General features: G+C 33.6%; 7 protein-coding genes and 1 non-coding gene across 11 annotated transcripts; 5 read left to right on the forward strand and 3 right to left on the reverse strand.

Annotated features, from left to right (window-relative positions):
• Window positions 1–29,814: 29,814 nt before the first annotated feature.
• LOC145126051 (UPF0496 protein At4g34320-like) lies at window positions 29,815–31,743 on the forward strand. Its single transcript, XM_079061450.1, has 2 exons — window positions 29,815–30,132; window positions 30,290–31,743. Exon 2 carries the CDS (start codon window positions 30,362–30,364, stop codon window positions 31,502–31,504), a length of 1,143 nt encoding a protein of 380 aa, XP_078917576.1. The 5' UTR covers window positions 29,815–30,132; window positions 30,290–30,361; the 3' UTR covers window positions 31,505–31,743.
• A 12,692-nt stretch (window positions 31,744–44,435) lies between these two features.
• LOC145123757 (4-hydroxy-3-methylbut-2-enyl diphosphate reductase, chloroplastic-like) lies at window positions 44,436–47,392 on the reverse strand. The gene is made up of 9 exons (XM_079058970.1): window positions 47,081–47,392; window positions 46,579–46,775; window positions 46,214–46,393; window positions 46,006–46,137; window positions 45,834–45,908; window positions 45,562–45,762; window positions 45,286–45,471; window positions 44,724–44,810; window positions 44,436–44,620 (listed from the first exon to the last, which is right to left on the reverse strand). The coding sequence occupies exons 1-9, from the start codon at window positions 47,331–47,333 to the stop codon at window positions 44,555–44,557; spliced, it is 1,377 nt and encodes a 458-aa protein (XP_078915096.1). The 5' UTR covers window positions 47,334–47,392; the 3' UTR covers window positions 44,436–44,554.
• A 4,798-nt stretch (window positions 47,393–52,190) lies between these two features.
• Window positions 52,191–55,154, reverse strand: LOC145124108 (4-hydroxy-3-methylbut-2-enyl diphosphate reductase, chloroplastic-like). 2 transcript variants are annotated; one of them, XM_079059333.1, is made up of 9 exons: window positions 54,828–55,154; window positions 54,146–54,342; window positions 53,873–54,052; window positions 53,652–53,790; window positions 53,522–53,589; window positions 53,251–53,451; window positions 52,661–52,846; window positions 52,486–52,572; window positions 52,191–52,373 (listed from the first exon to the last, which is right to left on the reverse strand). In XM_079059333.1, the coding sequence occupies exons 1-9, from the start codon at window positions 55,078–55,080 to the stop codon at window positions 52,317–52,319; spliced, it is 1,368 nt and encodes a 455-aa protein (XP_078915459.1). In that variant the 5' UTR covers window positions 55,081–55,154; the 3' UTR covers window positions 52,191–52,316. The 2 variants fall into 2 exon arrangements, with proteins under 2 accessions (XP_078915459.1, XP_078915458.1); XM_079059332.1 differs by lacking the exon at window positions 53,522–53,589 and having other exon boundaries at window positions 53,659–53,790.
• An 18,142-nt stretch (window positions 55,155–73,296) lies between these two features.
• Window positions 73,297–78,893, forward strand: TIC62 (NAD(P)-binding Rossmann-fold superfamily protein). 2 transcript variants are annotated; one of them, XM_079060569.1, is made up of 14 exons: window positions 73,297–73,556; window positions 74,112–74,226; window positions 74,300–74,372; window positions 74,458–74,506; window positions 74,606–74,782; window positions 74,890–74,971; window positions 75,063–75,135; window positions 75,224–75,334; window positions 75,433–75,585; window positions 75,696–75,808; window positions 76,559–76,768; window positions 78,057–78,278; window positions 78,379–78,567; window positions 78,657–78,893. In XM_079060569.1, the coding sequence occupies exons 1-14, from the start codon at window positions 73,382–73,384 to the stop codon at window positions 78,706–78,708; spliced, it is 1,794 nt and encodes a 597-aa protein (XP_078916695.1). In that variant the 5' UTR covers window positions 73,297–73,381; the 3' UTR covers window positions 78,709–78,893. The 2 variants fall into 2 exon arrangements, with proteins under 2 accessions (XP_078916695.1, XP_078916696.1); XM_079060570.1 differs by having other exon boundaries at window positions 74,118–74,226.
• A 979-nt stretch (window positions 78,894–79,872) lies between these two features.
• LOC145124994 (S-adenosyl-L-methionine-dependent methyltransferases superfamily protein) lies at window positions 79,873–81,641 on the forward strand. 2 transcript variants are annotated; one of them, XM_079060480.1, is made up of 7 exons: window positions 79,873–80,020; window positions 80,236–80,332; window positions 80,410–80,548; window positions 80,687–80,769; window positions 80,887–81,021; window positions 81,111–81,215; window positions 81,329–81,641. In XM_079060480.1, the coding sequence occupies exons 1-7, from the start codon at window positions 79,935–79,937 to the stop codon at window positions 81,461–81,463; spliced, it is 780 nt and encodes a 259-aa protein (XP_078916606.1). In that variant the 5' UTR covers window positions 79,873–79,934; the 3' UTR covers window positions 81,464–81,641. The 2 variants fall into 2 exon arrangements, with proteins under 2 accessions (XP_078916606.1, XP_078916607.1); XM_079060481.1 differs by having other exon boundaries at window positions 81,337–81,641.
• Window positions 81,642–82,749: 1,108 nt separating this feature from the next.
• TRNAN-GUU (transfer RNA asparagine (anticodon GUU)) lies at window positions 82,750–82,823 on the reverse strand. Its single transcript has one exon. It is a non-coding gene; the product is annotated as a tRNA-Asn (tRNA).
• Window positions 82,824–96,662: 13,839 nt separating this feature from the next.
• On the forward strand, window positions 96,663–98,818 carry LOC145127493 (protein FAR1-RELATED SEQUENCE 5-like). The gene is made up of 5 exons (XM_079062682.1): window positions 96,663–96,730; window positions 96,926–97,184; window positions 97,398–97,784; window positions 97,865–97,929; window positions 98,290–98,818. The coding sequence occupies exons 1-5, from the start codon at window positions 96,663–96,665 to the stop codon at window positions 98,816–98,818; spliced, it is 1,308 nt and encodes a 435-aa protein (XP_078918808.1).
• Window positions 98,819–101,833: 3,015 nt separating this feature from the next.
• LOC145127494 (uncharacterized) lies at window positions 101,834–104,513 on the forward strand. Its single transcript, XM_079062683.1, has 3 exons — window positions 101,834–102,762; window positions 102,841–103,632; window positions 103,922–104,513. The coding sequence occupies exons 1-3, from the start codon at window positions 101,834–101,836 to the stop codon at window positions 104,511–104,513; spliced, it is 2,313 nt and encodes a 770-aa protein (XP_078918809.1).
• The last annotated feature ends 39,666 nt before the right edge of the window (window positions 104,514–144,179 follow it).

Genomic DNA, 144,179 nt, shown 5'->3' on the forward strand with positions numbered 1-144,179 from the left:
AGTGCAATTTGATAGGATAGACTTTTGAGAATAAGGTTATTATGATTTATTAATATATTACAAGTATAATATATTAATATGAAATCATATTATTTAATTAGTATTGATCAAGAATTAATTTTGTGATCAAAAGAGACTAATTAAATATATGTGGATTGATTGTGTAAATCAATGATTCTAATAGTGTGGGCTAATGATCCATGATTATTTACGATGGGCTAAACCAATGAGATAATCCATGGACAGTCCATGGAGGTTAACCCATGGATCCTAAGTAATATGAAAGGTCATTAGGGTTTATAAAGTGTAACCCTAGCATTTGCCACACTATAAAAGAAACCCCTCATGGCCAAAATCGTTGACACAATTTAGACACAACATTCTTAGAGAGTGATATTGATTTTGTGCAAGTAACTTATTCTCTCAAGCCTCCTCTTGCATATTGGTGTTTGTGAACCATTAGAGGCATCACACTTGAGGTGCTCAAGCTTTCAAAGGTTAAGAACTACAAGTCCTTCTAAGAGGTAAGACATCTAACTAGTTGTATTGTTCATTTGACAATTTGTATGCTAGTTAGGATATATGCTTTGGAAGATTGAAAATATGCATGTATAATTAGAGGAAACATAGATCCAAAGCATTTAGGGTTTCATGTGCACCATAGGAGTGTTATAGTGCTCAAAACCCAACAGTGGTATCAGAGACTAGGATTGTTTTCTGTTATACTTGATGCTTATTGCTTTTCAAAGTTGAAAAAAATCGATTTTCTGGCTTCTGACTGATGAACTCCCCGAGCCCTCTGGATGACTCGACGAGTCCACTCAGTAACAAGGGCAACTCGGCAAGTCAGTTCATGCACTCGTCGAGTCCATGGTCTGGTTGCAGAAGAAATTTTCTTGGCCTAGATTGGATTGGAATCACTACTACAAACTGTTTTACATCATTAAATATTTTTTTTATGATATGGTAGTGGTTATGCACATCCAATCACAAGATAATTGTCAAAGTTTTTAAGATAATTGTTGATTTATATGATAAACAAAGTTGCTAGCAAATTGTTGACTTGATATTATCTTGTTTATGAGTTTAGCTAGATCAATCTTGAATTATATGATAACTTTAGTTGTTGATAAATTGATCTAAATGAATTTTAATGACCACCATAACTTGTCCTCAAGTTACGCAAAATGAAAAGTCTCATACAATTAAATGACATTAAACTCATAAGTTATGGAAAATGAAAGGACAATTGTCAAATATTAAGATAATAGGTTAATTATTTGTATTATTTGATATGAATTGTCTTGCTATATGAGTTAGATTAGATCAATAGAATATTATATGATAATTTTCCTTGTTAGAATTGATCTAAATGTTCCTTAATAAGTTCCATAACTTGTCCTCAAGTTATGGAACATGAAAAGTCTTATCATAAATGTTTTAATGAACTCCATAACTTGGCCTCAAGTTATGGAAAGTCAAGAGTCTTTTCATAAAATCAACATTAAACTCATAAGTTATAGAATTGAAGAGTTTTGATAAGTCTCAAAACTTGCCCTCAAGTTTTGGAATTTGTAAAGTCTCACTAATGAAACTTTAATTCAAAGCCCTAGAGTTTTAAAAGTTAAAATTCAACCCTTATACTATTATTATATTAAAAGTTAATATTTATATATATGTATAAGACAAGTCAGTCTTACTGTTAGTAGGCGTCATTCACGAAGCCGGTCTATAAGGGGGGTTTAAGGTTGTTGCCTATAAAATGGCAGTTTAATGGGTGTCCACTCTCACCCACCACTTCCTTGACTGGTAGAGGGTCGTTAGCCGAACCGGTATGATAGGACATTAATTCTCCCTCATTAAAAGTATAATGATAAATATAAAGAAACTAAACTTTTATTAAATTCCCAATCTTAGTTACTTTAGGAAAATGTGAAAATGGTGCTAATCCATGAAATTACACTTTGCACCATTGTTAAGTCGTTACTGGAGTGTGTGTGGTTAAACGGAACACTAATCTGGGACTGACAATGTGTGGCAAAGGGTAGCTTGATATTAATCATAGATCGATGGGGCGTGTGTGGTTAACCGACACATTGATTAGGTGATATGTAACATTGAGTGTACCAAGCTAATTTGCATGGTTATTCACACCTTGTTTGTGATCTTCGGCATCCCAGTCACAAACTTGAAGGGCACAATCGAGATTTATACATGCCATTGAAAAGTTCAATGAATCTCAAAGGATCTAGGAATTTCAATCCAATTAAAACTTAATAATCTATTTCGTTTTTTCTTGGTGGAAATTGGTAAATCGTCATTTGCCTACCTTCAAATATTTTACAATTGGATTACGACATCCCTCTTCGCAATTGTAAAGTATTGTGTTGGGTCCTAGCCTTAATATTTCATTTTGGGTGTTATATTAAGGACTTAAAACAACTAACTTGAATTTATCCCTTGTAGATGTCTAGTTCAGACAACTATGGTCTTCCCGAATCTTTTGGAAAAAGCTTTCCACATGAAGATGATATTCCACAATATCATACTTCACTTCCTCCACCTCCTCAAATTATTCTCCCTCACCCACAAGTTCGAATACTTGAAAAGTTCAAGGTCACTCAAGCCCTATTGGCTAGTAAACACCAAGATGGAAGGTTTGTGTGTGCACATGTCTTGGATATGACGTCACACATTGACAAGCTAGGAATGTTGGGTATCGTTTTCCTGAGGAAGTTAGCTGTTGACTTGGTTCTTCAGTCACTTCCCGAGTCGTATAGTCAGTTTGTTAAAGACTACTATATGACAAACCGCGACGTGACCCTTATTGATCTTACCTATTTGCTTATTGCTGCTGAATCAGCAATGATTTGGCGCAATGGTCAAGCAAATTTGATTGGAAGATCTACTTCCCAAGCTGCCATGGACATAGGAAATGACATAGATAGTCCAGAAAAGATCCCTTCTCCTATGGGAAGGGAATTGGCTATGGTCAAAAGATTTGACCATAAGAGAAAAGCCAGTTCTGAGACAGTTACATGTGCAAATGCCAAAGATTCCACTTGTTTCTACTGCCATTTGAAGGGACATTGGAAGCGAAGCTGCCCTGAATACCTGGAAGATCTAAGAGAAGGTAAAGTCAAAAAGGTTTGACTCTACTTCAGGTAAATCTGATATCTAACTCTATTAAGTTCCTAATTGGAGATTCTTAATACATGATGTGATAAGATTACATTTTGACATTTTGTAGGATCAAAGGAAGCTTAAAGGAAAGGCATGCAGAATCTGATCGCGAAGAGATGGATCTCGATCGCATGGTTCGATAATCGAATTTTTGAACTGCTGCTTAAGAGGTATGATAGATTGCTTACAAATTTATAATAACATAGTTTTCATTTGTAATTACATTGTAAGGAAAAGTTTTTTCCGCACCTTTTATAAATAAATAGAATTTTGATTTTTTATCTTATTTATATTTCCTTGCAATGGCATATGTGAAAATTGATGTTTGGATTTTTTAGCAATATGGATTTGATTCTTTCGTTTGTGGTAGTGTCTAAATTTACCAAATAAGGAAAGATTCTCGTCACCCAAGTTTCGATTGGACAGAGACTTGGAATCATGCAACTTGTTTTGTATGATGAATGAGAATTTTCGTCTTTGGGAAATTAAGACTAATTCCTTGTTCACATATAGAATTGAAGGACTAGGGGATCAGGTACACTTGGTTGTGCACTGGTCAGGTCCACCACAAAGAACAATAAGACTATTCGTCATTATTTACTAAAGTTTAGTAAATATGGTTATACTTACAAGATTAAGTGTAATTCTGAACCATTGGAAAAGTTTCAATGTATAGCAGAACGAATAAGAAGAATCAAAGTCAACAGAAAGATAAAAGTTTCTCCAATATGAAAAGATGGGAGAGTACTTGAGTAACGTGTTTTATGATCATCTTAATGATTATGAAAACCATATCACAATTTGATCCTCTAAGGACACCTTAGTGTATTTTTTTGGCTAAGAAGAGGAATCGGGAATTTTTGAAATGGTTAAATCAATTAAGATGAATCATACTTTGTTCCAAAATCAAATCTTAGAGTCATACTCCAAGAATGTATATTGAGTGACATATCAGCAAATGTAGAGTAAAATGTTTTCTACTCTTGTACATTTTAAATTGGTAAGTTGTGATGTTTTGGATAAAACAAAGACCAACTAAGACCAATTGTGTGAAGTGTTTGTCTTGATAAGAAACCGCACTAACTCTTGAATATTTGTTTGTCAAGCAATGTTTCTTGACAAAGAGAATCTTATATGTCAAGAGGTTAGTGGGAGTCTTAAAGGTCTTGAAAAGTTTCAAGAACTAATCAAGAGTAAACTTATTGTTAATCACTAGCACACGACTTGAGGTTTGTAACCTATCGTGTGGACATATTCTTGTACATGGGCCCATTCCAGTTAAAGTTGACTATGCATGTGAGTTCTATGAGTGCACAATTGTTTCAATAACAACCTGGAAGCAATGGCAGGCCCTTGTGCTGCCAGGTGGCAAGAAATTAAGATTGAACAAGTTCAGTCCATATGAGTTTGGATTTGTCACTAACCTTGTCTTAAGATCATGGTTATGACAAATTCACATGGATAGGAACACATACATCATAAAAAAATCTAAGTGTCATAAGGTTTCTCTCAAATTCATGAAAATGATTGTGAGGAAACGCTTTCACTAAGTAGATTTTAAAGAGTTAGCAATTGTGATATTTGCATTCTCAAATTTGATTATGACTACGGCATCCCTCTTCATAGTTCGAATTGTGAGAAATGGCCAAAGATCTAAACATTTGAGACTTATTGTAGTAAGTTCTAAAATTGTTTAAACACACATATGAGCTTTCTAATAAAAGGTGTGTGAGCTTAGATAAAGGCTTATCGAAGCATCTCGTGTCAGAAATCTGAACTTTGGTAAGAAAGTCAATAAAGTATTGATTTCTAGAAGTCCAACGGATTTCTGGATCTATGTCACAGCTAGTGGGAGCATAAATGTTATGCAACTAACTAAATAATTGTTATGCTAGTGGGAGCATAATTATTATGGTAAGTGTTGCGAGTTAGCAATGTTAATTATAGAAAACAAAGTTTTTAATTCGCAAGGTTGCAGGGTTGAAAAGTTGTTTTGCTATAATTAAGGGAGAGGAAATTATACTTCATTTCAATTCTAAAAGTTTAGATTGAGATTTTAATCAAATTTAGTCAAGGATTTATATGAATACCATGTTGAAATGCTTCAACATTGGAAATTCTATGTATGGAAGTATTATAGCAAAAGACTGGTCAAGTAGCATGTCTTTATGTAAGACATTATGAATCGTATCCCATATGCTTCGGGTATAGGATCAATCGCATATGCTATAATATTCATGTATTCTAATTTTCCAAATGCCTAGGGCATTAAGAGGGAAAAATGACTAGAACTGGATATGACTAAAGTTATTAAACAACTGCTAAGAACAATCCAAGGTTCGCCAATACTTGGTTGCTTATGGATAGTTGGAAGTATAGTAATGATGGACCATATTGACATTATTATGAATAGACAGGATTCTATTAACAATGAGTTGTCATATGGCAAATATGGAAATGTTTCCATAATGGGAGTTGGATATCAAGAATCTATGAGAAAATTAGAAACTTTTATGCAAGAAGGATGTTTAAAGGAATGTGCTTTGAATATGAGACTTCAGATCCATGGAATTGTCTTGTAACAATCTCCAATGGAAAGTTTTGTAATTGACAAAGTCTCTGTGACTTGTGTACATAGTCATTACAAAAGGATCACTGCATATAAGTTTAGAATCTATCAAATTACAGTAAGTGGCAAGAACTTTGGTATTCTTACACTTACGATAAGGATTTGGAATTGTGAAATGAGTATCATTGGAAATGTTTGCAATTGATCTATTTCACAAAGTAAGGACCGTAGGTAAACATAGTGTGCGTGCTTGGAGCATGGGATAACTATTGTTTTAATTTAAGTATTAGTTGATAAATCGAAACAATATACAATGAATAATGTGTAATCAATATGGTGATTAAATAAGAGGTGTTTTATTTACACTCAAAAGTTTTGGGACCATATAGGATTAGTATTTTTCTTGTGTTTCACTTTACATGTTTTGACTTCCCGAATAATAAGATTATTCAAACTATCCACAGTCAATCATACGTTGGAAGTAAGTATGAAATAAGACTGTCATGAGTTGGCTTATAGATTTTCTAAGGCGTTAGACATAGCAAAAGTGTGCTACACCATTCATGAGTGCTCCTGAAATAAGATTTGAGTATTGGATTCAACCCGCGCTCACCTGAATTACTTCATGGAATTTATCACGAGTAATTGTGAGACGATAATATCATATAATCATCAAACCAAGATATATGAGTTGTTGACTATGAGTTGGTTGTACATTGATAGTGCAAAAACGCACCAGTAATTTGATGTTATAAAACGCACTGTTGTGTATGATTTAACAAATAGTTAGTACAAGCATATAATGTCGAAGTTTATCTGTTCCTTTTAATTCTTGGAGGATTAAAAGCGATATCTTGGGCCCCTCGATGATTCTGTTTTGGCTATGTGTCGGGCCCGGTTAGAACTAGATTGATGTATTCAGTTATGTTCTATGTCAGACGAATCGGAAATCGGGAAACAACTTGCAGGACAATAAGTATGAAAATGTTCCATGTACTTGTCTGCATAGATATCTTGAGAACAGAGGAATATATGATCCCTTATCTGAAGGATGCGTCACTGACTAAGTCAGAGTTCGACAGCGGCTTTTGAAAGCTTACGATTGCTAAGTCAGATTCTGAAGTTGTATTTGTGACATCCGCCTAAAATGGATTCGGGTCAACCCAACCCAATTGGAAATTTAATAAACCCTACTCAAGATTCCTTGACGCTAATAGGATCAAAACCCATACACTACGATATAAATTGACGTTAATAGCAACATAGTATAGTACAACGTTATAACTATAATCAAATTAAATTATGATACCATATTAAAATCAAATCAAAGTATAATGCTCTAATTAAATTAAAAGAATCAAACTTGAATGCTATAATTAAACTTCAAATCAAAGTAGATTGTTATAATCAAATAATAACCTATCTTTTATAAAACTCCCTTTTTATAAACTTTACATTAAATTTTATAAAACTCTATTTTTATAAACTTTACATTAAATTTTATAAAACTCTTATATTAATTATGTAAAAGATGCTTGTGTTAGTGGGAAATTATGAAGACCACCAAAAGCAAAAAGATTATTCCCATGGTCTCCCACTCACACCTCCCATCCACTTTCCTTTCCTTTTTCTCCCAACACATTATTCTCTTCACCACTTAAACATTCTCTATTCTTTCTCTCACTCTCAAGCTCGAAATTCATACAAGAAATACTCATATTCCAGCCAAGAACAATCTATTATACTCAAATCTTCATCCCTCTTGAAGCATTCATCAAGGTATGTTGTTAAAAGCTTCAAATTCATACAAGAAACAAATTAAATCCACCAAACTATCTAAAACTCATTTTATGCATAAAACTGATTTTTCTCAGAGTCCCATCAATAAAATAAGAAGTTCTGGAAATTTTCAGAAAATAACTTATTTTTATTGAATTACTATAATTATTGCAATAAAGTAGGGCAATAATTCACATAAAATACTTTTTGCATACAATAAATTCTGAGAAAATTCTGGGATGACCTATATATTGATTAAACATAATTTATGAAGTTTCATGCATTTATATTACTGTTTACTATTATTTATGATTTTATTGATTAATTAATAATGAAATATATAAAAAATACTTCACATAGTCACAAATATCCGAAACTTATACAATGGGCTCTATATCATGTTATAAAACTATGGTTAATTTTACAGAATTTTTGGGAATCATTTATTATTTTTCCCGGATTTTGTTGTTGTTTAATCATTAAAGTATTAAATAAATACTAAAACAGTTCAGAAAAATATAAAATTTTTACAGTAATTAATATTATATGAAATAATTATTTCCTAATAATTTCAAAATTTTTCAATACTGTTTACTATTTAAAACCATTTTCCTAAGTATTTAAGCATGTAAAAAATGCATTTTAATGATTATTTCATATAAATAATTGTTAAAATCTGTAAATAATTATAATTGGGCAAGTTATTATTTTAGTAAGAAATTATTAAAATCTGGCCTAAATTGAAAATATAAATTAATTATGCAAAGTAATTAATTCAATTTAAAATTCATTTAACAAATGAATACCTTAATATTCTAATCAAAATGAGTTATTGTTAATTCATCTAATATAAGAATATGTGTCTAATTATTTGTATTAATACTCCATTCTCGTTTAGCAGTTCCTAAACCAAAACTATTAATTATATTAGGTTCTACGCCATTTTGACCCGAACCGTCTATCGTACGACACACGCATTTCGTTTTGGGACTAATTTGAGTAATCTACCCCATATTTTATAATTTTCAATACTTTTGGGGTGTATCATGTGGTTCTAATATGTTCCAACTTCATTTTATTGTTTTATCACAATTGAGACATTGTTGGGACATTTATACGTGAGTCATTAATTGTATAACTATTGTTTGTTTACGCTACATGTACTTGTAGTGCATTACCATTTTTAGTCTAATCTCCATGACTATGCCCGTATTCTTGAGGCACGTTATGGACAATAATAGCGCTATTGGGTTGACCACCCCGCCTTGGGACGCTAAGGTGATTGATCGCACGTGGTTGAGTGTGTTTGATGATTAGATGCTCCATCCTATATATATTTATATATATTTATATATATATATATATATATATATATATATATATATATATATATATATATATATATATACATATGTATATATAGGGTGAGGACTTATTGTTGTTGTTATCATTTGTTAATCAATTTTTGATTTATAAACCGTTATCTTAAATACAATTGTTTGCCGACTTCAAAAGAAAACAAATTTCAAATTATAAATGTTTCAACTTCACAATATTCTCTACTAAAATTAGATTACTCACCAACTCTCGTAGTTGACCTGTTTTTACCCATGATGCAGATTTGAAGAATGAAGTTGATGAAAAAGAGGTTGTGCCTTAGAAATCCACAAGACTATTTAAATTTGATGTAATAAATGTTGTTCGTATTTGGATTTGTATTTGTATGTTGTGGATCTTGTTTGCATACTTAGTACTTAATTGAATCTAATCATATTATAACATAGTTTTCATGAGACTTTGAACAATATATCACGCCTTGATCGATTCCGACAAGGATCGGGGTGTGACAGATTGGTATCAGAGCCCTTGACTATAGGGAATTAGGTTAATTGCCTTGACCTAGTATATAGCCTCTAGGGTCCTCTCGTATGCTAGTTTATAAAATGCACACACAACTGCATGCAATTCACACTTAGAAAATCCTAGGAATACCTTTGTGTGTTAATTGCTCCCTTAAGTGCATACGTATTACTCCTGACACTTATATGTGTGCATAGACTGGTCAATATTCTCCTCTTTCTCTGAAAATCACACACATATTCAAGTGGTTTTAAAAAAAATGTATATACATATATATTCCTTAGAGCTCATAGGAAATTCAAAGTCATCCACTCTAGTTGGGTAGGATCATAGTAATGGACGCGTAGTAACTGGAAGGGGGAGGTGCCGGTAGCCTGAAAGTCCTGACTAGGCAAGCATTCGTATACATCCCAATCAACCGAGGGACCAGTTTGCTTATCTGGGGACCAAAGGCGAGAGTTCCCAAACCTATAGGCCAAAGCACGTCATTCACATTACTTTTGAGCCATCAAAATACCCGACCTTATCAAACGTATCCGAAAGGATACACTCCAAAATGGCCAACTCATTGGACTATTAAGTTCCCTAATGGGCCTAGTAGTGGGAAAGACATGTGAAAACTTAGTTTTGTGGGGGCCCACGCAAGTGCTACATGTTTCACATTTAGTAACCATGGAAACCCAAAAGGTGCCCAACACTCCTAACCATGGCCCAACAAGTGTTTTACAATTATTTTACCCAACAATGTCTAAAAACTTTATTTACATAATCAATTTACAAATAACTCACAAGTCCATATGCGTGTTTCTCGTAGATGGCATTACGACCCCCATACGCTGCTCGCAACAACCGAAGGCTAGCTGCCCTTATCGCCAAGGAGGTAGCAAACGTCATCCCAACAATTGCAACCCAACTTCATTCTCTTCAGCCACAAGCTCCAGCAACCACTCCTCGTTGCTCGTTCAAGCACTTTCGTAACTGCAATCCGCCTTACTTCAAAGGCATCGATGGTGCCACCGCACTCCTCACATGGATTGAAGAAATGGAGAGTACTTTCATCCATAGCGAGTGTCCTGAGGACCTGATGGTCCGTCATGCTACAGGGTGCCTCCAAGGTCATGCTCTCACATGGTGGAACCTAGAAAAACGGGCAAAGGGAGAGGTTGTTGCCTTGGGAATGACCTGGTCAAAACTAAAGGAACGCATGATGGAGAAGTTCTGCCCTGACAGCGAATCGCAAACTCTCGAGGATGAATTCTGGAATCTGAAACAGGTGGGAGGCGACAACGCGACCTACACCAATAGATTCCATGATCTCTCGAGACTCCTACCTCACATGGTTCAACCTATGAAAACTGCAATACGTCGCTACATCAAAGGGTTACCACGCCAGATCCGTGATTCGGTGACCAGCAGCAGGCCATCTACCCTAGAATCCGCCATTGAAATAGCAGGTCAACTCAACGAGGACAATATGAACGATGGTGTCCTCCCACGCAAGGGTTCAAAGATGTCAACTGAAAAGCCGACCCCTGAGACCCCCCCTAATTGTCAAGTCCGAGTCCTCCCACCGACATGACAAAAAGAAGCGGAAAAGTCATCACCACAACCATGCTGTTATTACCCCTGGTACTCCTATCACCCAAGTCACCCCACAAGCCCAACCGAATAAAAAGCCGTATACCGGACCTCACCCCCTCTGTAACCACTGTAACTATCACCATATGACCACCAGCCCGTGTCGCCTCTGTACGAATTGTGGTCGCTATGGCCACTTGGCGGACACATGTCGTGCACCAAAAACTCAGCGACCACTCTATCTACCCTCAAATCAGCAAACACAAACCCGATATCCAACTGGAACATGCTTCAACTGTGGTGACCCCACCCATTTCAGAAACGCGTGTCCTAGGCTAGTCAATATCATCAACACCCAAGCCCAGGCAAATCCAACAATGCAGGTTCCAGCTCCCAAAGGCCGAGCCTTTGTCATTACCGCAACCCAAGCAAAGACCGATAACAAGGTCGTAAATGGTACGTTTCTCATAAATGACTGCTATGCGTCAGTACTTTTTGATTCAGGTGCCGATAAAAGTTTTTTGTCTTTGGAATTTGAGCCCATACTTCACACATCTCGCACGATTCTTGATGAGTACTTTACCGTAGAAGTCGCCGATGGAAAATACGTTTCACTCAATGCAGTCATCCAAGATTGCACTTTCGATTTTTGCGGTCATAAATTTTCTGCCAATTTAGTTCCTATGGAACTTGGTAGCTTCGACATCATACTAGGAATGGACTGGCTATCCCAAAACCATGCTGAAATAGTATGTTACGATAAGTTCATTTGTATTCCTCTCGCCGACGGTCAAAGTCTTCGTATTTATGGCGAGACTCATTCGAAAAAGCTTAGTCTTATGTCATGTACTCAAGCTCGATCATATCTACGAAAAGAATATATGGCTTTCTTAGCCCATGTGGTGGAAACAAAGGTCAAAGAAAAGAAGATCGAAGATATTCCGATAGTACGAGACTTTCCCGACGTCTTTCCTGATGATGTATCTGGACTCCCTCCAGTACGTGAGCTAGAGTTCCGCATCGATCTTGTTCCTGAGGCTACTCCCATAGCCAAGTCTCCATATCGGTTGGCTCCAGCCGAGATGCAAGAATTGCCAAGTCAGCTCCAAGAATTAACCGATAAGGGATTTATCCGCCCTAGTACTTCACCCTGGGGAGCCCCGGTTCTCTTCATCAAAAAGAAAGATGGTTCGTTTTGTATGTGTATCGATTATCGGGAGTTAAATAAATTAACCATCAAGAACCGATATCCATTACCTCGGATCGACGACCCTTTTGATCAGCTTCAAAGAGCTTCATGCTTCTCCAAAATTGACCTTCGCTCGGGTTATCACCAACTTCGAGTACGGGAAGAAGACATCCCCAAAACCGCTTTCCGAACCCGCTATGGTCATTACGAGTTCACTGTTATGCCTTTCGGCCTAACAAATGCCCCTGCCGTATTCATGGACTTGATGAATCGGGTATTTAAACCTTATCTCGACCGTTTTGTTATCGTCTTTATTGATGACATCCTCATTTACTCCAAGACAAAGGCAGAGCATGAAAGACACCTTCGCCTAACTCTCCAAACGTTGCAAGGAAATCGGCTCTACGCTAAATTTTCGAAATGCAAGTTTTGGTTAAATGAGGTACAATTCCTTGGTCATATTGTAAGTGACAAGGGTATTTTAGTCGATCCCGCAAAAGTTGAAGCAGTCCAGAATTGGAAAGCCCCACGTACCCCCAAGGAAATTCGGTCCTTCCTCGGTTTAGCTGGTTATTACCGGCGTTTCATTTCAAATTTCTCAAAGATTGCTTTACCGCTTACTTCTCTCACTTGCAAGGGTACACCATTTGATTGGGGACCCAAGCAGGAATACGCTTTCCAAACCCTTAAACAAAGTTTGTGTAACGCTCCGATTCTTACACTCCCTGAAGGATCCGAAGATTTCGTGGTATTCTGCGATGCCTCCAATCTCGGTCTAGGTTGTGTTTTGATGCAAAAGGGAAAGTTATAGCTTACGCATCACGACAACTCAAAATCCACGAAAGAAATTATACGACTCATGATTTGGAGCTCGGTGCCGTGGTTTTCGCTCTTAAAATTTGGAGGCATTACCTTTACGGCACTCAATGCGTAATTTTCACCGACCACAAGAGCTTGCAACATATTCTTAATAAAAAAGAACTCAATATGAGGCAAAGACGATGGGTCGAGCTCCTAAATGATTACGAGTGTGAAATACGCTATCATCCGGGCAAGGCAAACGTCGTAGCCGACGCGTTAAGCCGAAAAGAACATGCCCATGCATTTCATCTAATATGTTCTCCTATCTTGTCCAATCTCAGCGACCGAATTCGAGGAGCCCAACACTCGGCAATTACCGAAAATGACATGTCCACGGGAATTGATGGGGAGTTGGAAACTAAATCTGATGGTATTTTCTATTATCAAGATCGCATCTGGATCCCAGATCGTGACAATCTTCGTATATTCCTGATGGAAGAAATCCATAAAATCCGATATTCCATTCATCCGGGCACTGACAAGATGTATCATGGCCTGAGAACCAATTATTGGTGGTCGGGAATGAAAAAGGATATTGCCTTATTCGTGGCCAAATGTCTTACATGTTCCAGGGTCAAAGTAGAACATCAACGACCCTCTGGACTATTGGTCCAACCAGAAATCCCCAGGTGGAAATGGGAAGCGATCGCCATGGATTTCGTAACCAAACTTCCCCGTACCACAAAAGGACACGACAGCATTTGGATAATCATTGACCGTTTGACCAAATCCGCTCATTTCCTTCCCATCCGTGAAAATTTCAAAGTCGAAAAACTTGCTCGGATTTACATCAACGAGATAGTTAGTCGGCATGGCATTACTCTCAGCATCATTTCAGATCGTGATGGGAGATTTCTCTCTCGGTTTTGGCAATCACTTCAAACAGCCATGGGAACCCGCCTCGATCTCAGTACCGCCTATCATCCTCAGACCGATGGTCAATCTGAGAGGACAATTCAAACACTCGAAGATATGTTGAGGGCGTGTGTCTTGGATTTCGGAGGAAACTGGGACTCTCATTTACCGTTGGTGGAATTCTCCTATAATAACAGTTATCATTCTAGCATCAAGATGCCACCATTTGAGGCATTGTATGGCCGTAAATGCCGATCTCCTATTTGCTGGCATGAAATTGGTGAGTCCCACGTGATTCGCGCAACAGTGGATTCTCCAATCGTTGGTCCTGAGCTTATCCAGGAAACAACCGACAAAATCACTCAGATTCGCGATAACCTTCTCGCAGCTCGTAGCCGACAAAAGAGTTATGCCGACAAGCGACGCAAACCGCTTGAATTTACCCTGGGTGACATGGTCATGTTAAAAGTGTCCCCATGGAAAGGTGTGGTTCAATTTGGACGCAAGGGTAAATTGGCACCACGCTACGTAGGCCCGTTTAAGATCATAAAAAGGATCAGACCAGTAGCCTACGAGTTGGATCTACCAACAGAGCTTAAGAAAGTTCACCCAATATTTCATATAGCCAACCTCAAGAAGTGTTTAGCAGACGAGAACCTTCATGTTCCTCTCGAGGATATCCAAATCGACGAGACAATCCAATTTATCGAGAAACCCTTGGAAATTGCCGACCGAAAGGAAAAGCAACTCAAAAGAAGTCGCATTCCCCTGGTTAAGGTCAGGTGGCAGTCGGCACGTGGACCTGAGTATACATGGGAGCGTGAGGATCATATGCGTACCAAATACCCACAACTTTTCTCTTAAGTTACTCTCTTCTTAAATTTCGGGACGAAATTTCCTAAAGTAGGGGAGACTGTGACATCCGCCTAAAATGGATTCGGGTCAACCCAACCCAATTGGAAATTTAATAAACCCTACTCAAGATTACTTGACGCTAATAGGATCAAAACCCATACACTACGATATAAATTGACGTTAATAGCAACATAGTATAGTACAACGTTATAACTATAATCAAATTAAATTATGATACCATATTAAAATCAAATCAAAGTATAATGCTCTAATTAAATTAAAAGAATCAAACTTGAATGCTATAATTAAACTTCAAATCAAAGTAGATTGTTATAATCAAATAATAACCTATCTTTTATAAAACTCCCTTTTTATAAACTTTACATTAAATTTTATAAAACTCTATTTTTATAAACTTTACATTAAATTTTATAAAAATCTTATATTAATTATGTAAAAGATGCTTGTGTTAGTGGGAAATTATGAAGACCACCAAAAGCAAAAAGATTATTCCCATGGTCTCCCACTCACACCTCCCATCCACTTTCCTTTCCTTTTTCTCCCAACACATTATTCTCTTCACCACTTAAACCTTCTCTATTCTTTCTCTCACTCTCAAGCTCGAAATTCATACAAGAAATACTCATATTCCAGCCAAGAACAATCTATTATACTCAAATCTTCATCCCTCTTGAAGCATTCATCAAGGTATGTTGTTAAAAGTTTCAAATTCATACAAGAAACAAATTAAATCCACCAAACTATCTAAAACTCATTTTATGCATAAAACTGATTTTTCTCAGAGTCCCATCAATAAAATAAGAAGTTCTGGAAATTTTCAGAAAATAACTTATTTTTATTGAATTACTATAATTATTGCAATAAAGTAGGGCAATAATTCACATAAAATACTTTTTGCATACAATAAATTCTGAGAAAATTCTGGGATGACCTATATATTGATTAAACATAATTTATGAAGTTTCATGCATTTATATTACTGTTTACTATTATTTATGATTTTATTGATTAATTAATAATGAAATATATAAAAAATACTTCCCATAGTCACAAATATCCGAAACTTATACAATGGGCTCTATATCATGTTATAAAACTATGGTTAATTTTACAGAATTTTTGGGAATCATTTATTATTTTTCCCGGATTTTGTTGTTGTTTAATCATTAAAGTATTAAATAAATACTAAAACAGTTCAGAAAAATATAAAATTTTTACAGTAATTAATATTATATGAAATAATGATTTCCTAATAGTTTCAAAATTTTTCAATACTGTTTACTATTTAAAACCATTTTCCTAAGTATTTAAGCATGTAAAAAATGCATTTTAATGATTATTTCATATAAATAATTGTTAAAATCTGTAAATAATTATAATTGGGCAAGTTATTATTTTAATAAGAAATTATTAAAATCTGGCCTAAATTGAAAATATAAATTAATTATGCAAAGTAATTAATTCAATTTAAAATTCATTTAACAAATGAATACCTTAATATTTTAATCAAAATGAGTTATTGTTAATTCATCTAATATAAGAATATGTGTCTAATTATTTGTATTAATACTCCATTCTCGTTTAGCAGTTCCTAAGCCAAAACTATTAATTATATTAGGTTCTACGCCATTTTGACCCGAACCGTCTATCGTATGACACACGCATTTCGTTTTGGGACTAATGTGAGTAATCTACCCCATATTTTATAATTTTCAATACTTTTGGGGTGTATCATGTGGTTCTAATATGTTCCAACTTCATTTTATTGTTTTATCACAATTGAGACATTGTTGGAACATTTATATGTGAGTCATTAATTGTATAACTATTGTTTGTTTACGCTACATGTACTTGTAGTGCATTACCATTTTTAGTCTAATCTCCATCACTATGCCCGTATTCTTGAGGTACGTTATGGACAATAATAGTGCTATTGGGTTGACCACCCCGCCTTGGGACGCTAAGGTGATTGATCGTACGTGGTTGAGTGTGTTTGATGATTAGATGCTCCATCCTATATATATTTATATATATATATATATATATATATATATATATATATATATATATATATATATAGGGTGAGGACTTATTGTTGTTGTTATCATTTGTTAATCAATTTTTGATTTATAAACCGTTATCTCAAATACAATTGTTTGCCGACTTTAAAAGAAAACAAATTTCAAATTATAAATGTTTCAACTTCACAATTTTCTCTACTAAAATTAGATTACTCACCAACTCTCGTAGTTGACCTGTTTTTACCCATGATGCAGATTTGAAGAATGAAGTTGATGAAAAATAGGTTGTGCCTTAGAAATCCACAAGACTATTTAAATTTGATGTAATAAATGTTGTTCGTATTTGGATTTGTATTTGTATATTGTGGATCTTGTTTGCATACTTAGTACTTAATTGAATCTAATCATATTATAACATAGTTGTCATGAGACTTTGAACAATATATCACGCCTTGATCGATTCCGACAAGGATCGGGGTGTGACAGTATTGGCAGTTACAGTTATTAGACTTATCCAAGTGGGAGACTGTTGGATTTGGTGTCTAAGCCCATAACTATAACTGGGATGTACTTGACCCGATTGTACCATGGTCCTTTTGGGTTGCCTTCACCAGTGCAATTTGATAGGATGGACTTTTGAGAATAAGGTTATTATGATTTATTAATATATTACAAGTATAATATATTAATATGAAATCATATTATTTAATTAGTATTGATCAAGAAATAATTTTGTGATCAAAAGAGACTAATTAAATATATGGGGATTGATTGTGTAAATCAATGATTTTAATAGTGTGGGCTAATGATCCATGATTATTTAGGATGGGTTAAACCAATGAGATAATCCATGGACAGTCCATGGAGGTTAACCCATGGATCCTAAGTAATATGAAAGGTCATTAGGGTTTACAAAGTGTAACCCTAACATTTGTCACGCTATAAAAGAAACCCCTCATGGCCAAAATCGGTGACACAATTTAGACACAACATTCTTGGAGAGTGATATTGATTTTGTGCAAGTAACTTATTCTCTCAAACCACCTCTTGCATATTTGTGTGTGTGAACCATTAGAGGCATCACACTTGAGGTGCTCAAGCTTTCAAAGGTCAAGAACTACAAGTCCTTCTAAGAGGTAAGACATCTAACTAGTTGTATTGTTCATTTGACAATTTGTATGCTAGTTAGGATATATGCTTTGGAAAATTGAAAATATGCATGTATAATTAGAGGAAACATAGATCCAAAGCATTTAGGGTTGCATGTGCACCATAGGAGTGTTATAGTGCTCAAAACCCAACAAGTCATTAGACAGGCTTAAACACGAAGAAGTAGGAAGGACAATATCGAAGAAGAGGTTGATAGAGATGGATGAAAATATGGAGAGTTCATGGCATTCCAACCGTCAAGTCTTTCTGGAAGGCCAACACCAATGGAAATAATGGATTGGATTTACGCAAAATGGAGATGGCATTTGAGAATTGCGACTGTACCAACAGACGAAGGACAATCTTCGTCTCTAGACAACTACAGACTGGTGTTTTAAGCTGGTGGAAGCGAGTGGTCCTCACTATGCCGAAGGGAGAAGCATGGAAGATGTCATGGGAAGACTTCCTTATACGGTTAAAAAGGGAATACTGCTCAGAAAGAGACTTGTCGGAAATGAGCAAGGAATTCCAAAATCTGAAGAAATGAGACATGAGCGTTAAGGATTACGTTGCGGTCCATACCGAGAAAATGAAGTTAGTTTCTCACTTGATTCCTATTGAATCATCCAAGATAGAAAAGTTTGCTAATGGACTAACAATGGATTTCAGTCCAATGGTGAAATTAGCAACTACTTTGGAAGCAGCCATCCGAGTTGCCAAATCTCCTGAAGACATGATCACGGGAAGAACCACCACCCAGGTTGAAGTCGGAGGGAAGAGGATTAATGAATGATCCTCAGAATCCAACAAAAAGATGAGGTTTTCGAAACCTAGCCCCAATGACAAGAAACCTGTGGGTAACAATGAAGAAAGATGGTGTGATAAGTACAGCAAGAAGCACCATGGGAGATGCAACGAGGAGGTGACCTGCTATAAATGCGGAAGGGTTGGTCACTATTCCAAAGATTGTATGTTCAAAAATAGAATGTTTTACGGATGTGGAGTTAAGGGGCATATTTCGAACGATTACCCAAAGAAAAACAAACCAGCAGGACCAGAATGCGCCATCGAAGCCAAATGCAAGATCATTCCATATGATCCTTGATGGAGCGGAAACTGCTTCTCTGAAGTAAAAGATATGAAGAAAACGTCTTAAATAGATAGTAATAAGTCACGTAATAGAGTATGATAGGCTTTGAATATGAATGTAATCATTCTCAGAAAGTTATAAAAAAATATGTTATATGTGTTGAGTCGCTATATGATTTTCTTGAATGACGACTTGGATGACTGTAAGATAATACTTGGAATGAGTATGAGTAGGTGTGAAAGGTAGTAGAGGCCTATACTACCGGAAGCACAAGACTCGCACTTGGATCAGGGAAAATCACAAGGTTACTAAGTCTCTAAGTAATTGAGCTATTTTGTTCATTTCCATCATTACCTTTGTTTTGGTAATGACTACGAAGATAAATATTATTCGGACCTTAGTGTTCATATCAAATCGAGTCCGACTAATAGATGAAGAAAGTTCGACGTAGCATCCGACTGTAGATTATAGGAAAAGATAATCGAAGCGGTCGAGAGAAATATTACGATCATTGTTAAGACTAGGCAGCTTGTAGCTAGAATGTGATTATATCACATTAGAACATGAAGGAAGGTATAATCCATGTTGGAGTCTGACTCAAATAGACCTAAGTCTAGCCATTACATCATAAGATGAGAGGTCATTACAACATGACCCATCGATCCGTTACAGTAATCGAAGTAAAAAAACAAAGCATGAGTCTCTAGTGAAGATCAAATTTAGAGGGAAGAGCAGATGCAAGATTGAGCACCGTCAGCAGTTAAGAAGTCTAAGAGTTGAAAACTCATTTAAGAAAAGATATATGAGTTATGTTTACTACCTAGGATGGAAAGGTAACATGCAGAGTCATTTTTTAAGCCCTGTTTTACTAATGATTTTGGGACGTAATCTTCCTAAGGGGAAGATAATTGTAACAACCATAGATTCGGGCTAATTAAATTAAGATATAATTAGCGTTAAAAATGACTTTTTGTTAGAAATATTATTTAGTATAAATAATCTTAACCAAATTCATAGTATATGTGACAAGGATTATGTACATATAAAGAACGCTGAAATTTGACTTCGTATGAAGAAATTATGCTTCTTCGAAGTTTTGCAATTAAACCGACACGACTTTGTGTATCATAAAAAGTGAATTGTTGATAAATGCTTTTTATACTAAGTGATCTAAATGAAAGTTGTAGTAATCGTTAAACCGAGAGCGTGCATATACAGAACGTCCAAATATGACTTCGTGAGAGGAAGTTATGATTTTTCGAAGTTTTAGCGCAACAGTGCGCGAACAAAAATCAAAATTCTAATCGGTTGATTGGTAGCCAAAACAATCTAAACTAGAATTGAAGATCTCATAAATATGAACCCGTCGATATATTGACAGTCGATACCGAAGTTCATATGAAGGACTTATGAATTTCGAACGGACTTTAACAGTCTAAACCGGTCTAAATATGAATTTTTGTTAGAGCAAGAATTAGATGTTGAGACCTTAATGAAAGTTGTAAATCATGTCGAGAGGATTTCAGGGATATAAAGAACGTCAAAAAATGAGCTCGTATGAAGAAATTATGAATTTTTGAAAATCTGGAAATTCGCACGCGCGCAGTGGGTCCGTGCGATGACGTGGCACCACGAGAGAGCGCCACATGGATGTTTTGGGCGACCGAACTCTTCGTGATACATGGTGACGTGGCACCATGAAAAGCCTACACGTGGATCAATGACATGTTGACACGTGGCATGTTCTAGAAGGAATGAGGTGGCCCAAGCGAAATCTGACACGTGGCACAAGCTGGGAGGAGCCAGCAGGACAAGAGGGCGCGACACGCCTCTTGTCTATGCGTGGCGCGCCTCCTAGCAGCCTATATAAATCCTTCCGAATTCAACTCATTTCCACTGCAAAAACCTCCACAACTCTCTCTCAAACCTATAGATTTCTTTAGGGACAATTTTAGGGGTTTTTATTAGTTAGTCGCGGGGATCTGGTGCGTCAGAGGGTCCGACAAACAGGAGCTTTCGGTTTCGAAATTTTGTTCGGGCGTTTTCCCGGTTTTTGCTTAAAACTCTATAAGTTCAGATACACTCTTTTGCTTTCAGTGTAACTTATATTTATAGTCATCAATCGATATTATGAACCTATAAATAAGATTTATCAGTAATTCCAAGTCATTATACTGATTGATATACTTACGATATTGATGTATAAGATGGATTTAGTGAGGTGTATAAAGTGGGATTTCCAAACAGTATACTTTTTATACCAAAAGGACCCTATCTCCGATATGATCCTGCCTGGTTGTTCATTACTTGATAGATCTTGATGCAGACATTAGGATTAGTGAGGAATCTAGATTATCCTTAGTTGCCAGGAATATGAGACTATGACTTAGTGATATTCATACCTAGGTCACGTCAAAAGAACATATAAAGTACCAAGGCAAATTCATGCCCAAATTCTGATGCATCCACATTTATCAAGTGAGTGCATAGTTACTTTCACCTTACACATAGATATGAAGTATTTAGATAATTGAATGCTATATGTGCTTATTATCTATAACCAAAATGCTCTATGTTAGATGAAATAATATAAGACGATTTTTATACGATTTAATATATACGTATTTTCTTACCTATAATATATTGGGTAGTAATGGGTAATGAGGGGGGAATATAATAAAGAGGGAGATGGATGATGAGAGCTGAAAATAATAATAAAAGGCCTTAACTTACTAGTACTACTGTACTAAGAGATGTAGTCATCTCTGACATCCTAAAATTTACGGTCATTTTAAAACTTTTTATTTATGCTTATTTTACAACAGGATATTTGTTTTGTTACGGAATTGGTCCCAAAAATATTATTTCAATGTGAGTTAATATTAACATTAAACATTTCTGAAGAAACGTTCGATATTGATAACTTTTCAAAACTTGGGATGTCATAACTGATACGAAACATAAGCATAAACGTAGGCCTTACATCATCTTTTATTCTATAGTATATATCTCATTAAATCTTTCATCAAGTCTGAACATCAATATCTTTGTCCATCTTCCTGTGATACAAAGAAGCTGAGTGGGTCAGGTTGGGAAACCTGGTGAGTGCATAGGGGTTTCAATCCCACAATGTTACAATATATATACATATACATATATATATATATATATATATATATATATATATATATATATATTTCAATAATATTGTAAAACCAATTATTACCAAACAATATAGATGTGCATCCGATTTGGATATCTACATACCCTCATACCTAATCCTACCCGCACCCAATCGATCCTCACTGATCCTATTCTACGGTTATTAAGAGGGATTATCCTGCCTGATGAACCATTTAGAACTATGCAGACATACAATTACAGTTGTCTGATCAGGACCTACCATTTCTGGTTATCCAAGAATATGCAGACATACCATTACAACTGTCTGATCGGGACCCACCATATCTGGTCATCCCAAGGGGAACACTATATCGTACTCCCGTACGGAGCTACCGTACATCAACACCTGGAAGTGTCAAGGAACATAACTATACTCCCTATTCCTAACTTACACACACACACACATGTCCTAAATAAGACTACCCAATATCAAACTTAATTGAATTAGTCTTATATTATTAACGGGCCTAGTTGCCAAACCTCTTATACCAACTCTGTCTAGATAACACTAACCTATCTTAGTGTATATATATTTAGCGTAGAGTATTTTAAGTGTTAATATACTTTTGTCTATGTCCCTAATGATATTTCTATTATTGTTATCATGCGAAAATAGACATATACCTTTTTATCATATATAGAACCATATTTGGTTCACATGTCATATATTCTTAAATACATTTCTAACATATAAACCAGGAAACAAGCATATAGCTCGCACATAAACTTTTTAACATATATTTAATACTTTAATTAATACTTATATTAAAATCATGTTCATGAAAAGGACTATGCACTCACTTGATAAAGTGGTGACTTGAAACTCAGACAATGCTTCACTTTAGCACTTGGCTTTTCCTTTGATGTGACCTAGGTTTAATTAACACTAAGTCTTAGGTTAATATTCCTTATGAATAAAGTGATGGGTTTTGAGCATTACATCAATCCTATGGTGCACATGCAAAACCCTAAAACTTTGGATCTAGGTTTATCTAAATGTACATGCAAATTATCCAAAGCTCATAAACCCTAGATCTAGCATGCTATAATCGAAATCACATATGAAAATAGGGTTTAGATCTTACCTTGATTGTTATGTAGCAATAACAATCTCAAATCCTCTTGATCTTGACTTCTGAAAGCTTAGTGCCTTAAATGTTGCACCTCTAATGGAGTCACAAACACCATAAGCAACAAGATGAACAATGAGAGAGGGATGAGGCACCAAAACGTCCTAGGGTTTCTCTTAGAAGGTTAGGGACATTTTTGGCTTGCCCAAGGGTTCCTTTTATACTTAGGCTTCTAGGGTTATCAACTAGGAAACCCTAATCCAACTGCTTAATCCTTAAGCAGCCTAAAGACCCTTCCAGAAGGCCCTTCGACGATTTCTATATGGACCTTCATATAGAATTCGTCCATGCTTCCTTTATGGATCTTAAACCCAACATTGTAACTATCTTATAATTACAGTATCTGTACCCTTTATTTAATTAATCTCTTTTAGTCACAAAATTAATTTTTAATTAATTCTTGACTAATATTAATTAAATAATATGATTTCTCCTTTAATATATTATTCTTATAATATATTAATAAATCATAATTAATCATCTTTCTCCTTAATTCATCCTATCAGTTGCTATGGTGAAGGCAACCCAAAAGGACCATGCTCATAATCAGGTCAAGTACATACCAAAATAGTTATGGGCTTAGACACTAATCCAACAGTCTCCCACTTGGATAAGTCTAATAACTATTTTGCAAGTACGACTTCAGAACCTGATCAGCAGTCGTAGCTTTCAAAAGCCGCTGTCAACTCTGATCTTATCAGTAACACGTCCTTTAGATAAGGGATCATATATTCCTCCATTCTAGATATCGTATGAACTGATACATGGATTTTAATCATACTCTCTGTTCATGTGTTGTTTCCCGATTTCCGATTTATGACGACTGACAACAGACTACAATTGAACACATCAACTTAGTCCCGGCTTGGCCAAGCGCTTAGGGTGTCATCACTAAATCATCGAGGGGCCTACATATATCGCTTTTATCCAACTTTGGGTAAATGGAACGGATAAACTTCGACTCAAATTCTCGCTTGTACCTACTCATCAAATCACACACAACACTATGTTTTATAACACTAAGTTACTGGTGCGTTTACATATTATCAATGTGCAACCGACTTGCAAACTACAACTCACACGTCTCCGTTTCAAGAATATAAGATATTATCGTCTCACTAATCACTCGTGATAAAATCCATGAAGTGATTCAAGTGAGCGTGGGTTTAATCCAATACTCAAATCTTATTTCAGGAGCACTCATGAACACTGCAGCAGACTTTTGCAATGTCTAAAACGCTTCAGACAATCTACAGTCGAATTCATGACAGTCTTCTTTCCTACCTACTTCCAAAGCATGATCGACTGTGGATGGTTTGAACTATCTTATTATTCGGGAAGTCAAAACATGCAAAGTGAAACACAAGAATAATCGAATCCAATATGGCCCCAAACTTTTGAGTATAAATAAAACACCTTTTATTTAGTCACCATATTGATTACACATTATTCATTGTATAATGTTTCGGATAATCAACTTATTACTTGAATTATAACAACAATTGTCCCATGCTCCAAGCACGCACACTCTGTTTACCTGTGGTCCATACTTTGTGAAATAGATCAGTTGAAAATATTTCCAATGATGCTCATTTCACAACTCCTAATCCTTATCGTTAGTGTAAGAATACAAGATTCTCGCGCATGTCGCGCATTTTAAGGCTACGTTTCCACAACCACTTTGTGCCACATGTTAGGCTCTCCGTGATGCGCATTTTCACCTTCTAGAAGCGCGCGTCGCGCACCTAGCGCGCACTGCGTGGAGCGCAAATCGAAGATTTTGTAAATTCCATAACTTCTTCATACGGACTCCGTTTTTGACGTTCTTTTTTTCCACGCACAACTTTCGACGAGTACTACAACTTTCCTTTAGGCTCCATCGGCTAATTCTGACATTATTTTTAGCCCTTATTTTTAAATGATTTAATGATTTTGCAAAAATCACAAGTCTCTCGTACGGACTCCGATTTCGGCGTTCCTTTTACCAGAATTCCTATCTTAAAAAGTACTACACTTTCATTTTGGTGACTTTACCCAAAAGTCGACCATTCTCTTCGTACCTTTTAACGTCACACAATCCTTGTGCACGACTGACTTTTATATATTTATAAAAATCATATCTAATTCATACGGAGTCGAATTTCTATGAAATTTATATTTTCGGGATCGGGACGACGTGTACTTATAGTATATATATATATATATATATATATATATATATATATATATATATATATATATATATATATATATATATATATATATATATATATATATATATATATATATATGTTTTGGTGCACTTATTTTTACGTTTTACAGACGATTTGGTTGATTTTTCCTATTTTTCTAAATACGAAACTTATCATCATATATACTTATAAAGCTAGAATTTTTTCTTGAATCTCATGCATTTGAAACCCCCTTTTTTAACTTCCTCAAACCACATTCATTTGAAACCTCATTTTTTAACTAATGCAACTCAAAAGTTTTCTTAATTATGATTTAACATTAAAAAGTTTTATAACTTATATTATGTTTAATTAACATTTAGTGAAAAGTTTACTATAAAATGGTCATTCTTTTGGGAAGACATGCATACAAATCATAGACAAATTTCAGAAAGAAAACAAACTTAAAGGTTTTTGTGTTGGGTTGAGGTCTTATGACCACTTTTGGAGATATGCTATTATATTAGAGCTTTTAATTTGAGAAAACAAAATTAAAGGTTTTTGTGTTGGGTTGAGGTCTTATGACCACTTTTGGAGATATGCTATTATATTAGAGCTTTTAATTTGTAAGTTTGTTATACTAATTCGTTTTTATATTTTCTTCTTTTTTGGATTATTGTAATACAATTGTTGTATATTGTGGTTTAATCGTTAATATATTGATCATATGTTATATAGGGTGATGTCGAAAATATTTAATTAAATATTTTAAATATGTTTTTTTTGTTTTGTAATTGTATCGTTTCAAAAAGACAATTAATTAAAATTCATACATATGTTATATTTTCCATCTCTCTCTCTACTTTTGAACAGTTTGGACAAAATACTTAAATTATTAATTTAAATATAAATTTTAGTTCCACTTAAAAATCCCAATGAATATTTTGTGAATAGTTAAAAGTGATAAATTGTAGTGTTAAATGCAAAAACTAAATTATAATATCATTTTAACTAAAATATTTCCTAAAGATATTTTTATAATCGTTAAAAGTTTTCAAATAAGTAGTTTAAAATAACTTACAATAACAATAGTTAAAAATAACTCTATATAAATGATTATATTGTTACGTTTAAAATCAAAAAACAATGTTTGATGTTTAAAATAATTATAATGATAGAAATTAAAATGTTAAGCAAAAAAAATTTTAAAAATTAATTAACAATAACAACAACTATAAATAATATTAAATTATATATTATATTTAATTTTATTCATGAGTAACTCGCATGTAGAAGTCATTCAAACGGTTGAGATTATGCAGTTATAATAGATGTATATATTATCATATAATTCAAAATAATCAATATATAATATCAATTTAGTATATGAATTATTATATCAAATTTAACAACAACGTTATTGTTATATTTAAAAAAACATATATTTGTAAAGATTTCAACTATATACTTGTTTTTGCGCAACGCGCAGGCATTCGGCTAGTATTATATAGTCTGCAGCGCGCACGACTATTGATTATCCTAATGAATGATTTAATTTTAATAATTAATAATTATTATGTGTAGCTCGAATTTGCGGTTGTTACATCATCTAACATAATATAGATGACAACCATTGTACTATTTGATGATAGTTCCGTGGAACACATGCAACGATGGGCTTCATGCCTATTTGATGTGCTTTACTTCCTACTGACATGTAGTGCGGAGAAATCCTTGTAATAGTATTGTCAGCATCGATGATTAAGATGATCCTTAGGAATGAAAATAGAAAGAAAACCTACTGACATGTATTGCGGAGAAATCCCTGTAACAGTACTATCAACTACGATGACTAAGATGACCCTTATGATAGATCCTTACGGAAGAATAAAGAAGAAAGCGGGGATGAGTAATCGGGTTAATTGTTTGATAATTAAACATATTAAACTATATTATTTTGGATTGAAAACTCTATGTACTCAGTAGGTTTCCCGATCTGACCCACTCAGTTTTTTTTGTATCACAGGTAGCGATACAAATGTATATGAATGATGATAGATTCAAGGAGATGTAGATTGTTAGTCTAAGATACTGTAAGGCTTGTTTATGCTTATGTTTTGTATCATTTATGACATCCCAAAATTTTATAAATCAATGAAAAATATTTCTTTAGAAATACTTTTATTGGACCAAATTTCGCATTTATAAATAAAATCTGTTTTAAATATATATAAACAAAAAGTTTTAAAATGACCGTGAAAATGGGGATGTCACACAAATCGACCACCATGTCCACCCCTGGTCTTCATCTCGCCATCATAGACCCACCATCAACTCCTAAAAAATCTTCACCAACCTATAACTTGAGAACCAGAAGGAGAAAGAGGGAAATCCTCTCTGAAAAATGCTCAATCCCTCGTCTCTGAAATGATTTTCTAAAATTGATATGTGTGTATGTGTGTTCATCCCTATAAACATAGTGGCGATGGAGTTTTGTTCATATTAGGAGTCTTGTTTAGATTCTCCAATAAAAAGTCCAATTTTAAACCATTGATCCACGGCTAAAACTTTTTAAATTAAAATCATAGAATTTTGCCGAGGACCATTTTTGCATTTTTGATTTTTTGTTGGTAGTAATTAACCTTTAAAAAAAAAGAAAAAAGAAAACACCGTCACACGTCACATGACGGAAATAATAGTTTGACGTGGCGTGAAAACTTTTATTTTTTTGAAATCCTTAAAAGGCGGCAATTAGTGCGCGTGAACCCTCGTGTCCACACGTACCAGATTATTGCAACAAATAAATTTTCACAATTATGAACTAAATCTTTCTAAAACTATCCTCCTACTTTATCAAAACGTCAAACCACATCCCTGGTTTTTATTGCTCTTGTTCTTTTGGCCCACTCGTGTACGCAAACAATTTAGAGTTGTCTCTTTCTCTTTAATTGCTTTGCACTTTCAACTTGATAATTTGAAATTAGGCTTTTGACACTTGTAATAAATAATGAAATATAGGAATCATTTGAGTTTGAATTTATGATTTACGACTATTTTTTCCGTGTTTCACTTGACACCTGTACATGATAATTCTTAATTGTTGTATTATTTTTCTAATACAGTTCTAATCAAATAAAATACAATAAATGTTGTCAATAATAGCCTTATGGTAAAGACAAATATGCTGATCTATTTTGTTTAACCATTAGGATGAAATACCATTATTATTATTTTTTTGTCTTGGTGAATAGTTATTCATCAAATTTGCTATTAAATCACCAAATTTTGTTTCACATATAAATTCTTAAATAGACTTTTAATCAGGTAAGAAGCTAAATACTAGTGAGAAATGTAAGAAATAATCACGACTATTGGGTCAAATTTATCCGACGATCGTGATTTTTACAAGATCAACCGTGTTGTATACACATGTAATCGCCTATTTAATCTAGGCCACTGATTTTTGTATTTAAGGCTAGGAATTGCTTATTACAATTTTCAATATATATATATATATATATATATATATATATATATATATATATATATATATATATATTATTTGATGAGATTCTTCATGAATATTACGTAATATACTTAAAATTTAATTTACACAAAAAATTGTTGTGCAAAACCTTTTTTGAAAACTAAGTCAAATATTGAATATGATATTTACAATTTCTATATTTAAGTTTTGTCACATTTATTTTAATAAGTTTTCATAGCATAAAAAATTGCTATATATCATTACATGATTAATAATATGTTTTAATAAAACAATATAATAATAGAAAATACGACGATATGTTTTCTAATGTGAACCTTTTAATGTGCTATTTAAATATAAAATAATTCTAAAAATTATAAATTTATGTATCTTGTTTTTAACGTTGAATATTATCTATGATATAGAGTTATCAAAATTGAATTCTGTACGATTGATCAACGACAATATTTCCACGTTATTATATCAATCATATCAATCTAATCGTGTCGCATCTTTTGTAGGAATGATCTGTAAATATTCACACTTTTAGATTATTCTTCAATTCTCTAAAAAAAATGTATGATAAATCATAATCACTGGTGTCACTTGTCAGCAACTTATATTGAAATATTGCTAAGAAAGATGCACGTCTAATTTAGAAAACAAAACCCATTCCTTAAATGTGATAAATATTCATCACTTACGAAATATAAAGGGCACTTTTAGCCATTTAGAGAAAGTCCAAGTCACTTTATGTAATTTCCCTAAATTTCACTCAAAGGTTCTGGTTTAAATTTTAAAACACACACACACAAACACACATTCTCTTTCCTTTTTTATTTTCACTCGTTTTTTTCACTTGTCTTTCAGCTTAAGTTTCTCGGTTTTCTAACCTTCGGTGCGCGTTTTCACAGCTACAAAATCTCCCAAACCTTCAGCTGCTTCCATGGCGATTCTAGAGAGAGAAACAAACAGATAAAATAAAAACATTGCTTCCCGCGTTTACCATCAAAGTTTTCATTCATGCGTGCAAGCTACAGCCCCCTTTCCATTTGTTTCATCATCTTAACCGTTTCATCTTTATCTCTCGCCAATCTTCTTCTTCTCCCCATTTCTTCAATCTTTTTCAACACTCATTGAATCCCAATCTGGTTAGCTTAAACCCTTGCCTCTGCTCACAATCGCTTTAATTACATAATCATTTTTTTTCTTTGTATTTGAGGTTTTGATTGGTTTCATAAGTTCATCTGTTGCAGATTAGCTGTTTGTTCTATTGTCTAGCTGAATTTTGGGGATTTTTTTTGACAGTTCGTTGGTTAATTTGAAACTTTGGAACCGCATTGGAAGAAGTTTTTGATTAGATCTATTTGATTTGAAATAATGGGAGCGCACGTTAGCAAGAGATCTGCTGCAGCTACTACCTCTTCTGATTCACCTTCAATCACTTTGAAAAACACACAACAAATCATCACAGAGCTTAACGCATATGAAGCAGCTTGCAGATCTGATACTGATTTGCAATCATTTGACGCCATGCTACATGCTCGAGCAAACAACGTGATCAATACTTTGGCTGTTGGGGTTGAAGTCCGAGCTTTATCTTTCGATACTTTGAAAGAAGTTACAGAGTGTTTGTTAGAAATGAATCAAGAAGTCGTGAAGGTGATCTTACATTGCAAGAAAGATATATGGAAGAATCAGGAATTGTTCGAGTTAGTAGAAGAGTACTTCGAGAATAGTCTTCAAACCCTTGATTTCTGTTCTGCTTTGGATAAATGTTTGAAAAGAGTTCGAGATAGCCAACTGTTGATTCTTGTCGCTTTGCAACATTTTGATGACGATGAAGGTGTGGAAGAGAATAGATACGAAAAAACTCTCGAAGATTTGAAGAATTTCAAAGACGCTGGTGATCCATTTACTGAAGAATTCTTCAAAATATTCCATTCTGTTTACAGACAACAAATGGTGATGCTCGAGAAGCTACAAGCAAAGAAGACAAAGTTAGATAAAAAAGTGAAGTATCTTCAAACATGGAGGAAAGTATCTTCTGTAATCTTCGTGGCTACTTTTGCAGCGGTGTTGATATGCTCTGTGGTGGCGGCAGCCATGGCAGCACCACCGGTGGCTGCTGCTTTAGCAGCAGCCACCGCCATCCCTCTTGGATCAATGGGGAAATGGATTAACTCCCTTTTGAAAAACTACGAGAACGCCATTAAAGGGCAAAAGGAGATTATCAGTTCAATGCAAGTTGGGGGTTTTGTGGCAATTAGGGATCTTGATACGATTCGTGTTCTTGTTGATAGGCTTCAAATGGATATAGAGGAGATGATGAAGAATGCTGGGCATGTGATTGAAGGAGATGAAATGGTGAAAATTGCAATTGAAGAGATTAAATTGAAGTTGAATTCGTTTATGAAAAATGTTGATGATTTGGGGATGCAAGCGGATAATTGTAGCAGGGATGTTAGACGAGCTAGAACTGTTGTTCTTCAAAGGATCATTAAACCACCACAACATAATTAATGTTGATGATGATGACTCAATCTTTTCTGGTATGATGATCATCTTTAAAATGCAAAATAAGTCAAAGATTTGTGTTGAAATTTGATGTTTTTAGGAAGAAAAGAAAAGGGTTAGGGTTGAAAATTGATATCGTTATTTTATAATTTAGGTTTGTTCATTCATATGTTCATTTGTTCGTATTGATACTATATGATATGGAGTATATTAAATAAAACTGTATAAGATTGTTGTTTTTTTAATTGATTAAGTATCTTAATGGTAGCATGTGCTATATTTTCTTTGTCTTTTTCTTGATGTTTTATTGTTTTATTATCTTTATAATGGTTTTAATGAGTACCATGTTTGACTATTGAAAATATTGAAAGGACAAAATGATATTTAATAAGTTACTTTACTTGAGTATTGGGTTCAAGGTCTTTGTCATTTTAACTAATTTAGTCAAGGTTGTTGATGATTCTTCCCTAGTTTTAAGTTATATCAAATATGTTACGTTTTTTTTAAAGAAAATCAAATATGTTACTTTACTTGAATACTCTGTTGAATTTAAGTTATATCAAATATGTTACTTTTTTTTAACACAACTTTGTGGAAGTAGTGGTACGTTAATTCGTTTTTAGATCCGTACAACACAACTTTTGATTTGTGGAAAGTTGCAATGTTTGTGGTAAAAAAACACTTTTAGCTAATTTGAGAGCTATTAGGAATGAATTTTACAGTATTTTTCCAACATTTCATTATTATTTTGCTTTGGGTAAAGGGAGACACAATTGTAACCATTCGATTTGGTCGTAATGCTACACTTACTCAAAAGCCAACATATATCTCTAGTCGAAGAATATATAGGCTCGGTTCATTTTCAAGATTCATTTGACGACATCGATCTATGAAATGACATCTTTGTGGATTAATTCAATATTCACCATGGGTAATATATGTGAATTTAACTCTCTACATGACACATATTCATCCATATGATTATTACCATAATTTACATTTGTCTTCGTTCATGGTTGCTCTCCTAACATGATTGACTATGAATGTTTAGAATACTATTTGTTATTGATAGATTAAACATGTTAATATCAATTATAGTAATGTTGATGGATACAATCATATAAGATACATTAATTCATAACTTAAACATAATTTTTTAATGTTCTAGTATTTAAAAATTTATCTTATTATTTAATAAAATTATATTTATTTGTTTTATATCTTTATTTTTATGATTGAGGATTTTTAAAAAAATATATTTTTTAATGTTTTGTTTAAATACATTATCTAATATTGTAATACCTTATTTTATTTTTTGCGTTTTGTTCCAATACTTTATTTAATATTGTTTTTAGACATTGTGTTTGTCTTTTAGTTATACATAGGCTAATCTAGAATAGTTATATGCGAATGGAGTTAGAACAAAAATTTTAATGAATAATAAAAAATTGATACAACTACGTGTTATGAAATTTTTTTCTTAAACACAATTCCGATTCTATGGACATATCATTTATGACTATCAGTTACGAATAGTGTTGGAATACACAAATGCATAGCAATTTTAGTAAGCAAAACCCAATATGCATATTGGTTTGAAGAATAAAAGATGTTATCTTCTTAGAATTACTCGTGACAACTGACAAGATTCATGAAAAAATCTCTAAGTGCGGTTTGTTCCAGTACTTAAAATCTCCATTTTAAGTAATCATGCAGTGTTATTGCAATGTTCAATATTGTATAGTCCAATCAACAAACACTGATGACAGTCTTAAATTCCAATACTCACTCCCGGGAGTACGACCATATGTAGAGTTTTGAACATAATTAATATTTTGGAAGTGGGTTCAAAACATGCAAAATTGAAACACAGGAATGAATAACACAACTTTGATAGCAACAAATGTTTTTTAAAAGTCTATGTGAAATAAACATCAAAATGGTTATAATTCATACTGTTATACGTTTCTAAATTAAATTAAACAAACACAAGTGGTCAATCTAATTCATTTGCAGATCAAATGTCTCAAGACTTTGTCTGACTAGTAGACTTGGTCGGTGGCATTGGCTTAGTGAATGGATCAACAATGTTATCTTCTGATATGATCCTATTGACAATGATATCGTCACATTGATGAAGCTTGATGAAGCTCTTGACAATTTAGTGATGTTGATGTCGGGAAAGACAGCTTGATGAAGCTTTTAGAAAAAGAGTTTGTGATGAACGGTTTAGGAGCTGAAAAGAAGATAGCAAAGATGGAGATTTATAGAGAGAAGATCAGGATGGTTATATATTTCTCACTACATTGAGAAAGTCTTGCAGTCGTTATATTATGATCAGTCCAAACTTGTTGGTAATTCTTTAGTGGTTCAAGGCAATCGGGGGAAAGCTCATTGAGAAGTAGTCAAGTGGATCGTGCGACGCTTGAAGGGAACCCTTGATGTTTGTTTGATGTATGGTGCTAATACACGACATACGAACTTGGTTGTATCGGTAGACTCATACCATGAAGGTGATCTAGAGTTAAGAAGATCATTGGTGGTTGGTCTCGTTCAGAGTCTTGTTTTGAAGATGGAGAAACCTATCATTTTCTATGACAAGTTTTGCATTCAAAAGTCTAGTACCAAGGAGAATCCAGAGAGAAGTTCAAGCTTTGCTTTGACTTGGTTGATGTTCATAGGTGGTAAGCCCCTTCGAGGCTTGATGGCAGGAAGAAAGATGAAGTTATTGTTTAAGGTGAAGTTTAAAGGATGTTTAAGTCAAGGTGGGGATTGTTAAATGTGACTTAAGTATTTTGAGCATTTGAGTTCAATGGGGCACTTGGAACTAAATGGAGCACTTGAGATTCATGGAGCATGTGACAAAGGAACGAATCATCTGAGAAAGGAATGGATCATCTGACAAAGGAATAGATCAAGTGACAAAGAACGAATCTTTTAAAAGGGGGTATGGAGCACCTAGAAGAGGTATGGTGCACTTAGGAGTGGAATGGAGCACCTTGGTGCATGGATACGCCATCTAGGTTTAAGGTGTGCTATCTAGTGTCTAGATGCGCCACCTGGGAAGAAAGTGTTCCATTCATGAAGCTTGATGCACTACTATGGTGAGAGTGCGCCACTTTTGGAGACTAGATACGCCATTTGTGAAGGAGATGTTCCAATAGAAAGCAACATGCACTACTCTATGTCAAGGTGCCCCATTCGTGAAGGAGTGCCCACATAGAGGTAGGTGCGCCATCTTGGAGGAAGATGCGCCACCCTTGGAAAAGGTGTGCCATTCCTTGCATAAGATGTATCATCTGATGGGTTTTATACAAAAGAACATCCTATGTGCTCATGTAAACCCTAATGCTTGGATCTAGGTTTCTCTATTGTACATGCAATTCATCCAAGGCTCAAGAACCCTAATCTAGCATATGCATTTCGAAATTATCACATAAGAGCAGATCTAGATGATTACCTTTTGATAATGGCTTGAATCTTCAAGTCTTGGAGCTTAGAGTCACAAGTGTCACTCCTCTATTGGTTTACCAACACCAATGGCAAAAGAATGATCTTGGAGAGAGGTTGGAGGCTTCTTGAATTTGGCTCTATAGCTCTTAGGAATAGGGTGACCGCATTCTGGAACCTTAGGGTCCTATTTATACTGGAGCTGTTAGGGTTTCAGTCAAAAACCCTAATGGACAGCTTAGGCCTTAAGCTATCCAAGGAAGCTTCTGGAATAGGGCCTTAGGGCCGAAATTAGGGATGGACACATCCTAATTTCGTCCATACCTAGTCCAAGAGGCTCCTCAGTCCAATACTCAACTATCATACATTTGACAGTTTAAGTCTGTGATATTAAATTAATTTCTTTTAGCCACAGAATTAATTTCTTAATTAATTCTTGTCTAATATTAATTTAATTATATGATTTCTCCATTAATATATTATTCATATAACATATTAATAAATCATAATAACCTCTTTATTCATAAATCATCCTATCATGTTGCTTTGGTGAAGGCAACCCAAAAGGACCATGCACAACCGGGTCAAATACATACCAAATATAGTTACGGGCTTAGACACTAATCCAACAGTCTCCCACTTGGATAAGTCTAGTAACTATAATGTAAGTACAATCTGATTAGCAATCGTAGTTCTCAAAGACGCTGTTGAACTCTGATCTTATCAGTAACCTGTCCTTTAGATAAGGGATCATATATTCCTCCATTCTAGATATCGTATGAACTGAGACATGGATTTTAATCATACTCTCTGTTCACGTGTTGTTTCCTGATTTCCGATTTATGACGACTGACAACAGACTACACTTGAACACATCAACTCAGTCCCGGCTTGGCCAAGCGCTTAGGGTGTCATCACTAAATCATCGAGGGGCCCACAGACATCGCTTTTATCCCACTTTGGGTAAAAGGAACGGATAAACTTTGACTCAATGCTCGCTTGTACTTACCCACCGAATCACACACAACAATATGTTTTATAACACCAAGTTACTGGTGTGTTTACATATTATCAATGTGCAACCGACTCGCAAGATACAACTCACACATCTCGGTTTCAAGAATATAAGATATTATCGTCTCACTAATCACTCGTGATAAAATCCATGAAGCGATCCAAGTGAGCGTGGGTTTAATCCAATACTCTAATCTTATAGCAGCACTCATGAACTCTGCAGCAAACTTGTGCTATGACTAAACGCTTTAGTCAATCTACATACGAATTCATGACAGTCTTCATTCATTCCTACTTCCAAAGAATGAGCGACTGTGGAGGGTTTGAATAATCTTATTATTCGGGAAGTCAAAACATGCAAAGTGAAACAAAAGAATAATACTAATCCTATATGGCCCCAAACCTTTGAGTATAAATAAAACACCTTTTATTTAATCACCATATTGATTACTCATTATTTGTTATTTCGGGTAATCAACTTCTTACTTGAATTATAACGACAATTGTCCCATGCTCTTAGCATGCACACTATGTTTACTTATGGTCCTTACTTTGTGAAATAGTATAATTGAATAACCTTTTCAACCACACTCATTTCATAATTCTCAATCCTTACCACAAGTGTGAGAATACCAAATTCTTGCCACTTATAGAATATGTTAGAGTTTAACATTTTATGCAACGGTCCTTTCGTAATATCATAGCGCCAAAGTCACCAAGACTTTGCCAATGAAATTACAAAGTGCTCTATTGGAGATTGTTACAAGACAATTCCATAGTCATGAAGTCTCACATTCAAAGTACATTCCTTTGAACATCCTTCTTGCATAGAAGTTTCTAATCCAGACATATCGTCCAACTCCCAATAAGGAAACATTTCCATATTTGCCATATGACAACTCATTTTAAATAGAATCTTATATATTCATAATAATGTCAATATGGTCCATCCATTAGTATACTTTCAACTGTCCACAAGCGACCAATCTTTGGCGAACCTTAGATTGTCCTTGGCAGTTGTTTAATTATTTTAGTCAAATCCGGTTCTATTCCCTTTTTCCCTCTAAATGCCCTAGGCATTTGGAAAATTTTAGAACAGTCGAATATTACAGCATATGCAATCGATCCTATACCTGAAGCGTATGGGATACAATTCATAATGAAAAACGTGATACTTTACCAGGTTCTTGCTATAATATTGCCATAATATTTCTATTTGTCGTGTTCTCAAAAGTCGAACTATGAAGAGGGATGTCGTAATCATAATCGAACTTTAGGAATGCAAATAATAAATATATCCTTGACTAAATTCAATTAAAATTTCTCGATCTAAGCTTTTAGATTGGAAACGAAGTATAACATTCTCTCCCTTAATTATAGCAAAAACAACTTTTCAACCCCTGCAACTTTGCAAAGTGAAACATTTGTTTTTCTATAATTAATATTGCTAACTTGCAATACTTAAATAATAATCATGCTCCCACTAACATGATGATTATATCCATTCCAGCATAAAATTTATACTCCCACTAGCTTTGACACGTATTCAGAAAACAGTTGGACTTCTAAAAGACAATGCTTATTGACTTCCAAAGTTCATATTTCCAATACGATGTGCTTCGATAAGCCTTTATCTAAGCTTCTCAAACTCACACACCTTTCCTTAGACAACTCACATGTGTGTCTAAACTAATTCAGAACTTATATTACTAAGTCCTAAATGTCCAGACTAATTGCCAAATCTCACAATTCAAACTATGAAGAGGGATGTCGTAATCATAATCGTATTTGAGAATGCAATTTACATAATCGCTATCTCCTTAAAATCTATCTTAGTGAAAGCGTTTCCTCACAATCATTTTCATGAAGGAGAGAAACCTTATGACACTTAGATTTTATGGTGTATGTGTTCCTATCCATGTGAATTTGTCATAACCATAATCATCAGATAATGTTTGTAATAAATCCAAACTCTTATGGACATAACTTGTTCATACTTGATTCTTTGCCATCAAGGGTCCCACCATTGCTTCCAAGTTATTTAGCAGCTTACCTATGCCAGTCAATGTACTTTCATTAAACAAGGTGCTTGCCTTATGCAGTCTATTGAGAACTCGTAGAACTCATATGCATAATCAACTCAACTGGATTAGCACAAAAACAAGAATACGTCAACACGATGGGTTACAATCCTCAAGTCGTGTGCTAGTGTTTAATAGGTTTACTTCTTGATTTGTTCTTGAAACTTTTCAAGATCTTTAGACTCCCACTGACCTCTTGACATATTAGATTCTCTTATCAAGAAACATTTCTTGACAAAAACAAATATCCAAGAGTTAATGTGTGTCTATATCAAGACAAAACCTACACGCAATTCGGTACTAGTTGGTCTTTGTCTTATTCAAGACATCACAACTTACCAAAATGTGCAAGTGTAAGAACATTCCTACTTAAGATTATGTCACTCAAGTCACAATCTTGGAGTATGATTCTAAGACTTGATTTTGGAACGAAGTACGATACATCTTATTGACTTAACCATTTCAACAATTCTCCATTCCTCTTTTTAGCCAAACCAGTGCACTAAGGTATCCTTAGAGGATGAATTGTAATATGGTTCTTACGATTACCAAGACGATCACAAAACACGATACAAAAGTACTCTCCCTTCTTCTTAGATTGGAGAAACTTTTTATCTTTCTGCCTTCATTGATTCTACTTATTCGTTCTGCCATTCATTGAAACTTTTCAATGATTCAGAATTACACTTAATCTTGTAAGTATAACCACATTTACTAGACCTTTAGTAAATCATGACGAATAATGTTATTATTATTTATGGTGGACTTGACTAGTGCACAACATTGTGTACTAGTTCCTTTTCACTTGATTCACATACTTATGTGAACAAGGAATTAGTCTTAATTACTTAAGTACCAAGATTTCCATACATCACACAATACAAGTTGTAAGATTCCAAGTTTCTGTCCAATTGAAACTTGGGCGATGGGAATCTTTCCTTACTTAGAAAATTATGACATTACCATAAATAATATAACTAATAATCACATCCATTTCAACATTGCTAATAATAGAAATACACAAACATCAATCTTTCATACATGTCATTGCAAGGATAAATAAATAAAACAAAATCAAAATTTATTTTATTGCGGAAAAAATTGTCCTTACAACACAACTAATTGAAAAACTATGTTATACATTTCTTAGCAATCTATCCTAACTCTAAAGTAGCAGCTCAAAAAAATCCGATCTTCGAATCCATGCGATTGAAATCCATTTCTTCACGATCAGATTCAACACGCTTCTTTCTTTAAGCTTCCTTTCTTTTCTTTGATTCTACAAAACATCAAAAAAATGTAATCTTATCACATAATATATCAAGAATCAAAAAATAGGAACTTATAGAGTTAGTTAATGGATTTTACCTGAAGAAGAGCCAAACGTCTTGACTCTCCCATCTCTTAGATCTTTCAGGTAGACATGACAGCTTCGTCTCCAATGCCCCTTCTCTTGGCAATAAAAGCAAATTGACTCTTTTGGAACAGCACATGAAACTACTTCAGACTTTGCCTTTCTCTTATGATCAAACTTTTCGACCATGGCATGCCTTTCGTTTCCTATGTCCATAGATGTTTGGAAGGCAGATCCACCAATCAACTTTGCTTCTCTAGTGCGCCAAATCATTGCTGATTCAGCAGCAACAAGCAAATAGGTGAGATCGATGAGGGTCACATCGTGGTCCATCATATAGTACTCTCTTACAAACTCACTATATGAGTCAGGAAGTGACTGAAGAACCCAATCAACAACAAGCTTTTCACAGACAACGACTCCCAACATTCTTAACCTATCAATGTGTGACTTCATCTCTAAGACGTGTGCACACACTGACTTTCCTTCTTCATGTTTACTTTCCAAAAGGGCTTGAGTGAGTTTGAACTTTTCAAGCCTTTGAACTTGTGGGTTAGGGAGAACAATAGGAGGAGGTGGAGGAAGTGAAGCATGATCTCGTGTTCCTCGATCGAATCGTGGAATATCATCTTCATGTGGAAAGCTTGTTCCACAGGATTCGGGAAGACCATAGTTGTCATACTTTTACAAAACGGGAGAAAAATTCAAGTTAGATGATTGATTGATTGAGTCCTTAATAAAACACCCAAATGAGATATTAAGGCTAGGACCCAACACAATACTCTACAACTTGGGAGAGGGATGCCGTAACCAAAATTGCAGAACATTTGAAGGTAAGTGAATGACGATTCACTAATTTTCCACTGTGAAAAATGAAAAAAGATTAAGTTTTAAATGTATTGAAAACTCCTAGATCCTTTGAGATTCGTTGAACTTTTCAATGGCATATTTAAATCTCGATATGCCCCTCGATTTGCGACTGGGATGTCGAGGATCACAAAACAGGGTGTGAATAACCATGCAAACTTACATGGTGCCCCAAATGTTATAGTCATCTATTCGATGTGCCGGTTAACCACACACGCTCCACCGAACTATGACAAACATCGAGTCACCCTTTGCTACTTTTGCTTAGAACCCATTTAGTGTGCCGATTAACCACACACGCTCCACTAACGTCTTAGCAAGGGTATAAAGTGTAATTTCATGGAACTACATCAATTCACTTTTGCCTAAAGTAACTAAGATTGGGAATTTTTGTAAAACATTTAGTTACTTTAACATTCATTATACTTTTAATGAGGAGAGGGTTTGCCCTATCTTACCCGTTCGGCTAACGACCTTCCACCAATCAAAGAAGTGGTGGGTGAGAGTGGACACCCATTAAACGACCATTTTATAGGCCATAACCTTATACCCCCTTATAGATAGGCTTCGTGAATGAGGCCTACTAATGGTAAGACTAGCAGTTTGAGTTATACATATATAATATTAGACTTTTAATGTTATATATAATATAAGGGTGTATTTTACACTTTTAAAATACTATGTGGTCTAATTTAATAAATTACACTTTTAATTTAATTAAATGTAAACCATATCACTATGAATTTATTAACTCTCTTTAAATTATACACTTAATTAATTTAATAAAACCATAAGGGTGCAATTTGAACTTTTTTCAAAAATTAGGGTTTTAGAATTTACCATTTTACAATTAAACTTTTAATTAAAAGTTAAATTCCAAAACTTGAGGGCAAGTTTTGAAACAGTTCAAATCATTAGGGTTTAGAATTTAAATATTTCAAAATTAAACCTTTTAATCAAAAAATTTTAATTCAAAAACTTGAGGGCAAGTTTTGAAACTTTTTCAAAACACAAAGGATCAAATAGCAAATAATTTTAAATTAAACAATTAATTTAATGATTATCTAAATTTGACCTAATCAAGATTATTTACAAGATTCACCAAATAAATTAAATAATCAAAGATTATCTTATAATTAATTTATTAGTCAAATAAATGGTAATTATCTTTTAATTTGTATATATATATAAATCAGATTTTATTATTCAAAAACAATTTTGGTAATTATCCAAACACAAAATTAGCCAAAAATCCGAGTTTTGAGCCATCTGATCCACAGACTCGTCGAGTAGCCAACTGCACTCGTCGAGTCTGTCTGACAGACTGGGCTCACGTCGTGAACTCAGAGAGTCACGTCGTGAGCTGGGTATTTTCAGGAAACGATTTTCATATAAAGCAATGAACGAACATATAAGCATCAAATACAATTGAAACCAATCAAGGCTCTGATATCACTGATGAGTTTTATACAAAAGAACATCCTATGTGCTCATGCTAACCCTAATGCTTGGATCTAGGTTTCTCTATTGTACATGCAATTCATCCAAGGCTCAAGAACCCTAATCTAGCATATGCATTTCGAAATTATCACATAAGAGCAGATCTAGATGATTACCTTTTGATAATGGCTTGAATCTTCAAGTCTTGGAGCTTAAAGTCACAAGTGTCATTCCTCTAATGGTTTACAAACACCAATGACAAAAGAATGATCATGGAGAGAGGTTGGAGGCTTCTTGAATTCGGATCTATAGCTCTTAGGAATAGGGTGACCGAATTCTGGAACCTTAGGGTCCTATTTATACTGGAGCTGTTAGGGTTTCAGTCAAAAACCCTAATGGACAGCGTAGGCCTTAAGCTATCCAAGGAAGCTTCTAGAATAGGGCCTTAGGGCCGAAATTAGGGATGGACACATCCTAATTTCGTCCATACCTAGTCCAAGAGGCTCCTCAGTCCAATACTCAACTATCATACATTTGACAGTTTAAGTCCCTGATATTAAATTAATTTCTTTTAGCCACAGAATTAATTTCTTAATTAATTGTTGTCTAATATTAATTTAATTATATGATTTCTCCATTAATATATTATTCATATAACATATTAATAAATCATAATAACCTCTTTATTCATAAATCATCCTATCATGTTGCTTTGGTGAAGGCAACCCAAAAGGACCATGCACAACCGGGTCAAATACATACCAAATATAGTTACGAGCTTAGACACTAATTCAACATCATCTTGGTGCAAGGTGAGCCACAATGTTCTTTGATGTGACATTGTATCCCTTGATGTGCCACTTATGTTGTGTTGTTCACTATGATGCTCAAGATTGTTCAATGATGCTCAAAAGTTATGCTCAAGGATTATTGCATGATGTGCCACCATGATGGTTGATGTGTCATGGTGATCTTGATGCGCCACTCTTGCATCATGACGTGTCACTATGGATAATGATGCTCCATCATGTGTGTTGTTGATGCTCTTGCAATGCATATCAAGGATGAATGTTCTAGAAGCTACTGCATGGCAGATTATGATTGGTTGCCACCATTCATGGGCCTATAGGCCAATAGGCTTCACCCATTAGGGTTTTAGGTCTGATCCCTTCACTATATAATGGATGCCTGCTAAGTTATTTGTGTGTCTTTTGTATCCTTAGTGAGTAAGTCGAATCTCTTTTGCTTGTACTTGTAATCTCTGTTTGTAAACTTTGTCAATTAAGAATACTCCCCTCCTACCCGTGGACGTAGATCACCTTGACCGAACCACATAAATATTGTGTCTTTGTGTGCTTTTGGTTTTGCTTGTTATCCACATTACTTCCTAACAATGGTCATCAGAACTTGGCAAGTGACATCAGATTTTTTGTGGGTCTTGAGAAATGTCGTCTGATTTCCTAACAGTATTAAGAGAAAGTTTCTTTGGGAAGGTATTAAGAGAAAGTTCATTTGGGTAGGTATTGATAATAAAAGAAAGATTCACCGGGTAACATGGGATATGGTAAAACCAAAGCAAAAGGTGGTCTTGGTGTGGGTTTTCTTCAATCTTTAAACAGTGCCCTTCTTACTAAATGGTGGTGGAAATTAAAGGTTGAGGTGAATTCATTTTGGTGTTCTTGTATTAAAGACTTGCACAAAACAAATTGTATTGATGGAAAGCCTTTTTCTAAAATGTAGCATCATGGGTACTTGGCTCCATATTTATCAAATAAGGGAGGATCTTGATGAATGGGATTTGCCTCTTGATGATATTTTTTAAGAAATATGGGAGATGGAAATCATACTCATTTTTGGAAAGACAAGTGGTGTGGCTTTCTTCCTTTAAAGTAGTCCTTCCTAAATTATACATGCTTGAAGTAAGAATTGTAAGGTTTTCGAGATGGTAAACAATAATCATGTGGTTGTTTTTTAGGGGCAATGGAAGATAATTCCGAGAAAGGGTATAGAAATTGTTGAGCTGGAAGGTTGGCTGTCGCTAACCTTTATCTCTCCAAAGCTTCAAATACCTGGCTATGGAAAGGAGACATGTCGAGACTGTGGATCATCTTTTTTTCAAGTGTGATTTCTTGGTCAATATTTAGCTTTGGTTCATTGCTTGGAGCAACACCCTGTCTTCGTTTCCTTGCAGTAAAAAGTAGCTCATTGCTACTTTAAATGTCTCGATTCATGGTAAGAATAGAAGGATTCTCATATTGCTCTTAATCTTTTTGGTGATTTGGTGCATTTGAAAAGCCCGGAAAGTTTTGGTGTTCAATAGGAAAATGTGCCCTTCTTTAAAATGGCGGATGAAATTCAAGTTGTTGCATTTAATTGGAGCAAGAATAGATCTTCCTTTAAGATTATTTGTTGGTTTGTTGGGAGTAATTCCCTGTTTTTTGCTTGTAATTTGTAATGCATCTACTATTTTTCTAGCATTTTGATAGTGTTTTTTTAATGCATCCCTTCAAAAAAAAAAAAATCTGGTTTTGAACACCGTAGTTTATCGACATATGTAATAGCTGTTTGGTATCCCTTTCGAATAAAGATATGTTCCTCTTCTTTTATGGACATGCATCAGATCTCAATGTTTGTGTGTTTTGTTCGGTTGTATATATATATTTTTTCCATTTGTTTAAATATCATCGGCTCTTTTGTTTAACATGATTTTACTAGTTACTACAACAGGATATTATGATACAAATAAGACGTTATGTAATTGTATAGAGGTACACATTGATACAATAAATGACCGAATGTTAATATTTAACTCTTCAATTCTTTCTCTTGTTAAAAACAACAAACCCTAATCTATGCCACTTGTAGTGATTCTTCACGTTTTATCTCAAAGACCCTCATTAGAACATCTTCAACAACCTAAGTATATATCCAATTTAATCGAATTAAAATATAACAATTTATATAAAATTTCCTTATATTATAAGACAAATTGACAAAAAATACAAAACTTAAGAGTTACCTTATCAGGAGTAGATGCACCAGACGTGACACCAATTGTTACATGCCCTTTTGGTAGCCAATTTTCCTTCTCAACCAACTCACCATGCTGTGTTAAAAATGTAATTGAACCAAATACATATAAAAATTTCTAACACCATAAATTAAATTACGATTTTGGTCCCTGAGTTTCACACATTTTTTCGATTTTGGTCCCTAAAGAAATCTTTATGCAATTTTGGTCGTTATTTTTCATGTTTCATAACAATTTCGGTCCCTGGATCGTTAAATTTTTTTCAAAATGACCATTTTGCCCTTAGTTCAAAACTGATACCACATAGTGATTGATTTAAATATTTTGTTAATGGATGTTTCCAAGGGCAAAATGGTCATATTAGAAAATTAAAAACTAGGTAGTTAGATTTAACGATCCACGGACAAAAATCATTATGAAACATCAAAAGAAGGACAAAAATTGCAAACGGATTCTTTTAGGGACCAATACCGTAAAAATATGGTAAACTCGGGGACTAAAGTTGTAAATTGTAATTTACCCTTAATTTATAAAAGTTATAAGTCTTTACCATTAATTTATAAGTTATGTTGTTTCCGGGTCCCACTCTTTGTTCACTATCGACCCAATAAGATGGAATGCCACGATCCTCTGCAATCTCTTGTAGGTGTGAAGTGTTGCTTGAATTCCATCCACCAACTACCAACATAACATCCAACTTTTCATCCACTAATTTATACATTGCATCTTGTCTCTCCTACAAAAGTCGATAGCATTTTAAATACTGTGTACTGTTTACTGTGTACTGTGAAGGATATTTTTTTTTTGTGGAAACATAAGAACTTACTTGAGTAGCATCACAAATAGTGTTGAAACTTATGAAGTGTTTGTTGACATTTTCTACTCCAAATTTACGCATCATTGTAGTCTCTACTAATTTCCCAATCTCCTCGGTTTCTCCTTTGAGCATTGTAGTTTGGTTTGCTACACCAGCTTTCACAAGATCCATATCTGGATTAAAATCCTTAGAAATTGCATATTTGAATTTCTGAAATTATATAATAATAGGGTTAATTGCAAGAAATAGCAATGTACTTTCATTTCGTTTGTTTATTATACCTCAAGAAAAGCTTCTTTGGTTGAGCTAGATCCATTAAGTTCACCACCAAGAATGTAATCACACACATATTTTGCCTAAAACAATGGATTAATCATTAATCATTAATGTTTAATACATATTAAATTAAAGATGGTTTCCTTAAATAAAAAAAAAGAAAATTATTAAACATACCTCATCCATATTCTTCACAATGACATACTTTCCTGCAAAAGATGCTGTTGCTACAGTCTCTTCATGAGAATATTTCCCATGAATTATAGAAGTATAATCCCCTTTCTTGTGCTTTTCAACACTATTCCATACCTTGTAACCCCAAAAAGAAAATATGAAAAATATCACATAAGGTGAAGTAAACAAATAATAAAGAGAAAAGAAATACCTTAGATACCCATGGACATGTTGTATCTACTATTTGAACTTGTTTATTACTCAAAGTCAACATCTCATTGACTGCAGCCCCGAAAGCAGGCAAAACCACAACATCTCCCTTATTAATCACATCAAACTGTTTCTCTCCATCTTTAATGGGAATGTCTTTAACCTCCATCTCCTCTAGCCTCTAAGATGACAGAAACAGAAGTCAATTTTATTCTCAATTTGACACATTAGATCAAAATACAAATTTATCAAATCCATTATGCATAGATCAACTGAAAGTCGGAAAGCATAACACAACATACATTAAAACAGTGATAGGATACAATTGATTACTAGAAAACTAAGCAAAGTAAATCATGATAGTACCTTATTAACAGTAGGATTGTGGATAATTTCGTTTGTGATCCAAATCTTCTCATCAGGGAACTGTTTTCTTGCTTCATAAGCTATCTGAACTGCACGCTCAACACCCCAGCAAAAGCCATAAGATTCTGCAAGCTTCACAGTAACATTTCCCCATGTGTATACAAAATTGTTCTCCTTCAGCGTCTTTATGATGTCACCTTGCAGTAGATTAATCATCATATCTATTATAATTTGAACTATATAACGACTAAAATCGCAATTAAATCAAGTGGTAAGATCTCTACACCTTGTAACAAACAGGTTTTTAACATAAATTCCTTGTTTTACTGATTTCAAGTTGTAAGCGATAGCAGAAAAGTGAAACGATCATACAAATAAATTTCAACGTTACTAATTGATTGAATTCACATGAATCAGTCATATCTAACAAACTCTCATAATTCAATTCATGTATAATTCAGGAAAAATTCAAAAAAATTCGAACAGATACACCAATTCTTACTTGTATACTCTTGATTCATGAGCTCAAGAGTCTCCTTTTTATGCCCGAACCCTTTCCGGTTGTAGTTGTCGCTTCTAGTCAAATTATGCCGGAAAACTTTAGCATCGAAGTCAGAGCCATCGGCTAACGACGGCGAAGAAATGTCTCCGGTAGAGCATTTGACAAACAGAGGCTTCCGGCACCGGAAGAATCTGACGTTCGGCAGAGATAGTTCTGTACAAGTTGAGAAAGGGCTAAATCCAAGAGATGCCATTGGAAATTTGGAATTTGGAAGGAATTCTATGTGAATTCTGTTTTGTTTTCCCCTTTTTAAAATTTTAGTTATATTTTCATTTCTTGTCGGATTTACGGTGGAATAATTTCATATTTATTCCCTTTTAGTTTCCACGGATAATTGCACAAATATAAAATCAAAATAGATACTTAATTTATAGTTTTTGTAAAAAAAAAAAAAAATGTATAAATTGGCAATTAGGTATAAAATTAAATAGATAAAACTGAACCAGGATTGCTGAATTATTTTAATATCTTAATAATTTAAAAAATAGTTTTTTTTTTCGTTCAACATAATCATACTCTTATATATTTTTTCATGTGTATGCCGATTTTTTTAATTAATTGGTAAATAAGTTGTCTTGAAATGTAACATACTAATTTCAAATGGTTATTAAACGAATGCTATATAATTATGAATTCAACATGTTATGAAGCTAAACAACGTGGACTTTCTTCTTTCTTTTGGATCAAAGCAATTTCTACTTTCATATCCTTGAGAATGATAGAGAAGGGTCTACTTACGAGCTAAGCAAAATTGAACGAATATAATGTTTGGTCGAAAATTGTCTCAAATTAACAACGAATCATGGACTAATAATTGCTAGGATCTTGGAATTTAGAAAAGTCAAAAATATGCAAATTGTCATATTTATTTTGGTCAGGATAATGACCCAAGAAAAAGAGTACATGACATTTGAACAATAGTAATTTTTAATTTTTATTATAAACAAACCTTTAATTTGTAAAAGAAAAATAAATAAACAAATAATCCTGTTTATAAGGTTGTGTGTTAATTGTTATACCTTTTTTTTCATTACGTTGTACGCTACTTTCTATTCCATTTTTCATTTAATCTATCAAACTAATTTTATACCTACCTTTTATATTTCAAAGAGAAATATCCAAGTGTCAAATGTACTATATATAATACTTTAATTTGCACCATCTCCAAAAGAAAATAATGGCAAGGGACAAAGAGAGGAAGGGCAGCTATGAGAGAAGATAGAAATTGGTGTAAGATATTTATGGAGAGAGTGGATCTCCAATATATATAGAGATATAAAGGACCCTGGTGTGTCGATGTGAGATACACTCCTTTATACCTTCAATCATTGACATTTATGCAGTTTCAGCTGTAGACAATGTAACAATATTTTGTAACGTTGACTTCCAACTAATAGCACATTCAAATAAAGTGAAGATATAACACATAAGGGATACTCTTTTCAATATATCACCCTCGGTCTGAGTCTGCATATCCAACTAATTCATTATGTGTGTTAGTATCATACACTAGACAAACATCATGTGTTCCCTTTAAGTATCGCAAGATCCACTTGACAATTTCCCAATAAGCTTTTTTTGGGATTACTCATAAACCTATTTGCTACATTAACTACATAAACCAAATCAAGTTTGGTACATACCATTGTATTCACGATACTTCTAATAACACTCGAATATGGAACCATGTTCATGTAATTTATTTCCTCATCAGCAGTTAGTACTTCGATCAAGTTTAAATTGTACAGCCAAAAAAGTTCCAACTTATTTGCACTTATCAAAGTATAATGAGTGCAAAATTTTCTCAATGTATTTTTGTTGAGAAATATGTAACTGCCCTGCCTTTTTATCCCTTCGAAACTCCATCTCCAATATCTTCTTTGCATCTCCTAAATCTTTTATCTCAAACTCATTCTTCAGAAGCGTCTTTAAGTAATCAATCCCAACCATATTCTTGGTTGCAGTTAGTATATCATCCAAGTGTAGCAACACACACACAAACAGATATATATATATATATATATATATATATATATATATATATATATATATATATATATATATATATATATATATCAATGATGTAAAAATCTCGAGTAGGTCCTGATTAATCTCCGATTAATCCCTAGGCGCTACCTGACTGATTAGAGGGTGTCTAGCGATTAATCTCTGCCTACAAAATTAGTGAGGCAATAGAAAATGATGGAATTTTAACACTCTGAAAAAGTTTTATCTCAATAGAAACCATTTGAGGAATGATTAGTGTTGTATTAATCATATTAACCTATTTTATTATCATATTAGTGATATTTACGAACTTTGTTATGATATTAGTCATATTTAATTTTTGAAAATTCAACAAAATATAAATTAATGGTCCCCGATTAATCTCCTGGTTAATCTTCGTCTAGCCGATTAATCCCTTAGTCTCAGTTCAATGATTAGGTAACGTCGAGCATTTTTTACAACCTTGATATATATATATATATATATATATATATATATATATATATATATATATATATATATATATATGAACATGAGACAAATCCTTTGAGTAAATATATTAGGATTGTCAAAATTATACCACAAAAAACCAACCAACATGTTACCAACCGAACCAAAAAAAATTAGTTGCCAATATATTGGTAGCCAGCATGTTTGGTTGGTAATACCGTAAATAATCTTGATACGGTAATAGTACAAAAATTTGAATATCATGGTAATATCGTACCAACCAATTCATTTATTTTATATATATATATATATATATATATATATATATATATATATATATATATACACGCATTCGTATAGTGTTTACAGTTTTGAGAATATTATATAAGTCATGTGGTTGCATTAGTCAATAGTTATTACCACCTTAAAGCATAAAATTAAAACGTTAGTTTAACTTTACTTCAATAGAATTCTTTAGTTTACAATAGAAAATTAAAAGAAGTCGGTATATATCATTGTCAATTTGTATCAACCAAACTTTTTGGTACCCAAACATGTTGGTACAAAATATACTTGGTATGGTACCGGTAGCAAATTTTTTATACCAACTATAGATGGTACGATACATGGTTTAGGGGAAAAAAAAGAAACGGTACTATACCAATTCCACCAATAAAAATAATAAAAGAATCAAATCTCTTGTACCACTGTCGTGGAGACTACTTCAGACCACAAAAAGATTTCTCCAGTAACATGTGTGATCTTTCTTGGAATCCAGAAACCCTTCTTGATAGGATATGTAAATCTCCTTATCTACACTGCTATGGAGAAATATAGTTTTCCATTAAGTTGTTCAAACTCCAGATTAAGTGCACCAGCCATAGCCAAAAGTACTTGAATCTTCTCGATTCCTTATTTCATGGAGAACCATTTTGCCACCAACCTAGCTTTGAACCTAGTCGGTTCAACCCCCATAATTCAATTCTTTCCCTTAAAGAGTCATTTACATCCCATTCATTTTGCTCCTTTCGATAATGGGACAAGAACCTATGTTTCATTCATCTCCAATGATTGCATTTATTCATTCATCTTCATCAACTAGTTTGTTGCTTCTTTACTCACTACAACCTCTTTGTAAGATCGAGGCTCATCAATATCGATGTATTAGAAGCAACTATGTGAAGATGAAGATCAAACTTTCATTATGTTATGTTCACTACCAAGATACCATGGTAGAACAACAATCACTATGAATGATGTGAATGATTTTTTGTTGTCTAAAGATGATTGAAACAAAAGGTTTTTGTTAATGAAGATCTTTCCGAATTAGGTTTGTTTACAGGTAAGGGAAGAACAACAAAAAGAAATGGAGAAACAGAAGGAAGTCACATTCCAAATGTTGGTGATTTTAGTGTCACCATGTTGGTATATACGAAATTCTCTCTTATGTAATCGGAACTAACATGTGAGCTAAGGGGTTTCATAATTTGTACTCTAATATATGTATGGCTATGTGTGAAGTGCACGCATGTATAAGATCGAATTAGAAGCCGGTTCGACGACAAGTCGGGGGTCCGGGGGCAGCGCCCCTTTGGCGGGGTGTAGGAGCAGAGCCCCTGGCTAGGATTATCCTAGGCTGAGTTTCTTGCAACTCAGACATATGGTAAAAATTTTAGTTCAAAAAGTGTTCACACGATCCAAGGGGTATCCAGATCTCCAACATAAACTCTAATTACTCTAACACCAAATAGAGCTTCTTAAAATTTTAATTGCTATTCTCCTCAAATTATATTTCTTGATTGGTTAAAAGTGGATCAAATTAAAATGACATATTATAAAGACTTTATATATATATATATATATATATATATATATATATATATATATATATATATATATATATATATATGTTTTTCTTATAAAATATAAAATGCGACATCTCTTATTTGAAGCAGGTGAACTTTTGAAAAAAAAAAAGGGGGGGGGGGGGGGGGGGGAGAAAGAAGGAGGTAGAAGGTTTTTTTAGTTTTTACTCCAATGGGTTCTCGTCCTCACCGTTGTCCAATGAGCATAATATGCCAATTTCTTTTCCAATATCGGATCAATGGAACTTTTCTTAATATCTGAATTATAAAACAACACTTTTTGGGTGTTTTGGGTGTACAAATTGATACTCTTTCATACCTCACCACTTTCTCTCAAAACACATACTGTTTTAGACGAAATCTTGTAAAAGTTCGTTGAAAGAAAAGTCTTTTGTTGGTTGACTTTTATCCAAGTTTGTTGTTGTAATTTGTAAGTATTTGACTGTAGTAAGATTTATATTCACAATCTCCACTTCAAATAGTAATTAAAGTATGAAACGAGTACAAAATCTTGTATTCCTACACCCTTAAAAGGTTCATCTTTTCATTAGTGGATCATATTCGGAAGTGATTTCCAGCTTAAATTGTACTTATCATATTATATGTGAACCACACTAAATACTTTGTGTTATCGTATGGTCGTTTATTATTTATTCTCTTCTATTATGTATTCCTTATAACTTACATTCCACACATTTGTATCTAGTTTTTAAAATACAATATTCAAGTATTTGTATCATAAAGTATTACCAAGTGAGTTGCCATGAAAATAAGACAACAATATTAGTGTTACAAAAGATGACAAAATGTCTCCGCTTTACCATTCAACCTCTTGTTACAAGAAAAAAAAAATCTTAATTTATTTCTTCACGTTTGATCTCAAATACCTTCATTAGAACATCTCCAACAACCTAAGTATATCCAATTTAAACGAATTAAAAATTAAAATATATCAATATATGTGGAATTTCCTATATTTTAATTTTAAGACAAATCGATAAAAATATAAAACATAAGAGTTACCTTATCAGGAGTGGATGCACCAGATGTGACACCAATTGTTACATGTCCTTTCGGTAGCCAATTTCTCTTCTCAACACACTCACCATGCTATTAAAAATAACAAGGTTTTATTTAAACGAAACGAGATTAAATAAAAAATGATTTATTAAAATTATAAGATATTATTATTTATTACCATTAATTTATAAGTTATGTGATTTCCGGGACCCACTCTTTGTTCACTATCGACCCAATAAGATGGAATGCCACGATCCTCTGCGATTTCTTGTAGGTGTGAAGTGTTGCTTGAATTCCATCCACCAACCACCAACATAACATCCAAGTTTTCATCCACCAATTTATACATTGCATCTTGTCGCACCTAAATGTGGATTTTATTTATAATAAAATTCAAAAGAAGTTATAAAATTGGAGAGGATTGAGCAAGTTTCAAAAGGTGGGAATGTGGATTGTTGTCTGATATGCATGATATGCGTCTTATTGGGTCTAGTAAAAAGTTTGGTGACTCGGTCAGATTTAGATTTAGACTGTTTGATACCAGACTTAGAAGGCCTCTCTGACTCGGTCATGGCTCCACTGCGTATTCAGTGGCTAAGTCTTACTCTGATTTGATTCAATCAAGTCTGACTCAATTAACAACTATCAAACAATCATATATTTATCAATAATCTCAAGAGATTTATTTTTTTGTTAAAAAAATACTTTCTTTTCTTTAGATGTTGAAGAAACATGAAATTTTTTACTAGATAAGAGAGAAGCAATAACTTGAGTAGCTTCACAAATGGTGTTGAAACTTATGAAGTGATTTTTGATATTTTCTACTCCATATTTACGCATCATAGTCTTGTCTAGTAATTTCCCAATCTCCTCAGTTTCTCCTTTGAGCATTGTAGTTTGGTTTGCTACACCGGCTTTCACAAGATCCATATCTGGATTAAAATCCTTAGAAATTGCATATTTGAATTTCTGAAATTATATAATAATAAGGTTAATTGCAAGAAATAACAATGTAATTTCATTCATTTGTTTATTATACCTCAAGTAAAGCTTCTTTTGTTGAGCTAGATCCATTAAGTTCACCATCAAGAATGTAAGACAATGGATTAATGTTGAATACATATTAATTCAATAATGACTTTTTTAAATTAAAAAATATATATATATTAAGCATACCTCATCCATATTCTTCACAATGACATACTTTCCTGCAAAAGATGCTGTTGCTATGGTCTCTTCATGGGAATATTTCCCATGAATTATAGAAGTATAATCCCCTTTCTTGTGCTTTTCAACACTATTCCATACCTTGTAACCCCAAAAAAGAAAATATGAAAAATATCACATAAGGTGAAATAAACAAATAATAAAGAGAAAAGAAAAGAAATACCTTAGATACCCAAGGACATGCTGTATCTACTATTTGAACTTGTTTATTCTTCAAAGTCAACATCTCATTGACTGCAGCCCCAAAAGCAGGCAAAACCACAACATCTCCTTTATCAATCACATCAAACTGTTTCTCTCCATCTTTAATGGGGATGTCTTTAATCTCCATCTTTTCTAGCCTCTAGCGTTACAGAAATCAAGTTTTAAGAAAATTTGACACTGTAGATTAAGATACAGATGTAACAGGTCATGGCAAAATCAATCATAATAATACCTTATTAACAGTAGGATTGTGAATGATTTCGTTTGTGATCCAAATCTTCTCATCATCATACTGTTTCCTTGCTTCATAAGCAAGTCGAATGGCATGTTCAACACCCCAGCAAAAGCCATAAGCTTCTGCAAGCTTCACAGTAACATTTCCCCATGTGTATACGTAATTGTTCTCCTTCAATGTCTTTATGATATCACCTTACAGTAGATAAAACATTAACGATTGTTATAATAAACTGCAACTGCATAACCATCTTAGCTTCTCAGTATGACGCATATTGTAATTTAAACAGGTGATTATATCGCTACACTTTATAATGAAAATGTTTTCAACATAAATTCCTTGTTTTATTGTAGCAGTAGTCTTATGGCCTATTATGGAAATTCCAAGGAATGTACTGAAAAACAAAAGCATCAACTTGAAAGCGATGGCAGATAAGTAAGTTGATCACATAAAGAAATTTCAACATCAATTCACATTGATTCGATCGTATCTAAGTTCTAACAAGCTCTCATCGTTCAATTTGGACGCGATCGCAGATAAGTCAGTTGCTAATATGAACAAATCTCAACCTGGATGTAATTTGATTAAGTTCACATGAATCGATCATATCTAACAAACGCTCATTGTACGATTCAGGAAAAAATTGAACAAAAAATCAAACCAATAGCATAATTCTTACTGGTGTACTCTTGATTCATGAGGTCAAGAGTCTCCGCTTTACGCCCGAACCCTTTCCGGTTGTAGTTGTCGCTTCTAGTCAAATTATGACGAAAAACTTTGGCATCGAAGTCAGAGCTATCGGCCATCGACGGCGGAGAAGCATCTCCGTTAGAGCAGCGGACAAACAGAGGCTTTGGACACCGGGTGATTCTGACGTTCGGCGGAGATAGTCCGGTGCCAGTGGAGAAAGAGCTAAATCGAAGAGATGTCATTGGAAGGAATCGAGGAGGTTTGCTTGATGAGGTTTGTATTCATATTTAGCAGAGCCAACCATGGTGGAATATGTTTTGGTAGGAAAAGAGGAAAAAGAAAAACTGTGCCAACATCCTCCTTAATAAATAAGTATTTTTTTTTTTTTTTTTTTTTTTTTTTTTTTTGCCACATGTCAATTTTTCATGAGTTTTAACACTTGTCATTTTGTGGTATTTTTGAAATAAATATTATTCATTTGTCAATTTTTGGTTTGTTTCAATTTTTAAAATTAATGTCATATATTTATATATGTAAAGTATTAAATATCATATATATTATATTAAATTGCAATAAATACGTTTCTTCCATTTTTATTTTAAAGTTGTACATTAAAAAATATTTTCTTTTTACATTTTAATGTTTACTCTTTTTTTAAATCAACCTGTGTAATATACGGTCTCACACCTACTAAAATATTAAGATGTGTATATCACAAAGATATGTTAATGACGAGGATCTTGGAAACGAAAAAATCTATACAAAAAGTAATATTTTACAAATTAAAGCAGCGAGAATGTTGAACATACACCCATGCATTGAGAGGAGTTGGAGAATTTGTTATTACAAGTTTTACGATTTTTACATGTTTTTACGATTTTATTTGATTTTTCTTTTGAAAAAAAAAAGTTGTAGAAAATGAATTTGTGAAATAAACTTTTTAAAAACAATAAATTTATAAAACGCATTTGTAAAAGAAACTAATTCTAAAAAAATATAAAAATATAAAAAGTTATAAAAAATTTAGGCAAATTTGTAAAAAGAAGTTGGACCGAATGGATAACAAAAATCTAAATTTGTACCAAAGTTATATTAAAAAAATTGAATAGCTTGTAAACTTTATATAGAGTATATATTAGGCTTGACAATTGGGTTGATTTCGGGTTTGCGAGTCAGAATACAACAACTCAACCCAATCCATATAATATATGTGTTGACGTGTTTAGAGATGCAAAACGGGGGTGGATATTGGCGGAGACTGCAATATCCGTCCCCGTACCCGACTTCCGATCCCAGACCCATCCCCGCCCCTGCCCCGCCAAATGTCCGACGGGTTCGAATGAAAATATCCCCGACGGGTACGGGGAACCCAACGGATACCCATGTTTTATAAAAAATCATAAACAATTATAACATCAATTACACTTCATTCTCAAAAACATTAAATTAAAAAATTATCATGACATTCTTAAGTTTGTTGATAAACTAAAATAACAACGAATTAAAAAAATCATTCTTAACTTTGTTGACGAACTAAAATAAAAACTACAAGTATAAATATCAATATATCACTTCCAAAACATTGTAGTAGCAGCATATGAACTTTTTTGTAGTGTCTGATAGTCACGAAATAAAATTATCGCATAAAAAATCACCAGTTCAATCATTGGAAAACTAAAATCGTTCCTCTTTATTTTAAAAGTCATAAATAACTTGATTTAAGTTCCATAAACAAGGTGCAATACAACGACGGTTCAATACACTAAATTCTTGTAAATCAAAAGTTCCATTGAATACTAATTAACGAATATATATATATATATATATATATATATATATATATATATATATATATATATATATATATATATATATATATATATATATATATATATATATCGGGTTTTAAACGGGGCGGATAGTGCTATGCCCATCCCCGCCCCGTCCCCGTTACGGGTAAGATAGTTGAACCCCATACCCGATCCGTTACCCGCTAGGGCGGGGAATCCCCGGTCCGTTTGGGTCGGGTACCCGCGGGTAGCGGGGAATCCCCGATCCGTTTGCATCCCTAGACGTGTTGGTTCACAAACACTCAAATGAGGCTAGGGTTTCGTTCTTAGGGTTTAGAGAAGCGAAGTCTGACCATAAGATACTCTCCAAAGCAACATAAGTTGATTAAATAGGGCACAAACCCTAAAAATTAGGGTTTGCCCCTGATGAGCGTACACCCGACATACTCCCACGTAAGCCCAGCGTACATGGGTGCCTCTGCGTCCAACCATCGAGCCAGTACACCCAGCGCAATCAGCTAGGCACCAAAATGAAAAGAATTTACAACTAAGGGCTTAAAGGGAAAACTTGGATTGCAATGTTACATCCCAGGAGTGAAAGTGTGTTGCGTGTCTGACATGGCGCGGGGCGCCCAGACGATGTGCCAGATTCTTGATGGTGCCACGTGTTATGATTCTGTGATGCCACGTCGCTTGGTCGGTGGAAGATGAGGCTACCGCCTCTACCACGTGGCGCACTCTGGTGCTGTTACGTCATCACTTCCGGGTATTTTTCGCAATATTTGGAAATTTATAACTCTTGCATACGAGCTTCTTTTTCGACATTCTTTATATCCACGCGTAGGTATTTCTAGGTACCACAACTTTCCTTTAGATCTCAACAACTAATTCTTATTCTATTTTAAATATACTGTCTATGAATATTACACTGTAAAAGACCGTGCAAAATTTAAACTTCTTCATACAAACTTCGTTCTCAACGTTCTCTATATCGACAAATTCGTATTTACAAGATCTTCAACTCTTGTTTACATTATTTTGGCTAACAATCAATCAATTTTCATTTCGATTTTTGTGTCGCACACTGTTGTACTATGTCACACCGAAGTTTCAAAAAATCATAACTTCCTCATACGAAGTCAGATTTAAATATTCTTTATATCCATGAAATTGTCGTTACGACTACTACAACTTTTGTGAAGATTACTTTGGCTAAAAAGTAATATATTTCTACTTCAAATTTTATAAACAAACGTTTATATTAAATTTTAGTGTAAAGTGAAAACGGGGTGTTACATAAATGCTATTGAAATAGTTTCGTACATGTTTTTGACTTTGATCTGTATGCCTCATTTTGTTGTTATAACATGGTATTAAAGGACATTAAAGACATTTTGTAACCTTACATTATGACTTTTTAGCTTTTAATCATCACAAAAATGATTTGAAAACAAAATTTTTTTTGTCTTTATTTGTGTTCATAAAATAAGCTTCCTTTTTTTTGTTGGTGATTTTAGTGTCACCATGTCATTTTAAGTAACTGGAACTAACATGTGAGCTAAGGGGCTTCTTGATTTGTACTCTAATATATGTATGGGGTTGTGCGGAGTGCATACATGTATAAGATCGAGTCAAAAGCCGGTTCGACGACTAGTCGGGGGTCCGGGGGCAGCGCCCCCGGGTCCGGGGTTTCCAAAGGGGCAGCGCCCCTTTGGCGGGGTCTAGGGGCAGCGCCCCTAGCCGGGTCCAAGGGGCAGAGCCCCTGGCTGGGGTCCCGCTGACCCTTTAGCATGTGGGAACATAATGGAAAACTCAATTTCTTGAGGGTGATTATGGTAAAACTAACGAAACTCGTTAGTTTTGGTAACCCTAATCCAGATTAATATTACTTGCTTCGAAAGCAACTAATGACGGCTCAACCCTAATGACACCCTAATCGTGTTTAATATATAAACAACTCTTCATTTCCAGAAGTGGGGGACGTTCTTTAGCTCTCGTTTTTCATCACACATTCACAGAACCCTTTAGCATATTGGCTTACGTTTTCTATGCCTAGAAACGTAAGTGTCCACTTGGATTATCCTAGGCTGAATTTCTTGTAACCCAAGCATATGGTAGAAATATCAGTTCGGAAAGTGATATCACGATCCAAGTTGGTATCCAGATCTCCACCACAAACCCTAAATTTTCCCAACATTTTTAACAAGTTAATGTATTATTACAAATGCGTTAAATTACATTGATGGTTTGTTTAGGCAAGATTTTTCTTCCTCGTCATGTTTTTAATACCCTTTTTAGTTGATTGCATAGTAATTATTTACATACACACGTTGAATGTTGATGTTTTTTTTAAAGGGCAATTTTGTAAATATGAAAAATTATTATGAAATTGCTGTCATTGCACCAATATGCACACATTATATATGTTGATGTTTTTGAAAAAGGGTAATTTTGAAAATATAGAAAATTGTTATGAAGTTGTTGTCATTGTACCAAATATGTTGTTGATGTATTTTTTGAAAAGGACAATTATGAAAATACTAAAAATTATCATGAAATTTCTACCATTGCACCAATGCACACACTATTGATGTTTTCGAAAGGGAAATTTGGAAAAATAGGAAATTATTTTGGAATTGTATATACTATTAATTGCTAAAAACTTGGTGAACAGGAACCTTTGCCAATTATCATTTCTGCCACATTTTTTCCTTCATTTGCTACTTTGGCCACACCGGTTCCACTCAAGTTTTCCTTTTCATAAAAGCTCCCCATTTTTCCTTTCTATCTTATCCTATGACCATTGGAAAAGCATTCGATGACCCGTACCGCCTTCTTTAACCAATCAGACGGCCACCGCCTTTCACCTACGTCCTTTTTTTCAACAAAAAAACATCGATGTTACATTCAAAGAATCTTCTATATCCTTCCCCTAACCCTTAATCTCCCATCACCGCGCCAAAGCTTGTGACGCCGACGATTCAACATCATCGCCACCACCAGTCTCAGCCACTGCCTTCCTCCGACGTTCCCTCTCAGATGTAGAAAAGAGTCTCCTTTGTGGAGAACCGACAGAGCGAAGATGGTTTTCTACTTCAAACCTCGACCAGAAGACGGAGTTGATCGATGAGATCGAAGAGGGAGATATTGAGAGGCTTCCTGGTTGCTTCTATTCCGACCTCGAACATACTCTCGCTCCCTCTGTACCCCTAAATCCAAACATCAGCCACCAGTTCTCACAAACCCAACAATTTGGTTTCAAGAAGAGTCCAACATAAATGATTGGTTATGTTCTTCAATTTTGGTTAAATAATTGCAGATTTCACTTCTCTTTTTTAATTCCCCCAATTTCACCTCACTTTATCTGTATTTTATCTTTGCTTAATTTCGCTTTTTAGTAAATTACTTTTTCCAATTTCAGAAAAATCAACCTCATCGATGTTACATTCAAAGAATCTTCTATATCCTTCCCCTAACCCTTAACCTCCCATCACCGCGCCAAAGCTTGTGACACCGACGATTCAACATCATCGCCACCACCAGTCTCAGCCACTGCCTTCCTCCGACGTTCCCTCTCAGATGTAGAAAAGAGTCTCCTTTGTGGAGAACTGACAGAGCGAAGATGGTTTTCTACTTCAAACCTCGACCAGAAGACGGAGTTGATCGATGAGATCGAAGAGGGAGATATTGAGAGGCTTCCTGGTTGCTTCTATTCCGACCTCGAACATACTCTCGCTCCCTCTGTACCCCTAAATCCAAACATCAGCCACCAGTTCTCACAAACCCAACAATTTGGTTTCAAGAAGAGTCCAACATAAATGATTGGTTATGTTCTTCAATTTTGGTTAAATAATTGCAGATTTCACTTCTCTTTTTTAATTCCCCCAATTTCACCTCACTTTATCTGTAGTTTATCTTTGCTTAATTTCGCTTTTTAGTAAATTACTTTTTCCAATTTCAGAAAAATCAACCTCATCGATGTTACATTTAAAGAATCTTCTATATCCTTCCCCTAACCCTTAATCTCCCATCACCGCGCCAAAGCTTGTGACGCCGACGATTCAACATCATCGCCACCACCAGTCTCAGCCACTGCCTTCCTCCGACGTTCCCTCGCAGATGTAGAAAAGAGTCTCCTTTGTGGAGAACCGACAGAGCGAAGATGGTTTTCTACTTCAAACCTCGACCAGAAGACGGAGTTGATCGATGAGATCGAAGAGGGAGATATTGAGAGGCTTCCTGGTTGCTTCTATTCCGACCTCGAACATACTCTCGCTCCCTCTGTACCCCTAAATCCAAACATCAGCCACCAGTTCTCACAAACCCAACAATTTGGTTTCAAGAAGAGTCCAACATAAATGATTGGTTATGTTCTTCAATTTTGGTTAAATAATTGCAGATTTCACTTCTCTTTTTTAATTCCCCCAATTTCACCTCACTTTATCTGTATTTTATCTTTGCTTAATTTCGCTTTTTAGTAAATTACTTTTTCCACTTTCAGAAAAATCAACCTACGATGGGCTTTATGCGAAATTAAGAAGATTTGAGGGGTTACAGAAGGTAAAAGGTTGATGCTTCAACATGTCTCGATTTCCAGAAAAAATGATAGGGGGAGGTGAGGTGAGGGGAGAGAAAGCTCATACCTTCCCTAATTCCCATGATCGATTTCTGCCCCAATTTCTTTTATGAAGGTGTGGGTTTTCTTACTCTTTATAGGATATTTTAAATTTCGGTTAATTTGGATTCAACTTGATGCTAATGAAATCAATCATTTGTTGTTTTGAATTGATTTATTTCTTCTTCCTTTCCACCTCTTTCTTTGACTTTTCCCTTTCTAATGCCTCATGCTTAGTCGAGGTGATTTTCTTTTACACCAACAATCAATTTCTTTTTTGCTTACTCTACTTCATCCCTAAATTTTTTGTTGTATTTGTGTTTTTAGGTGTACCAAAGCTGTGAATTTGAAGAATTATTCAACAGAAGAAAAGACTCTCAGTTTGAAGGTGTGCAATGTTCCAAAATTATCAAAACCATCGGCAAAAACGTATCCTGTATGAAAGTTGGGGGCTAGGTGAATTAGGACTCAATCAATTGTATTTGTGACTGCTGAATATTAAAATTGTTCTTATGTGTGTATGTGTATGTTTCTGTGATTAGCTATGTGTTTGTTTACAGCTCAGCAAAAAGGAGGACAGTGAAAAAGGGGACCGGAAAAATGAGTTTTTTGAAGTCTCAAAGAGAGGTCCTGTATTATCATATGGGTATAAATTAAAGCAAATTGTTTCTGTTGTTGGTTTTTTTTTCCTGTGAATTGATTCTGCCTTTGTTTGTTCACAAAATTTGATTGTGGGGTTGTTTTGCAGCTTATGGAATTTACAGACTTGGGTGATTTAAGCACACATGTCAGTTAGTATACTATCCCTAATTTTGTTTTTTCCCTTTAATTTGGTGCCTTTATTTATGTAAAGCATGCTGATGGATCCTTGAAACCTCCACTTGCCAAATACGTGGATACTGGAATGGGAGTTGAAAGATTGGTTTCGATTCTTCAGAACAAGCAGCTGGGTAATTATGACACTGACGTCTTTCTAATTCTACCTATTTTAATGTTATCCAGAAGATAATATAAAACTGCAAGAACACATACAAATACACTCTTTTACATATGTTAGTTACAAATTGCAATATACATTATCTGACTTCTATTGGTAAATTAGGGCATGTTTACCTGCTTTTGAAATTGTAATTTGTTGGAGCAAACTTAGAACATAAAAGACTTACTTTTGCAAAAAAAATAAAAAAAATAAAATAAAATAAAATAAAAAATTAAGTCTTCTTTTAATAAAAAAATCTAATCCACTCGCTCATTGTCTATAATTTCCATCTTTCAGAAATTAAAATCATTTTGTGATTCTGATCCAAGCACGAATGATGCAGGCTGTAGGCTGAACCTGACAGACTACAAAAAAAAGTCTGTTAGTATACAATTCAGAATGGGTGCTGCTGAATATCACATAATGCTGGGAACTGATCATCGGATTGCAACAGATCCATTGTCTATGAGGATGAGAGAAGATCAAATTAAGCAAAGTAAGTTTTCCAATTATTAAGTTAATGCATAAATCATAATTAGACCTTTTACAAATTTGCCCTTGGTTTTCTAGTATGGGGTGGAGATTCGGTTTATCCAACAGTAAACTACATTGAAGATCCACATCAAGTGATTGATAACAGGGGTTCTTTTAGTAAATTTAACCTTTTTTTTAAATAAATTCTTTTATATATAAATTTTCATTGATTAAGCTAACATTTACTTTTCTATTATTGATCAGAATGGAAATATAACATCAAAGGATGAAATTGATAAAACATTGGCATCAGAGAATGTTGAAAAAGTAAAGGTAATAAATAAGCCTCCTTTATTGTTTTTTGTTTTCTTCAATGTATTATTTTCAATTACTCATTTCATTGTTTTCATTTTGTAAACAGGTTAAATCAGCAGTTTGTGATGATGAAGGTAATCTGTTCACATTGATGAAAATGAGGTAATATATTTCGCTATGACTGTTATTATTATTATAATTATAATAAAAATAATAATAATAATAATAACTATGTTTTTCCTTTAATAGGATAGTGATGAGGAGGGAAAAAATTTTGAATGTCGAAAAGTGCTCCTGACCTTTGCAAATCAAAGGTAATCTTTTTAATCTGTATTCTCTCATTTTACCCATTTAAACCATAATTGACCCCTTTTTTGTAAATATGTCAAAATTTGTCAAGGAAAGGCAAGATGACATTGGAGGAAGCTATTGCCGATTCTCAAAAGTTGACTGATTTCATGTTAGACTTCGATCAAGATAAGGATCTTGGAACGTAATTTTACAAGGTACATTATCTATTTCACATTGATTATAAAAAAAATTGAATATTCATATGCTATGAAACATCAAGATTGTGAGCATTAAATATGATTGTAAATTAGATAATTTGTTGATTCTCTTGGATATGACGTGGATACTTGATAAATAGAACATGAATCTATGGAAGATGATTTTGAGTTAGCTGAAGGACTGGCTGTTGGTTGTATCCTTTTTTTGTTTTTATCTTATTTAATGGCCTTTTTTTCTTAAACAGTAAATTAATTTTCGGACCAAAGACCCCTTCATTTATTATTTCTGTTTCTTGCAGGGGCCAAAGAAACAAGAAAGAGAAGTTGGAGGGGTAAAAATAGAGCTAATATAAACCATTTGTTGCTAATGTAGTTGCTGCTATGTAACTGATATGAACATCCCTCGTAGTAGGCAACATCCAAACCTGAAAGAAGAAAAAATAAAATGAGTCAGCGCCAACGGGCGCGCATGATTCCCATCTAGTTGTTATGGTTTGACAATCAAATTTTTATTATTGTATTTCAATTTTAGCTCTTATACAAAGAATTTAGGTAATATATATATATATATATATATATATATATATATATATATATATAGCAGTGAGATCCGTTGAGAACTCATACTTTCACGAGAACCCGAAAACTAAAGAAGGAGCGTTAGATCAAAGTAAACTCATTAACGGCTTGATCGTCATCTTAACAATCTCATTTAATGTTCAACTTTTTTGTTTTATTGGAAATATTAATAAAAAAAGTCTTAAAACAAACATAATAAATTAAAATTTCATACTATATTTTTTTTAAATAAAAATTTTCGACTTTAAAAAAAATGCAGATTTTTTTAATTTTTTTTTGGAAAACTTTATTTTTTTTTAAATTGAAAAAATATATATATATTTTTTTTAAAACTACAATTTTTTTAAAACAGTAAATTTTGAAGAACCAATAAAATTAAAAAAACTAGAATATTTAAAAAAAAACTATATTTTTTATAACAAAAAAAATCAACTTTTTAAGTTCATATATGCATATTTTTCAAATAAATGTATGCATCTTTCTTATACTATAATATCCGTAAGTAATCATATAAAAAAATCCAGTTTTATTTAATAATCTATAAACATAATAGTACAAGTATTTTATTCGATACAAAATAAAATATAAAAAAATAAAAAAATACTACAAAATTTCAAAGCGTTTTCATGTCTTTTTGTCAAGTTTTCCATATTTGCTTTAATTTATCATTTTTCACATCTTCAATATTTTCCATAAATTCTTCCAAATCTACAAGAAAATTTAAAAAAAAATTTGATTAATGCAAGAAAACTCACAAAAATACATGTGTGCATATAGACGTAATTCATATGTGATTCACTTGTGATTTATATGTGAATCACATGTAATTCATATGGGATTTACTTGTGAGTTACATGTGATTCATATGTGAATTACATGTGAACTTGTAACATCCCAAAAAATCAAGACCAAAAATTTCATTTTTGATATAACAACTCATAAAACAATTTTAAGAAAACATCATCAAGTTATTTCATTTCATCAAAGCCAAATATCATATGTCTCAAAAGCATGTCATAGTGTAGTAACAATGTCAGAGTACAATCCCAAGAACATCATAGTGCAGAAAATAGTGGTGTGATGCGCTGCTACCGTGCCGACTCCTTTCCCTTCGAAGAAGGACCTGAAACAAAAACTGTAAACCGTAAGCACAAAGCTTAGTGAGTTCCCCCATCATAGCACATACCATAAACATATAATGCCTACCCATCGGTATCTTTCAACCGGTATCTGACTGGCATAACCGGAAGCTGGACTCCCCTTCGGTATCTTTCAACCGGTAACCAGGAGCTGACCTCCCATTCGGTATCTTTCAACCGGTAACCAGGAGCTGACCTCCCCTTCGGTATCTTACAACCGGTAATTGAGGATTATTTCACCCCAACCATTACTACATAATAACATAACATGAACATACTGCTAGGCATGCATGGGTACTGTCTACCCCTTAGGTATCTTTCAACCGGTAACCGGGGACTATTTCACCCCTACTACTACTAGCACATATATCATAGCATCTTAGCACATAAAGTGTAACAGATAGTGGCATACCAGACAATTATCACAAAGACAATCATCTAACAAACAACTCCTACTAGTGGGCCGACATTGTGGCCTTAGACACACTTCTACTGGAAGGTAACTCACCTCGTAAAGCTAAGTGTCGAATATCACAGAAAGTAATCTCTAACAGTTGCTCCGATGACTCCCCGAGCTATCATTACCAAATAACACTTAGTCAAAATCCAAACCATCATTCTTCGGATAAAATGACCATTTTACCCTAATCTAAATGGACCCATGACCTAAGCCCCAAATCCATAACATGAAGGCCCAAACCCATATATTCTCACCAAGCCCACTAATGGCCCACTTATGGCCCAATTTTCTAAATTGGGCCCAATTTCTCAAATGGGCCTTCCATCAAGTCCATTATGCAATAAAATCCATTATCAGCCCAAAATAATAATCCAATAAGGCCCATAATCAACTAGTCCAAGGAAATGGCCCAAAAAGGCCCACTGTCGCAACGCACGCATGGTGTTCCCTTGTAGAACGCTTGACATTCCTTCATGGTTCAGATCGCGAGCTCCAGTGGGAATGCAGCGCGTTCCCAAGACCTATGCAGGGCGTTCGCGTCCAACTTTCAAAAACAGGCCATTAAGCACTTAATGCTTAAGCCATGCTATCCAATCACAGATCCAGACTATCTAGGACCTCTAGAATCATAAAGTCACGGACTTGGTGACTTCACATGCCCTCTTAAAGGAATAGCAACCAACTTCCATAAATGGGGTCCTAACTCTTGCATGAACCCATTAAGACCTCAAAGATCGAAACTATGAATTTTCTGTTTAAACTGTGAATTGACTGCATTTTGTTGTGAATTTTTTATAATTTTTTGTTAAAATATGAATAATTTATGTATAAATTTTTGTGTTAATTTTCTAGTGAATATATTTATTTGTTGTGATGTATAAATTTGTAAGAATCTACTAGTTTTTACAATTATTTTGCATTAAATTCAAAACAAATGAATTAATAGGTTTTGTTACAGTGTGAATGTAGTATTTAAGTTGTTAATGCATGACATTATTTACAGAACTGATTTGGAAGAAATGATGGTTACGATACTGATAAAAGTGGTTGGTGGAACCGTGTGGTGGTAGAGTTTGAGTTTTTGACTTATTTGAATTAGTGAATTATTGTAAAATAGTTTGTATTAAGTTGTGAATTTTTTGCATTGAACTTCAAAATTGGCTGTGTAAAATTGTATTTTATATAAGTTTTGTGTTAAAATATGAGAGCATATACGAATGAAAATATTAGACTTTAAAAATTACAATTTTGCCCTTTTCGTATAAAAAAGACAAAAAATTAGGATTTTTACATGTTTAATAAGACTATCGTCTAATATTTACTAATTAATGAAGTTCTTAGGGTTTTTAATCTTTTATGGTTCTCATTTGTACCACTCCATATATATATATATATATATATATATATATATATATATATATATATATATATATATATATATATAAAGAGAGAGAGAGAGAGAGAGAGAGAGAGAGAGATAGAGATAGACAAAGAAAATATGGATTGACATCTATTATGCGGACGTGTAGACAATGCAATTATGTGAAAATGACAAAGAAAATATGTTGATTGATAATGTGAATACGTTCAATCTTACATAATTATTGTCTTTATTACGCATTCTCACCAATTAAATCGTTTATAAGGTTATTATAGATTTTTTTGTTATTCTCATTTTGTCAGAATGTTGTCACAATATTTATTAATTCGTATTCTGTAAGAATAAAAATGAGTAAAAACCGATGCGTGAGAACAAAAATGAATAAAAATTATTAAGAATGCATGAAAATGACAATAGTCGTGTGAGGTTGAACGTATTCACATTACTAAATAACCTATTATCTTAGTAATTTTCATAGAATAACATTGTCCACACGTCCGCACAATAATTGTCAATCCACATTATAACCTAGCCCTTTATATATATATATATATATATATATATATATATATATATATATATATATATATAGAGAGAGAGAGAGAGAGAGAGAGTCAAGATCAAATAAGAAGGAAATTTTTGGTAGGAAGGTAAGAAGTTTTTTTCTACATATTTTTTTCGCGAACAAACAAAATGAATCATTAGATGATTCATTCGTAAGATGATTCACAAGAAAAAATTGTCAAAAAAACATCTTGATGATTCATTTATACAATGATTTTGTTGTTATTCACTAAAATTGTCATAAAAATGAATTTTTTCTTAATTTACTTAAAAATGAATCATAAAGATGTTTTTTTGGGAATTTTTTCTTGTAAATCATCTTACAAATGAATCATCTAGTGATTCATTTATTTTGTTCGTCAAAAAAATATGTAGAAAAAAAACTTCTTACCTTCCTACCAAAAAACATTTCTTACCGGATCTCTCTCTCTCTCTCTCTCTCTCTATATATATATATATATATATATATATATATATATATATATATATATATATATATATATATAGGGATAAGAAATATACATTACAACCTCATCTAAGCTTAGGTACTAAACCTCTAAAATATGTCGTTTTAACTTAGTAATTATACTTGATTTTCTTTTCACTTGGTAAATGTATCGTCCCCAATAACATTTCTTCCATCAATTATCGTTTTACTATCATTGTTTTCCTTCCTCCATTATCGTTTATTACTTCACCTTAATTAACAATATTGTTTTTGTTCGTCACGAAGGTCGAACATAATCAATGTTCTTGCTTCCTTATCAAAACTATTGTGTACATCATGAGTCTACATTTTCAAGTGTTAATCGTGAATCCTCTAATCGCAATCTTTATATAGTAAAACAACATATTTTCATGAGGTTTAGTACCTAAGCTTAGGTGGGGCAGTAATGTATATTCACTTTTCCATATATATATATATATATATATATATATATATATATATATATATATATATATATATATATAGGGAAAAGTTAAATAGAGAACCATTATTAATCAAGAAACCAAGGAATCAATCCAAAGCGTCGAAATTTAAAGCGATCAACGGCAAAAGGAATGATTGTAGACTTTTACAATGAACGGACATGCACCGGATTATAAAAAAACTCACTTTCTTTTTTTCGTTTAAAATTTTTTTTAGGCCATGTTTTTTATCGAAAAAAAACCGAGTATACCGTTGTTCACGATTTTTCGTCCTCTTTCCAAAGAGATCTATGATGATATATAAAAAACGAAGTTTTTTTTTTCGAAAAAACCCACTTATTTTCTTTGTTCAAAAGTTAAGGCCCATTTTTTTATAGAAAAAAAAATTAATAAATATATCAAAATTCATGCTTTATTGTACTTTTTAAACATACATTCATATTCATGTAAAAAAAAAGATATTTCAGTTCAGATTCACACTGTGAACCTGTTTAGATTCATATTCTGAACTTGTTCAGATTTACATTATGAACCTTTTCAGATTCATAGCGTGCATAATAGTAAGTCAGATTCACAATGTGAATCTGAACTGATCGAGCTTTTTCACATTGTGAATGTTAAAAATTGAAATATTTACAGTTTAGATTCACAATGTGAATCTACACTGATCGAAGTTTTTTTTTGTGAACATTTTCAGATTCATAGTGTGCATAATAGCAAGTTAGATTCACAATGTGAATCTGAACTGATCGAGCTTTTTCACATTGTGAATGTTAAAAATTGAAATATTTACACTTTAGATTCACAGTGTGAATCTACACTGATCGAGGTTTTTTTTTTCTAGTCGGTGTTGATGTTTATTAATAGATTACAAAAAATTAATATTGTTTGGTATAATTAGTTTTTTTTTTATAAAAATAAACTTAAATATTGAAAAAATTAACAAAATGATATGGGTTTTTTTTCGAAAAAAAAAATTGTTTTTTATATATCATCATCGATCTCTATGGAAAGAGGACGAAAAATCGAGAACAACGGTATATTCGGTTTTTTTTTTCGATAAAGAATGTGGCCTAAAAAAATTTTAAACGAAAGAAAGAGTTGGAGTGTACATCTATTTAATTGGCCGTTGATCATTATGATTTCCGAAACTCACGATTGGTTCCATGGTTACTTGTTAACTATGATTTATCTATTGAACCTCATCATATATATATATATATATATATATATATATATATATATATATATATATATATAGAGAGAGAGAGAGAGAGAGAGAGAGAGAGAGCTAGGTTCAGGTATTAAAAGTAATTATTGTGTTATTGTATCCATCAATGTGGGCCAGTCAAAATAAAATAAAAAATTAAATAATTAAATAAATAAATAAGGGTAATTTAGTAACTTCCAAAAATAATGCCTATAATCATGGTATACCTAAATAAATAAGCGTGGTCCCCTCTCAGTTTCATTCTCCAATGTCGTACAGTCTGCAAATCATGGAATTCCCTCGTCACAAGCAACGATTTCATCTCCGCTCATCACAATTTAACCAAATCGATCATCGAAAACGGAAATCAAACGCTATTGATCAGGTATTTCGATCGAAAATGGAGGTATGTTGATTTTGGTTTCACAGGAAACCCTAAATTTGTATATTGTCGCAATCTTCTTGATATTCGTTTTTGCCATTACAGGACACGTGATTCAAGGGTGGGACGATGGTATCAAGACTATGAAAAAATGCGAAAAATCCCTTTTTACAATTCCTCCGGCTCTTGCATATGGTGAATCTGGATCGCCTCCCACTATTAAATTCTACAGTTCACTATGTTGGAAGTTTACTCGATGGAACTCGATTTGATTCAAGCCTTGATCGGGAGTTGCCATTTAAGTTCAAGCTCGGGCTTGGTAAGAGTAATTCTGAGCAATTTCACACGATAATTCTTCTTTCTAAATTAGTAATCGTATTTGGAACATTACCCAAGAGTCGATTTCTGCAATCTTCTTGATATTCGTTTTTGCCATTACAGGACACGTGATTCAAGGGTGGGACGATGGTATTAAGACTATGAAAAAAGGCGAAAAATCCATTTTTACAATTCCTCCCGCTCTTACATATGGTGAATCTGGATCGCCTCCCACTATTCCTCCTAATGCATAGGGTGTTTTTGTCCTGCTCTGTCAAAAGCTGTGAAATCAATGAAGAAGGGAGAAAAAGCCCTCTTCACAGTGAAGCCACAATGTGAGATTTTCATTTTTTGAATTTGAATCAACACGAAATTATAGTTTATTATATTTCATATTCACAAGATTGAATCTTGAAGGGTTTTTCGTCATTTTTGATGGATAGATGGATTTGGGGAGAACGGGTGGGACCCATCAGGTGGTGATGAATGTGTTGTGCCAAATTAAGGTATATTTATTATTAATGGGATTTTGCATAGTTCAAATGATACTCTGTGATTAAACATTTTCTGATGATTCTATGGAAGAAATTCTATGCTCGAGAGCAGAAGTCAATATAGAGAATGCTTGAAGAACCTTTACACTTTTTCCAGAAGTCAATATAGAGAATGCTCGAGACCAGAAGTTCTTGCAGCTTCAAATTTAGGTATATACATAGTTGTTAAGCTATGATAAACCATACTTCACTTTTTCCATATTAATTTACAGACATGGTGATCGAGGTGACTAATTTTTTCCTAACTTTATGCAGCTGCTAAGCTCAGATGACATGTGGGTTTAGGTTTTGAAGAGGAAAAGAAAGAAAACATGGAGGGACGATAGTATATTCTAGCAGAATGTATTCATACAGAATGCCATTGACATTGTGTTCTTAAAGAATGGAGGCATGTTAATATAATTATTGGTAAATGAATTCCAATTCTATCCGAATGGAATCACGAATTCCAATTATGTTGGAATGGAATATGGATATTTTCTCACTAATTTATTCATTGGATTTGTTCCCACAGAAGCTGATGCTTAAAGAACAGACCACGAAATTTGAACGACGCCTCTTAGCAACATTATTCTTTTGGAATGAATTACTGTCTTTGTTAGATTTTGATGGTTTTTTTTTCAAGATTTGAAAGTTTTTTTAGTTTTATTCTTTAACAATAAATGTAATTCTTAGTAATTGTTACATGTATTCTATAAGAATTAATGTAATTTTTGTTTTAATTCTTAAATTGATGGTTCGAGAATTTTGTTATTCTACAAGAAATTTTTAAAGTCATGACAAGAAATATGTTCAAAAATATTTTTATTATTTTATGGTTCAAGAATATTTTTATTTTTGAACATACTCAAACATATTCTGTCAGAATGTCCGAATCTAAAACTTTATAATTCATAAAATCGGATTTTTAAAATTAATAGAATCTATGATTGCATAAAATATGCAAATTTCCTTTATTAAATTTATATTAATTGACTAAAATACTCTTCTAGTTGCTATCATTGCACAAACACATACATTGTATTGTATGGTGATGTTTTTTTAAAAGGATAAAATTTGGAAATATGAAATTTGGTTTTATTGTAATTTCAATAAAAACAGGGATACATATCTCAACACTCTTAAGAGGGTGTTTGAGATTTCATATCAAAAGAACTTATTGACTTTTTAAAAAGTCAATAAGTCAAAAAAAATATTTGGCAAAAAGAAAATGATTTTTAAAACAACTTCTCCTTAACCCTTCAAAATGGAGTTTGTAAAAAGTTAGAATTTATAACTTTTCAAAACTCCTTATGAATTTTTGAGTTGTAAAATTCAATATTACCTTAAATAGTTTTTTTAAAAAACAACTTATTGACTTATTATTTTTTCCCACCACAAAATTTAATCCAAACACTTTTTTAAAAACTAATTTTCCTACCACCATAAGTCAATAAGTCTTTTTTTGTCTAAAAATCCTTTTGAGGATCAAAATGAAATCCCACACACTTTCTAAAACAGAAAGGTTCTCTGAAGGTGGGGATAATGAGAAGGTCAAATATGGTTTATCGTCAATGCAAGGGTGACGTAATTATAAAACCTGATACACTCTTGACCCACGCGTAGCATGTGTCCCTTTCTAGATCCGAGCTTGCACTGGCACTCAGAGAGAGATGCCTGCGAAACCCTCTCATGTTTTTGAATTCGAAAAAATGGATTTATAGATATATAAAATTATTACTATATAAATGACATGAAACTACAACTAACATTCAATGGAGTGATATAAAGTTTATATTCTAAAGAGATTAACTGGCAACTCAGCCCATAAGTGGGAAGTTTTAAGTCAATTATGTCGACTATTTTGATTCTATTAAATATTGTTTAGTTGTATATTTTTTACAATTACCTGTTTTATGTAATAAGGTTTTATTTTACTTCTCTAATTATATTTAACCTTCAAATTTTTCTTATTTGTTTACTATAAATTTACTACTAATTATTTTTATTTTATGTATTGAACTATATTAAGTTTATTTAATTATTTAATGTTTTAAAACTTTTTATTTTTATAAGTATTACGTATGCGAGGCCCAAATCGCTATCTGGCCAATGTAGTAGAAATGGGTTTTAGGATCATGTGAGGCCCAAATCATGTGATCTAAGTCTCTGGCCCATTTAAGCCCACTACGGTTTTCCAACGATGTTTTGCTGTTGGGGTCCACGATATCTAGATGCAGAGCAGGAGATGCCACAACTGCAATGCTGAATAAATTAACCATAAACTCTTAGATATCACACGTTAGCGCGCTTTCTCTCTCACACACACACAAAATCTGAAATTCAATTTTTATCAGAAGCGTTAATGGAGCTTCGGTCAGTTCAGTCGCCGGTCGTTAGTAGCATACCTGCAAAAGGCTTTACGGAATCGCAGCAATTCATATGCTACCGCCAACTTATCAAATCGTTCGGAACGAAGAGAAGTGTTCAGTCAAATGCTATCAAGCTCAGACCTGTTCGATTCAAGGTTCAAGCCGCAGGTATTACATCAATGCTGTTTGTTTTCTCCAAATTTTGCAATGTGAATCGTTATTTCTGATAAATTGTAGGTTTCATTTGTAGTTTATGTATGCTTTGACTTTAAAGTAATATGTTTTTATGTTTCATTGAAGATCAATGAGAATTTCGTTAGCAATTCCAATTATATGGAAGTGATTTTATTTTAGGGAGTTAAATTATGTAATTCGGCGTGTAAATGTTCTCTACTAGGGTTGGTGTTAGTCCTACATTGTTCATATTCTTGTCTTCTTTATATTGAATCATTGGTTAATATCCTCAAAACTGAAAAGGAATGAATATATCCTTATAAATAATGCATATTGTATAGTAATCGATCATCCATTGCGTTTGTCAGGATAACACGAGTAAGGGGGAAACTTAAATTAATAAATAACTCTAAAGCTTCTGTCGGTTTTTAGGAACAGTGATCAAATTTGAGTTACTCTTAATTAGGAATAGAAGGAATTTACAACATGGACTGTGTTTTGCTTTGTAGTTCTTCATCTACCTGAATAATCTTCTACTGTTTCTGCAAGGTGCAGCAACAACTGGTTTGCAACCAACCGAAACAAAAACAAAAGATGGTGAAGAAGACGGAAATCTCATCTTTGTTGCAGGAGCAACTGGCAAAGTTGGTTCACGAACAGTAAGGTCAAGATACAAATCATCAAACTTTTCTTTCACTTGATTCTCAAAACCATTAAATAACATAAGCTTTATCCAGGGAGCTTCTGAAACTAGGATTTAATGTTCGAGCTGGTGTCCGAAGCATTCAAAGAGCAGAATCTTTGGTCAAAGTATGCATCTAATTACTCATCACACTAATCAGTTTCTCAAATAATTAATAAATGAAAACACTGTTTTTTTTTTCTTTACCTGTAGAGTGTGAAGCAAATGAAGCTTGATGAAGCATTATCTGATGGAACTCAGCGTAAGAGAAGTATCCCTGACTTTAATAATTGATATGAAGTATGAATATGAACCCTAATGTTTTTAATAACATAATTCTGGTATGTACTCTGTAGCCCAGCTATAGAAAAGCTTCAACTTGTGGAGTGTGATTTGGAGAAACCAGAACAGATAAAGTCTGCATTGGGAAAAGCTTCAACAGTTATATGCTGCATTGGTGCTAGTGAGAAGGAGGTATTTGATGTTACTGGACCTTACAGAATTGATTTTCAAGCCACAAAAAACCTTATTGATGCAGGTATATTATATAAGAACTAATATAGACAATAAATTTATAGTTTTTGTTTTGGGAATGAAATGTTATTTAGTTGAAGAATTGGTTACTTACTTCTTTCAATTGTGTAGCTACTGCTGCAAAAGCAAAACACTTTATTTTGGTTACTTCATTGGGAACAAACAAGTTTGGATTTCCAGCTGCTATATTGAAGTGAGTTCAAACTTCAATTTTCTTGACTATTTTACTATCTGAAATTCTGAAATTATGCTTACAATGATGATAATTCTATTTATGTTTAAAGTTTATTCTGGGGAGTTTTATGCTGGAAAAGAAAGGCTGAAGAAGCACTTCTTGCTAGTGGGATTCCTTACACTGTGAGTTACATTACATCTTACATCATTACCTAAACACATAAAAAAACTATATATATATATATATATATATATTTTTAATAAATTTCAGATAGTGAGACCTGGTGGAATGGAGCGCCCTACAGATTCCTTCAAGGAAACACATAATCTTACACTCTCTCTTGAAGATACTTTATTCGGTGGTTTAGTATCAAATCTTCAGGTTCTTTTTAAAAGCTCGATTGAATTTTTTATATATGTTTTTGAATCTTTATATTTTTTTAATATAAAACCAAGATTTGTGTTATATATTGATATTAGGTGGCAGAACTCCTTGCATTTATGGCAAGAAACCCAAGTCTCTCATATTGTAAAGTAGTGGAAGTGGTTGCAGAAACAACTGCACCATTGACTCCCATGGCTGACCTCCTAACAAAAATACCACCTCAACGTGCTATACCTTACAAACCAAAGGTACATACATAATACATTTACTTAAGCCAAAAATTAAAATGGTTTTTTGTTTTTTTCCTAAACTTTTTTTTTGGTCAAACTTGTTTACTTATCTTTTATAACATTATCAGGAGCCAGAAGCTGTTAAAGTGTCTGAGCCTGTTAAGAGCATGAGTTCTGAGAGTTCAAGTGTTGCCATTGAGTCAAAAACAGCTCCACCAAGGCCACTCTCCCCATATACAGCGTAAGCCATGTTCATTAATAATTTAATATTATTAATAACATTATTAGTAACATGACCAAAATTTGAGTTTGCAAATTTAATTTAATTTGTGAAATTGGTTTATGAATAGTCCCCACTAGAGAAAAAAACATTTCATTTGGCAATTTTTTGGTGAGATTGCTCTTATTTTGTGGAAAAAACTAGGAAGCATATAATACTATTGTATCTTCATTGAGAACATAGGACAATTTGAAGAAAAAACCTAAAATTCTATGAAAAGGACGATTGAAACTACCTTATCCTTATAAGAATTGGTTAATCTCATAAAAAAAACTTATATTTTGTTTTTTTTTTTTTTGGATTAAACCCCAACTTTATTTTTTGACTGAAAAAGACCTTGTATTTTTTTCATTTTTCAAAAGAAGTCCTCAACTTTGTATTTTTTTTTTCTGAAAAATAACACCAACCTTCTAAATGCTTCCAAATAAACCCTCAATTTTTTTAGATTTTCTTGAAAAAACCCTCACATTTTCCAATTTCTTTTTGAAAAAAATGACTAAATGGGTCATCGGAAAAAATGAAAAAATACAAGGTCTTTTTCGGACAAAAAATAAATTTGAGGTTTAATACGGAAAAAAACACAGAATATAAGGTCTTTTATGGGGTTAACATAAAACTATTGTACCTTCCATAATATTATTTATATTAAATTCTATCAAATATAACCATGTGTAGACTCTTTATTGTTGATAGTACTAATTACTGTCACAGTTATGAAGGTTTGAAACCCCCGGTATCCCCGATTCCTACGCCACCTGGCGGCAATAAGGTGGTGGTAGAAGCAGTAACAACCACTACTCCTCCCACTGATACTGAAACTGAAACCAGCACAAAAGTGGAAACCATAGCTATTACAGATGAACCTGCAGCACAAGTGGCTGTAGAAGTGCCAAAAACTAGGCCTCTCTCTCCTTATGCTGCGTAAGTGAAGATCGTCATATTTTCATATGTATTTTTTTATATTTCTTATAAGCATCAAAAAAAAAAAAAATCAATAACAAATATCGGGCTTGTTTTCTAATGAATTTATTTTAGGGATAATGACTTAAAAGGGTAATATATTTTTCGATTTGTATATATTTGGTCACTGTTTTTTTTTTTCGTCTACATTTGGCCCTTCAACTTGTTTAACTGTACATATTCAGTCCTTATGACCGGCTACTCCAAGTAAACTGAAAAAAAATGACTTAATAGGGTAATATATTTCTCAGTTTGTACACATTTAGTCCTTAATATTTTTTTGCACATTTAGTCCTTAATATTTTTTATTGCAAAATAAGTCATTGTTGTTTTTGTACACATTCAGTACTTATGACCGGTTTCTTTAGTTTTTTCTCATGCCATCCTACGTGGGACAATTATTAATGAGGTGTTCGGGGCTGTTGATGCTTATGGTCACGGTGACCTTAGTTGCTTGGTTTCTTAAGTTTTGTATACTGAACATCATAATTTCTTTATACAATCTTAGATTTTAACGATCTTTATATCCACGCATTCGTATTTAAGTCTACTGCAACTTTCGTTTAGATTACTCTCGTTAAAAATTAATATATTTTTACTTACGATCTTTATATACATGCGTTCTTTATGAATGTATGTATGAACATTTTTTTGTAAAATCATAAGCAAAAATATATATTACTTTTTAATGAGAGTAATCTAAACAAAAATAGTTGTAGACTCAAATATGAACGCGTAGATATAAAGATCATTAAAATCCGAGATCGTATGAAGAAGTTACGACATTCAGAACACAAAACCTAAGCACTAAGCAATCGAGACCACAACAACCATAAGCATGAACAACCACGAACACCTCACTAATGATTGTCCTATATAGAATGTTGTGAGAAAAAGCCTAAAGAAACCATTCATAAGTATTGAATGTGTATAAAAACAACAAGGACTTATTTTTCAACAAAAATATTAATGACTAAATATGCAAAAAATATTAAGGACTAAATGTGTACAAAGTGAGAAATATATTACCATATTAAGTCATTTTTCCGGTTTATCTGGAGTAGTCGGTCATAAGGACTGAATGTTACAGTTAAACAAGTTGAAGGGCCAAATGTGAAAGAAAAAAACTCAGTGACTAAATGTGTACAAATTGAAAAGTATATTACCCTTTTAAGTCATTATCCCTTTATTTTACATATGTATATTTTTTATAATTTAAAAAGTAATAAAAGTTTTTATTCATTGACAGTTACGAGAATCTGAAGCCACCAACCTCTCCGACCCCAACACCAAGCGGATCCAAACAGGCACCATCTTCTTCCTCTCCACCATCAGAAGTTGCACCATCTTCTTCCTCTCCACCACCAGAAGTTGCATCAGAATCCACCACGGTCGTTTTCACCTTTGAAAACATTGAAGTCAAAGAGGATCCTCCTCAAACTTTGACTTCCGGAAATTCACCTTACCTTGTGTAAGTTTTATAGTTAAAAAAAACAATTTATATTTTATTACATTACGCATCTTCAATTTACAGTAATAATTTGAGGGGTATATTGTAATATTGTATATAGATATGACAATCTGAAACCCCCTACATCGCCATCACCTTCTTCAAGCTCCCCATTGGTGTCTCTACCAACAACTGCGGTGTTTCCACCACCGGCTGCCGCCACAGACAACGGGTCTCCGGTTGCCTCGTCGCCAGAAAACACCTTTGATGTCACAACGGTGAAGCCAAGGCCACTTTCGCCTTATGCTATGTATGTTTTTTCCTTGATTTTTTTTATTATTTTTATTTTTTTCCTCTATGTAAAAAATAATGGTTTGGGTCAATTTTTTCTTTTTGTAGGTATGAAAGCTTAAAGCCTCCAACTTCTCCAATTCCTTCCACCCCTCAGTAAATGATCTTGGACAAGTATATATATGATATATATGTATAGTAGATCCGGAATGTAAAAGAGCTTTGAGGCATGTTTAGGCAAACCATCGAATTTCACCCCATTCTTTTTTAAATTGTAATATTGAAATCGGTTCCAATATGATCAAAGTCTGAAACTATACAATTGTTACATTCATTAAGTTATAATTTGTGTGCAATTTCATCACAAAGTTAAAGATAAAATTGATTGGAGTACAAATGGCAAACTCGTTAATTACCTTGTGAGAGTTAAGTTTGTTACAGTTAGGGGTCGTTTGATAGTTGCTGACTGGTTAGAAGCTGACTGGGTTAGAAATTCTGACCAAGTCCATGAAAGTAATTGATTAGCAATGTGGTCACGTAAAGTAGTCATATACTCAACGACTTCTGAACCCCCTTTTATGCTTTGAATGTTTCTGCCCTCACTTCCTCTATCTTGCACGTCAATATTCTGTTCAAAGTTCGTAAATAAGTCATCTTGAATATTGTATTTCCTTATAAAACTATGGACCACATCACAAATTATGTCTCTTTGCACTGAAAAATGATAAGAAACCCTTATTTCTCATGAGTTCAGTTAGTTAAGCGTGTTAGTTCATTTCTTGTGCATAAATAGAATGCAATAGTGTTCTATCAAGTTAATCGAGAATTTCATTTATCTTCTTCCTTGGTATTTACATGGTATCAAGGAAGAGGTTGCTTCCATCCTCAAATTAGAACTGTAAGTTATTTCTTTGATTGTTTCTTCATGAATCAATAGATGTTGCCTTCCGATACATCATGCATCCTGTTAACCTCAAACTCTCATACTCTAGCTGAGTCACCACTACTCAGGCCAAAATTCACATCAAGTTTCACATTCGAATCAAATAATATTAAAATTTTCATATTCGTAAAGAAATTATGAATCTCAACCAGAATCAAGAACGATAATTCAAATTCAATTTAAATCTTATTTTAGTGATTGCTCTCACCAAGAAATAAAAGAAGCTATGATATCATATTACATAAAAGAGTGAAACCAAGAAAGAAAAAAAAATGAAATTCTTGATTAACTTTAATAGAACCCTATAACAAACTTAACGTGGGGCAACAAATTCTATAGGACAGGGGTCGAATTGTAACTATATCGTAATTGGAAAGCTAGGGCGTAAAGGTTTAATCGCAGTCAATTGGAAACTTGAAAGGACCTTTTAGGGTTTTTCCTTCATGGATGAAACGGAGAACCTGTCGGAAGCCAAGAGAACCACCGTCGGGCCGCCGTCCGTGTTGGAGTACCTGGACCCCAACTACTGGTTTGTCATTTATGAACTTGTTTCCATCAAGCTCCACGTTAAATTATACCTCTTATTCGTTTGAATCAGTAGAACAGTTACATGATCAAGTATAATCCCCTCATTTTTCTTCGAATATGTATCCCTTTAATCGAATTCTGATTGCAAAACTAGAAACTGGATTTATTATATACTCTTCTGATGTTTTTTAGTAATACTGGATTGATTATCATTAGGAATGAGAGGTTTACTTCTGAAGACCATTACGAATGGCTCAAAGATTACTCCCATTTTCGTCATCTCATTCAGCAGCATATCAAACCTTCTTCTTCTGTACGTTTCCCTCTCTTTATTAAATACAATAATGATTGAACATGTGATTAAAGTGTGTATAATCAATAATGCTACAGGTATTGGAACTGGGGTGTGGAAACTCACAACTATCTGACGAATTATACAAAGAAGGAATCACCAAGCTAACCTGCATCGATCTGTCTTCAGTTGCAGTTGAGAAGAAGAAGAAACAGTTGTTGTCCAAAGGCTACAAAGGTTTGTTTATTGTATTAATTCAAGTTTGTATGAAAATGTATCCCCCCTTTTCGCATTCATCCTTAATTTGATAGAAAAAAATATAATTGATACAATTATGAAAGTATATATAGTTTGGTTATAGCTTTATGTTTGCAGATATCAAGGTCTTGGAAGGCGACATGCTGAACCTTTCATTTGATGATGAGTCATTTGATGTTGTTATAGAGAAAGGAACAATGGTAAAACTAAAAAATTCACAAAAAAACTAAATGCATAATTTCACTTGCTATAAAATCGCCAAATTTTCATTTTCATCCATAAAGTATTGACAAATCAAATTTATACAAAACTTGAAGGATGTTTTGTTCGTGGACAGTGGCGACCCATGGAACCCAAAGCCTGAAGTTGTAAAAAAAGCAATGGCAATGCTTCGAGGTGTTCACAGGGTTTTGAAACGCGATGGGATTTTTATTTCAATCGCTTTTGGTCAGGTACGAGACATTAATATCATCAGATATAACAATATGTCTCATGATTATGAGGCTCTTGAAAATTAATTGGCGATTTTAATGTCTTGTAGCCACATTTTAGACGCCCGTTGTTTAATTCTTCTGAGTTTACATGGTCCGTTGAGTACACTACGTTTGGCGATGGGTTTCATTATTTCTTTTACATTTTGAGGAAGGTTAAGTTTCATACTTGTTCCATTTTAGTACCTCAACTTTCAATTTTGTTTCATTGGTATGAAAATTTTGTATTATTTATTTATTTATTTATTATTATTTTTTTGTTTTAAAGGGATGTAGATTGTTGAACGTGGATGAAGATGTGAAGAAGGTTGATGCACATTGTCTTGACCTTTATCAAGATGAATTGGAGGATGAAGATTACTTGTTTCGTACCAATATTGATGACGTGGATGATGACAGATGACAATATACTTTGAGTTTACCTATTTTTTAGGTGTGGTTTGTAACGGGTGTTAATTAGGATGAAAGAGGACCATAATCAGAAAAAGTATTTGTATATGGATAATTCATTGAATCTTTAATTAAAAAAAAGATAATTCTTTAAATAAATTGTAAATAAACATATTTCATTTTGCTCAAAATACATGTTATATGTTTTCCGAATAGCTAAAAAAGAATAATCTATCATCTAAAAGGTTACAGAAAAAAAAAAAAAAAACTAGATACGTTGAAAATATGAAATCTTAAGTTATAATTATAATAAACATAATTTGTAATTACAATATACTTTTTTGTTGAAAATTATATAAATAAAGGTAATTTATGATTGTAGTATATTTTATTTCATTGCCTGAAAGAATGAAAGAAAAAAAAAGCAGTCTTTTTAAAAAGAAGAAAGCGTACATTCTATAATGAATTTTCAATTTTATTCTTTCATGTCAACCAAACAAAGACTATTTCATTTTCATTCTCTTTTTGATTACTACATGCTTACACAATCCACCCTCGAGCTATAGGTTTTTCAAAACAAAAAAACATCTGCATGCACTCACTCCATAAAAGTCTAAAAAATTATTACATTAACATTCAATATTCTATTCTTAATATACATATCATCTTATTTTTAATATACATAATTTATTTTTTATTGTTTAATATTTTTATGAATAATTAATATTACATTAAATCCAAAATTATCTTTACTAAAAATAAAAATTTGTATTTACATTACATAAAGTAAACAAAAAAGGTGGAAAAAAACTGGTTTGTCTTTAACCCGCTTATAACTTACAATTCGTCTTGAGCCCAAAACTAAAATTCTAAACTGGGCCATGTTTAACCGGTCATGGAATTGGCCATAAAAAGAATAACGTGTATAACTTGACATTTTGGTCACTTTTAACCTATTTTTTAAATTTTATAAATAGAACTTCTAAATCACGAGATATTTTTCTAACTGTTTGATGTTGAAAAAAAAAACAATATGTGTTCAAATGGATGGAACATAATAGGAACAAAAGAGTATTTAAAGTATTCGAATACTTTATTGAAGCCAAACAATCAAAGATCTTTGATGGTGATATAATATTTTGATCATTTGGTATGAAATAATATGAAATGTAGTTTTTCGACAAGTTTGATTTTGTGTTGTTTGAAAAAAAAAAAAAAACATAAAAAACATCATAGAAATGATATATCATATATATTTAGTGTTAATGGATTTGACAGTAAAAATAAAGAAAACGTAAACGCTAGAAGGAGGGGTTGAACCTCCGACCTTGTGGTTAACAGCCACACGCTCTAACCAACTGAGCTATTCCAGCTTTGTGTCTTACAAGTAGTTTTATCATAATTTGAAGTGTGCAACAGAAAAAGTAATCACTGAAATTAAAATTTTTAGTTTGAGAATTTATGTGATTAACCTTTTTTAAAACTTATTATTTTTGTTATGATTTTTTAATTTATTTTTCCCTAACAAAAATATTTTGTCATAAATAGTTTATATATATATATATATATATATATATATATATATATATATATATATATATATATATATATAAATTAATCTAACATATGTCTGTCTTAAATATTTTGTAAATATAATTAATCGTTTTTTAAAGATGCTCTGATTCTAAAACAACATTACTTTGATTACTTTGATAATAAAGTGAAAATAATGAAATATTACAACACAAACATAAAAAAAATTATAAACTTATAGTCTATATTTTGTTTAAATTTGTAGTACATTTGATGATGATACCAAGTTGTTCATTTGTTTATATTTACATATCTCATCGCATAACATGTGTTTATCTTACACTTTTATCTCATCACACACCATGTGTTTGTTAAACATTAAATAGAAACAATATATCATTGTATAGACACAAAATACCACAAATAAACAAAACTAAAAAAAATAACTACATCCCTTTCAATAATACCTATCATTTATATTATATTAAATGTTTATTTGAGTTTTATGTTTTGAACAATCACTATTTTATCTAATAATTTAACATTTTATTCATCTATTTTATGAGAACCCTAATATTTTAGTATAGTTTATAAAAAGGTCTCAAACTAAATTTTATCTATAACAAAGTGCAGAATACCGATTAAAACTTATGAAAAATCCATATTGGTCGGTTTCGCAGATTTAACCGGTATCCTGTCTTTTTTCGTTAATTTGGTCTAAATATTGTAACTTTTATGAAATTACCTAAATTTTAACCAATAACCAAATTATTAAGACTTTTCTAAAGATTATTCTTGAATTAATGTATATAATTATTAACAAATCATTTATAAACCTTACACATCATTTTTATTATAAACAATGGAAATACAATTGTTGCTAATTTCTAAGAATGAGACAAATTGACTAAGTACTCCCTTATTGCTTGCTGACCACTTCAAACTCTCTATGTTCCTTCTATATGTCGTTATGAATATCATGGTAAGATGCACTATATGGGTGTTCCTCTTATGTTTTTTAACCTAACAATCACCCAACTTCTATAACTTACTTGGTAACAGCCATCGAGACTGAAAAGGGAACTTTGAATGATAGTTTAAATAGATAATCACTATTCATTCATTTCCATTTAAATTGTCATTCAAGGTTCACTTTTCATTCTCGATAGTTGTGTGTTAGCTGATGGTTGTTACCATTTAAATTATGGAGGTTGGGTGGTAGTTAAGTTAAAGAACATAAGAGGAACACCACCATCAGATGAACGCCCACAACGATGCATACGAGGAATGTAGATTTTGAAGTAGTCAACAAGCAATAAAAGAGTACTTACTCCACCTTTCCATTCTTAGAAATTAGAAACAACTATATTTCCTTTGTTTATAATAAAAAAAGATGTGTTATGTGTTGGAAGTATGCCCAAAGTTACAACAGTTTGGTAATATTACTATTAATGTGTAATGTCCCAGATTTTCAACCAAAATTTTCTTTTTAAAATATAAGTAAAACATCTAAAAACCATTTTCCATAAAAGTTAATAAACACCAAATTGTTTAACATTATAAAATTAAATAACAAAATTGTATCATAGTATTCAGATGTCTCAAAACATAGTCAAAAGTCAGATGCGTATACAATCAAGCTGCTCCCTTTCCCTCATCACTGGAACAACCTGGAAAACATTTAACTTGAGAGAGTAAGAACAAAGCTTAGTGAGCTCCAAAATATACCATATATTATATTTCATATACAATACATATATACAAAGGGCTCATAGTCAACACCTAAGTGGGCCTATAGGCACAAACCCTCATCTCAGTTTGACATGTTAGACTTCCAGTCAACTCATAGTCAACACCTTAGTGGGGTTATAAGGCATCAAGACCTCATCCCAATATAACATGTTTGACTTCCAACTACCCTCATAATGGGCCTGGAGGCTTATGACCATCTTCCATATTATCCACCACATACCACGACAAAAGACTAACCGATCTAATCACACAGTCGTACCATAAGAGTGTTGAATTAGGTGTCTAAGCCATTAACTATTACCAAAAAGAGCAACCACCACCCAAGAAAAAAACTCGATTTTGAGTCCATGTTGAATAGGTTCATGGAAGCTAATGAGAAGAGGCATGATGATACTGATGCTACATTGAGAAACAAACAAGCCTTCATTGCAAATATCAAAACTCAAGTCGAACAATCAACCAAACTTGTCAATGAGTGATTAATTCCTAAAAATCTCGATTTGAAACCACAACGACACTTCATGGAAATCTCCACTGAAGAAGAGATTATTTTTGAGCCTTTAGTGACCCTTAAAGAAGCTACTAAGCAGCCCGATCTACAGCCGATGGAAGTAAATATCGAAACAGAAAAGTCATTTGCCCAGTTATCATGATATGACGAGCACCCAGTCACGTTGTGGCCTCAACAAACTCAAACTAATGCTTATTCGGTTAAGCCCTACCAATCGCCCTTACCTTATCCTTCTTGAGTAAAGAAACATCTACTGGAACAAGAGCATAGAAGATTTATCAATCAAGTGAAGGGAATTCCAATCAACATACCATTCATTGAGGCCATGGAAAAGATGCCCAGATACGCAAAAATTCTTCAAGACCTTCTCGACACTCGTCAGGAATTAAAGCAATATGTCCAAGGTTGTTATTAATGAACAATGTTCAATGGTTATAATGGAAGTGTGACATCCTCTAATTTTCAGAACCAATTAAAACCTTTTCTTTACGCTTTTAAAATCATTTTATCATTGTTACGGAGTATCCCAATATAATTAAACATTTTGAGAGAAAATGATTGTCTCAATTTTTTTTAAAACCCTAAGGATATAATAATCAATACAAATACATAAGTTATAGCATAAAGACTTAAGGGTTCTGAACACCATGGCAGACTTACCCTTAATCACTCAGCATCCTAATCATGATACCTGCGATGCATACAACTGAGTGGGTCAGGTTAGAAAACTTGGTGAGGTATATAGGGATTTCAATCCCATAATATTCTTATGATATTTCTTAATTACCAGATCTGCAGGAGCTGTTAGACAAGGGATTCATTAGACCGAGTAGTTCTCCCTGGGGAGCCCCGATTCTGTTCGTGAAGAAAAAGGACGGGTCGCATCGGATGTGTATAGACTATAGGGAGCTGAATAAGGTAACGGTGAAGAACCGTTACCCACTCCCGAAGATTGATGACCTCTTTGACCAGCTACAGGGAGCATCTTGGTTCTCCAAGATTGATTTGCGTTCAGGGTACCATCAGATGAGGGTCAGAGAGGAGGATGTACAGAAGACGGCGTTTCGGACGCGTTATGGCCACTATGAGTTCGTGGTGATGCCTTTCGGCGAGTTGAAGGACCAACTCGCCGAGTAGAAGCGGGATGAGACGCGGGACTTAAGTGATGGACTCGTCGAGTCGGGTCCCGGACTCGACGAGTAGGCTCTGTATGGACTAAACCCTAATATGAGGGTTTGCACCCTATTTAAACAACCTTATACAGCCTCCATCGCCCCTTTATGCTCCCAAACACCATCTATAGAAAACCCTAGCCGTTGTTGAAGTAATCTAAGCCATTTTGGTGGATTTTGTTGTTGATAGTCTTAAGAAGGAAGGAGAAAGGCTTGAGGAAACAAGAGGAGACCAGAAGGGTTCTAGTTTGTGCTTCATCTTCAGTCCTCAGAAGGTATAAAGTTGCTAACTTGTTTGTTCATTTGCTAGATCCCATTTTGTGGAGATTTAGGGCTTTTATAAGCCATTTTAGGTAGCCAACCATGAATGCAAGCATGGTTGGGGACAAGGCTTCGGATCTAGGTCCTTTGAGGGGTCACAAGGCAGAAAGTGGGTGCTTTTACACCTAAGAAAGACTCCATGCAACCCAAGAGCTTGTTTTAGGACCTTTTGGACTCAAAGTCCCATGCATGCACGTAAAGTTTGTAACTTTACGTGCTAGGACGATTGTAAGTGCCTAGATCTATCTTTTGGTCAAGAGTTGTACATCAGAAATCGAGGATTTAGAGTGTGGACTTGACCAACTCGGCGAGTCCGTTCTTGGGACTCGACGAGTCCAAGGCTTTGAGTCCCATATCTGTTGAGGGTCAAAAGGACTCAGTGGGGTATTAGAGGGGTTGTAACAAGACAGAAAGAGTGACCCAACACATTGGACTTAATTTTAGACCTGGAGTTCATGGGACTCGACGAGTGCTAGAACAGACTCGGCGAGTCCAAGGCAATCTTCTTATGGATGAAGATGAACTCGACGAGTTGTTCATACAACTCGGCGAGTCGAAGTCAGGACTTGTTCATCTGTTGAAGATGAACTCGACGAGTGTTCGTCAGACTCGGCGAGTCGGATGAAGGATCAATCGATGTTCATATCGGAGAGGAACTCGTCGAGTCGTGGCTAAACTCGACGAGTAGAGTCGTGGATAAGGACGAGTAAAGGGAAGGGACTCGACGAGTTGACGGCCCAACTCGGCGAGTCCGGTCAACTAGAAGTTGACTTTTGACTTGGACTTGGTTGGGGGTAAAATGGTCATTTTACCCTAAGAGTAGATATCAGTTCTAACTGTGTGTTTGTGGGGATTGTAGCCGGAGGATTTCCGGAGCAGCAGCGGACGGAGGTTTCCCGCACAGATTATCAGCAACTACTCGTACGAGGTGAGTTACCTTCCAGTAGCGGTGGGTCTACGGCCACAATGCCGGCCCACCAGTAGGAGTTGTATGTTAGATGATTGTCTTTGTGATATCATCTAGTTTTTCTACTACCTGATGTGTTATATGCTGGCATGATATGTTATATGTGATAGTAGTAGAGTTCGGTTGTTAGGACCGAAGGGTAGGTCAGACACCCCAGATATGTCTGACAGTATGTGATGATATGTTTATATGCTGGCATGATATGTTATATGTGATAGTGGTAGTAGGAGGGGAATAGTCCCCAAGGTCGGTTGTTAGGACCGAAGGGTAGTTCGGACACCCCAGATATGTCTGATAGTATGTTTATGTTATGATATATGTGATAGTAGTAGTAGGGGTGGAATAGTCCCCGAGGGTCGGTTGTTAGGACCGATGGGTAGGTCAGCACCCCAGAATGGCTCGACACGGGTAGGTCAGCACCCCAGAATGGCTTGACACGGGTAGGTCGGCACCCTATAATGGCTGTACCGGGTAGGTCGGCACCCCAGAATGGCCGTATCGGGTAGGTCGGGCACCCCAGAATTGCCCGGCAGTATGTATGCTATGTGATTGTATGGTATGTGGTATGATGGGGGAACTCACTAAGCTTCGTGCTTACAGTTTACAGTTTTGGTTTCAGGTACCTCTTCAGCAAAGGGGAGGGAGCTGGCGCGGTAGCGACACATCATACACATTCGCATTGATTTTCCGCACTTGAGATATTCTGGGATTGTACTCTGACATGATGCTATCTTATGACTTGGGTTTTCAGACATGATATATTTATGTGGTTTTCTTATGAATGCTTTTATAATCAGTTAATTAAAATGAAATTTTTGGACTCGAAATTTGGGACGTTACAGTTACCCACTATTCAAACTTGAACTAAGCATCCTTTGTAAGTCTTATTTCCCTAATAGGCAAGACTAACCAACTTATCTTTCTTGAAATACTGACTCTATTTTAGGCAACTCTATCCCAATATTAACATAGAGTATTTATATTTCCTTTATATTTTTCACAAATAATATTTCTATTATTATTATTATCATGTGATAATAATGTTTGTATACTATAACACATATAGAACCATATCTGGTTCGCACTTTGTATATAAACATATAAATTTATAACACATATTCCAGGAAATAGGCATATAGTTTACATATAAACTTTTTAGCAAATATTTAATAGCTGTATTAAAATCATGTTAATGAAAGGGACTATGTACTCAACTAACTTAGGTGGGTGATAGGAAAATTAGGCAGCGCTTCGCTTCGAATTTCCAAAGAGACCTAGACATATAAAACATTAAGTATTTGTCTAGTTTCATAATCCCGGTGACTATAATAATTATAGTCTAGATTTCTCATAATCCCAATGTCTACATCAAGATCTATCAAGTAAGGAACAACCATGTAGGATCATATCAAAGGTAGGGTCCGTTTGGTATACAAAATATACTGTTTGGAAATCCCACTTTAAACACCTCACTCAATCCAGCCTTGACATCACTACCATAAGTAGATCAATCAGTATAATGACTTGAAATCACTGATAAATCTTAATTATAGGTTCATAATAACGACTATGACTATAATTAAAAGTTACACTTAAAATAAATAAGCGTAGCTTGACTTACAGAGTAATCCAACAAAAATTAGATATTACGCGGGCAAAACTCTGACCTAGGAGCTTCTACTAGATAGCTACTGCTAGTTGGGCACTTTAGGGGTCGCAGGGCTTTGCCGACTACCAAAAAACTAAGGGAAAATGGGCTACAGGAGAGAGAACTGAGAGATAGAGGTTGCAGGGGTGAGATTTGAGGAAATGGTAGATGATGGGATAACCTCTTGGATTATACCAAAAATCTTTCTTTCTGCAAATCGAAAGTGTACTTCTCCCGTACTAGACATACTATTTATTAGACACATTCTAAAGGCAAGATACCTCTCCTACGGTATCTTCCGATAGGTATCATTAACTATCATCAACTCTCTTATTTCCTCTATTTGCTCAGTCTGGTACGAGTCCTTATCATGACGTTCCATACACCGTAATAGTTGTTCAAGATGAGAAATTCAAGATAGAGAAGGTTGAGACGCGTAATCCTCCTTATTACTCCGAAAAGTTACATGTCAGTTCTAATACCGTAATTAAATGTTTAGAAATCTGAACACATAAAATTTCCATATCCGGTTGGCAATAAGCCATATATCCGATCAAACGATAACATCATAAAGCATATAAGGCATCTTATAGAATAAATCATTTAGCACATAAAAGCAATTTGGCATCTTCCCTAAATAAGGTATTGATCATGTCTATTCAGGCATACTTCCTAAATATAGCAGACACTCATCTCACGATCATCGCTTAGCATTCTAAGTTTAAGTCTAGAAATCCTACAAATTCCTAGTTCGCTTAAACTAATGCTCTGATACCAACTGTGACATCCCCAATTTCACGGTCTTTTAAAAAAAATTATTTATGCTTATTTAAAAATTAGAGTATCCTTTTTGAAGAATAATATTGCAGAATTTGTTCCCAGAAAACATGATAAAGATGTTATCAAAGCATTTCCGAAGAAATGTATTTTATTTATATTAAAACATTGGGATGTCATCGTCAATACAGAAACATAAGCATAAACTGACCTTTACACTAATGATTTACATCTCCTTTAATCTCTCAGTGTAATGTATCTTCGCATCGATACCCGTGATACAAATAAACCGAGTGGGTCAGGTTGGGAAACCTGGTAAGTACATAGGGTTTTCAACCCACAATAATATAATTATTATGTTTAATCATCAAACAATTAACCCAATTACTCGTTATCTTCTTTATTCTTAAGTATCTTCCCTAAGAATCATCTATTCTTCAATATTTATTCCTAAGGATTGTCCTAAGGAATGGGCACGAAGTCCATCGCTGCCAGGGTTTATCTAACAATCACTAAGTCCATAGCTGCCGATGTTACCTCTTAGGCACAACTGCCAACATTATCCTTTAGGCGTAGCTGCTAGGATTATGATGTTATCTATTAGGCACAACTGCCAATATTATCCTTTAGGCGCAGCTGCCAGGATTATGATGTTATCTATTAGGCACAGCTGCCAATATTATCCGTTAGGCACAACTGCCAGGATTTTTAGAGTACATCTGGTGAACACGTAGTTCAAAAATACCTACAGGTTGTAGCGCAGATGCCAATGTTCATTTATATCATATTTCATCTCTCATCATTCATCTACCCATCTTTACCCAATATTTTTATAGGTATAAAAATACGTATACAGTTTAAATCAAGTAAAACATGTATAAATCGTTCATCTAGCATAGATATTAGGAACACATATAATAAGCACATATAGCATGTATTAATATTAAATACTTCATATTTATGTGTAAGATGAAAGTAACTATGCACTCACTTGTTAAAGTGATGATTCGTAATTCGGACATCGATTCGCTTCTAGCAACTGTCTTTTCCGTCGACGTAACAAGGGGGTTTAGCGAGGAACCGGGCTCTGCGCGGGCAGAACTTTTGAGTTGAAAGCTCTTCTTCTCGGGGCCTTCTGGCACTCCGAGACTTGCTACTAACACCTAGGAGGTGCTAGGGAAAGGCTTAGAGGGTTTGGGGTGTTTGGGAGAGAATTGGTGAGAAAGGTGTGAAGAATGGAGTGATTTGTGCCTTCTATTTATAGGTTGTGAATATGCCGAACACGGGGCGTTACCTAGCTGAAAGTTGGGTGTTCGTTGGCCACATGTCACCATCTGGTGGCAAGGCGTGGGGAAGAAGCAGTGGCTCAGATCGCGACACGTGTCACTCGTTGGTTACTCCAAAAACTAATTATCTTCTAAAATCCGTAACTTTCGCATACGAGCTCCGTTTTTGACGTTATTTATATCAACGTGTAGGTATCGACGGGATCTACAACTTTTGTTTAGACTCCGGCGGCTAATTTTGAGTTTATTTTTAAAGTTATATTTTAACAGGCTTAGACAGTTAAAATCCGTTAAAAATTCATAACTTTGTCATCCTACGTCCGTTTCCGACTGTATTTATATCGTTGAGCTCCTATTAATGAGATCTTTAATTCTCATTTAGGTTTTGTCGGCTAAAAATCGATCTATGTAAAATTCGATTTCCGGGCTGTGTACTACTACGCTAAATCTTAGAAAAATCATAACTTCTTCAAACGAAGTCAGATTTGGACGTTCTTTTTATGTATGTTCTCGGTTTAACATATAATACGACTTTCGTTTAGATTTCTAAGGCTAAAAAGTAGCTTATCAAAAATTAACTTTTTACGATACGCGGCTCCGTGCCGGTTTTGTCGCAGAACTTCAACGGGTCATAACTTCATCGTTATAAGTCGGATTTCAGCGTTCTTTATATGTAAAAAATCCTTGTGACATATATTATACTTTGGTTAAGATTATTTATTCTAAATAATCTTCTATCAAAAAGTCATTTTTAACATTCATTTACTCTAAATTGACTAGCCCGAACCTACGGGCGTTACATGTATTCTGTAAGAATGAAAATGAGTGAAAAATGATGCATGAAAAAAAATGAATAAAAGTGGTGAGAAGGCATGAAAATGACGATAGTTGTATAAGGTTAAACATATTCACATTACTAAACAACCTATTCTCTTAGTTATTCTCATGAAATAAAATTGTCTACACATTCGCACAATAGATGTTCATCCACATTATAACCTAGCCCTATATATATATATATATATATATATATATATATATATATATATATATATATATATATATATATATATATATATATATATATATATATAGGCTTAGGTTATTTTGTTTTTACTAACTATTGTGTGCCAAAATGCATAGATGTGGACCAACGGATGAAATTAATCAATGAACACGATTTGAGAGTGTATGATATTACAATGAGATAACATGTATCATATAATCACACAAATTTTAACAAAAGGGTATAACTACATTTATAAAAGGCAATTTTTAGATTTTTAAGGATAATTAATTCTCTTAATTTTAAAAATCTGGTTTTTTTAATTAATTCAATTTTAATTCTAACGTAATTTGTAAACATAACCGATTTTATTCTGTCACAATATTTTTTTGTTAGAATGTTTTTCTTTCAGAATTTTATTCTATTAGAGTATTATTGAAGAATAAGAAAATTCTTGAATCCGAGGTTGAAAAATAACAATATTGTAATATATTATTATACATCCGAACTTAAATACAAATTCATACATATTCTTACAGACTAAAAGCCTTATACATTTTAATATAATTATACATATTCTAAAAGAATATCAACAAAAAAGAATAAAATTCTTAAAAAATAACATCATTCTTAAATTGTGAGTATGATCTAACTTTATTCATTCTTCAAGTTATTCCTATTAGGTCTTCAACGCATTCTTCCAACCATTCCTATCAGAAATACAAGAAAAACTAATAATGGTTAAAAACATGTTACTTGCAATTAACTATCACTTTATATATTCTGGTAGAATACATAGAATATGACAGAATATATAGAATACATTATGGCAGAATACATATATTTTATTCTGGCAGAATACATTATGACAGAATACATATAATACATTCAAAAGTATCGTATTTACTGCTAATATAATTTTAGATTCCAAATATACAATAACGAGGGACAATAGAAATTGGAATTCAAAATCACAAATTGAACCAAAACAATACACAGACAAATTAATTACCTTTTTAAACAATTAAATAAAACATGTGTTTCTAGTAATTCTGACAGAATGCATATCACAAAGTAAAATTCTTTGGATTCTCTTTCAGGTATTTCAACAAACACTTGTTAGGCATTATCATCAAACAAGACAAAATTCATCTAAAACAATTAATGAAGTTAGAATAATAATGTGGGTGCTAGGTGTGTATGAACAAAGACCATGATCCTTATAAATAGACAAAGCAATCATCAAAAAAAATGTTAAAAACCAATATGCGTATAACATATGCAATACAGTCATGTAAAAACAATTAATTGAAAAAAAAGCCGGCGTGAATGAGATATTTTCTAAAGTCAAAATTGATAAGTCTTGGAAATAAAAAATGATAGGAAAGAACGAACATTACCATTCTCAAAAGAAATTTGATTGCAAAAATCAGAAATTAGGTTTAAAAATTAGAAATTGAGTTCAAGAACGTACCAGGGCTAGGATGTTGGTGTACGGCGGCAGCTATGGACCGATTTTGGTGATGGAATACGAAGCTGACGATGGAGAGGGAGGAAGAAAAAGATACGGCAGTGGCAAGATGAGGGATACAGAGGTGTGTCTGCGACGATGATGATTATTCAATAGTCGATGGTTATAAAGAAGAGATATTAGGTTAACATATTTATTTTGTTTCCTTAATTGTAGGGATTTAATTAAATGATCTCATTAATTACAAGTGCAAAAAATCAGAAAATACCCTTTTTGGTTTAATTAATTATTTAATTATTTGCTAATTTCTGATTGGTGCATTTAGGAACACAATAGGTGCTAGAAACATTTGAACCTAACTCTCTCTTCTATCTCCCTCTCTCTCTCTCTCTCTCTCTCTATATATATATATATATATATATATATATATATATATATATATATATATATATATATATGGAAAAGATAATTATTGGTTCTCCAAGGAACCAATTTTTTTTTCAAGTTATAGAACTTATTCTTTATAAAAAAAAAACTAAAAATTTCTAAATTCATAACTTAACATTGTGAATGTTAAATATATTTTTCGGATTCATCGTGTGAATTTAGATTTACATTGTGAATATTCAAAGATTCACATTGTGAATTTGACTAAAATTTTTTTTTTATCGAATTTGATATCATTGGAAAAAGGATAAAAAAATTATGAATTTATGTATTTTTTAGTTTTTTTTTGATAAAAAATAAGTTCTAAAAGTTGAAAAAAAGATTGGTTCCTTGGTTATATATATATATATATATATATATATATATATATATATATATATATATATATATATATATATATAGGTAAGTTCAATTGAGAAAATAAAAAAGGTTGAGAATGGGGGAATCATTCTCAGCCAATCATTTATCTAACATGTCCACCTTAAAAAAAATGCGCGTGTGATTTTTTCATTAAGGGTATCTTTGTAAATTAGCCACTTTTTTATATTGAACTTACCTGTTCGTTGTTATCAGTTTCCAATTTGATGATATCTTTAGCTCGTTTGAATCGGATATGAGGAATTAGTTATCAAGATTCTTTTCTTTATATAACTCGTTAGCAATTATACGTATTTTTTCCATTAATCGTGAAGTTTCGCATCTGTGTTTCAGTTTTCTTCTTCGTATTCAGTTTCTGATTTGATCAGGTATGTATATCGTTTGAATCGGATATATCGGAGTTCATTATCAAGATTATTGCTTTATATAATTTGTTTGGAATTGCGCGTATTATTTTCGTTTTTGTTGAAGTTTCGAATATGTATTGGGGTTGTTTCATCGGATTTTTGTTATGTAGTTTGAGATCTTTATTTCAAATCAGAGTTGATTTAATTTTCAATCGGATATATCGTTGTAGTTTTTACACTCTGAACTGAGAGAGATTGCTTAATTGCATCATCTGATCGAGCTGATTTAAGTTTCTTTCAGATATTTTGTACGTTGAGGTGAAATATATTCGAAATTAACCAGGTTTTCATATTTACGACTTTTTTTGTGAGATATATTCGATATTAAGATTGTTTTTGTTTATTTATACAGATCATTTGGTTTATTATGTCAAATTCTAGTGTTATTGATGATGATTTGTATTCTTCTATGTGTGAGAGTGAAGAAGAAGATGTTGAGAACTCATTTTTTGAAGGTATCAGTTATTGAATTATTTTGTTGTTTTTAATTTTGTTGATTATCATTTATTGACATATGAATATGTTAATATGAATAAATTGTTGTCTTATTCATATATGAATAAACGTGTGATAATTATAATTTCGAATTTATTATTATTTTCGTTTTATTCATATATGAATAAGTTATGTTTATTTTATATATTTTAAATCCTCATGAATTTTATGTATTCATATATGAATGTTTTATTAATCCATTAAGAAACATTGTTTTTTGTTTTATTCATATCAATTTTATGTATTCATATATGATTGTTTTATTCATGCATTATTAGATTGATTTAGATTTATAATTTTTTAGGTGGTGAATCTTCGAGTTCAGTAGATGATGCGCAATATTGTGGTGATATAATTTGGAGAACATGTCTATAAGCCAGATGTACCTGTTCAACTTATTCCATTTAAAGGTTTAATCTTCAAATCATTAAAGTTGGCCATCAAAATGTATTCTGAGTATGCTGAAATTGGTGGTTTTGATGTGAGACTGAGCACGCAGTCAAGGTTTGATAACAAGATTATAAAGAAGAAACATGGTATATGTAATCGTGGTGGCAAACAGAAAAAGAAATCTTGTGACACATTGGGTACAAGTAGTGTTAGGAGGAAACAAAATTCAAATTCAAGAGTTATTGGTTGTCAAGCAAAGATTATATTTGAATCTGTGTATGGAACTCTAGATTATAAAGTTTTTCAGTTTGATGAAGTTCACAACCATCCACTTGAGAAGGGAAGTGATTTAAAAAAAGCGAGACAAATGTCATATTCAGAAAAAGAGTTTATAGTGTGTGCTTCCACATCAAAATAGGCCCAACTATGGCTCATAAGTTGAGGGCAATTATGAGAGGTGGGTATGGGTTTGTAAAGCCCAAAGTAGTTGACTATAAAAATTTAAGGAGAGATATCAACATGGTTATATGTTACAAAGATGCCCAAATGATAGTAAACACAATGAATGACTGTCGAGCTCACTATCCAAATTACTCATTTGAGTTTAATTGTTAAGATAATGTTTTGGACTGTATGTTTTGGGTTGATGAAATGGAGAAGGCATATTATGCTGAATTTAGTGATGTTATCTCGTTTGATGCGACTTTCCGAACAAACAAGTAAGTTATTCTATCTACTTTTTTTATTGCTTATTCATATATGAATATTTTAACTTTTATGTTTCATGTTCAATTTTTATTGTTGAAATTATTCTAATAATATACTGTAACTGTATTCATACATGAATATTTTTATATTTACTTATGAATACATCAAAAATTGACTTTAATGAACATTTTTTTTATGTGTGTTAGGTATCGAATGGTTTTTGTTCCATTTACTGCTATTGACCATCATAAAAAATCAGTTATTGTTGGAGCGGATTTGCTAAGCAATGAAAGCATTGAGTCCTACTCTTGGTTGCTTAAAGCGTTTCTTAAAACTCATGGGAAAGAACCAACACTTGTTTTAACCGATCAAGATGCTGCAATAAAACAAGCTATTGAGAATGTTTTTCCTAATTCAAAGCACCGATTATGTATGTGGCATATAATGAAAAAGTTGAAAAACAAGGTATTATTTTAATATATTTCAAATATGTATGATAGTATTTAGTTATTCATAGATGAATATAATAATTTTTTCAAATATTAGTTTATTCATTTATGAATATTTATTGATATTTTACTTATTCATATTTATTCATTTATGAATAAATATAGAAGTTTATATTATTTTTGTTTTAATACAGATATCAGATGATTTATTTACGAACATAGACTTTAGAAAAAGATCTTGAAGCTTGTTTGGGACATTAATATGAAACCTGATGTATTTGAGGTGATATGGGGTTTGCTTATGAAGGAATTCAATCTGGAAGACACGAGATGGTTTAAAGACATGTTTACAAAACGTGATTCATGGATACCTGGATATTTTAATGATATTGCAATGTGTGGGTTGATGAAGACTACGTCGAGGTCAGAGAGTATGAATTCATTCTTTAATACCTACTCAGAAAGTGGTAATTTACTTTTGAATTTCATGATGAATTACGACACTGCCATTCAAAAGCAAAGGAATACTCAACGAGAGCTTGATAAGGCATCAAAGAAAGCATCATATAAAATGCAAACACCTCGAGAAATAGAACTACAAGCATGGTTTATACAAGTACATTATTTTTTGAGGTGCAAAAGGAAATATATATAAAGCAAGTTTTTTCTGTACATACTCGTATGTTGGTATTGAAGATGGGTGGGAAGTTTATATTGTGCAAGACAACAACACTAAAAGCGAATTTAAAAATGAATTTAAGGTAATTTATAATTTTTTTATGAAAAATGTAATGTTTATATATGAATATGAGAATATTCATATAAATGAATATTCTTATCATTTTAAAATTAGAACATTTTCATATATGAATATTTATTTATTATTATTCGTATATGAATATGTATTATTATATATGATTAGAATGTAATATTCATATATGAATACTTATATATGATTGTTCATATATGAGTATTCATATATGAATGTAAATGTGTAATTTTTGTTTAAAATGTTTTTTCATTTTTTTTATTATGTTTTTGTATCAAGTTGAAATAAAAGCTGAAGAGAAAGAAATAAATTGCAGTTGTGAACATTTCAAGCGTATGGGTGTTTTATGCAGACATGCTTTTACAATAATGATGAGATGTGGTGTGAAAAAAATTCCTGAAAGGTACATTCTGAAAAGATGGAGAAAGGATGTGATATCAAGAAATTATCGTTTTAGTTCTCTTCAATCTGATTCAGGGAATTGTGAGAATATGAAGCTAGTCAATGATTCATATTATAATTTTGAATCATGTTTGGATATTGTAAGAGATGACAAAAAGAAATTGACTTTGTTTGCTGAGAAACAACAGATGTTGTTGAAGGAATTTGAGAGTGAGAGTGATTATACATCTGCTGGATTGAAAAGCAAGACGGATGGTGAAGTCGTATGCAAGCTTATGGGTGTTTCTATTCCTATTCCAAAAGAGATTAATATTCATGTTCCTCAAGTTCAAAGCAATAAAGGTTCTGGAATCAAGAAAAGAATTCCAAGTGCAGGTGAAGTAGTATATGAAAATTCTAAAAAAGAACATAGAATGTGTTCAGGATGTGGAAAACAAGTTCCTCAATTTACGTACATGTCCAGTAAGAATTGCAGCTGATCAATCAACAAAAGACATTTAGATTTTTTTTAAAGTTTTTTGGTTTTATTCATTTATGAATTGATAGTTTCATTTTATTTACTTCTTTTTATAGTTTATTTTAGCATATTTCATCCATAATTTAGTTAATTTCCATGCATATTTTCCTTTTTGTTATTTTATGACCATTTCGGGTACTTTCTAGTTTTGTGAGCTTAATTGCAAATTTTAAGGAGATTAGCGGAGTGGGATCTTTAGGAAGCGATTGGACTTAGAGTGAAGGATCTTGGGTTTTATAATAATGGAAGTTGATGCATGGAGCGGGCTTGATGATTATTTGAAGGCTTGGAGAAAATAAAGTTTGAATTTGCAAGAATGGAAGAATATTCGAGCATGTGGAGATGGATGATCGGTTGATTACGTGAGCTATGGATCATTTGGAATAGTCATCTTGGGCTTAAATTAAAGAAAACATGAAGAATTATGGACTACAAGCTTAGTGGACTCGAACTGGGCCAGTTGGATATGCTTTGGAGGCCCAAAAACTCAAAGAAGCCCATATCAGGCACCACCCGCGCAACAGCACGCGAGTCGCGCACAACATTGCAGGGGAAATTTCGGAATTTCATTTGGAAGGCTTTATGAGGAAGGTTGGTGCCCATCTTTTGGAGACACTTGCACATCCGAAAATTGAACATTCTCTCTGGAGTTTTGGAGCACTTTGAAGGCCAAGAACCCTCAAGAACTTCATCATTTTTGCTCTTGAATCTTGTAGAATGTTTGGTAAAATCTTTTCTAACTTTGTTTCTTTGAGTTTAGCCATGCTTGGCTAAACAAAACTTGGTTGACTTTTGTTGAATCCTTTGAACTTTTGTTGAATGTTGAAGAATCCATGAACTTGTTCTTAAATCTTTATGGGAATGTTTTGTGTTTTAACATCTTATCACTACTTGTATGTTTTTATTCATGAGTTTAAATGTGTTTGTGGTGATTAGTTAGATAATTTCTTGATTAAGTAAATGATCCTCAAATTAGCAAGCAACAAATGATTTTTGTGTTAGTTTTGCTTCACACAATCATAAAAACATTTCCTCCAACATGGTAGTGAAAGCATTTGACTCCTCTTGGATTTGGTGACTTTTTAGCTCTTAATGCTAGTTGACTTTCACTAATTACATTCTTAATGGAAATTGTGACTTTGGCTAAGGAAATTGTTATGAGCTTCTCTAACCATTTTAGCAACTAAGAAAAGTATAGGTAATCGCAAGCTTCTTGGATTACTATAGCCAAATTAAGGATTTAAGTCAAGTATTGCACCATTGGATTCTAATGATATGTTCATCAAAAGTCAAAGTGAGGAAACCTTAAGTCAACCATCCTTCCCTTATTGATTTTACATCAAACTCTTATTTTTGTTGAAATTGTCTATTTAAATCTTAGTTTAATTCTAGTTTTTTAAGTATTTCAAAAGACCAAACCCCCCATTTTTAATTTATTGTCATTTTACATGTATTTTCACAAAGAGAGTTTTCATAGAGTTATAAAATTGAACCAATCTCCGTGGATTCGATCCCTTTACCACTATACACTATTTTAGTGTGTAAAATATTTAGGGTTATTAATTTTGTTGGCCTCGACAACCACCAAATTTTGGTGCCGTTGCCGGGGATTGGTTTATTTTTAATCGATTTGTTTCTCTATGCCCATCTCAACGTACAGGTGCTTTGATTTATAATCCGGAAATTGAAAAAGAAGCAAGACGTTTGGCAAAGGAAAAGAGAATAGAACGTGGTCAAAATTCTAATCCTCACGGGGATCCGGAGGTTGAAACCGCTTCATCAAGCGACACGGAACCCGATTCTAGCCCCGACCCTTGCCAAGAAATTCCCGAAACACCACCCCTAAAACAAAATCCACCCATTATTGAACCAATTGCAATGGAGGACGGAGGAGAAGCTCCCGAAAGAACTTTGAGACAAATGATGGAAACCGGTGTTACACAAACTCCAACCGGTATCAACTACCCGGTTTTGGAAGGAGGTTTGGAATTGAAGTCAAGTTTAGTTCATCACCTTCCAACTTTTCATGGATTAGAAAACGAAGACCCTCATAAACATTTGAAGATGTTCCACATTATTTGCACTATTATGAAGCCCCAAGGGTCAACCGATGACCAAATAAAATTAAGGGCATTCCCCTTTTCATTGGCCGATAGAGCAAAGGATTGGTTATTCTATCTTCCACCGGGGTCAATCAACTCATGGACTGACATGGCAAGAGATTTTATTGACAAGTTCTATCCTGCTTCAAGAGTCTCAAGTCTTAGAAATGAGATTTGTGGAATCTGCCAAGGTCAAAATGAGATTTTCATGATTATTGGGAGAGGTTCAACAACTTGTGCTATAGTTGGCCACAACATCAAATTCCGGAACAACTCCTCATCTAACACTTCTATGAGGGATTGTTGCCAATGGAGAGAAGATTAGTTGATTCCTCAAGTGGTGGAGATGTTTTTAGCAAAAATCCACAACAAACAAGACAACTCTTTAACATAATAGCCGCAAATTCACAACACTTTGGCCCGCGCCAAGATATGAAGAGAGAAACTCAACAAAAAGTCAATGAAGTGGGAACATCGAATCTAGAGTCTCAAATCAAAGATTTAACATCCATTGTTCAAAAGTTAGTTATGGACAAACTCCACAAGTGATGGTTTTTGGGATATGTGCAACAATGGGACACTCTACGGATATGTGTCCCATTCTCCAAGAAGATGCGGAACATGTAAATGCCATGGGAGAATTCCAAAACTACCACAACAAGCCATCCAGTTACCAAAATGCTTACAATTCAAGTTGGAAGCCAAATCCCAATATGAGCTACAACCCAAGACCATTGCCTCAAAATGCATTGGTTAGACCTTCCTACCCACCACAACAACCTCACTACCAACATCCACAACCACACTATCAACCCAAACCGCACCCTCCACGTCATCACCAACAACCTCCTCAATCCCAACCGAGTAGCTCCGGGATGTCTCTTAAAGACATTGTCAAATCCTTAGCCACTAGTAACCAACAATTCCAAAAAGAAACAAGGACTAGTATCTCCAACCTTGAAGCACAAATGGGAGATATAGTTACATCCATAAGCAAGTTGGAGTCCCGTGGAAAATTGCCTTCTCAAACCGAAAAGAACCCAAATGTCAATGTGGTAACCTTGAGAAGTGGCAAACAAACCGAAGAAAGTAGTTCAAAGAAGAAGCCAAGGGAAGAAGAGAAAGAAATAGAGTTCATTCCCATTGAGGATCCTATAGTCAAGAATGATGCACTAGCCGAAGTTCCAAAGAAGACGATTCCCCTAGTGACACCAATAGCCACTCAACCGCCATTCCCCACCCGAATTGCAACTTCAAAGAAGAATATGGAGGAGAAAGAGATTTTAGACACCTTCCGAAAGGTGGAAGTAAGCATCACTTTACTTGATGCAATCAAGCAAATCCCTAGATATGCAAATTTCTTGAAAGAGCTTTGTACCAATAGGAGGAAGTTGAAGGGAAACGAGAAAATCTCAATGAATGAAAATGCATCTGCGGTTTTGCAAAGGAAACTTCCACCCAAATGCAAAGATCCCAGAATGTTTACGGTTCCTTGCAAGATTGGGGATGTCACTTTTAGTAGCGCTATGCTTGATCTTGGTGCTTCTATCAATGTCATGCCCTATTCGGTGTATGAATCATTGAGTGTCGGGCGTTTAAGTGAAACCGGTGTCAGAATTTCTCTTGCGGATAAATCGAGTGTCTTTCCTAAAGGTGTTTTAGAAGATGTTTTGGTGCAAGTGAACCAACTGGTCTTTCCGGCGGATTTCTATGTGATTGATCTAGATGAGCAAGTGTCCTCCAAATCGGCTCTAATCTTACTTGGGAGACCATTTTTGAAGATGGCTAGGACGAAGATCGATGTGTATGCGGGAAGTTTGACAATGGAGTTTGATGGTGAAACAATAAGTTTTAATATTTATGATGCCATGAGATATCCTAGTGATGTTTCATCTTTGTACTTTGTTGCTGTTGTTGAGCCAATAACTCAAGAATTGTTCGAGTTGTCTAATGGTGATGTGCTGGAAATGATTTTAAGCAAGGGGGTTGATTGTGGGAAGCTAGCCGAGCAATTAAAGCTTTATTCCTTGGATCCGGAGGTTGAGAGGTTGGTCAATAATTTAGAGGTGAAGAAATCTACAAGATTTGATGTCAAGAAAATTGAGTTGCCCCCAGCCCATACGAAGTTGTCGCCATCCCTTGTTCAACCACCCGAATTGGAACTGAAGATCCTACCTCAACACTTAAAGTATGCTTATTTGGGAAAGAATGAAACCCTTCCAGTTATTATTTCAACTCATCTGACCGGATTTGAAGAAGAGCAACTCCTTAAGGTGTTGAAGGAGCATAAAGAAGAAATGGGTTGGACGATTGCGGATATCAAGGGATTGAGTCCCTCCACTTGTATGCACAAAATTTTAATGGAAGATAAATGCAAGTCAAGTCGGGATGCGCAAAGAAGATTGAACCCGCCTATGATGGAAGTTGTGAAGAAAGAGATATTGAAGCTTCTTGATGCGGGGATGATCTATCCAATCTCGGATAGCAAATGGGTGAACCCGATGCAAGTTGTGCCAAAGAAGACGGGAATCACGGTGGACGATAATAACAAAGGTATGATGGTCCCCACCCGTGTGCAAAACGGGTGGAGAGTATGTATTGACTACCGCAAACTCAATGCAAGCACAAGAAAAGATCATTTTCCATGGCCTTTCATTGACCAAATGTTAGAAAGGTTGGTTGGGAAATCTCACTATTGTTGTCTCGACGAGTATTCCGGTTTTCACCAAATCCGGTGGCACCAGAAGACCAAGAAAAGACAACCTTTACATGTCCATTCGACACTTTGCATACCGGAGAATGCCATTTGGATTGTGTAATGCCCCGGCCACTTTCTAACGTTGTATGGTTAGTATTTTTTCGGAATATGTCGAGAATATAATTGAAGTTTTCATGGATAACTTTACGGTATATGGAAACCCGTTTCAAGAATGTTTGACTAATCTCACCAAAATTTTGAAAAGATGCATTGAAACGAATTTGGTTCTAAATTTTGAGAAATGTCATTTTATGGTGAGTCAAGGTCTTATTTTGGGTCACATTGTGTCAAAGAAAGGAATTCAGGTAGATAAGGCAAAAATCGATGTTATTCAAAGCTTACCTTACCCGACTTGTGTTCGGGAAGTTCGTTCTTTTTTAGGTCATGCCGGATTCTATCGAAGGTTTATCAAGGACTTTTCAAATATAACAAGACCGATGTGCCAACTCTTTCAAAAGGATGTTGATTTCGAGTTCAATGAGGCGTGCAAAGAAGCTTTCGACAAGCTCAAAGAGTTGCTTACTTCCGCTCCTATAATGCAAGCACCAAATTGGGATCTCCCATTCGAGATCATGTGTGATGCAAGCAATTATGCTATTGGCACCGTTTTGGGTCAAAAGAATGGAAGAGCCTCCCATGTGATCTATTATGCATCAAGGACACTAGACAATGCTCAAAACAACTACTCTACCACGGAGAAGGAGCTATTGGCCATAGTATTTGCTTTGGAGAAGTTTAGACAATACCTACTTGGTACCAAAGTTATTGTATATTCGGATCATGCGGCTCTCAAGTAATTGATGACAAAGAAAGATGCAAAGCCAAGACTCATCCGGTGGATCTTATTATTGCAAGAATTTGATTTGGAAATTCGGGACAAGAGAGGATGCGAGAACCTTGTTGCCGACCATGTAAGCCGAATCACTTCGAATGAAGCTCCTCTCCCGTTGCGAGACGAGTTTCCCGATGAGCATCTCTTTTCCCTTACTCAATCTATTCCTTGGTATGCCGATATCGTTAACTTTTTGGGCACGAAAAGGTATCCCAACACATTCACACGTGCTCAAAAAGATAAGTTGAAAAGTGATGCAAAATATTACGTGTGGGATGAACCTTATTTGTGGAAACATTGTCCTGATCAAATAATTAGGCAATGTGTGCCCCAACAAGAACATCAATCCATTTTGCAATTTTGTCATGAATTTGCTTGTGGGGGACACTTCGGACCTAGCCGAACTTTGAGAAAAGTTCTTGAGTGTGGACTATTTTGGCCAACCATGTCACGCGATTGTTATATGTTTTGTAAAAGTTATGAACGGTGTCAAAGGACGGGAAACATTTCACAAAAGAACCAAATGCCACAAAATCCCATCCTTGTTTGTGAAGTTTTTGATGTATGGGGGATTGATTTCATGGGCCCATTTCCCGTCTCATTTGGCAACGTTTATATTTTACTCGCGGTTGACTGTATCTCTAAATGGGTTGAGGCCAAAGCTACAAGATCGGATGATGCCAAAAAGGTTATCGACTTTTTAAAATCTAATGTCTTTGTGAGATTTGGTGTGCCTAGGGTGTTGATTAGTGATCGAGGGACGCATTTATGCAACAAGATGATGAAGGATTTGTTGAAGAAGTACAACGTGACCCATCGTGTCTCAACCGCCTACCACCCTCAAACGAACGGTCAGGCGGAAGTTTCAAATCGTGAGGTGAAGAGTATTCTTGAGAAAACAGTGAATCCAACAAGGAAGGATTGGATTTTGAGGCTTGATGATGCCTTATGGGCCTATCAGACCGCTTACAAGACCCCGATAAGAATGTCCCCCTTTAGGTTGGTTTTCGGAAATCCATGTCATCTACCCGTCGAACTAGAGCACCGTGCATTTTGGGCAGTCAAGCAATGCAATTACAATATTGATGAGGCGGGAAGACATAGGAAGCTTCAACTCTAAGAGCTAGAAGAATTGAGAAATGACTCCTATGAAAACTCAAGGATTTATAAGAAGAAAACGAAGCTCTTCCACGACAAGTTCATCACCCGGAAGCATTTTGAACCGGGGCATAGGGTCTTACTTTACCATTCACGATTGAAGTTATTTCCGGGAAGCTAAGGTCAAGATAGATTGGGCCCTTTATTGTGATAAAGACCTTTGACCATGGGGCGGTGGAAATCCAAAGTGAAGAGACGGGACAAATTTTCAAAGTCAATGGGAACCGTTTGAAGCCATTCTATGAAGGTTTCAATTCTAATGCTCTTGAAATCATCCATTTGGATGTCCCGAGGTGTTGAAGCAAGCAAGGAAGACGTCTCGCCGAAGACGTTAAAGATGGGCATTTTTGGAAAGCATTATGTTTTCATGTTATCACATTCGAATAAAGAAGTTTTGAAGATGTTTTTGATGTCTCTTTTGGAGTTAAATTTGAAGCATTCAAGAGTTTTTAGATGTTTGGGACCTTCCAAGGCAAAAACTAGTGAAGAAACGGAAGAAAACGGAGAAAAATCGAGAACCTGGAGCTGCAGGTTGCGCGACCCGCGCACGAATGCGCAGCTGGTGTGCACGGCCGGACTCCAACTTGCGACACAAACATAGCTCGTAACTGCATAGGTTGCGTGACCCGCGTCCCCCACCCCCTACGCAACCCGTGTGCTGCCTGACGACCATGCCTTATTTTTGTTGACCAACTTTGACTTCTGTTGACCAGGTGGATTAATGAGTTGACTAACATTGAATTTTGTTGACCAGAACTTGACCATGGATTAAAACTTCCAGCATTTCATCATCTTCATTCAACCCTAACAAATCCCACCATTTTTCTCTCAAACTCTCAAGAACACAAACACCCACCTCTCACTAAAATTCGATTTCCCGGAGTTCTACCAGTCGGAATCTGGCGAGACCACCGCCATTCTTCACCATTTTTCATTCTCTAAAACCCCACCCAAAATTTCCTCCGGTCCACCGCCGGAATTAGGGGCACCACCACCACCCACCTCGCCGCTTTCCAGCCATCTTCCGGCAAAGTCCGGCCACCTCTCACGATTCCGACACCACCAAAGTGTTTCTTTTTCCAAGCTCTATACATCCCACCGAACAAAACCTCAAAATCTCACCAAAAAATTCATCGGAAATTTTGAGCCACCACGAGCCGCCGCCAGATTTTTCGCAAAAATCAAGTTGAAATTATTGTTTTAGTGAAAAAGTCTTGCATTTTGGCACCCACGAACAACCACAAAGCTTGGGGTGCATGGTAGCGGATTTCGGGTTCAAGTTTAATTTTTGGGACGAAACGATTGATTCGGGTATCTTCTTTCCTTGGTTTTTATTACATTGCATTGTTCTAATACGATAATTGCAACCAATCATGCTTTGAAAATTGCCTAGGATCGTTAGTTATTGCCCGATTTACTTAGAAAAATTGGTTAATTTGTTTGGGAATTTGCTTAAAAATGTTTAAACTTTGGTTGGGGTTTGTTCATTTTGACTAGAAATGTTGCTGAGTTTTTGTTAAAATTGTCAAATGGAACCGAGTGGTGTTGTTTGAAACTATTTTGAATTGTCAAAAAGTTGGGTTCAATTATTTATTGGGATTTTTGTGTTCGGTTTAAAAACAGTTGCATTAATTTGAGAGTGGTGAGGTGAGGGGTTACTTTGGTGAATTGTTTTTGATATTGTAGGTCTTAAAAATGGGCAAAACTACAACTCAGTCACGATCCCATGGATCATCCATTGATCCTAACCCGCAAAAGGATGTCGCCGGTCCATCACGCAAAGCAGCCGGTAAACGCAAAAAGGGAGGACAAGAGGGAAGAGATCCTTCCCTCACCAATGCTGATATCAAAGCTTATCGCTCCAACCTTCGGGGTCGCACAATCCGGCCGACAAAATTCTACCATAGAAAGTCCATGAAAAAGCTTGGGGTGCACGATGGCGTATCATTTTTGTTCCAAAAAATGAGTTGGCGTGGTTTTCTTAGACTCTGTGACAGATTTTACGAGGAACCCACAATGGAATTTCTTAGCACATATGCACGAGACGATGCGACGAGAGTCCTCACATTCCAGTTGAAAGGGGAGCACCATAGGCTCACATACACAAAGCTTGATTGCATCATGGGTGTTTCCGATCCAGAATGCACCTACCCCCAACATCAAGCGTACCAAGATTTTTTGCGTAACCCGGATGCACGCTTTTGGATGCAAATTTACGGTCTCACTACCTTCAACCCAAGCCGACAGCGAGCCAAGCACATCGTTCATCCCTGCTGGCGAATTGCTTACCGAATTCTCACGACAAGCATCTTCGGGCACCTCGAGCCTGGTCAGATCAACAAATGTGAGCTATTTTTCCTCAGAAGCATGAGGCATGGACTCTCCCTCAGTTTTTCAGCCTTCTTTTTAGACAAATGCGACTCAATACGTCAACGCACTACGGGGGAAATTTTCATCGGAGGACTTATCACGATCATTGGTCGAGCCATCGGCCTAGACTTCCCTGCCCCCAAGTACATACCCGTCGATACCCCACCCCACTACCTGCTAGACTGTGATGCTCTCATTCGGATGGAACCCACAAGTACATTTTTCTAGACTCTGACAAAACCCCAGTTTACATCTTTCCAAGTTGGATCGGTTCTTCATTCGAACCAGACGACCCCGACACTTGGCTTCCTCCAGATCAGTTGACCCAAGCAGGTGTATTTCCAGAATTCGGCGATGATGTGGGTGACAATGTCGAGGAACCAGAGGAAGAAGATGACGAAGAGGAAGATGAGATGCCTGAGGCTGAAGACCATTTTGACCAGCCTCCGGTGTAGCAGCCGATGTATCAGCATGACCACCTCCAGGCCCCTCCACACCATTTTGACTAGCCGCAACAGCAGGGGGGACACGGGATCCCATCATACTTCCCCCTGCATTCTTTGACCAGTTTGCCACAATGTTCTCCACGGTTCAGCGTATCGACACTCAAACTCAGGAGATCACCCAAGCCATCCAAGATGTGGCAACACGCGTTAGTCGACTGGAGCAGTATTTCCCACTCACTTTCCGCCAGGTCCAGGATATGTGGAATTACCATTATCGCCACGGGCATTTCCCGCTGCCCGATCCTCCGATTTAGGTCATTTCTGGCCTTACCTTTAGCATTGAGGACAATGCTTGTTCTTAAGCTTGGGGTGAGGTATTTCCTTTTACTTTTTTCATGCATTTTTTAATTAGGTTGCATAACATTTTAGTTTTAAGCTACTTTGCATTCATTTTTTTTATTTTATAAAATTCCAAAAAGATTTGATTTTCTTCTTTTCTACTTTTTATTTTTGCATAACATTTAGCTTAGGGCATTAACATTCATGCATTTTTGTTGTATGTTTATTCTCACCCCCATTGGATGCCATGGAACAGGTTCACAGTTATTGTATCATTATTGGTCCAGGATCTTGTTGCTATCTCACCCATCGAACCGGGACCACTAGCTGCAGTTTGGGACTTCATACTTGGGATCATATGCTGGAAGCTTAAAGGGGTGAGTGATCATGGCCAGGTAGTTTCATGAAGAATTATGCATGCAATACTAACAACTGTAGGATATACTATATGAATGGATGTTTTTAGCCCTGCGGTCAATACCGCCGAGAGGATCACACTTGATCATGTTTGAACTGTTAGGATAAAGCACTTATGCTTGTCCCCGAGTAGAATCTATATCTGGTCTCCTTGCATCAACATATTATTTTTGCGTTTTTCTTAGGATTTTAGAGAGACTTTTAGTCCACATTTGGACATTTACATTATTTTTGAAAAATCGCAAGTTTGAAAAGGAGCTTACATCTTTACGCTCCACACATGGTCATTTTCACATTTAGACCATTCAGATCATATTATTACCCTCTCGGTTCCATTTACATACTTTTGGGAACCAAATTTTGAGTCAAAAAGTTTTCTTGATAAAAAGAAAAAAAAAGAAATTCAATATGTTAATGCATTATCTTCATGTTAAAAAAAATCCCGAGCAGATTCCAAGCCGCAATTATCTTGGATGGGTGACCGGTTCAATTATTGAACAAATTTTCGTACATTTTGGTCACCCGACAATTGATACTCATTTATTTAGGAAATTTTTGTTGTATATAGATTGAGTTTTTTTTTCTTCGCAAATTGGTGATGTTAGGGAGACTGTCGAGTCGGATACTACGAGAGGTTTGGGCCAACACTTAGTGAACGGATTCCTACAACGGTGCCCGAGCGATGAAACCCAATCATACTTGAGAGTGGCCGACAAATGTGAGATCACGCAACTTTCGTGATAAGAGTGTATACTTAAAATAAGAGCTCCATACGATCCCATCCAGCTGCTTTCTCCCTACTACAAATGTTCTTCATTATATGCATGTTCCATTAGGGCTGCGATTGACCATCCCTCCTTACTCACCTAGAGGAGTTGTCCTAGCTGTGGTTTATGGTTCCATTGTCATCGGATGAAAAAGTCATGAGATAATAGCAAGATCAATTCTGACCATGTTGACTAACGGTGATCAAGTTCCGCAGTTCTGTCCATTCTTTTTATTTTTCTTAGGTTAGTTCATCCCGAGTTCATTTTAGTCTTGTCTTACTTGAGGACAAGTAAGGTTTAAGCTTGGGGTGATTTGATAGTTTCATTTTATTTACTTCTTTTTATAGTTTATTTTAGCATATTTCATCCATAATTTAGTTAATTTCCATGCATATTTTTCTTTTTGTTATTTTATGGCCATTTCGGGTACTTTTTAGTTTTGTGAGCTTAATTGCAGATTTTAAGGAGATTAGCGGAGTGGGATCTTTAGTAAGCGATTGGACTTAGAGGATGTCAAGGATCTTGGGCTTTATAATAATGGAAGTTGATGCATGGAGCGGGCTTGATGATTATTTGAAGGCTTGGAGAAAATAAAGTTTGAATTTGCAAGCACTGGAAGAATATTCGAGCATGTGGAGATTAATGATCGGTTGATTACGTGAGCTATGGATCATTTGGAATAGTCATCTTGGGCTTAAATTGAAGAAAACATGAAGAATTATGGACTACAAGCTTAGTGGGCTCGAACTGGGCCAGTAGGATATGCTTTGGAGGCCCAAAAACTCAATGAAGCCATATCCGGCACCACCCGTGCAACCCACCCGCGCAACATCACGCGGGTCGCGCACAACACTGTAGGGGCAATTTCAGAATTTCATTTGGAAGGCTATTTGAGGAAGGTTGGTGCCCATCTTTTGGAGACTCTCGCACATCCGAAAATTGAACATTCTCTCTGGAGTTTTGGAGCACTTTGAAGGCCAAGAACCCTCAAGAACTTCATCATTTTTGCTCTTGAATCTTGTAGAATGTTTGGTAAAATCTTTTCTAACTTTGTTTCTTTGAGTTTAGCCATGCTTGGCTAAACAAAACTTGGTTGACTTTTGTTGAATCCTTTGAACTTTTGTTGAATGGTGAAGAATCCATAAACTTGTTCTTAAATCTTTATGGGAATGTTTTGTGTTTTAATATCTTATCACTACTTGTATGTTTTTATTCATGAGTTTAAATATGTTTGTGGTGATTAGTTGGCTAATTTCTTGATTAAGTAAAGGATCCTCAAATTAGCAAGCAACAAATGATTTTTGTTTTAGTTTTGCTTCACACAATCATAAAAACATTTCCTCCAACATGGTAGTGAAAGCATTTGTGTCACACCCCCAGCCATCGACGGAAACACCGGGTGGTGTAACGTCATTCTTCGTATCACAGTTATATAACATACATTGAACAGTACTATAGAAAATACATACCTTTATTGATGATTGAAAGTTACATTATTGTTTTCCTAGTACTTATTACGTAATATCCGACTATGGCATACTTCTTAATGAACAGAAAGGTAATAGTAAAACTTCTCCCTGTTCGAATACATACCAGCCTTTCAAGTTCCTGAAAACACATGCATTTTAAAATATGTCAACATAAAGTTGGTGAGTCCATAGGTTTTGACTCCATATAAAAATAATACATTTTCCACGTTCAAAAGTATGGTTTTGAAAGTATCATTTTTGACTCTCCAACATTTAGTATGTATATTAGGTATAATAGTTTACTTATCAATTAAGTATTATACCTAAACATTCCTTAAACCTAAGGTATAAGTAGGGGGAAACTTATACTTAACATTAATACTTGTATACGACAAAGTATAATGTTTCTAACAATTTGCTACCATGAGCCTGTAACCGCTGCTATGACATAATACCTCTGATAAAACCCACTCATGATTTCCATGAGGACAACCCACTCATGATTTCCATGAGGACAACACCGTACGCTTCATCGACGCCGGAACAATAACAAGTAAAAGGATAGTTCGTCAATTGCTTATGGTTGACTGTAGCTAACAGTCACAAGTGGGGTGGTCAACCCGTATACTAATTATACACGACTTCCTCGCTCACACGGGATTAACGGTTACAGTTCATAGGATTTCCGCTAAGATCCCCAATCTTAGTTGATGAATACAATTACTCATGTAGACTTCGACGGCTTCCTATAGCTCTAACAACAAAAGCATTTTCATGTCTAAAACCCTAAGTTACTAGACTATGCTTTTAAACATTACTCCTAACTTCATAACATTTAGGCAGTATAACAGCTATAACTTGAAGTAAAACCAGGTTTTATCTTGACATAAAACCAATAATAACACATACTTTATAAATTAACATATAGAACTTCCGAATACAACTTCGGAACTATATCGCACACAACATATATATAGAATCCTAAGTATAACTCAAGATCTAAATTAGTATAATAACATGCTAACAAATTGATAATAGTTGTATATATTCAAAATATTATATTTAGAACAACTATATCCCGATTATTATAACTATCTACGTTGATACTAATATACTATCATATAGACATAATAGTAACGTATATATAATATTTAGCATGCGTTTTCCCCCAAAATATTAGAAAGTGGGGCCGTGAAACTCACCCTAGTAGCGTGATTTTATGTAATCTAAGCAGAAACGGTCAGCGGTACGAGGTCGTCGGGGCTCGGGATGCAAGAGGGCTTCAGCAAATGAGAGAAAGGGAAGAAGTTCAGGTGTACAAATAGCTGAAGTCGGACCTGCTATTTATAGTAAGATTTTTGGCCCTCACGTCGTGAGTTTTATAAGACTCACGTCGTGAGTCATGGCTGGTCACCTCGTAGACTTTCCATTTGCGTCCCTAGCTTCGGATGGTGTCCCTTTGACTCCTCACGACGTGAATCAATCCTTGCTCACGTCGTGAGTTTGGATCTTATCCCCTCGTAGCCTCGTCACACCTTCTAGATTCCGAGATGTGGCAAAATGACTCCTCACCTCGTGAGTTTAGTCAGATTAGGGTTTCTGATAGCTGTATCTTCGGAAGGTCGTAACTTTTGCATATGAACTCCGTTTTTGACGTTCTTTATATCCACACGTAGGTATTTACGAGTACTACAATTCTCTTTTAGACTCTAATAGCTAATTCTAAGTATATTTTAAATTCATCTTATTATAGAGATTTATAGTGTTCGGTTTATCATAACTTCTTCATGCGAAGTCAGATTCAGACGTTCTCTATATTTTTGGAATCGTATGGACGTATACTTTGAGTTGTATCATAAAGAAAGTTCATATTTGTATTAGAATTTATCATGAACTACATAGCAATCTTATCACATTACTAGTTTAACAAAATCACATTACATGATTGGCATAATCACATGTGATTGTCTATTGACCTATTTTGACTGGTGTTACATTCTCCCCCCGTTAGAATAATTTCGTCCCGAAATTTATCTTATGGATGGGGTTTTGTCAAATAGTGGGGGTATTTTTCTTTCATCTGATCTTCACGTTCCCAGGTAAATTCAGGTCCTCGTAAAGAGTTCCATCGAACTTTCACTATGGGAATACGACTTTGCTTTAATCGTTTGACTTCTCGATCCATGATCTCAACAGGTTCATCTAGAAAGTTGAGTTTCGTATTGACTTGTATCTCTTCGAGAGGTATAACAAGAGTGTCATCAGATAGACATCTTTTGAGGTTTGATACGTGAAAAACATCGTGCACATTACTTAGTTCTTGAGGCACCTTGAGTTGGTATGCGACAGAACCAATTCTTGCTAGAATTTAAAAGGTCCTATATACCGTGGGTTTAGTTTGCCTCGTTTCCCGAATCGAATTACGCCTTTCCAAGGAGAGACCTTCAACATTACTTTATCTCCAACTTGGAATTCTAAAGGCTTACGTCTTACGTCAGCATAACTCTTTTGACGATCACGTGCAACCTTTAATCGATCCTTAATTTGCACGATCTTTTCAGTTGTCTCGTGGATTATTTCTGGTCCAGTACGTAAGGTATCGCCTGTACGTTCTCTGGCCATCTGCGTATCTCCAACTTCTGCCCAACATATTGGGGAACAACATTTTCGTCCATAAAGAGCCTCAAACGGTGCAGCCTTGATGCTGGTGTGATGACTATTGTTGTAGGAAAACTCAATTAACGGTAAATGAGTATCCCACGCATTTCCAAAGTCTATTACACAAGCTTGGAGCATATATTCTAAAGTCTGAATGGTTCTCTCACTCTGACCATCACTCTATGGATGGTAAGCTGTACTCATATCTAGACGTGTTCCTAAGGATTTTTGTAAAAATTGCCAAAACCGTGAAGTGAATCTACTATCTCAGTCAGAAATAATAGAATTTGGAACTCCATGCAATCTGACAATTTCCTTAAGATAAACTCTAGTCAGCTTCTCCATCTTGTTGTTCTCCTTAATTGGTAAGAAATGGGCGGACTTAGTCAATCTATCGACTATTACCCAAATAGTGTCGAACCCACTAGGAGTTTTAGGTAACTTAGTGATGAAATCCATTGATATCTTCTCCCATTTCCATTCAGGTATTTCCGGTTGTTGAAGTAAACCTGAAGGCTTTTGATGTTCTGCCTTTACTCTAAAACAAGTCAAACATTTGCTCACATAAGTAGCAATTTCTGCCTTCATGTTTGGCCACCAATAATGTACTTTTAAATCTAAGTACATTTTGTCAGAGCCTGGATGCACAAAATATTTGGACTTGTGGGCTTCTTCTAAGACCAAGTCCCTGACTCCACCGAACTTAGGCGTCCAAATTCGGTTCATAAAGTGTCGCGTTCCGTCATCTTTTTGTATAAGTTGCTTTTCCATTCCTTTCAAAGCTTCGTTCTTGATGTTTTCTTCTTTTAGAGCCTCAAGTTGAGCTTCTCTAATTTGTGCGATAAAGTTAGAATGGATAGTTATAGTTAATGCTCGTACCCGTCGGGGTTTAATATATTCTTTCCGGCTCAAGGCATCTGCTACCACGTTTGCCTTTCCGGGATGATAACGAATCTCACATTCGTAATCATTCAACAATTCGACCCATCTTCGTTGTCTCATATCAAGATCTTTTTGGTTGAAGATGTGCTGGAGACTCTTGTGGTCGGTAAAAATAGTACACTTAGTACCGTATAAGTAATGTCTCCAAATTTTTAATGCAAAAACTACAGCTCCCAATTCAAGATCATGGGTAGTGTAATTATTCTCATGCACCTTAAGTTGCCGTGATGCATAAGCGATAACTTTTCCTCTTTGCATCAACACACATCCCAATCCTTGATTTGATGCGTCGCAGTATATGAAGAAATCTTTTGTCCCATCTGGAAGGGATAGGATTGGTGCACTACACAACATTTGCTTCAGTTTCTGAAAAGCAACTTCTTGTTTGTCTTCCTAGTTGAACTTCGTATCCTTCTGGGTTAGTGTTGTAAGCGGCTTGGCTATTTTGGAGAAATTCTCTATGAATCTGCGGTAATAGCCAGCAAGTCCTAGGAATTGACGCACTTCTGTTGGTGTCTTTGGTGCTTCCCAATTCCTGATTGCTTCAACTTTGGATGGGTCAACATGAATTCCTTCGTTGCTAACTACATGACCTAAAAATTGTACTTCTCTAATCCAAAACTCACATTTGGAGAATTTGGCGTACAACTTTTCTTTTCTTAGTAGTTCCAAGATTATTTGCAGGTGTTGACCATGTTCTTCCTTGGTTCGTGAATATATCAATATATCATTGATAAATACGATCACGAATTTATCCAAGTATGGTTTGCAAACACGATTCATGAGATCCATAAACACTGTTGGGGCATTGGTCAATCCAAAAGACATAACTAAGAACTCATAATGACCATAACGAGTTCTAAATGCTGTTTTTGGAATGTTGTCTTCTTGTACTCTGAGTTGATGGTATCCTGATCTGAGATCTATCTTTGAGTAGTAGCTGGATCCTTGCAGTTGATCGAATAGATCATCAACTCTTGGAAGCGGGTAACGATTTTTGATCGTTAGCTTATTTAGTTCCCGATAATCAATATACATTTGAAAGGATCCGTCCTTCTTCTTGAAAAACAAGATTGGTGCTCCCCAAGGTGAAAAACTTGGTCGGATAAATCCTTTTTCACGAAGTTCTTGTAGTTGGCTAGACAATTCTTGCATTTCGGATGGAGCCAACCGATAAGGAGATTTCGCTATTGGTGCTGCTCCTGGAATTAAGTCGATTCGAAACTCGACTTGTCGGACGGGAGGTATTCCAGGTAGATCTTCAGGAAACACGTCAGAGAAATCACATACTTGAGGTATGTCCTTGATTTAATTTTTCTTTCTCTTCTTATCTACAATGTGGGCTAAGAATGCGCTACATTTCTTATGTAGATATTTCTGGGTCTTAGTACAAGAGATGACTTTGAGGTTCTTCCCAGATTTATCACCATAGATAATCAGGGCTTCGCCATTTGGTAAGGGTAGTCGTATGGCTTTCTCATGACATAGAATTTTGGCGTGGTGTGAAGATAACTAATCCATGCCAATTATGACATCAAAACTACCGATAGGCATTGGCATGAGGTTGACGTGAAAAAGGTAGTTATTAAGAGTTAACAGACAGTTTTCTAAGATTTCATGTGTTCTCTCAGTTTGACCATTAGCGATTTCTACTTCATAGATTTGTTTTAATTTGCTAGACTCATGACTTAACAATTTTCTAAACGTCGGAGTTATAAAACTTCTATATGCTCAAGAGTCGAAGAGAATAGTAGCATATAAATTATCTATGAGAAACGTACCAGATACGACCAAAGGGTCCTGGATAGCTTCTCTGCTTCCGATCACGAACGCCTGCCACGCCCTATGCCTCCTTGACTCCTTAACTTTGGACATTCTCTTTTGATATGTCCGACCTCTCCACACTCATATCACTTTCTTCCTTCACCATGGCCTGCTCCAGTATTTGTTCCCTGATTCACTGTTGCAGGTGTTGTGCTCCTGCAGTGACTAGCAGTATGTCCCTTCTTCTTGCACTTCGTGCAGACAAAACAGTCACCTGGATGATGACGGTTGCACTGATTACACCATGAAGATTTTGGTTGCGTGGGTACTGTTGTCGTGGCTGCATAATTGGTTGCCACTTCTTGTCTTTTCTCAGATGATTGTTTGGGATTCTTCCTAATAACCTTGTGCTTGTTTGTTCCATATTTGGAAGACTCAGCCTTTGAGACCACTTCTGTTCCTTGGATCTCTGTGAGGGTTAGCTGATGAGCTATTCTCTTGGTGTTGTCATAGGTCGTAGGCTTTGATGTGATCAGCATGCCTTTGATTTGCGATGCTAAACCCCATATATATAGCTCAATCTTCTTATATTCAGGGGTTACAAGTGCTGGACACATTACTGCAAGATCATTAAATCTAGCGGTATAAGCTTTTATCTCTGAACCCTTCATGGTTAGGGTCCACAATTCTTGTTCCAGTTTATTTATCTCCTCCCTAGGACAATACTCTTCTACTAGCATCATTTTTAGCTCTTCCCATTTCATGGAATTTGCAGTATCAATTCCCATTGTATTCACATGGATGTTCCACCATGTAAGTGCTGCATCAGCGAAAGTACATGCTTCAAATCGTACTTTACAGTCGTCTGGACAGAAGCTTATTTGAAAGACGGACTCTGTCTTTTCTATCCACCTAGTCAAATTAACTACCCCTTCATTTCCATGAAAGCCTTTTGGCCTGCAATTCATAAAGTCTTTGTAGGTACATGTTCTAGCGGTCCTTACATGGCTTTCATTTCTAACTCCATCTCTTGTGACATTAGATTGAGCCGCAACATTTCTTTGAGCTATGATTTCTTCCAGTTGTGTTGTACTTATTGGGGGGCTTGGTTCTGGTGGTTGTTGTTGTGGTGCTGATCGTTGGTTAGGGTTTAGCCGAGCACTACTCCTTCTAGGCATTTTGTTTTAGTTCCTATTATAAATAATAAGAATTTTATGAGTTTTGTTAGTCATTTAATACAAGAGTACTAAATACTTCAATTATTCTTCAAAGTGTAAAACATAATGGATAACACAATGATTACTGTAATATATGCTTCTCATTATTACCAGTGGTTACATCAGTTTATTTAGGCTTATAAGAGAAACGTTTCTATAAACATTGCAAAATTTTGAAGGTTTTCTACATCCTTGCTATAAACTTTACTCTTCTTGCCTTAACTAGTCTGATTTCTCTATTTACACAACCACTAGTTTTAGCTTATCTACCAGAAACCTAAGTGATGACCTAGCACGTCAGTGACATTAACCACTTGCTCCTCAAGTGCTTGAGTTCTCTGCTCAAGACTTCCCGTGCGTTCTTCCTTTGTCCTTCTAGCCTTCGTACTCTTCCAAAGAGATGAGTAGCCCTTCCTTCGACAATTTCCATCTTATCTTCAATTTTCACACTTTTCTCAAACAATTGAGGTAAAGTGTTAACTTCAAAATAATGTGGGAGATGTGGTCAAGATGATTGACCAGTCTCATACATCTTAGCAGCTCTTTCTTCTGCCACCCACCTATCAACGGTTTCTGCGATCCGTGCAGGTTCATCTTGAACTCTATGACTTCCTGAAGATGTCGCCTTCTGATTCATCTTAATCCTTTTCCATATTGGTATGGATCTATGTGTCGTGCGTTTCATCTTTGCTCCTCCTGGAACTTGACGGTAAAGAGTGTTCAGTGGTGGTAAAGATGATGCCAACGATTCTGCCTCCTCCATTGATTCGCTTTCTTCCATTGGTTCACTCTCTTCCCATTCGTTGGAAGGTAAAGGTGCTCCATCGTCAGAAGGTATTGGATGAAAGGTAAGGATCGCCTACCATCATGGGGAATGAAACTTCCTCTTCTTCATCCGTATCCTCGATGATTATCCATTCTTGTGAATGTGCCATGTCGAATTCCTATACATTTTGGATCACAAAGAGTTTAGTCTATCAAATATTACTCCCAAATTAAATAGTTCATATGATCGGATCATAATAAAATGTAGTTGCGCACCTACACCTAATTGTGATAGGATATACGCACATATAAACTTTAGTTGGAATATTTGATCTAAATCCTTGAGATCAAAAATATTCCGGGTATTAAGGTGTATTCTCATCGCTGGTCTGAGTCTTTATATATGACTCTATATTCTTATTTATTGTATTCACGCTTTAACTATTGTTTGTTACTTCAGGTCTATCTGATAAGGATCCGGCCAGTCAGGACAGTCGAAAGGGCAGGATCATTTTAGCATATAGCCGTTCTGGAATCCAACAACCCAAATCGACATGTCTATCCTTGTCACCGCTCCCGTAAGTAGTCCTTCAGTAGAATAATTAATAATACTTTTTATTGTAGGATAAGGGATATACCTAAACCTAATAGAGTAAGCCCTAAACTATGGACGTGCTTTCCTAAGAAAGTACTAGTTCACTATAGTTAATAGCTCTGATACCAATTCAGTCACACCCCCAGCCATCGGCGGAAACACCGGGTGGTGTACGTATCACAGTTATATAACATACACTGAATAGTACTAAAGAAAATACATACTGTTATTGATGATTGAAAGTTACATTATTGTTTTCCTAGTACTTATTACATAATATCCGACTATGGCATACTTCTTAATGAACAGAAAGGTAATAGTAAAACTTCTCCCTGTACGAATACATACCAGCTTTTCAAGTTCTTGAAAACACATGCATTTTAAAATACGTCAACATAAAGTTGGTGAGTCCACAGGTTTTGACTCCATATAAAAATAATACATTTTCCACGTTCAAAAGTATAGTTTTGAATGTATCATTTTTGACTCTCGAACATTTAGTATGTATATTAGGTATAATAGTTTACTTATCAATTAAGTATTATACCTAAACATTCCTTAAACCTAAGGTATAAGTAGGGGGAAACTTATACTTAACATTAATACTTGTATACGACAAAGTATAATGTTTCTAACAATTTGCTACCATGAGCCTGTAATCGCTGCTATGACATAATACCTCTGATAAAACCCACTCATGATTTCCATGAGGACAACCCACTCATGATTTCCATGAGGACAACCCACTCATGATTTCCACGAGGACAACCCACTCATGATTTCCATGAGGACAACACCGTACGTTTCATCGACGCCGGAACAATAACAAGTAAAAGGATAGTTCGTCACTTGCTTATGGTTGACTGTAGCTAACAGTCACAAGTGGGGTGTTCAACCCGTATACTAATTATACACGACTTCCTCGCTCACACGGGATTAACAGTTACAGTTTAGAGGATTTCCGCTAAGATCCCCAATCTTAGTTGATGAATACAATTACTCATGTAGACTTCGACGGCTTCCTATAGCTCTAACAACAAAAGCATTTTCATGTCTAAAACCCTAAGTTACTATACTATGCTTTTAAACATTACTCCTAACTTCATAACATTTAGGCAGTATAACAACTATAACTTGAAGTAAAACCATGTTTTATCTTGACATAAAACCAATAATAACACATACTTTATAAATTAACATATAGAACTTCCGAATACAACTTCGGAACTATATCGCACACAACATATATATAGAATCCTAAGTATAACTCAAGATCTAAATTAGTATAATAACATTCTAACAAGTTGATAATAGTTGTATATATTCAAAATATTATATTTAGAACAACTATATCCCGGTTATTATAACTATCTACGTTGATACTAATATACTATCATATAGACATAATAGTAATGTATATACAATATTTAGCATGCGTTTTCCCCCAAAATATTAGAAAGCGGGGCCGTGAAACTCACCCTAGTAGCGTGATTTTATGTAATCTAATCAGAAACGGTCAGCGGTACGAGATCGTCGGGGCTCGGGATGCAAGAGGGCTTCAGCAAATGGGAGAAAGGGAAGAAGTTCAGGTGTAGGAATAGCTGAAGTCGGACCTGCTATTTATAGTAAGATTTTTGGCCCTCACGTCGTGAGTTTTATAAGACTCGCGTCGTGAGTCATGGTTGGTCACCTCATAGACTTGCCATTTGCGTCCCTAGCTTCGGATGGTGTCCCTTTGACTCCTCACGACGTGAATCAATCCTTGCTCACGTCGTGAGTTTGGATCTTATCCCCTCGTAGCCTCGTCACACCTTCTAGATTCCGAGATGTGGCAAAATGACTCCTCACCTCGTGAACATCTATGCTCACCTCGTGAGTTCAGTCAGATTAGGGTTTCTGACAGCTGTATCTTCGGAAGGTCGTAACTTTTGCATACGAACTCCGTTTTTGACGTTCTTTATATCCACGCGTAGGTATTTACGAGCACTACAATTCTCTTTTAGACTCCAATAGATAATTCTAAGTCTATTTTTAATTCATCTTATTATAGAGATTTATAGTGTTCGGTTTATCATAACTTCTTCATGCGAAGTCAGATTCAGACGTTCTCTATATTTTTGGAATCGTATGGACGTATAATTTGAGTTGTATCATAAAGAAAGTTCATATTTGTATTAGAATTTATCATGAACTACATAGAACTCTTATCACATTACTAGTTTAACAAAATCACATTACATGATTGGCATAATCACATGTGATTGTCTATTGACCTATTTTGACTGGTGTTACAATTTGGCTCCTCTTGGATTTGGTGACTTTTTAGTTCTTAATGCTAGTTGACTTTCACTAATTACATGCTTAATGGAAATTGTGACTTTGACTAAGGAAATTGTTATGAGCTCCTCTAACCATTTTAGCAACTAAGAAAAGTCTAGGTAATCTCAAGCTTCTTGGATTACTATAGACAAATTAAGGATTTAATTCAAGTATTGCACCATTGGATTCTAATGATATGTTCATCAAAAGTCAAAGTGAGGAAACCTTAAGTCAACCATCCTTCTCTTATTGATTTTACATCAAACTCTTATTTTTGTTGAATTGTCTATTTAAATCTTAATTTAATTCTAGTTTTTTTCAAGTATTTCAAAAGACCAAACCCCCCATTTTTAATTTATTGTCATTTTACAAGTATTTTTACAAAGAGATTTTTCATAGAGTTATAAAATTGAACCAATCTCCGTGGATTCGATCCCTTTACCACTATACACTATTTTAGTGTGTAATATTTAGGGTTATTAATTTTGTTGGCCTCGACAACTACCATGAATATATGCAGATAATAACCATAAACAGTAATATTCATGTATGACTAATACACATTTATATTGATATGGTAAATTGAGATTTGAAATATATGTTCTTTTAAAATGAATATATCATATTTGTTTTTTAAACACGTTATATTAAATAAGTTATATTGACATGGTAAATTTATATGTGAAATACACATATTATTTGTAAATTATTCATAAATGAATACGATATGTGGATTCATTTATCATTGAAGATGTTATTATTTACATATTAAAGGTGAATGGATATACAATGTTGGTATTCAATTATGAATAAACTTAAATAAAATTGAAAACTAGCATAAATGAATACAAATATGTGAACTTTGTTATACTAATAAATAAGTTATATTCATATCTGAGCTCTTTTATGTTCATATCTGAACTTTGTTATTCTAACATATTATTCCTAACTTAATCATAAATGAATATATCATATTCGTATTCATTTATGAATAAACAGAAATAAACTTTGAAAATATTTGAATATAAAAAAATGACAGAAATAAGCAAACCTGTTTCTACTAATAAATAAGTTATATTCATATCTAAAATTTGTTATATTCATATATGAACTTTGTTATACTGACATATTACTCCTAACTTAATCATAAATGAATATATCATATTCGTATTCATTTATGAATAAATAGAAATAAACTTTGAAAATATTTGAATATAAAAAACTGACAGAAATAAGCAAAGTTGTTTCTATTACATAATCATTCAACACAAGATAATAAAACCTGTTCATAAGCATTTTACAAACTATTTAAACGATGTTCAATAACATTTAACAAACCATCTAAAACTTGTTTCTCAGAATCATCTTACATGTACTTCAAATTCATTCATATTCAACACAAACTGTTCTATACCATCACACTTCATCACAAGCAATCATCAATTTTCTTTTAACCTTTTTTGAATTGTTTGCATAGCCTTGTAGGCATGAGCAGTACACACTTTGAATTTAACTTTTTGATATTTTTCAGCAAGATCCAACACCTTAGCCTTCAACATGTTAATTTCAGAAGTTAGCATTCGGTGTGCATACCTTTGCCTGAGCTTCTCTAAAGTAGTTTGTTGAATTGCACTTTCTTTATGAAGACCTGGTTTCCACTTTGAGAGTGGTTGTCCCATATAGGTCTCCATATGTCTCATTGCAAAGACCCCACAATCAACTTTGTTTTTAACTGGTCTCCATGGCATTTCAAGTCGTTGGGGTGTGATACTTTCTTTTGAGATTGCATTTGCTCTTGGATGGTTTATTTCTTTCAAGTATCTCACAAACAAATTTTTCTGATCATTAAATAAAATAAAATTTAGATATGTAATAAATTGGTTCTTTTATGCTGTTGTGAATTGGGTACATACCAAAGGTTTCAATAGTACTTCGTATTTCCCTTCATAATCCCCCTCAAATGCACTGTTGTCCAGAATTTCAATTGATGGTTTCTTTAAGTTGAAGACAATCACAAAAATGTGAGCACTTCTAACAACTGGAAAGAATACCTGTTTTTATGTATATAATGGTAAGTATTTTGTTGACAAAATATATATAAAAAAACAAGTTTAATTAACATACCATGTCAATATCTTTTATGTTCAAGATTTTTTTGTACCCATCGGTACTGTCATGAAAGTTCTCCTTGAATTTTTCATACTTTTTTTCATCAGACAATGTTGAAGTTAGATAAGCAGTCTGTAACCAATATAATTTTAAAGGATTAGTAAATTGTTAATCATAAATGAATACATCATGTTGGTATAATAATCATAAGTATATACTAAAGATATTTATTTTTGATTTTTTTTATTCAAAGACGAATACATAATCATATGTGAATTTCAGTTGAATATACATAATTATATTAACGAATACATCATATTGGTATAATCATATGTGAATTTCAGTTGTAAAAAAATTTAATATTCATAAATGAATACATCATATTGGTGTATTTATTTATCAATAAAGTAAAAATTAAGGTTAGAACATAAACTTACAGAAACTCCAACTTTCAAGAAGAGTCTGTATGGTGAATTTCCAAAATCCCTTCCCAGTTCTTGGTGGTTAAGTAAATCAGCCCAAGTGTCTAAAACTTCTCCAAAAATCTCTGTGCTTGCATATAGACTTTCCATAATTGCTCTTTCTGTTATCTGACCATATTTTGTCTGGACAACCACATCTCTGCAAATATATAATCAAAATGTCATACATTATTATCTATATAATAATCATATATGAATGTCTATAAAATAAAGTTACTTACGATGTATTCCCTTGCAAGTTGAACAACTACTCACAAACAATACTCTCCTGATGTGTCATTTTAGGTTTTGTGTCTATTATTCTGCATTTGAAAGGTGATTTCAAAAGCATCGACAAGCTTCTTCTCTCTTAGTTCATCCAAATCATGCTTTGATGGTCCTACTTCAGTAGGAATTGCTACAGAGATTGGATTTGGATTAAGAACATTTTTGTTTGCTAATCTAATAACAACCTTTTGATGGTTGTCTTTGATTTATTTCTTTGTAAGTGGTTTTTTTGGTGAAGATTCATTAGATTTTTTACTTGAAGTTTGATATGAATCTTGACTGAGACCTAGACTACAGCTTGGATGAGTATCTGCATGCTAGGAGATTTATCATATATATAGTTGTAAGTTAATTATAATATTTTTTTATATTTTGAAATGTTTTTCCAAATTGTTACCTCATTCATTTCCTTTTGTCTTGTCAGCTTTTTCTCCTTTTTTGTTTTCATTTTCTGACTTTTTCTTTCCTGAAAGATAAAGAACTTTGATTAAGTAATTCATTTGTGAATAAGTAATGTATTCATTTATGAATAAGTAATGCATATCATTATTTATGAATAAGTAATACTATATTTTTTTATTTATTCGTATATTGTGTTATTCATTTGTGAATAATAAAACTTATTATATTCATTTATTAGTGAATCAACTATTTACCTCTATCTTCTGCATTTCCTTTCTCAATTTATGTTTGTTTATCTGCACCTCCATCTTTCGTGTTCTTAGCTTCTGCTCCTCCTTTATTTCCATGTTCAAAGTTTTCCTTGCCTGAAACATATACATCATATATGAATATTTTATATTTTTTACTCATTTATATAGTGTATTATTCACTTATGAATAAACAACGTTATTAAAAAAATCAATATAAATATTGTAATATATTTTAAATCATTCATTTACCTGTATCATCTCCCTTTGTTTTTTCAACTTCTTTTCCTTGTTTATGTACACCTTCTGATTTTCCATTTTCTGTAAGATCCATTTAATGTTATATATTAAATATAATTAATGAATGAATTAGTGAATAAATAATAAGTTGATAGTAACATACCTTGAATAACTTGACTGATCAGAGTATTAGTTTTACTTCTAGTCATTGGTGACCTTGGTCAAAATTTAATAAACAAAATTGTTATTGTGTATTAATATTTATATATATATATATATATATATATATATATATATATATATATATATATTTAAAATAAAAGTAAGTCAAAATTTACCTATATCAATATTATCCAAAATAGTTTTCATTTCAGGGTCATTCCAGATTTCATCTTCTTGACTATTTAAACTTGAAAATCCAATTCCAAGGACATTATCCACAATGTTGTCAACAACTTTATCCAACAAATTTTCATTTTCAGTTTGTTGAATAATCTCTTCATGATTATTTGTTTCTTCAACATCATCATCTTTTTTTCTTCATCATTGTCATTTTCATTGTTCTTTCCATCTTTCTCTTTTACTTCAGTTTCACCTTCTTTTTTATTCTTATCTCCATCATTCTTTATTCCTTCATTCTCTGCTTCATTTGAATCAAGCAAATAATCTACTTCCGGTTGACTTTCATCATTATCATTGTCTTCTTCACCATTTCCCTATTTATCTTCATTTTCTTTTTGATCATTTGTTTTTTGACCCATTATTGGTATCAAATTGATTCCTTCAGCTCCAGTTTCATTATTTGGAATTTCAAAAAGTGTTGTGCTTTCAGTTTTTTCTTCAACAATTATATTTGTCATCTTTTCTTTGAAAATCCTAAAACTTTCATTTTCAGGGAACTTTGTTATCGCATCATTGAGTTTTGAATTCAGCTTTTCCTTCATCCTCTCAAAACTATTAAGCATTTTTTATATTTTTGATTCATATGCCTATGTAATAAAAAGAAGTATGATTAGAATTTAATATAATAATTTAATGTAGTCATACCTCAACAGAATGATCTTCATCTTTATCAGAATCACTGTCTTCGAGATCTGTATCTCCTTCATCTTGTTCATTAACAAATTCTTCATTTAATTCTCCAAGTCCAAATCTACATTCTTCTTGTTCAAATGTCTCTCGATATCTAATCTTCTCTAAACTCCAATAACAAATTGTTGGACATTTACGTGTTACCGTTAAATCTTCTGAGTGGATGTTATCAGCATAGAACAACTGCACATAAATGATAACTAATTGATATTTATATATGAATAAGTAATTCAAACCATTACTTATTCATATATGAATATATATATATATATATATATATATATATATATATATATATATATATTCATATATGAACAAGTAATATTATTTTTTACTTATTTATATATGAATAAGTAATTTAAAGCATTACATGTGAACAAGTATATTTTTATTATTCATATATGAATATGTGCTATTCAGTTATGAATAATTAATATTATTAAAAATTGAGTATAAACATTATAATAACTTATCACCAAGAAAGCTGAAGGTCCAACAAAGTAGCTGTTATCTGAGTATGGTATGTATGAGTTCTTTGTTCTGACAAGACAGTCCAAAACATCGTTGCACCAGTCTATGTTGCTGATATCTATTTTTCTTGAAATACAACCCAAAGGAAACATGTTTCATCTTCCCATTGATGTTGACTCACAAAACGTGTTGACAAAAAGAACTAAGAAGTTCAATTTGAAATTGAAATCAGCTTCTGTGGTACTAACAATAACTTTTTTGATCGCATTCAATCAGATGATTGATCATTCTTGAAACTGTTGATTCCATTCATCATAACTAGTATCATCTTTAGGCCATTGATCCAGTTGTGTAAGTATGGTTCCACCTTTTGGAATGCCCAACATGTCATGACCAAACTGTGTTGTTACTTTCAGTTCCTTTCCTTCAATATCTATCAACATTCTCTCAGAATCAAATTTTTGAAGAATATAAAATCCCAGCTTTGGTGGTATATCTGTGATTTTCATTTTTAGCAAACTTCCAAAACCCATAGATCTTACACATTCTTTTTGTTTTTTGCTCAACCCAAGGATTATAGATAGTAATGAGTCTGGTGAACATCTGTTTTCATCGAGTAAAATTCCTTTACCATTGGTTTTTTTCCCTTTCTTGATTGGCGACTCCTTTTTTTTTTTTTGCCTTCTTTGATGGACGACTACTTTTAAAATCAGAGTCTGAATCATGTAGTTGTCGTTTTTCAGGAGTTTTCCTTTTTGATGGACTTTTTCTGCTTTGATGCTTTCTTTTCTTTGGTGTTTTTGTTTCTTTTTTTATCTGGGATTTGAAAACATATAATATTTGAATAAGTTATTGATATATGAATATGATATATGCTAGTTGATTTATTAATATTTATTTATTACAAAAATATAACTAAGATATACAATTTTATTCATATATGAATATATTAGTTATGATAGGAATTTTGTACCTTTCGCATTTTTCCTCTTCAAATCTGTTTCTATCATTGTTGTGGGGTCTTTATCAGAAATAAAAATCTTCTTACCTTCATGAATTAGTGAGTAGAAGATAAATAATTTTGAAATACATTTTACAAAGAAAATATTTTATATTCATAAATGAATAAATGAACATAACAGTTATATATATATATATATATATATATATATATATATATATATATATATATATATTGAAGATACTGAAGATCAATCACAAATTTCAAAAGAAAAATGTTCCAAAACAAAACAACATAGATGTATGAATAATTGTTTCCATTCATATATGATTAGCTTTTGAATACAAACAAAGCTAAGCCATATACAATTATTATTATATGAATACAGGAATTCAATAGTTATTTTTTATTATAAAACATATCTAGATTGTGATTGGATTATTCATATGTTAATAGAAGAAAATTATAGCCGGGATATATAAGTTATTCATAAATGAATATAACAGATGTATCCATATTTATATATTCACATGTGAATATATATATATATATATATATATATATATATATATATATATATATATATATATATATATATATATATATATATATATATATATATATTGTTGTAAATAATTGGTGGTGTTGTAAATAATTGGTGGATGACAAAATAATTGGTGCATGGTAAATTTGTCAACATTTCTAACTAGTTACAATTATATGTTAGTAAAATTTGTAGTATAAATACACCTCCATTGTAAAGAATGTGATACACCAAAAACTTATAAGAGATATAACTTTCATATTCTCTCTAAATATTCTTTCTTCTCAATTAAAGTTCTTATCAAAGTTTACTAGTTTGGTTTGATTTATAGTTACATTAATTACGCTTAATTCATAACACGTTATCAGCACGAAAGCTCTAATCAAGGTTATTAAACAAGTGGAAAATCACATCTATCTTAATCAAGGTATGTATTACTTATTAAAAACACTATTAATTATAAAAACCTCAATCATATTAAAATAATAATAATACTAATGAATTAATGAAACTTATACATTATGGACATTATGGACTACTAACAATTTTTATTTCTTATACTAACATTTCTTTATGTATTCTAATTTTTATACTAACATTTACATTATGTAACTAACTTTTATTTATGCATACTAACATTTATATTATGCTACTAACTTTTATTTGTGCATACTAACATTTAAATTATATTTATTTATACATGTCAATGTTTATTTATATTTTAGATACTCTTCATAATTTTATTTAAACATTTACTAATATTTATTTATGTTTCTACTTAGTAAAGTTATGTATTAGTTATAAGTCTTATTACATGATTTATAAAATACATATACATATATACACAACGGGAATATATATGCAACGGTTATAAACAGCAAAAACAACGGCTATATTTTTTTTACCATAAATAAACATCTTTACCCTGCTTATTTTACCCACAACAAATATTTCTCTCTTCTATCAAATAAATCAATTTTAAGAAATAAAGCTTCAAGATGATTCATCATTTTGTGATAATCATGACTATAATAGTCATGTTACTTTTCATCCCAATCCTTAACATCGAAGATAATATGGAATTTCATCTACTTTTAGGCTTGTATGCAATGTTAGCTTTACCGCTTCTTTTTTGTGTAATATTTATTGAAATAAATGGATTTTAATTTTAATTTTAATTTTGTTTAAAATTTATAGTTACATTATGTCCAACATTGCAAAGCTCGAGTTTGCAGCACTTGAAGTTAGTGGGAAAAACTATGTGCCATGGATGATAGATGTAAAAATACATCTTGAATCCATGGGTATCTCAAATACTATATATGAATTTAATAATTGTTTGGCACAAGACAAAGCAAAAGCACAAGTTTTCCTTTGTAAGCATATTGATGAAATGTTGAGATTTGAATATCTTGATGTTACTGATCCAAGTATTCTCTGGAATCTTTTGAAAGAAAGATTTGATCATCAAAAGGAAGTTATACTTCCAAATTCTAGATATGAATGGAGAACACTAAGGTTTCAAGACTTCAAGAAAGTAAATGAATACAACTCAGCTTTGTTCAGAATATGTTCACAACTCAAGTATTGTGGACAAGAGGTTACTGATGAAGATATGTTGGAGAAAACTTACTCAACATTTCATGCAACAAACATTACCTTGATGCAACAATATCGGATGCAAAAGTTCACAAGATATTCTGAACTAAATGCATGTCTGCTCGTTGCAGAGCAAAACAATGAACTCTTGATGAAAAACCATGAATCTCGTCCAACGGGATCAGTAGCACTTCCTGAAGCAAATGCTACAAATATTGTTGGTCATCGAAATAATACACGTAGATGAGGGCGAGGTCGTGGTCGAGGACGAGGCCGTGGCTATTTTAATCGCAACCAAAGCCATAATCAGAACCATAATTCTGGTCGTGGACAAGGTAATAATCGTGGTCGTAGCCAGAAAAGGAATAATTACCAATATTCACAAAGAAACAATGTCCACACAAAAGATAAGGCCAAAGTGGCAAGGCATGACGGACATCACAAAAATTTGATGGTTCATTTTATAGATGTGGTAGCACAGGCCATTGGTCAAGGACCTGTCGCACACCTGCACATCTTTGTCAACTTTATTAAGAGTCCATTAAAGGAAAAGGAAAAGAAGCAAACCTCATTGATGATGTTGAATTCACTCCGCTGAATGTTGCTGATTTCTGTAATGACATGGAAGACATAAACTATAAAAAAATCTATTATTGTTCTAGTAAAACTGTTTTTCCTTCGTTTGTTTTTCATGTAATGTCTTTCCTACAATAAATGAACTTTCTTTTTAATAATAATTATGATTATGTTTATTCACTTATTATTCCTTTTATATGTGAAGTTTAATATGAGTCCAACTGGAGCACAACACCAAGAAAAGATTGGAGATCTTTGTATAGCAGATAGTGGTAGTACACATACTATTCTGAAATCAAAGAAATATTTTTCAGAATTAGTACCAACAAAAATAGTCATACATACAATATCAGGTCTTGCAGACTTGAAAGAGGGAACCGGGAAAGCCCATTTTATATTACCAAATGGTACAAGCTTTTTTTTATAGAAAATTCCTTATTTTCTCCAAAGTCTAATAGTAACTTATTAAGTTTCAATGACATATATTTCAAAGGTTATGACACAAAAACTGTGACCATTGAAAATAATAAATATATGTATATTATAGACAAAAACCATGTGCTTGAAAAACTACCAACACTTGATTCTGGTCTGCATTATACATATATACATATGATTGAATCAAATATGGTAGTCGAAGGAAAACATTGTGATCCTGGGACATTCAGTTTATGGCAAGATAGGTTGGGCCACCCAGGATTAACAATGATGCGAAGGATAATTGAGAATACACATGGACATCCATTGAAGGACCAAAAGTTCCCTCAATCCAATAGCATAAAACCATGTACATCTTCTTCCCTTGGAAAGTTAATTATAAAACATTCTCCAATGAAAGTTGAAAGGGAGTCACCTAGATTTCTAGAAAGAATTCAAGGTGATATATGTGGACCGATTCACCCACCATCTGGACCATTTAGATACTTTATGGTCTTAATAGATGCATCCAGCAAATGGTCTCATGTTTGCCTATTATCAACTCGTAATATGGCATTTGCAAAGTTTCTTGCCCAAATTATTAAATTAAGGGCACATTTCCCTGATTATACTATCAAAAGAGTGAGACTTGATAATACTGGTGAATTTACTTCACAAGCATTTAATGACTATTGTATGCCTGTATGAATTATTGTTGAGCATCCAGTTGCTCGTGTACACACACAAAATGGTTTAGCTGAATCACTGATTAAACGTCTCCAGCTAATAGCTAGACCATTGATAATGAGGATCAAACTTCCTGTTTCTGTTTGGGGCCATGCAATCTTACATGCTGGATCATTGATACGCATGAGACCAAGTTCATATCATGTATATTCTCCACTACAACTTGCTTTTGGTCAAGAGCCAAATATATCCCATTTGAGAATTTTTGGGTGTGCAGTATATGTCCATATTGCACCACCTCAACGGACAAAAATGGGTCCTCAAAGAAGGTTGGGAATATATGTTGGTTATGAGTCAGTCTCTATTATAAGATATCTTGAACCATTAACAGGCGATGTTTTCACAGCACGCCTAGCAGATTGTCAATTTGATGAGGCAAATTTCCCATCATTAGGTGGAGAAAAGAAGATTCTGGAAAAGGATGTGTCATGGCATGAGCCTTCTTTATCATATCTTGACCATCGCACAAAGCAATGTGACATGGAATTTCAAAAGATAATGCATTTCCAAGAAATGGCAAATCAATTACCTGATGTATTTACTAACACAAAAAGGGTGACTAAATCATATATACCAGCTGTCAATGTTCCAGCTCGAATTGACATTCCACATGGACAATCTGATGATAAAGTCACTCAAGAGTCTAAAACACGCCTGAAGCGTGGAAGGCCATTTGGTTCTAAGGATAAGAACCCACGAAAAAGAAGAGGAGCAGAAAATGCATTAGATCACGAGGAAAGTGTTCCTGGAGAAACACGAATTATTCAAATTCCCCCAGGAAAGGAGGATGATGCACTAAATTATGGCCAGAGAAATAGAATATGTGACCAAAATGAAACTGACAATATAGGTGCAATATTTTCTTATTCAGTTGCATGTGATATTATGAATGATGATCCCGAACCACAATTTGTCATTGAATGTCAAAGAAGAAATGATTGGGCTAAATGGAAGGAAGCTATGCAAGTTGAATTAAATTCTCTTAACAAGAGAAAGGTTTTTGGGAACATTATCCTCACACCTGAAGTTGTGAAACCATTAGGATATAGATGGATCTTCGTACGAAAAAGAAATGAGAAAGACGAAATTGTAAGATACAAGGCCATGCTTGTTGCTCAAGGTTTCTCTCAAAGACCTGGAATTGATTATGAATAAACTTATTTACTGGTAATGGATGCAACCACTTTCAGATATTTAATCAGCTTGGCAGTATCTAAAAATTTAGAGATGCGTCTTATGGATGTTGTTACAGCTTACTTGTATGGATCACTTGATAGTGATATCTATATGAAAATCCCTGATGGATATAAAATGCCTGAAGCGTTAAGTGCAAAACCCAAAGAAATGTATTCTATAAAATTACAAAGATCTTTGTATGGGTTAAAGCAATCTGGGCGCATGTGGTACAATCGTTTAAGCGATTATTTGACAAGTAAAGGTTATAAAAATAACACTATTTGTCCATGTGTATTTATTAACAAAACAACATCTGGATATGTGATCATAGCAGTCTATGTTGATGATCTAAACATCATTGGAACGAATAAAGAAATCCTTGAAGTGATTGAACTTTTTAAGAAAGAATTTGAAATGAAAGATCTTGGAAAAACCAAATATTGTCTTGGTTTACAGATTGAGCATATGCCTAACGGAATACTTGTGCATCAATCAAATTACACAGAAAGAGTCTTGAAACATTTCAATATGGAAAATGCAAATCCTTTAAGCACTCTAATGGTTGTTAGATCATTAAATATTGACAAGGATCCATTACGTCCATGCGAAGAAAATGAAGAAGTCCTTGGTTCAGAAGTACCATATCTAAATGCAATTGGAGCTCTTATGTATCTTACCAATTGTACTAGACCTGACATTTCTTTCGCTGTAAACTTGCTAGCAAGATTTAGTTCAGCCCCAACAAAAAGACATTGGAATGGAATCAAACATATTTTTCGATACCTTCGAGGAACTAGTGATTTAGGGTTATTTTACCCTAACAATTCAAAACAAGGCTTGATTGGTTATGTAGATGCAGGTTATTTGTCTGATCCTCATAAAGCTAGATCTCAAACTGGATACGGATTCATGGATGGAGGTACTACAATTTCCTGGCGTTCTCAAAAACAAACACTTGTTGCCACATCCTCAAATCATGCTGAAGTAATTGCACTAAATGAAGCTAGTAGAGAATGTACATGGTTAAGATCGATGACACAACTAGTTTTAACTTCATGTGGACTTGAAAAGGATATATGTCCACCTTTAATTTATGAAGATAACTCAGCATGTGTCACTCAAATGAAAGAGGGATATATCAAGAGCGACAGGACAAAACATATACCTCCAAAGTTTTTTGAGTACACTCAAGAGCTTATAAAGAACCATCAAGTTGAAATCAAATATGTTCAATCCAGTAACAATGCAGCAGACCTTTTTACGAAGGCACTTCCTACTGCAATCTTCAGGAAACATGTCCATGGCATCAGAATGCGACATGTACATAGAATATAATGTGACAGATATCTAAATAAGGGGGAGTCAACTATACATTGCACTCTTTTTCCCTTCGCTAAAGGTTTTTTTCCCACTGGGTTTTCTTTAGCAAGGTTTTTAATGAGGCAGTACGTCAAAGTTGAACGCTAAAATGATGTCATCCAAGGGGGAGTGTTGTAAATAATTGGTGGCGGTGTAAATAATTGGTGGATGACATAATAATTGGTGCATGGTAAATTTGTCAACATTTCTAACTAGTTACAATTATATGTTAGTAAAATTTGTAGTATAAATACCCCTCCATTGTAAAGAATGTGATACACCAAAAAGTTATAAGAGATATAATTTTCATATTCTCTCTAAATATTCTTTCTTCTTAATTAAAGTTCTTATCAAAGTTTACTAGTTTGGTTTGATTTATAGTTACATTAATTACGCTTAATTCATAACATATATATATATATATATATATATATATATACATATATATAAATATATATATATATATATATATATATATATATATATATATATATATATATATATATATATATATATATATATATATATATATATATATATGTTATATTCATATGTGAAGATACTAAAGATCAATCACCAATTTCAAAAGAAAAATGTTCCAAAACAAAACAACATAAATATATGAATACTTGTTTCCATTCACATATGATTAGCTTTTGAATACAAACAAAGCTAAGCCATATATTTATTCATATATGAATACAATAATTCAATAGTTTTTTTTTATATAAAACATATACAGATTGAATTATTCATATGTTAATAGAAGAAAATTATAGGTGGGATACACAAGTTATTTATAAATTATAGCAGGGATATAAAAGATATGATATGTATTTTATACCTTTTTGATTTTTCTGCATTGATCGTGTTTCTCTCATTGTTGGTGAATCTTTATCGGAAATGTTAGTCTTCTTACCTCCATTCAATAGTGAGTAGAAGATAAATGAGTTTGATATTCACAAATGAAATTTTGAATAAAACATATATATTCATTTTTTTCACATATGAATATGTATGTTATATTCATACGTGAATAAAACATATATAAATAATTTTTTTTGTATTCATATTTGAATAATGTATATATGATAGCAAATTATGTTCTATTCATATGTGAATATAACATACATATTCACAAATGAATATTTGAATAAAACATATATATTCATATTTTTTATTCACATATGAATATGTATGTTATATTCATATGTGAATAGAAGATATATAAGTAATTTTTGTTGTATTCATATTTGAATAATGTATATATGACAACAAATTATGTGTATTCATATGTAAATATAACATACATATTCACAAATGAATATTTGAATAAAACATATATATTCATATTTTTTATTCACATATGAATATGTATGTTATATTCATATGTGAATAGAACATATATAAGTCATTTTTGTTGTATTCATATTTGAATAATGTATATATGACATAAAATTATGTTATATTCATATTTGAATATAACATATATAATTTAGTTTTGTTTGTGTTCAGAAATAAACAAAACATATCAAAACAAAATTATCTTCAATATGTTCATTTTCTGTTGTATTTTAAAGTAAAATCTCATCTAAATGTTGGCAATCACTTATGAATAAAGTTAATCAGATCTAAATGGAATACATATTTTATTTACCTTTTTGATTTGTTTTTGTTTTTCGTTTATATGTATGCTTCACTGTTGGTGTTGTTTCTGTAAGGGTAAGTAGTTAATATTAGGAAAACATAAGCGAAATGTGAAGTAACGTTTATATTTTGACAGAAAAATTGTGAATAAGTATGAAAAATGAAGAGAAGATGTAAAATAATTTATATATCAACTAATAATGGATGATTCTTACAAAAATTTCAAGTAAATCAAGCAATAACAAAAGAGGGTTACGAGGATGAACGATTATCACAATATTTGAAGTAAACAACCTACTTTGAAGAATGAACAGTGTGAATACAAAATTTTTAGTTCTAAATCAACTAAATCAAGTAATCAAGTGATAATTTTAGAAATGATTAGAAATCGTTAAAAATTGAAGAAAAAATGCTGATGGTTACCTTTCATAGTCAAGGGTGAGGAAATAGTTTCGTTCATGTTTTCATCGGAAGACATTTTTCTTCGTTTTCTTCTTATCGATGTTGAGAATCCTTTATGTTATTGAATCTTTTTGCAAATGGTTTTCATGTTATGGGGTATCGAAGAGGGAAATGATGGTTTTCTGTCGAGATTTGATGTGTGACGAAATTACTGAAGTGCCCTAACGGTTTAATGTTTTTGGATTATTTACAAATTTGTCACCGCTTATTAATGTATTTGAATTATTTACAAGTTTGCCACCGCGCGTTTTTTAAGCTCATTAAATGATTGGCTGAGAATGGTTCCCCCATTCTCAACTTTTTTTTTCTAAATTGAACCATCCTCTCTCTCTCTCTCTATATATATATATATATATATATATATATATATATATATATATATATATATATATATATATATATATATATATATATATATATATATATAAAAGTAGGTTTCTCTGATTTCATTAATATTAAATAGTTAAAAATTGATATAAAATTATGAATGAATTTCAGGAATAGTTATAAATGATATAAGATTATCATATTTTCAGGAATAATCTATATATTTTCAAACGAATTTAATAAAAAAAAAAAGAAAAAAAAACCTTAAAACTTATCTTTTTATTATAGCTTTTCTTTAAAACGTCTAAAATATAATTCGGTGGCATATGTGGCACATACTAAAAACTCATAACTACAACAATAGAAATGATGACGACAGAAATGAAAAACAAAAGTCGGGCTAAACTAAATGTTGTAGTGTCGTAGAGGACTTCAACATTCTATTCCAACCAAAATATGTTGGTATATATAAAAAATAGAAATACTATTTTTAACAACATAATAATTTACTCTAGTCAATCTTTTATCTTTTTAACCAAATTATTAATTTTATCGTTTAACTTGTTAAAGACAGGAAAAATACTTAGGTAATTATCTATTCATTTTGTTTATATTTAGACAAAAAATTATATACGATTGACCAATTTATTTGTTAAAAATGTTCAAATGTTATCTTAGTGACCAACTATTTTAGGTTATAACTTATTTGACATATATTTGATATCTACGTGACAAATTAAAATGAGAAAATGACTTGGGAGGATAATTATCTATATGTTTTGTTCATATTCAAGGATATATATATATATATATATATATATATATATATATATATATATATATATATATATAGACTTGGAGAATTTGTGGCTGTTATGTATCTAACATTACATATAGAACCATCAAAAACTACATAATTTTAACAAAATTTAATCAAATATCTCTACCATATTTCTTGTATCCTCTATTAGAGCTTATATTAGACTTTGTATATATTTTTTATAGGGTTTTATAAGCTTAATTTTGCACCACAAATCGTGTATAAGCATATTTTATCAACTACATGTAGTTTGGTATATTGAAACTTATTATAGAAAACTATAGTGAAAGATTGAAATTGTTCATTAAAAACTCGATAAACCTCTTCCCATAATCCATCAAAGAAAAAAAAACAATGCAAGTATACATAAAGTAGGTGTCAGAGAAAGTTATGAAGCTTCTACTAGATGTATAATAAAAACGCATTCGAAATACATAGATGTTGGGGATGAATTACGAAATAAAAAATAATATGAGTTCAAAAGCAATAGGAAGAAGCTAACAGTGAAAGAAAATTATGTTTTTTAATCAAAATAAAGTCAATTTAGATGGTTCTATACTTAATATTACATACATGACAGCCACATATTCACTTATATATATATATATATATATATATATATATATATATATATATATATATACATGGACGGTTCACTTGAGATGCTAAAAAATAAAGATATTGAGATTTAACTTCAACCATATATTTTTCATTTGTTGTTCTAACTTTCCAACGTACCAGCAGCAACATGGTATGCCTTATCATTAATGATTATATGGCGGAGAGGTATAATCATATATGATTATACACAGGGCCGATCTAAAGATATAATGGACCCATGGCGAAATGAAAAAAATGGGCCCCTAAAGTCGAAAATAGACAAATCGTTATAAAATTCACTATTAATATTAAAAAGAAAAAATATGGTCACAACATTACAAAAACAATTAAATTAAAGAAAAATATTTTTCTTAGTATTTTTAGATAAGTTGATTTTTTTCTCTTTATATATACCATATATTCTAGGAATTTTGGGCCCCTTAGAAACATGGGTTACCGTTTGGGCCGGGTCTGATTATACATGTTTATACATATATGTCTTTCATATATGTTTGTTCAGAAAGTGTTTAATCATATATGATTATGGTGGTTGGGGGAGGGGGTAGGGGTTGTATAGTTAACAGATGTGGCAATAATGTGATTGGGTGGTTGCAGTGAAGGGGTGGTGGTGACGGTTGCGGTTGTGGTGGTAGAGAAGGCGATGGATGAAAAAGGAACGGCTGATGCTGCATAATCATTTATGATTATAAACTCTTCGGCTGTACTGGTACACCGAAGGGTTAGAACGACAAATGAAAAATATATGGTTGGGTTGAATCTCAAGATCTATATTTTTTTTATAATATGAAGGGAACCTACATCTCTCTCTATCTCTCTCTTTCTTATATATATATATATATATATATATATATATATATATATATATATATATATATATATATATATAGACACACACATACAATTGACCATCAAACTTGTTAGAAGTGTTCAAATGTTATAATTTGTAACTAATACTAAGTTTTGATGATTAAATAACTTTGTAATATATCTTCCAAAATTTGATGTTATTTTTAAATTTATTTTTACTATATTTTCTATATATTATCACGAATAAATTCAATTTTGTTAAATCTTCCTCTTGAAGGAGTAGCTACGAATTTGCCATGGAGCAAATAACTACAAAATTTGTTCCGTAAAATAGTTATGAAATTTTCTATGGAATTATGATTATGGAATTTGCGATGGTAAAATAGCTACAAAATATGGTTATAGAAATTGCTAAGGAAATATGGCTACAATATAACATTTAAACATGTCTTTAAAGATTAAAAACATTTTTAATTAAAAGTAAATGTCCGAAAACTATCGAAAACCTCAAAGAAAAAAAGATTAAAGTAATGCAATGGATTATCACAATCGATACCATTACAATTACTCATCCAATAACATTTATATTTATAAATTTTTAGAGAAAAAAAGTATATATATATATATATATATATATATATATATATATATATATATATATATATATAATGAGTGTGTATGTAGTCTTTTCAATAATATAGGTTAAAAATGAAAGGTTTTATTATTATTATTATTATTATTATTATTATTATTATTATTTTGTAAATTGTGATTTTTGCCTAACAAAAAAAAGTTATGACTTTTGTCAACAAGTAAAACTTGAGACTTTTTGGTATTTGTCCAATAATAAATGATATATACATCACCACACAACACAATTGAAAATATTAATCGCCATTATCAATGAAAGAAAAATGAGTATCAATAAACAAATATATAAATGGTTTTTTTGTTATTATTAGATAATTCATAATCGATAAGAATTGGTTTATAAAAAAAACATCATTATTTGTCGCACTCATGCCTCTCCCGCATCAAGTTGACCGCCAGACTGGAGCTTCGTAACATGTTGATGAAGACCTCCGAACTGAGGGTTCGGTCAGTACAAGAGACTACTTTGTCTCCTCGGAAGAAGAATAGCCCCGCTCTCTAGCTGACTGATCCCGTTGATCAAACTGGGAGGGAACGTGTCACATTAGAGGTGAACGATCAGATGTGTCCTCTAATCACTACGATGGACATTGGACATTTCTAACAAGTTTGATGATACAAAAATATATCTAAATTTGAAAAAAAAAAAAACAAATAGATAATTAGTTAATTACCCTCCTGGGCATTATCCCAATTGAATTTGTTACATTGATGCTACATAGATATCAAGTAAATTGTAGCCTACAATAGTCGAAAATAATTATAACATTTAAATACTTTATAATAAGTTAATTGGACAATCATATAAAAAAAATCATTTAAATATAAACAAAATTAATAGATAATTACTATTCTAAATCATTTTCCCTTAAAATTTGACAAGTCACAGTTAAGTTTATCAAAATACTTAGTTTTAATCGAGAACTTCATTTCTGGTGCGGCCTATTGTTTCTGTCTTTAATGCAGCTTCTTCGAGAATTTTCATAGACCATGTCATAGCAAGAAAGAAAAACATTTTAAAGTGGAATTCTTTACTGCATAAAAAATTCAACTGATTATGTAAGATACATACTATTAATAGAAAACAATTACACGTGTAAACATTATTCTGTTCACTGTGGAAAAAAATAAAGGAATCATCTTAAATGATGTTACATCAGCTTCTCTTCAAACCGAGTCATCTCTTACATTCTATTTATGGAAAGAATATAAAGAAAAGATGGATTATGATTTATGCCACATGGCTGCCACAAAGGAAAAATCTTACATCAGAATGAAAGGAAAAGAAGTGGAAATCATTTAATATTCGTTGACAAAATGTGTTGGGAACATTTAGAAATCAAACTTGGGATTCATAAATAAATAACTGATGAATAAATTTTTATTTTTGATTTACCAATAGAAAGATTCCTTGGGATTTATATATTCGGTGTTTTTTGTAAAACTAATAATAAGTCATAGCTTTTATTTTAATCTGTATGTTCGGAAAACTTAACTAAAATCTTTAAAATGTGTAAAATTAAATAAAAATATAACTGTTTAAAAATATAAATATATAAATTATATTTTTAAAGATAATAATGTAAATTTGTTATAATATGTTGAAACTTTATGTTAAGAGGCTACTTAAAGTATGTTTTTGGATAATGAATTTATTGTTTAAAACGAAAATCTAAAAGTCTAATAAAACTTTTTTTTTGGGATATCTTTAAAAGTGAAAAACTAAAATATCTTAGAAGTTCTCAAAAGATCCGTTTCGAATACATTCACAATTACAAGAAAGTTATTATTTATCAAAATAAATATTTAGGAAAAAGCAAAAGAGAAGAACACATGTAAGAAATTGGAAGTTAGTAAGTGATCATATTTTGGAAATATTGTACTTGTTTGAGGCGTTTTTTTTCTTCTAAAACAACTAAAAATAGAATATATTATAACTTTAGTTTTAGGATTCATAAGCGGGGTCACATAGAAATTAGTAGTCACACTAGTGGAAGTGGATGATGTCTTTCGCCGTTTAAATAATAATTATTAATATAATAATAATAATAATAATAATAATAATAATAATATATGATGGAGGACCGATGTTTTGGCTTGAAACATCAATTTCTATCAATTTTATTTATTTATTGATCGAGCTAAGCTTTGTTTTGATCATGTACGGGCGAAATAGGTAACATTAAAATAATTAAGGAAGGAGAAAGTTGGACAATGAGTTGAAAGCTATTATTAAAGAAATATTTACAAATAAGATCTTGCCGCCGGAATGTTATTAATTTTTTTTTTGTTGATTATCGAATATGACTATTGAGTTTCGAATGCTCTTACAGGATGTCAAAAATCCACATTGTATCCGAACCTTACGAGACTTCGTTTCCGTACAATGTTTTTGGATTCGAGGTGGTAGCGGGTTTTACCCCCGTTTAGTTTTTATGGGAATGGAGTGTTAGGGTTTGGGAGTAGATGAATGTTTCTGAATTCGGTGAATAATTTGGAGAAGGACCATGTGGTCACTTTTTAAATATGATATTTCGATCATATGTATGAGTTACACGCAATCTAGATTACAGGGATACTCCTTCAAGGGACAATCTCAAATCAAGGTGCCAATATAAGACCACAAACTAGGGTTTTGTAGCCTTTTGAATTCTTCTGATTACCAAAGATAAGATCAATCAACATTAAATGTTGGAGAGCGTTGCTCCTTGGACCCCGCTAGGGGCGCTGTCCCCTTGACTTCCACAATTTGGTTGAACTGACATCAAACTCATTTTATACAAGCGTGTACTCCACACATCCCCCCCCCCTCCCCCCACCCCACCCATCTTAATGTAACCATGAATCTATATAAACAAAAATAAGAATCGACCAAAATTATGTATACATGAAAATATTGAAACAATTGAATGTTCATATTAGTACAATACACATTCTAAACACTCAAGAATTAAGGTGTTTTAAGAATTGAACATTTCAACCCATTTAAGTGCCTGAATATAACATACACATAAGTTCAAATAAAACACCTAGTTACAAAAAACATGACACTATTATTAAGCTAAGTGTCCCAATCCATTCCTGGTCATATAAAAGCCAAGTCCTAACTTTATGAAGCACGGCTACACTTCATGATCATATAGGTAATTTGTTTTCCTCGTGAACCTGCTTACATTTTATCAAAGGACATTAAGAATATTTATTCAAACTACCCATTGCAGGTCCAAACACATTATGTTGGGATGATATATTGTGCATGTTGCAATCTTTAAGTATGCGCTTTTATCATTGAGTTCAACCTCTAATGTCATATCAGAGGGGAAGTGGGTGTCTCACCATAAGGAATTAAAGGAACTGTAAACCCATCCCTATCGCAGACTTGTGCATTAAGTCCAATGCCAAACCTTTAGTCAAATGGTCTGCTAAATTTTGTTGCGACCTCACAAACTCCACCGAAATTACACCGTTCATGATTAGATTCCTAATCACATTATGTATAACACCCAAGTGTCTAGACTTCCCATTATACACTTGGCTATAAGTCTTTGCCAAAGTGGGAGCATTGTCACAACGAATAGATATAGGTGTAATCGGCTTTAACTATAATGGAATCTCATATACCAAATCCATTATCCATTTCGCCTCTTTACCGACTAATGCAAAAAATCCCAACTACATTGTTGTAAAATCCCAAAAATCACAATATAATTTTTGTTTTTCAATTTAAGTAAAACCATTGTTTCAATCAAAACCCAAGTCATAAAAACCAAGTATCAAATATAAATATCTCAAAATCAGAGCATCATAAAATCTCCAGAACATATCATTGAAGGATGTGTACGGTCATTTCTTCGCCTTGCCCCGATCATTAGAAGTACCTGAAACATAACACTTAAACTATAAGCCAAAGCTTAGTGAGTTCCTCCAAAATACTACACACGAAACATAAACAACATGCATACTGGGCCCACATCCTATGTCTGGAATACCCCTACATAGGTCCTCAGCATAAGTCTGGATTGCCATCGAGCCCACAACATGAGTCTGGAATGCCCTTCTCGGCCCTCAGCTAGAATGCTCCCGAGCCCTTAGAATGAGTCTGGAATACCCCTATAGGGTCCTCAGTCTATGTCTAGAATGTTCCCGGTATCTTGGCCTTAAGTACAAAGCAGAACCGCCTCAACCCAAACCGTTACAATATATCGACATATACACATAAACAAACATCCAACAAACAACAGATAATCAAGCAGATCTAATGGATCACTGCAGCATTGAAACATCCTAACCATGATACATAACCTAATGCGATGGCCTTGGTGCCTTCGACCCATGAGTATAGTGACGAAAACTCACATCAGAGTCTGAAAAATACCTACA

The sequence above is a fragment of the Lactuca virosa genome, chromosome 7 (assembly GCF_052849685.1).
Source record: "Lactuca virosa cultivar CGN04683 chromosome 7, Lactuca_virosa_CGN04683_v6, whole genome shotgun sequence".
NCBI lineage: Eukaryota > Viridiplantae > Streptophyta > Magnoliopsida > Asterales > Asteraceae > Lactuca > Lactuca virosa.

Coding starts and splice junctions, on each gene's coding strand:
- LOC145126051 (XM_079061450.1), top strand. CDS start 30,362: ATGGGAGCGCACGTTAGCAAGAGATCTGCTGCAGCTACTACCTCTTCT.
- LOC145123757 (XM_079058970.1), bottom strand. CDS start 47,333: ATGGCATCTCTTGGATTTAGCCCTTTCTCAACTTGTACAGAACTATCT. Junction 46,776..47,080: donor CATGAATCAAGAGTATACAA/GTAAGAATTGGT, acceptor ATCTACTGCAAG/GTGACATCATAAAGACGCTG. Junction 46,138..46,213: donor CATGTCCATGGGTATCTAAG/GTATTTCTTTTC, acceptor TGGGGTTACAAG/GTATGGAATAGTGTTGAAAA.
- LOC145124108 (XM_079059333.1), bottom strand. CDS start 55,080: ATGACATCTCTTCGATTTAGCTCTTTCTCCACTGGCACCGGACTATCT. Junction 53,791..53,872: donor CATGTCCTTGGGTATCTAAG/GTATTTCTTTTC, acceptor TGGGGTTACAAG/GTATGGAATAGTGTTGAAAA. Junction 53,590..53,651: donor GAATATGGATGAGGTATGCT/TAATATATATAT, acceptor TATTCAACATTA/ATCCATTGTCTTACATTCTT.
- TIC62 (XM_079060569.1), top strand. CDS start 73,382: ATGGAGCTTCGGTCAGTTCAGTCGCCGGTCGTTAGTAGCATACCTGCA. Junction 74,783..74,889: donor AAAAAACCTTATTGATGCAG/GTATATTATATA, acceptor TCAATTGTGTAG/CTACTGCTGCAAAAGCAAAA. Junction 78,279..78,378: donor GGAAATTCACCTTACCTTGT/GTAAGTTTTATA, acceptor TATTGTATATAG/ATATGACAATCTGAAACCCC.
- LOC145124994 (XM_079060480.1), top strand. CDS start 79,935: ATGGATGAAACGGAGAACCTGTCGGAAGCCAAGAGAACCACCGTCGGG. Junction 80,021..80,235: donor TACCTGGACCCCAACTACTG/GTTTGTCATTTA, acceptor GATTATCATTAG/GAATGAGAGGTTTACTTCTG. Junction 80,549..80,686: donor GTTGTCCAAAGGCTACAAAG/GTTTGTTTATTG, acceptor TTATGTTTGCAG/ATATCAAGGTCTTGGAAGGC.
- LOC145127493 (XM_079062682.1), top strand. CDS start 96,663: ATGGAGAAGGCATATTATGCTGAATTTAGTGATGTTATCTCGTTTGAT. Junction 96,731..96,925: donor GCGACTTTCCGAACAAACAA/GTAAGTTATTCT, acceptor TATGTGTGTTAG/GTATCGAATGGTTTTTGTTC. Junction 97,785..97,864: donor TACAAGCATGGTTTATACAA/GTACATTATTTT, acceptor TTGGTATTGAAG/ATGGGTGGGAAGTTTATATT.
- LOC145127494 (XM_079062683.1), top strand. CDS start 101,834: ATGTCTCTTAAAGACATTGTCAAATCCTTAGCCACTAGTAACCAACAA. Junction 102,763..102,840: donor GCTAGGACGAAGATCGATGT/GTATGCGGGAAG, acceptor GAGATATCCTAG/TGATGTTTCATCTTTGTACT. Junction 103,633..103,921: donor ATTGACCAAATGTTAGAAAG/GTTGGTTGGGAA, acceptor AATTTTGAAAAG/ATGCATTGAAACGAATTTGG.